The following is a 136188-nucleotide window of genomic DNA, read 5'->3' on the forward strand; positions in this document are numbered from 1 at the left end:
AGGGCTCATACACCAAGGCCCCAGATTTTAGTTCACGGGGCGTGTGTTCCTTTTGGAAGGGGGTTCCTCTCTCGCGATGTCTCTCTCGCCCCCTTCTATTTTGTGGCTCTCGTATCGGCCGGGATATCACTAACAAGAAAATCATTCTCATACACTGGCATGACAGGTTCTTGTCTACCCGGGGCCATCTCTGCTTCATCGCCAGTCCTAACGGTTTCGTCAATGTCTCAATAGCGGACTTTGGCTGGTGTGGCACTCCCACGACGTCTCACCAACTAGTCCCAAACCCATGCCCTTGTCATGTTCAGATCGGCCAATCACATGCGTTGCCGAGTATCAAAGCAGAGGCTTGGAGACGGTGCGCCAGGGGTTTTTGAGTTCTTCATCACAACTTCGTATGTACAATGGCTCCATACCTCTATCAAGTCTACGGCTTGTAACCTGCGAGATCAAACCATGGTTGCGGCCACAGCGGTCAGAACCGCCACCGCAACTGACGGATGGCCTGACCTGATCCTCGTAACAGGGAATGAAACTAAGCTGCCGCGCCAATGTGACGGACCAGAGAAGTCGTCGTTGTTCGGCAGCATCGGTGCCGAGCAGACATATCAGTTGCACCCTTGGCTCTCGCACGCCAACACCTTTTATTATTGCCGTCTGGCTCTTTATATCCCTGCCCACTTTATGTACTGCGCTACTCTTTCACGAGTCGAGGTCGAGTCGAGTCGAGTTGAGCCGCTCATTTACGTTCCTACATACAACCTCTTTTCCGTTGACCGTGAATTGGGGTGAAAACACAAACTCGTCGGCGCATCGACAACTATCCGAATTGAATACACCGCTCGTTCTCGGCATGATCATCTTAATTGTCTAATACCGGTGCCAGTAATCTTTTGTGGATCGATCGCAATTCGCCAGGCGCGGCCGGTCGATCTGATCAGGGAAAATATTCAGAACGCAACATATGCCCAGCAACAAGACCACTTGGGAAAACGATAACGCTTTCCGAAAAATACACTACTCAGCAAGGAGCTTTGGTCAGGTTCGCTGGCCGTCGTCAAGTGCAGCCTGTCATGCGAACTCCTGTCGGCATGGCTATGTCGGCGGTTTACCTGGTTTCCACGACGTTGGCCGCCATGAGCTTCATGGGCGGCAATACCATACTCCGAGCTGATGATGTCCTGGAACGACCATTTTCAGATATTGTCAATGCTGCTGCTGCGCCGGTGCTCGGAAGGCGACAGGGGAGTGGCGCCAGTGCTGCTGCGGGAGACGCGAATGCCGTCAAAGTAAACAGCGATGGCAAATTCAACATGACAGCGTGGGGGATAGCCACCAATGATGCCTGTATTAAAGCCCTCACCACGCTCCACCGCAGCTCGAACCCTTCAGGAAATTGTATATGCTACAATTTGCCTACACTCGATACCGTAACGGGCGTTTTCGAAGCGGACCTACGACTATTTCGTGTCTCGGAGCCCCGAGATGCATTCGCCAATATTCCTCCAGAGAAAATCAGAGTCGGTGTATCATATCAGGGTGCGAGTGTGAGCCCCGTCTCAGCCGACGAGTTGATGGGCATGGGCCAAGTGGACAATGAGACCAAGGTTGTCGCGCCGCGAGATTCACCTGGCCCCAGCTTGGTTCAAAGCTATGTGTTTGTAGGCCAGATTGATAAGGCAAAGATTGCGGAAAACATGTCATTGTAAGTTGTCGTGTAGCCATGAAAATCTCGGGGCTCCCAACCCGCTGCTCCTTTTTACCTCGTCTTCATGCAGTCACTCACAACATGCTATAGGGCTGCCTTCGAAGCCGTTCTCATCCCGACCTTCACATTGACCGCTACCAATTCCACTGGCGGTACAGTTCAAACGAATGTCTCTATGAACGAGGCTTCCTTTTTGACCGGCGTCTTCAGCAAATCCGTCGTCATGTCCGACTTCTCAGCAGCCCAAGCAGCCGTCACTAAACAGCTGGACCTCTTACACAACGGCACTATAGCCTTCATTCTACCCGGCACGCAGATCATGATATTCCCTATTGGAGCCATCATCACATCTATCTGGCTCGGCCTGGGGCTTCTTGCATACGGCTGGGGCACATATGAGAGAATGAATTATGCGGAAAGGTACAAGAGGAATTTGGCGGGTACTAGATTCACATCAACTATTTGAGTCATGTAGTATCAAGGATGGAACAGTGATGGGCATGGCTTAGAGGTGGTCACATTAAAATTATATCTTGGCATAGCGAGCCTTGGAGACATTGCATCAGCCTTGGAATTCAGCGTTGGGATCTTACTTTTCCTTTTTTTTGTTCATTTTTACAATCTTAGCTCGTCTCTTAGGGCACTTAATACAAATAATGTATTGAATCATCGTGGAAATTGCACAACACCGCATTTATATATAGTCCTTCCTTAGCCACACACGGTTCGCCGTGACTCGTCGTGGTCAAAAACGACTGCATATTAGATTCAACTATATATTTGAGGCTCAACCATTCTGGGTATATCTTCGATCCAGGTATATAAACAAAAGTAAAACACAAGAATGTGTGAACCGACCCGTGTCACATTGGTTTCGGCAATATGGCTGCCGTCTTGGCTGCCGCCATGCATGCTTGTCCGCTAGCGCTAATCTCACCCCGAGATGGGAGAGGGTAGTAATAGGCGAAGCCGCTATTGTCACATGAGACAAGGACGTGTATGCATGAAGAAAAGGAAAGCAAAAGGAAAAGAAGAATGTATTGAACCAGCCCACTTTACGCCGTTCGTATCCTACTCATGTACGTTCATGTATCGTGAAAAGCACGCCCCTGAAACTCCGACTGTAACCACTACATTTGACAATGTCGCTTTAGATTGTAACAGAGACTTTGCGGTCTCCGGCCCTCATGCGACCCTTGGCCCACATGAGACACTCTGTAAAAAGCACGTAGCAGCCGGTGACTGCCCAAAAGGTGATGATTATGCCGAGACCACCCATCAACCTGGCGTCGATGATACTGCGCGTCATGGCCTCACGCAATGCGTTATTCATCATGAGCCAGCCGTAAATTGGGACGAGCTGTTGTGCGGTTGATGACAGAGCAGCGTGTTCTGACAACTGCCTCACCTTTTCACACTCACGTATACGCTCTGAAATAGTATCAGCCATGCGCCAGGCGACCTTGTTGTTGATCTTGTCCCACGTCGCTTGACAGGCGGCTTCTCTGGCTGCTACACCCATGCGTTTCCGCAAGATGTGGTCAGTGGCCAGCTTCACGGCCTTTGTCACAAACGCGTCCATGTCATTCGGGGGTATTAAGAAGCCAGTGTCGCCGTGTTGAACTATGTCAGACGGACCACCTTCATCACGGGCGATGACCGGCACGCCACTGGCCATGGACTCAAGTACTACGAGACCAAAGGTTTCCGTGATGGAGCAGTGCAGGAAGACGTCGCCGCTTGCATATGCAGTCGCAAGATCTTCGCCGACTTTGAATCCTGCAAAGATAACCTTGCCTTGCTCTCGAAGTGGATCAAACAATTCCTGCACCTCTTTTTCAACGTCTGGGTTTCTGTTACCGCCAACAATGTAAAGCTTGAAGTCCAATCCCCGTGCGTCAAGTTCCTTGGCTGCCTTGGCAAGAAAATCGAAGCCCTTCTCACCGGCAATTCTTGAGACGGTGACGAAGATAATCTCTCCATTTGGAGCAAGCTTCTTGCGCAACTCCTCACTTCGTCGCTTAGGGTCGAACATTTCGGTATTCACACCTCTGGTCAAGAGTTGGAGCTTTTCGGGCTGCACTTTGTTGTGGACGAGGTAACGTCGCACAAATCTTGAAGGGTAGAATATGGTCTTGACGGAGGAGTGTCGGAAGAGATAGCTCTGGACAGCATCAAATGCAAAAACAGCAATATGGCTCAAGGGTGAAGGGAAAAGAATTGCACAGTATCCAGCAAGATCCGTCTGGAAGTTGCAAATAATGGGTATCTGCTTCTCGCGTGGCTGTTGGCGTAATTGAAGCATGACCTGGAACCCCAAACTCGCAGGCGAGGCCAAATAGATCAAGTCGGGCGACGAGTCGTCGCCAAACGTCCGCGAGTAAAGGCTTGAGTTGCGAACTGGGTACACAATTGAAAGCTCGGGATTGAATGGAAGAGGATAGCCCGTCACACGAACTTCAGGCTGTCGGTCGGCGGGCGACAGGTTAGGCGAAGGGGGCGGCGAGAATGTGTTGTGGTTTGTATGGTTGTGAGGCGCTACCACTGCCACTTGCGCGCCGTTATTGCGCAAATGGTTCACAAGCATCAGTGTCGTGCGACTCACGCCGTTGACAGGGCCGAACGACTCGGTGCAAAGAAGGATGCGTTTTCCCTTCAAAAACGTTGGGAATTGAGACAGGTCATGTTCTTTGCACGGCGATGAGCCACCGGCGAACTTGGCTGACGACATTGCGATTCAGATCCGGAGGCGATGCGCCAACTTGATTGTGACGAGCTTTTCCAAAGGTTTACGAAGTTAAAAAACAATCACAGCTCATATTTTGCAATCGCGGTCGCGGGGATACAGCCTTTCTTTTCTCTGCCTGGCCTGGTATAATTGGACTTGCAGACGCAGCCCAACGTGACACCACGTGGTCGCAGTGAGCGGCCATGGAGATCCGGAATCGAAGCTATTCAGCACGGCACATGACTCCATCTGCGGGCGGGAACTCGCGTTTGGCCACAATGGTGTCCCCTGTGTGCGCCACGAGCATTCAGAATTGGACCCTGTTCGTCGGCATATGCAGTGATGACGGCCACGGTCAGGCAGGGGTCGTCAAGCAGGGACGGCTGTGCTTGAAACCCCTCCATCCAGATGAGGGGCAAATATCTTGCTTGCATGGGATGCAACGGCACTGCTCCCGATATCGATAGCATACTCAAGTCGGGAACCAGGTACTAGTACTTCAAAATAATGTCTAGGCGTCAAAGACGAGGGGCTTTTCTCTGTACCATGGTGTCGAACCGTGCGGTTATTTGACCGGCTTCCAGTTATTGCGTTGTACCGGGCGAACCTCTGCTGTTGGCACAGCGAACGCGACACTCATGCACATTTCGTCACGAGAGATTGACAGTATGTATGCATGTGCTCAGTGGCTCACAGTAAAAGAGACGAATCGGACGTTGGCTTCATGGCGTGTAAGTCGGCGGACTCGAGAAGGTCGAAGTGATAAGCCGCAGCGGACCAATCATAAATGGCACTGCAACCACATTGCCCTCGCGAACCAATCGACAAGTTTTGCTCAATGGAGAAGACAGCGACACACACATATGCCGCCACCCCAAATGCGCGAATAGGCATCTTAAGCAAGCTCCTCGTGCTTCACTTGGTTGGTCGTGTTGACTTTGGATGATGTGTCAACCCAACTTACTTATACTTCTGATTGAGATGTCAGACTTGTGCCCATGTTGGAATTCAGTGCGAGCGAATGTCTAGCAAGGGGTTGTGCTATTTCCTAGCAAGAGGATGGCCTCTCTGAGCACTTACAATGATACCCAATCCCGTGCCTCTAATGACCCATGTGAATTGCCACAGATTGCTTTTGCAGGCGTGGCAAAGCCTGTTCGTTGCATGAGATGTGGTCACGTATGTCTCCTGCCGGCTTGCCCGTACAATAAGGACGGCGGCGGCGGATTATCAGAGCACACCGCGTCGCAACAGACTAATAGTTAGGTGATTCCAGACGTCATGGCCACAAAAATCAGCTTTTGAGCAGGGCCTATGTCTCATCCAATTAGGGCGGGAAATGCCTCAGCTAGGTCGGTTTGGTTTCCCTTCCGATTTCGCGGCCAATAATTGTGATAACAAGCGCAGAATTGACTCGGCCTCGGCCTATGTGGGCGCATAATAGCCTTTGGAGGGCTGAGGCGGAAGCTGAGGAGTTAGGACCCGATGATTTCATGTCGGCAATTCTGACTTGTATATAGGGTTGAAGGCATAGTTGATGACAAGGACGAGATGGATGAAAAGTCGAGACAGTGACAGTAGTCCCTCGATTGACATTTCTGGTTGTCACGGCGCTTATAGTAGATGGCTTCTCGCTGGGCTTACCACGCTGTCGGATCCCGGAGCTTTGACAGACAGCATCCTTGAACACTTTGATATATCTTTCGATATTCCCAGAGCAGACTCCAAGGTACGGCAGTCATTGTTTTGAAAAAGCCACAACCCCTCCGCCACTTATTAACACCTGCTGGCTAGATCTAGGTCCGAGTCTTTGGTTCATTGGCTGCGGAGCCATCAGGACGCTCGAACGTACTACTTCAGCCTCAGCCACTGCAAACTGTTGATGACGCATACAGCCAACATCTTTTTGGTGGACACATTTGCGATCGTAGACGCAATACATTAGCCGCTGGCTTGTGGTTCTGTGCATCTGGGTGTTGGAGGGTCGAAATTATGTCAGCGCTTGATTTTACATACTTCTTTGTAAAATTCAGTGCAATGTGCAGAAAAGTCGTCCCATTTGCAAGGTTTGACGGGTCGAAGGGGTTGGTTGTCAGGAGGCTGCCGAGAACGGCCCGTGGCAAGTACGTCAGCAGTTTTTGGGCCCTGGCATGTGGCTTGCCCAGGTCAACGGCCAGGAATCCCTCGACACGCGGCCTCGGACAACCAAAATGAGTGATGGAGAAGGAGACAGCGGCAAGGCAAGAGAGATTGCAAAATAGTGCAAGAGATGAGGCAATTCGCGTGTGCTTTTTATTTTCGGCCTTCATGAGAATGGCAGAGTGCAGCAGAGCAAGATGTTTGAAAATTGTACGTTACTACTGCAACCAGCAGTTGGTTCACCGAGTGCCACGTTCCTGGCTCCTGCCCGACTGCCACCAATAGCTGACAGCCAATTTAGAGTTGCGGAGGAAGGAGAGATACCCACCTCAAAGTACGGAGCACGGAGTAGACATATGTACTTAAGTACCTAGGCCATTAATTGATTGTGGCGGCGGGCTCTTTCGTGGCCGTGAGCAGAGTTTTCCTTTTCCTTGTCCTTTTGCATCTCCATTTACGTCTTCTCATCGCAGAATATTACTGTTCTAGATTGGGTGTGGCTCAGACTGGATTCTTGCTTGTCGCCGATGACACGGCGCAGTATACAGGACGGGTGACGTTGGCTAGCTTGTGCACGAAAGCCTGCACGCTGAACAGAGCACGTAGTACATTGTGCCAGTTTGCCAAGTTGACGGTTAGCTCGGCACCAAGAATTGCGAACCTGTCTTGGCCGCTTGGCAAAACGCAAAAATGATTTGCCAAGCCGCCAGGAAATTCAAGGGCGTAGCAGGTAATCTGCATTCTGCGCGAATGTTGGGGAGCTGGTAACATGTGTACATATGTTCCCTGCAACGACGACGATGGGTGATGATCTAATTCGTCATTCAATATGACGATAAGCGGGTGTCAAGTGCACTAGTATAAGCAGAGGTTGTTTCATGAACCATGTTGCCGCGATGCTCCGTCGTGAGGGCTTCCACAAGGAGGACAAAAAGGACAGGAGGCAGCTTCTATCACGACAGTGGGTCTTCATTCGGCGGGTGCGGAGACTAGAATTTATGTACGTTGCTTGGCGAAAAGTCGGTCTCAATAAGCTTGATGAGTTTCTCCCTCACATCAACGACACCCCGGTCTCCCCTGGTTCTCCGTTGTACTACTTTAATAGTACTTACAAGACATCCAATGGCTTGGCTCGACATTGAAGCTGCTTGGTCAGAGTGGCAGGCGTTTGAGCCAAACACAGGGGTCAGTTGGCGCAGGCACTTGCCACTCTTGGCGGGGGATGGTGAAGATTTACGCGCATCAAGTCTCAGCAACCCACTCGCCAGCTAAAATGACCTGCTCCTCTGATTATATTAGCGTCTACTTGGCGGCCGAGGGCAAGTGAATGTGTCTGGCCGGAGACTCAGAACTTGACATGAACTCCGTTCCCAGCCTCCGGTACCTCTAAGTACTTAAGTAAATACCTGGTACCACTCGCTTTGCGCAGGAGCGATGGAGACGTCAGCTTGTGTCTGTGGCCGACTACGGCGTTGGACGCCCACCGCACCCGCTGCGGCTCAACTGCAGGGCGGGATATCAATAGTACTAGGTAGTACTTGACAAGACGCAACACGAAATGGCTGCGACTTTGCGAAAGCCGCAGCAATCCCGGACCCAGCGTGGGATGCCCAGCATGGGGTGCTATGTGAGAGTGTCAATGTAACGGCTGGGCCACGGCATTTTAGAGCCAATGCCCAAGTCTACCAGCAACAATCAGATTGTGCCCGTTGACGGCGTCGTGGCGGGACGTTTGCGCTACTGCGATGAATGAATGTCTGGTACTACATAAAGTAGCTCTTGGAAGTTCAGCTCGTCGTAAACATGTCCAGCCTGGTACTTAAGTAGCTACTCCGTACTCTGACTCCATACTCGGTACCCCGTATGGTATGTACTTAGTACTTGAGCACCCTGGTACTCGTAGTCGATTGCTTGATTGCATGCTTGATTGCTTGGCTTAGATGCCCCGGGGGTGTGGACACGCGGGCGGCGTGCTCAAGTGGATGGCGCGGCCTTGGCGGACGCTTGCACACTGGAGACTGGATGGATACTGGATACTTCACACAGCAGTTGACTTCAAAAGAGCACCAGACTCCAGACGGCAAGCACACTGGGCGCTGCTCCCGGCGCCGTGGACAACAGAAGCACTTGAGCTTTTGACTTCTTGATTGCCCCCTTTTACTTTTGGCAACCTCCCAAAAACCCGTCTGCTGCTTCCGAATCTTCTTTTTCCCTCCTTCATTTCATGTGTGTGTGAGACCAAACATCACGGCCGTTGGCACATCCATTCGTTACCCTGCGTTCCTGTTTGCTCAGCCTGGCTCCTCTACTGAATCATCAGAGTCCTGCCCTTCTGCGCTGCGCTGCGCTGCCGCGTCCGTTCGCATCCAACAAAGACCTAACCAAGGCGGCACCCGTCCCGAGTTCGGAGACAGACAGAGACACAGACGCAGACACTCACTGACTCCTCCATCACTCGCTGAGGGACCGGTCCATCCACTTGCGCTGAAGCGAGATATTTGCGTACAGATCGCCTCGTCGTGTCGCCGTGTCGCCGTGGCCGTCATGCACGAAGCTGTTGTCGATTCCGTCAAGAAACTCGGCCTCAATGGCTCCCCGGAGCACACTAATGGTGTGATTAAGGATGGCTTCAAAGTACGCACCATTTGCTGTGTCGGTGCCGGCTATGTTGGTATGTTTTGTGGCCCCGTAAAGCGCCCCAGATAATAGATTCCATGTTGTTAGTCGACAAGACTCGACGCATCCATCCCACCTCGTCATGGACATTCAACAAACTCCTCGCCCCCCGCCCCCTTCTGCATTTGCATGACGCACCCCATTGCGGCTCGATCCAGACTTGTTGCTGACCATTTGGTCGTCCTCGGTATTTTTTAGGTGGTCCCACCGCTGCTGTCATTGCCTTCCAGAACCCGCACATCAAGGTGACGGTTGTTGATCGAGATGAGCTTCGTATTCGCCGCTGGAACTCGCGCCACCCTCCCATATACGAGCCTGGCCTGCACGACATTGTCCGTGTCGCTCGCGATGGTTCGCGCGATTTCACCTTCGCCAACGAGAGTGCCTCTGAGAGCGAGCTGACCTCTGCCCAAGAGGGCGACATCTCGGTGCCCAGCCGGCCCACCAATCTTTTCTTTACCACGGATGTGGCCAAGAGCATTGGCGAGGCCGATATGGTCCTTGTTGCTGTTAATACCCCAACAAAGGACCGTGGTGTTGGCGCCGGAAGCGCAACCGACATGACGGCTTTCGAGGCCGTCACTGCCGTTGTTGCGCAGTACGCCAGGGAGGGTGCTATTATTGTCGAGAAGAGCACGGTGCCCTGCCGGACGGCTCAGCTCGTTGCCGATACTGTACGTTAATTCTAAGCCCATGTATATTTCCCATCACTTGGGCATTGACGTGTTCAATGTCAATTCGCAAGTCTCCCTTGGTGTTATTACTCTGGCTAACATGCCGTTTACAGCTTTCCATGCACCGCCCCGGTGTCCACTTCGAAATCTTATCCAACCCCGAATTCTTGGCTGCAGGTACCGCCGTCAACGATTTGCTCTACCCAGATCGTATCTTGATTGGATCTGCACCAACCCCTTCAGGCAAGAAAGCCGCCGAAGCCCTTGTCGAAGTGTACGCTGCCTGGGTTCCCCGGGACCGTATCCTCACGACCAACGTCTGGTCATCTGAGCTGGCCAAGCTCGTTGCCAATTCAATGCTGGCTCAGCGCATTTCCAGTATCAATTCCATTTCGGCCGTTTGCGAGCAAACTGGTGCCGATGTTGACGAAGTCGCTCGCGCCGTCGGTGTTGACCCTCGAATTGGCAATAAGTTCCTGATGGCTGGTATCGGTTTCGGCGGGAGTTGCTTCAAGAAGGACGTCCTGAACCTTGTCTACTTGGCTGATACCATGGGTCTTCCGGAAGTTGGCGAGTACTGGAGGCAAGTCGTCAAGATGAATGACTATGCGCGAGACCGATTCACGAACCGGGTCATCAAGTGTCTGAACAACACTCTTGTAGGGAAAAAGGTTGCTATTTTGGGATACGCCTTCAAGAAGAACACCTCTGACACGCGAGAGGCCCCTGCTCTGGAAATGATCAAGACCCTGCTCGAGGAGCGTCCTAGAGAAATTGCCGTCTTTGACCCGTGCTGCAACCCACTCGTCATCAAGGAGGAAATCAAGACACTTCTTGGAGATGTCGCTGCAGGCAACAACATCTCCGTCTACGGCAATGCTTACGACGCTTGCAACGGTGCTACCGCAGTAGTCATCGCTACAGAATTCGATGAGTTCAGGAACCAGCCGGCTCCTAAGCCATCTCCAACCCCTGTTCTCCAAGAGGCCGCCCCCAAGATGATTGGTCGCAAGCCCAACCCGAAGTCAGATCCCCGGCCGTTCGAGAGACCAGTCCCTACGGAGAATGACTTGTTGGCGCTGCACAAGTATCTTGTCCAGCGGCCAAGCGAGACTTCAGACGACCCGCTGGGCAGATTCAACATTGAGCCTTCATGCGCTGACGACTGCCCCGACTGCATTCAGGAGAGGCAAAGCAAGAAGACCGGGCATGCCACGGGCATGGGCAGCGCCGAGGAGTACAAGGCCAAGGAACGAATTGACTGGGTCCGCATTGCCGACGCCATGGCCAAGCCCCGGTGGGTGTTTGATGGTCGTGGTGTGATTGACTCGAGAGAAATGGTGAAGCTTGGCGTAAGGGTAGAGAGCGTGGGCCGTCAGCACCGATTCTAATGTGTGGAGTTTGACTGGGAGTTGCGGTTTCGTATGGGAAGGCATTGAGGTTATAGGAGTTGAACTTTTTTTTTTTCTTCTTCTCTTTATTCTTTTATCGGCTGTTACAACGGCCGGCTGTTAACATTCTACGCGGCAAAGTGGTGGCGCTCTGGCTATGCCTCCCAAGGATGGGTGCCAAGGCCACCTTGCCAATTACCACTGTTTTATTAAGGCATAACCCCGGGGGAACATTACAGGTGTTTATAAAAGGGAACGTGCAGTCGTTTCTTTTGTTTTCAGATCAAGATATGGTAGAAGGATACAACTGGAGAAGGTCTGATAGGCCATGGGGAATCCCTGAACTGCATTTGGGGAGGATTGACTCGTGAGGGATAGATAGGACTGCTATACAGCATGGCGGACTGCGCTTTGATGCATTGTTTGTAAATATATGCATCTCTCCGGGTTAGAGTTTGTTCGTGTAGAGTCTGACCAATGCTTTCTGATAGACGATGGACAGTGTCTTCGTTTGGCCGATGACAAAGACGGCTACTTGTAGCGTCCATCTGGTACAAATTTCGGGTTCCAAAGAGAGAAAAAGGATGGCAAGACTGAAGCAAGAGATGAGACGCACATGACGTGACAGTCGTAGACTCCTAGTCTCACGCGGCTGGATCACTACCACCGGGAAGCCAGCAACCAAAGATTCAAGCCGGCAAACTAGACGACCCCTTGGTATCAAAGGGTTGATTTTTGTTTGAGACCTTGGCGGAAGCGCCGGGTAATCCCCCATCACGCTCTTACGCGGCTAGTATGAAAGCGACAGCAAGTCTACACACCAGCCGACGACGACATTGTGTTTCAGCGACGGAGCTGCCCACGGCGGTGTTGGGTCATCAAAGTGGCGTTTCGAATGCAGGCCATCGTGTAACACAGGGAATGGAGCCAGCAAGCCTGGTGCTGTGCGTGTTCAAAGTATTCTTCTCACCGGCCATGTGAGTTATCGGGAGGGTGCGCGGTGTTATGTTTTTGCGAATTTTATATGGCGACTGGCGGCGATCTATTACAATTGGGGGGGCAATCTTGGGTGGTTGGAACTTGGGACCCTGCCGACGTTGGGTGCTCATTACGGAGTCCTTCCGGATTCGAACAACTGCTGCGCGGCCATTGGGCCCAGGGCATCAACGGTGCTTAAGCGAACCCCGGTGCCGTCAGATCTTGTTCCGCCGGGCGGAGATGCGCGTACCTGCGGCGCCGCGAAATTGCCTGCGCTTGCCGCTGCACCCTGCACGAGTCCATCCATGTCCGGGGCCTGACACTACGTCCGGGCCGCGAAGCCAATCTTCGTGTATGTACTCCGTACGCCGGGCTCAGCTGGACGGCCGCGCGTATGTATTATCAATGTATATCTTTACCTCGTGTATTCCATGGCTTGGCCGCCATGGCCGTGATGCGCCCCCGTCGGCCAATTCTCATCTCACGTCGCACCAGCGCAAAATCCACAAACGCACGAGTCGCAATGCACCGGACCTCATGCGCGCCGGAGCCACGAGCCTCGTCTGCTCGTCCGTCCTCAGTCGCAAGCCCGTGACCGTGACCGTGACACACAACACACAGAGCCCACACATCAACATCATCATCCACCGCGACTTTGAGAGGTACGACGCGCTCGCTGCCGCCCGGTCCTCCGCGTCGCTATCGGCATCTCGGCGGTTTCATGACGCACATGGCCGTGGGCAGTCCCGACGACAAGTTGCAGGGCGCGGGTGTCTTCAAGCTAGGTCCGTCCTGGATCATTGACAACGTGGGGTTTAGAAGCATCATGGGTCCATGAGCGGTCGGCGGTCCTGGTCGTGAGGGGAGCATTCTGCCAGGAACTGTATTGTGTTAAAAAAAAATTGGCGTTTCCAGAATCGAGTTTGGCGAAACCTTGGGCGGGCATTTGGGAAGCGTACGAGGCTACAAAGATAGGGCAGGACAACCAACCGTCTTGATGAGGAAATGTCGGCGTCTGTTGCATTAGACTTGCATCTTTTAAATAAACTTGCTGGAATGCATCCATCGTGTAAACCAACAATGTCGTGTCTTTTATTAGAGCCACCTGCACGAGCTTGTTGTACCCACGGCGGCGCAGCAGTTGATGCGCTTCTTTGCTGGGACAACAGGTCGCCAGGCCTATCAAGGGGGCCAAGGCGGCCGGCGCCCGATGACGGGACAGACGAGGCCCTATCAGTGATAGCATCATATATGCGCATAAACAAACGTCTCTGCAGACACCGAGCCACCAGCTGCTCCAAGGGCGCCAGGAGGGTTGTCGCCGCGTTCCCCGGCCGCGCCTGGGACGTCGGCTGTAAGTGGGATTGCGAGTGTCCCGTTGCTGAAAACTGCCGTTGCCATGGAACTCTTTTTGTCTAGGCATCATGTTCATGTTAGTTACAAGGAATTTGAATACATCGGAGTATGGCCGGGCAGCCAGGCTCAGTGGACATGTGCAACGATTATTTGCTGGTCGCAACTCAAAGTTGAGACTATCTTGTCGCTAAAATACCCGTGGTAAAGACGGCTGTTCGCACGCATCCCATGTACATGCCTATAGAATGTTTGAGCCGAACATTTAAAAAAATCCCACCTATGGCATTCTACCACCCTAAAGAAAACATTGCTCGTACCGGCCTTTCAACGCCGGTAATCCAAATACTAAGCCCCAAACGCCTCGCTTACCGTCTCTCCCTCGTCGGGTGTCACGGCCATTTCCAACAGCTCGTGGGCTGCCTCCACAACCTCGCCTTCAATGCCAGCCTCAATTACCAAATCCTCTTCTGCAAATGCCAGACGACCCAACGCCAGGAGATATCGCTGACTGCCGCCATGAGACATGGACAGCTTTTGACTAACGTCTACGACATTGGCAGTGCTAGTATTCGTGATCAGCCTGTGTATGAGAAGAACACTCTGCGAAATGATGCGATACAGGTCCGCCGATGCGGTGGACTCTGGCAGTTTTAGAGACTCCTTCAGAGAGTCTGGAAGGGGCAGAAGGATGCTAGGTGGGATCGGCTGATCGTATAACTCGTCAATGGCAGCGCTTAGGCATGCAACAAGTCGAGGAATGGCATTCTCATGAACACCCAACTGTAGAGCTCCAAAAGATGACAATGAGAAGGCTATTAGAGTCCGCAGTGCTGCCAGTCTGATCGACCTTCTCTGTTTCTGAGTCGTGGAGCCGCGAGGCTGTTCAGTTAATTTGGCAGAAACGCGCTCGATGATTGCTCTTGCAATGACAGGCGGCTCTGCATCACCGCTGACAGGCCCGATGGATGTGGGCAATACAGACGTGGAAAGCAATTCGAGCATACCTATTACATCGCCTGGCCTCTGCCTCGGGGTCAGGAGTAATAGAACCATGTCAAGGGACATCAACTTCCAGAACCCAACCGACGTGTACTCAAAACCATTGTCTGTTTCGGTTGGCGTCATTGAGCACGATAGCGCCGACGTATACAAGAGGCCCAACAGCCGTTTGGTGTCAATGTGCTCTTCCAAAAACCGGTACTCCGCGCTAGTAGACAGATGGCTATCTGGGAGTCGTCGTCTCAAATCAGCCAGAGTAAAAATGGTGGATTGCGCGACAGGTACCAGACTGGGTACGATCAAAGGCGCCACCGACGTTGTGTGAAGGTCAAACGTGAAGGAGATGAGAGACACGAGATATTTGATAGGTTCCCAAAATTGCTCCTCTACACACCGTGTCCAAAGAGACACAATATGCTCAGCAAAGTCAACAAGAAGCTGCATGGGGCGGTAGGGGTTTCCCATCAAGGGCAGTTTCTCAAAAATCATTGAAGCAAACGAAGTGGCCGGATCGGAGGGGAATGTGAACCGAGATAACGTATCAAACGTCGGAGGTTGTTGATGAAATGAACCGTGGTCTAGCACAAGTTGAAGAAACTACATAGGGCAAATTAGTCTCGAGCCTCACATTGACGACACACAAACCTACTTCGAATGGCGCCGCCGGGGCTGCCACCGTGATCGGGGGCGAAGGCTTTGAATCATGTTTGCTGTTGTCGCCCATAACGACGTCCTCGGTGGACGTTTCGAGAGCAGCCATGGGGCTGTCCATGATCGGGCGCTTCCTTTTACCTTTGCTAGGCGTACGCTCGCCGACGTTAGCAGCGACGGAACCAGCCTTGCCTCGTCCTTGACCCTTACTCGGGCTTGCGGCAATGTCCATTTCATCAAAGCCATCCGCGATCCCCCACGACTTGGCAGCCTTTTTCGGCGTGGTGTTGAACCCACCACCCCCAATGTCCTTCCTCCTTGCTCGATCATTAACCTCTCGCATGTCTCGTTGCAAGAACTGCAGCTCAGTATTGGCACTCTTCTCGGCTGCCACGGCTGCCTCGACAACCCTGGCTTGCTTTTCCAGTTGCTCAGCATTGAGCTTCTTGAGCCGTGCCACCTGGGAATCGTAGTCATGCTGTGCCTTGCTGGCATTTGCGCGAATAATAGAGGCCTCGCCACGGGCTGAATGCAGCTCGGATTCAAGTGCACGCACTCGCTGTTGAAGAGCGGATACAATGTCCCCGGCCTGGCCAGTGTGAGGAGTTTGGGATGCGGGAAGGCGACTTGGTGGCAGCGCCGGCCGAGCATACTGGCTGGCCTGTGTCGGAGGCTGTGGTTGGAACAACTGAGAGCCAGAGAAGCCTCTGGCCTTTGGCGGCGGATGAAGAGACGCTGCGCCAGAAGCGGACCGGGAGGGCGGGTCTACAGCCGGATTCCATCGTGGATTCGGCACAGGAGGTATCGGTCGACGCGAAGCTTGTGAGCCGGCATGTGCAGGTTGGTGATGATGCTGCCGCGAATTGGAATTGTTGATGACTGGTCGGCCAATGGGAACACCAACGTGATTAGTGACTTCGGTATTGTCCAAGTCGTCGTCTTCCTCCTCCCAGCCATAGTCAGAAAGCTTCTGCGGTGGATCCCGGGAAAGTGATGGCTTTATCTGAGCCTGGGTGAGCTGGATGGCATTTCGTTCGAGTTCTTGGAAGGCATTATCGGTGAGGTCATCGAAGCCGCCATCGGAAAACTCGTCGGCATCCATGGTCTCCGTAGACGCGACGGCGCGACGACTTCATTGCCCCTACAAGCGATGCGATGTACGGAGTACAAGCTTGATGTGAATGAAGGCGAATAATGCAAGTAGTACACGCAAGCCGGGTATGGGTCGACATGGATGTTGGTCGAAAATCGCCAACTCATCGCGTAGTCACGTTTTTTTTATTTGAAGACGCATATGCCTCAAGTGGCTAAGGTCTGGGCGAGTCAAGTGTGGCTTGAACGGCAACTAATAGTCTAATACTAACTACTCCGTAGTGCCACAGACGTTGCTAGTGTGGGTTGGGGAACGAAGCTGAGTGGCCAATGGCTCAGTGTCCAGACTCCAGAACGGCAACATATCATGCGCAATTTGCCAAGCAGCACGTGCCGTCCATCAGAGGCCGTTTGCGCACTTGGAGGCTGGTAACAGCTGCTTGTGACGACGGTCTGCGAAATATTGGACCGAGGAGTCTAAGGACAAGACCCACAGTGTTGGGCATTGATGAAGACAACAGATTGTACGGAGTATATCGAGGATAGATGGAAGGAACCGACCATAAACCTTCCTAGGTAGGTACTCCGTACGTACCGTCGATTCTGCAGTGTCGACCCAGATTGAAAAGATCAAGCAGACTCATTGAACACCGGACTTTGGTCTTTTAGATTCGTCAGGCTTTGTGGCTGCGGCCCACCCCCTGACGCGCACGCTGATGCCGACTCTTCTTGTGATTGTGTTGTACAACGAATGCATGCGAGCAATTGTTAACTCCGTCAAGTCCGCTGGAGCCATGTTTGTGCACCACGCATAAAGCCGGCACCCAAGTACTTGCTTGGCAGGTGACGTCAACGGGAGAATAGACTCGCCTCCGAGACCACGACGGAAACAGCGGGTTGGCGGCGGCCAGCCACGAAACACGGCCAGCCGCCACAAGTGGCCACGCCGTCTCGTTGAGGGTGGAAGCCGTCTGTTGACATTAGACCTCCAATGTTGAGAGCGGCCGCCGGGGAAACATTGAAATCCAGTCAATTGATGCGGAAGGGGAAAACTCAGGCAGGCCCACTTTTAGCCTAAAAGAAAGCAATTGAAGAGTCTCAGACTGGCCTTCAATCTGGTTCTTCCGCCCCCAGATCGCCCAACCACGCTTTATGCATCCAAGCACTGGTTAGGGCCAGCCTAATGCCTAATAAGCCTAAGCCCATTAACTTACCCGCCACGTCCGCACACCACCCACCACCGACAGAGAGACGGGACACGGAGCACGGGAGCACGGGGGACGGCTGAAGTCAGGGAGCGCACAAGGCACACAATCAATTGCCTAGGCAAGTGCAAGTGCCAGTCAGCATTCAAGGTTAGGTCGCGCTGGTTCCATGTTCTGCCGCTCCGCATCGTCATCAACCCCAAACGGTCCAACAATCCAACCAGACATTCTTCAAAACCACCAGTCTCCGCCATCACCGACAACCACTCTCTCTGTCTGCAGTTGACCCCTCCCCCCAACTGCACATCTCTGCTGGCCCGGCGACTCCTTGGCAACTCGTGCCTGGACATTGCCTCTTTTCCCCGCCAGTAAAGCTTCAGCTCCGTGCTGCAAGCTTTGTCGCGGCTGTACGGCGCATCCCTATCCTTTGCGTCTTCCGCTTTTCCCTCTCTTTTCAAGCCGTGACCTTCCGGACGAGCCGCGACAACCACGCCACGCAACCACCGTCCCCCAGACCTCGGCCGTGCCACGTCGTCCTTTCAAGTGCTGCTACACGTACTCGACAATATAAATCGACAGCACAGCGACGACACGGATACGCCTGTTTTCCCTTGCCTCGAGCCCTGATTCCCACTTTCTGCTCACAGCTTCAACCATGGGCAGATCAAAGCGAGGGGTTAGGTTCCCCCACAGCAACGGCCAGGCCAACGGCTCCGAGGGTCGCCGTTCTAGCTTCAGCGATGCCAGCGAGGATGGGAGTGGTTCTCCCACGCGGACCAGAAAGGTCCAGGCAATGCAGCTTCCTCCCGTCGAAGAGGTTGGCCACCCCCAAGTTGACTTGCAGTTAATGATGGATGCTGACCATGCCTGACTTCCAGAAACCTCCCACCCCCGAAGAAGAATATCAGAAGAAAAAGGCCAACTTCATTACTCGCACCTTTTGGACTCTTTGCATGCTAGGCGCCTTCTTTACCGCCCTTTTCATGGGCCACATCTACATCATCATCATCGTCACCATGGTTCAGATTGTTTCCTTCAAGGAGGTCATAGCCATTGCAAATGTTCCGAGCCGAGCCCGATCCCTTCGATCTACCAAGAGTCTCAACTGGTACTGGTTGGCTACCACCATGTATTTTCTTTACGGCGAAAGCGTCATATACTACTTCAAGCACATTGTCTTGGTTGATAAGGTCCTGCTACCGCTTGCCACCCACCATCGCTTCATCAGCTTCATCCTCTATGTTTTCGGTAGGTTGAGCCTCTCTTTCTTGAAGACTCTGCGTTTCTCCTGCTCTTTTTGGTCTCCCCTCAAGAGAAGCTAACCATCAGAGCAGGCTTCGTCTTCTTCGTCGCATCGCTCCAAGCCGGACACTACAAGTTCCAATTTACCAACTTTGCATGGACGCACATGGCGCTGTACCTCATCGTCGTTCAGGCCCATTTCGTCATGAACAATGTGTTTGAGGGCATGATCTGGTTCTTCTTGCCTGCCGCCCTCGTCATTACTAACGACATCTTTGCCTACATTTGCGGCATTGCCTTTGGCCGCACTCAACTCATCAAATTGTCGCCCAAGAAGACTGTGGAAGGATTCGTTGGTGCTTGGATTGCCACTGTTCTCTTTGGCATGGTCCTCGTGAACCTGATGGTCCGATCCAAGTACTTTATCTGCCCCGTCAATGTAAGAGGACGCGCACCTTGGTTTATCGCAGCGTCGAGCTTCCGCTAACATTTATACGTAGGACCTCGGCGCCACCATCTTCACCGGCCTTCAATGCGATCCGAATCCCGTTTTCATACCTCGCACGTACCATATGCCCCAGTTGTTCTTTTTGCCGCCAAGCTTTACAAATATCTCCTTCACGTTTGCTCCCATGCAGCTTCACGCTCTTGTCTTGGCATCATTTGCCTCTCTCATCGCTCCGTTCGGAGGCTTCTTTGCTTCTGGGCTGAAGCGTAGCTTCAAAATTAAGGATTTCGGTGACTCGATTCCAGGACATGGCGGCATGACGGATCGCATGGACTGTCAGTTCATCATGGGGTTCTTCGCGTACATGTACTACCACACCTTCATCTCTCTCCACAAGGTCAACGTCGGAACGGTTCTTGAGACTGCCATTACGAGCTTGAGCCCGGAAGAGCAAATCGAGCTGGTCAAGAGCATGTCGCGGTACCTGGGCAACCAGGGTGTCGTGTCCGAAAAGGTAAGCTTATCATGTTGTGTAGCGCAAAGTGGAGAACCAAAGCTGACAGGCGGATGCAGTTCCTTGAATGCGTTGAGCGAACAATCAGCAGCTAAACGAATTCTACATACCTTTTTCGTTATTCTCTTTCCGTGTCTTGTACCCTTCAGCCATGGCGATTTTATACGCCTCCGCCTTGTCCCATGTTTCCTGTCGTGTAGCAGATTCACTTTCAACAAAAGCAAAGGGGGTGCGAATTATTTTGTTTCTTATTTCCGTTTTCAACCTTGTGCCAGCGCGCCAATGTAAGCAAGTAATTACAAGGCACGTGGCGTAGGCTTGGGGAAAACATCGGGCTATTCTTTCATCAGCCGTGGGAAATGGTTGTAGATGCAGGGGCAACAACATATCAGGTATAATGGGGCTCAAGTATTGGATGGACTGGCCGGGGTAAGATGGGATGAGATGGGATGGGATGATATAGCGGAGTATCAAGATCCATAGCTTGTCTATGTAGGGCTTTCGGAACCGAAATCATGACAACGGTTTATTACTATGTATATTGAATGGTAGTATATGCAAGAGTGCGTGAGGTGCAGGAACCCAAGTCGGCGAGTCCGGAGTTACTGCCATGGAGATTGCGAGGGTCGACAGCGTGCTTGTCTTGGATATTACAGGGTTTTGAATCTAAAGATTACTGCAAGGTCGTTTGATTCGGGTCGTCCAAGCCTATTACTGCGTATATCAAGTACTACGTACTCCGTGCTTCAGTGCCCAACCTACCAAAAGCTAGGTACTTAAAAAGGCAGGTCATCAAGTCTGCGACGCCAGCGAGGAGCTATTCGCCTTTAATTTCAACCCTCGTCCCAAGCTCCGCGCGTCCCAAAGTTAAAAGTCCCACTCGGAACGGCGACCGGCTGTCGGCGGCCAAGGCCAGGCAGGCAGCCTTGGGGCAATAATTAGACTCGGTGCTGCTGCTTTTCCTTGGGCGCCCTATTATGCCGTGCCTGGGACGGCATTTCTCAATACGGCATTGTACCGATACCAATGCTAGCACTTTTGCGGGAAGCAGATGGATCAACAAGGTGAGCGGCGCATGCTCAACCAAGCCAAGCAGAATCGGCGCAAATGACATGACATTGCATCGCATGACAGGGGTGGGAGCCATCGAACAAGCATTTTTAAGATGAGTATTGCGGTGCAATATGGTACAATACAGTTCCACATATGCTTCTGGAACAAGACGGGTCGACGGGCGCTCCGTAGTCGTAGTAGTCTTTGTATGTGTGTACTATTTCGGGCAAGATTGTAATACGTAGTATGTACAATGTTATTACGAGGTGCTCCGTAGGAAATCATGCCCAACTACCACCCCTGCTTGTCGCGTGGCACACGAGAGCGGAGCTGGGCGGCGTCACGGCTGGCTTGCAGGAGTTGGCCGATCTATGAGGGTCAAATGGCCTCTTGGTCAATGACAGCAAACGCTTGTAGGTGGGAGGATCGGTCTACTTTTTTCGAGGGCCGCGGCTATGGGCCAGGTCACGGTTGTTGTGTCGGGGAGTTTTGCCTCAAGGGGAAAGGTATTTGCTGACATGTCGCGGGCAAAGCTGGCCGAAGAGGAGGGAGGGAGGGAGGGATGGGGCTGGTTGGCTTTTGTTGGTTGTCATTGAGAGTTGAGTGTGTGTATGGATGCATGTAGAATAGTAATAGATGTGTGTTTCTGCAATGCGCATGTACATACACAGTTGTATGCGTGTGTGTGTGTGTGTGTGTAGGAGTTTGGCCTGATTCGTAAGGTGTTGCGAGGGAGGGAGTGAGACAGGGAAGGAAGGAACGAAGGAGGGAGCGAACGGAGTTGAAGCCTCTCCAACTGGCACGGCTGCGTGAGGCGGTCATGGACGGAATGTGCCAGTCTTCCTGCACGGTGCAAAGATTGACGGTGGGCTGGCGAGAATCGGCCTTGACCCCGTTTTGCATGGACGTTGGACCATCTCCATTCCGATGTGGGTTGATGGCATGGCATGGCAAGGTATGGGCAGTTATAACACGGCAATTCAGTCCAACTGATTCACCCATGCCGACACACAAGTCCACTCGACGGGCACATCTCGAGGACACCACGGCCGCACCAAGGGCACACTGTTGAGTCTTGACGACGACGACACACACCTGGACCCCCGGTCTCCGTTCAAGCATCAAAGGGCTCGCCATGCATCATCGCTGCCTCGGCCAGGCCACCCTGCCATGCGCCATGCTCCCGCCATGCTCCCGCCATGCTCATGCAAACACAGTGTCGTGATGCTCGTCCATTCATGAGAGCTTGAAACGGATCGTGGTCGTTGCCCGTTTCCCTTTTTCATCTCGTCACTCGTCACCTCCGACGCACGCGCATGTCGGTCTGCACATCACACGCACGCATACATACATACATACATACACACATACATGCGCACACTTGTTCTTCACGCACACGCACACGCACACAGCCTTTCTCGTTGCGTTGGCTGCGACTCTGCAAAGAACCGACCGAGTACATACATACATACATACACCCGGACGGAGTCGCCAGGTTTCCTCCCCCAGCCCTCGGTACTTTGTATTTTGGCCAAGATTTGTTTCGAATTCGAACTGCAACAAGAATAATCCTGATCCTGGTCGCTTATCCCGTTCGGCTGTGTTGTAAAGTTGTTGCGCTTGCAAGGTGCTCCGCGCCTTCATCTTATATTTTGTCCATCGTTGGATGACGCTCATGGTTATTTATGCTTTTCCCGTTCAACATTGCCATCTAATCAATTCTGCGCATCGACAACCACCACCTTATTATTATTAATCCGTCATTCCTCCCTCTTACCCTCCGCGACTCACAGCAATTCGTCTTAAATCTCTCTTGTTCGCCTCGTTACGGCGCTTTTTTCTCTCCTTCTTTTTTTCTACCTCTCTCGAAAAGTGGCTGGCCTCCATTACTGACTGGCCCATTCACTTGGTCGTCGCATCGACCACATTTCGCTCCGCAAGCACGGACATGCTCGTATTATTGTCCGATCATTCCGACCACCTTCCTTTCGGTATCAAACATCCTTGCTGCGCCTGGCAATTGTTTAGCTCTGCCGGTTAAATTGAAATTTCAACTGCACCCAGGCCCGGCATTTGATCCTGCCCTACCGAGTACGGAGTACCACGTTGCGGAATAGGTCAGGTGTGCTGTGGATGCCGCGACTCGAGACATTCATTGCCCATTCTTTTAGCACTTAGAATTTACTCGCAAAAACGGCAATTCTCATCTCTGACTGGTGGGTTTGACCTTCTTTTCTCGGCAGTCTAATCATACCGAGCGCGCTTTTGTAATCTTTGCTCCCTCGGTTTCTCTTCTTTCTTTTTCTTTCCCTTCTTTTTTTTTAAAAGAAAAAATCCCTCGACAACTGGGGCCTACACGATCTGGGGTCAATGCACGAGAGGCTGCACGGCCGAGACATAAAGGGATATTGGCAAACGGCGCCATTTCACAAAGGATATATAGAACAAACGAATTCTAGTCTTGGATCGAAAACCCTCTCTCGGGCCCGGCCTGGGACCGCCGGGGATCCCTCTGACATACCATCACCTCACCACCCCGGGTCTATCATCATGAACGACGACGATTCCACCTTTGGAGAGGCCCCGTCCAATGCGAGCACTTCCATACGAAGCTCCGTTACGAGATACGAATGGAAACATGGCCGTCGATACCACGCCTACCAGTCTGGTACGTATCCGTTTCCCAACGATGAGCGGGAACAAGATCGTCTGGATATGCTACACCACGCCACCACACGACTGCTCGACGACCGGCTCTTCCTGGCACCCATTCAGCCTGATGGCATGAGAATCCTGGATATTGGTACAGGAACGGGTCTGTGGCCTATCCAAATGGGCGATTTATACCCCGGAGCGAGTATAACGGGCAACGATCTGAGTCCCATTCAGCCCACCTGGGTCCCCACAAATGTCAACTTTTTAGTAGACGATGTCGAGTTGGATTGGATCGAGACGAACACATACGACTACATTCACTGTCGCTACATGTCTGCCTCGATAAAAGACTGGCCACGGCTGATTCGCCAAATACACGACGCCTTGAAACCCGGTGGGTGGGTGGAATTTCAAGAATTTTCAACGACATTCAGCTCAGACGACGGCTCAATGGGAGTAGACCATCCGACTCACGCATTCGTGCAACTAAGTCTCACGCTGAAAGAAGCGTGTAGTAAGATGGGGAGAATGCTTGATCCAACGCCGTGTTTGAAACGGTGGAGCAGCGAAGGGGGGTTCAATACCATTGAGCAGCACGTCTTCAAAGCACCCATTGGCAATTGGCCCAAGGGTCTGCGGAGCAAAGAAGTCGGTACAATGATGGGTGTCGGCCTGTCTGACGGAGTGGACGGCATGACGGCCGTGTTGGTGAGGGATGTACTGGGTTGGTCGGCAGACGAGGTAGAGGTACTGAATGCCAAGGTGCGGAGCGCAACCCGCAGCGATCCAAAGGTCATGGTTGATTACGTCGTTGTTCTAGCGCAAAAGGATAAATGACCAGGATGGCAGCTGCGAGATGCTGATTTTTGTGTTTTGACTCTTTTATTCTATTACCAAAGCGTGGCGTTGTGGGCATAGCGACTTGGTTCGAATTTGGCGGGATTGCTAGTAACATCATGAGCATTAGTGGGCATGGGAGGGGGTTCTAGATTTCTACATGGCCGAGGTCCTTGGATCAGTTCAAGCGGCTGTTTTCATGCGGAACGGAGCGATGTTAAGGAGGCAGTACGCCTGAGGCGTGGGTGAAGGTGTTGGGCTTTATACCCCTGCGTCAGCAATAGTCGTGTTCAAGAGGTTGAGAAGTACTTTTGAGTTTTTAAATTAAGCCACACGTTTAGGCGTCGATATAAATAGCTGTGCTTCCAAAAGATATCGCTGCTAAACCTCACGACCGGATCCAACGTGTTGCAGATGAGCGCCATCTCCGTGGCCGAAATACGAAAGAGCTTCCAACCATGACGTAGGATCATAACACAACGTATGTACTAGCTAGTCCTCACAATAGAAGCGCAAACCAATTTTTTTTTTCACACGCAAGTCCCGCCGCAATCGGCTCCTGGCTCTGTATTCCGTAAACTTCAATGGACTGTCCCTGTCAAACCAAAAAGATGGCGCTCCCATAGAAAGCCGCAAAGAAGACGAACCCAGGCGCATCCATTCTCTCAAATCCTCAGGTTTCAGCATGGCAGGCCGTGTTGCCAGTCCAGGTGGCAGAGGACACGGAGGAATAGCATCCGTATATAGTTCGACGGACGTCCAGGAACGCGGAGGCGGCTACAGGTTTATGTATACCAGACACGAGGCCTACAAGAACCGGGGAGGGCTTGTCACGCACACGGCGGCAGGCTTTCTGGGCCACGCGTGGACCACGATGAGTTCTTCCATGATTCCACTGGTGCCGAATACCCAAATGAAGCGTATAATCTACCGGATATCAAAAGTCACAGGATCCCCTTCCCATAAAAGCGCCAGCCATGGCCAATAGCAAACTAGCCCCAAAAAGAAAAAAAAATTAAACGCCCTCCCGCTCGCAAAAAGTCATCATCATGACGGGCGACTACCCGAATGTTCCCTTGCCCAAGATGCCGCCGACCATGCCTATTCTGCCCCTGGCACCCTTGACGCGCCTCTCCTGCCTCCGCCTCTCGCTCTCCTGCACTTTGGCTCTCTGCTCGTTCTCCCTCGCGAAGCCGCCGATGCCGCTCTTCTTGCCCGCGCCCTTCTTGATCTTGGCGTCGTCGCCGAATCCCCCCGCGCTGCTCATGGCGGAACTCCCCGAGGACCCGGACATGATGGTTGAGTTGGTGGTGGCTCGTCGTAGCAGCGCGGGCACCTTGAAGGACGACGACGTCTGTGTGGTGAAAGCCATGCGAACGGTGGAGCTCGTGCTCGAGGTGTTGCGCTTGAGGCTGATCCGATCTACTACGGGCTGGTTCTCCTTGTTGCTGCGTGACAGGTCGTCGTCGTCGGCTTCTTCTTGTTCTTCTCCTTCGCTGTCGGAACCAACTTCTGTGGCGGGGATGATGGATCCGTGTGGCTCGTCGAGGAGGTTGGACAGCGTTTCGCGCACCTCACCTATGTTGGAGGGTTTCTTGCCATTCTTGGTTCTGCGCATGCTCGCCGGCGCTCTGCTGTTGTCTGCTGTTGAAGAAAGTGGCTGTGGTTGTGGTTGTGTAGGCTGGCTGTCAGGGATCAAGGTAGGGTGCTGAGCTTGCTCCTGGGTGTCGTTTTGAGACTCAGAGTCCGCTTGTGACGGCGTGTCGAGAGCGCCCAGGAGATCAATCTCATCGTCACTGTCGCGGTCCTCAATGGTTCGCAAAAATGCTTGGTTTCCGGGGTTTTCAGCAATCTTCTTGACACGCTCGTCTGCAAAGAGCGCCTTTTGCATCTTGGCGAATTGTCGGCGCTTCATGCGCTTGCGAGCCTCACCATCAGAGTCTGAGTCAGAGAGGTCAAAATCGCCTCCACGCTTGCGACGGAGCATGCCGCTGGTGATGTCCTTGAAGAGCCTTTCGACCTGTTGTTCGTCGTTGGCCCGTTCACGATCACTGGGCTCAAGTTAGCTTCTATTATCCATAACGTGGTTAAGGGGGAAGAGAGACGTTGCAACTTACGCATAAAATGCAGCTAGCTTCCGTTTGTCGTTTTCGTTGAGAGCCGCGTCGTCAATCATCTCCTCCATCGAACCGTTGGACTCATTGTCACTATCCTCGCCGTCCATGCCACCCAGACCGGCGTATTCATCCTCTGATTCTTCGGCCTGCTCCTCAACCATTTCTTTAGCCTTGCTCTTCTTACGATCAAAATCGTCGGCAAGCCGGAGTCTCTTCTCTTTTTTGGCTGCATCCTGCATAGCTTGGAAGGCGTTGCCTTGAATGCTGGGTGCGCTGGGCTCACTGGCCTCCGGGATAGCAGTCTCGGCAGTAGACATGTCCATTCTTCGCCGAAGCCGGCCTCTGCGAACCATCGGTGACTCCTGGGGCATGTCCCCGTCCTGCTTGTCGGCAATCATGGTCTCAACCGTTGAGAAGGGAGGATCTACGAATCTGTCTCGGAGAGGGGTATGTTGTTGCAAGCCCACATCCTGGGATAGCTCCAGTGTCTCAGACAGCTGAGTCTGCATTCCGTTGGCAATCAGCGTTCCGAGACCATGCATCTGAGACTGTGAGAGGTTGAGCTGCACCCCTTGGGTCTCCTCTTGTTGAGAATCAACAATCATTTCTTCAATCGGCTCGTCCATGGTGGCTGAAAAGTTGGAATCGGGGAAGTGGTCGATATCCGGCATCATAGACTGCGTTGGCCCGGCTGCACAATCGCTCATTTGGCTGTCCATGGTGCCAGCAAATATCTGTGTGAGTCCCAGCCCAGCAGGCCCCTGGACAGGCAGTCCGGGAATAAACGTCTTTTTCGCAGATCGTAGAACTGAGCCGGGAGCGACAGGAGATATGGTGCCTGCACCCGCGGGTGTCATCTGGGTAGCAGTAACCTTGACAGGCCTGGGTGTAGCCTGCACTTCGCCTTCATCATCCGAAAGCACTAACATGGCCTTGTTTCGTACTCTGCGTTGTCTCCTCGGGGCTGGTTGCTCCATCTCATCCATATCAGCCTGGTCTTGAGCAGCAGTCTCGGCTTCAGATGCGCTAGAGTCAGCCTCCTCGTCAAATAGAGGGTTTTCGGCGCCCTCGTCTTCCTCCGTGCCGTCTGCCTCTGCCTCATCCTCAGACCCAGATATTTCTAACTCTGATGCCTCCGCATCCGCCTCCTCGGCCGGATCCTGGTATTCTTCGTCGTCACTGTCATCCCAAGCGAGAGGATCAACTTCGCCATTCTCCTTCTGTTGCCGCTTAGCCTCGCTTCTCTCCTCCTCCATGAGCTTCTGGGCCTCTTGTCTAGCCTTGGCCACAATGTCCTCGACTTCTTGCTCTTGTCTTTCGCGCTCTTCAGCGGTCTGGATGACAATTCCTTGTCCCTTGAGAACCTCCAGGCGACGATCGCGCTCCAATTTGGCCTGCTGGCGGGCTTTGAGTTGCAAATAAGCCTGAAGCTCTCCAGGGGTCATCCTGGACTGGTCTTTCTTGCCGCGACTCTCCTTGCCAGGAGACTTGACCTGTGCCAAAGCACGGAAAATTTGTAGAGATTGAGTCTTGGATGACGTCTTGGAAGGAATGTTCGCAAACAGCGCATCAACCTTGTCCTTGACCGATGTCGTAATCTGGAGATCGTCGTCCGTGTCGATTGTAACTGCGTTTGTGGGCACGACAGGCAGTCGAACCCGAACTCTTCGCTTTGGCTGTGCCTGTGGACCAGCATCTACACTTGCCGTTGTGAGGCTCGCTGTCTTGGCGGCGACTCCTGGTTGAGCTGCAGCCTCGATGTTTTCTGCTGGAACAGTAGTGTCCTCATTGACAAGCCGACCACCATCCTGCTTACCCAGGGGTGGAGAGCTAGGAGGTGTATCCGCATGTCCCATCTCAACATCAGACTGCGGTGTTGTAGGTCGGCTGGAGCTGTTGGCAGCAGGCAATGTGGTTTCACCCCCACCAACAGGCTTGTAATGGAACCGCTGGAAAAGGCTGGCTTTGGAGATCTTCTTCTTTGTCTTGGCCTCATGAGCAAGCTGCATGCTTCTGGCCATCCGCTGCGTCTCCCTGTTCATTTCCTCAATCGCCTTCTTGCTCGCTTTCCTCGTTGGGCGAACTTCTTGGGTGAGTCGTCTGCCACCTTCGTCGTCGGTGATGCCGTCGACATCATCATCCGAAACGAGCTGCTCCAGCTCAGAGGCAAGATGTTCTTGCTGAGCTCGTCGCTCAACCCTGCGGGCCTCCTCTGCGGCTTCACGTGCAAGACGTTCTTGTCTCTTTCGTTCGACGAGAGCCTGGAAACGATCTGATTTCAGCGGCGGTAAGTCGTTATCCGAATCCTCTGCCCCGGCAGCGCCTTTCACTGGGGAAGGACGCATTGGGGAAGAGACGAACAATCCGGGGCTATGAGACCGGGATATCCTCTCTGCAGCATCAGATTCGTCATCAACAGGAGCTCGTCGTTTCAACCGCCTCGGGGCAATGGGAAGCTCGTCGTCTTGGTCACCGTGGGCCGCCGAATTCTCTTGTTGTTCCGCCTCGTCGCGTTGCAACATCCTCCTCACGCGTTCTCTTGCCGTCACTGGGACCGAGGGGCTCTGAGAAGCGCTCTTTGTATTTGCCGAACCACCCTGCATCCGTGACGCGAGCTTCCCTCTCGGTCGAACGGCAACGTCCGACTCGTCAGACTCATTGTCATTTTGTGCCAATCGAGGGCTACTGTGTATCTTGCGAGGCAATTGAGAAATAAGAGACGATTTTGATTTCTTGTTGCCAGTCTGTGGTCCTTCGTCGTCACTGCTTTCTACTGTTGCCAGCAGAGCTCTTATTTTGGACCGCGGTGTCAACGGTTCCGGTGAGCCAGCGCGTGATGCGGGCGAGGAAACTCGTGGAAGCGCCATCGACGGCGATGAATGGCTGGAAATATTGGCTGGCGTGATAATCAAGAAACTGTATTAAATCATCAAAAACGAAGAATGACAGGAAATTGACTGCTTAAGACGTATACTAAAAATTCTGTTGGATGTGTATCAAGTACGGAGCAGACGGACCACGAGCTTGAGAGGTTCAATGTTGCTGCGTTTAAGTGGGATAACGGCTGGTGGGGAGCTCGCGGACGCGCGACGCGATTTTGGTGGCGCGCTGTTGCGGGCCATCCCGCGTCATCTTTTAATTATCTGCAATTGATGGACCAACCTCATTGTCCAACACACCGCAATTGTGCACATGCCAGGAGACCACATGTCGTATTAAAACGCAGTTGCTCATCTTCGACCGAGATAAATGGCAAATGCATCGTCATAAGGCTTTGACAAGAGATGGTTTCTTCAGCTGCATCTACGGAATTGCGTGCAGACGTTTATTCGCCAGCCACTTCACATGGCACTGAATGAGCTGCATTGTCGGCGAGACACAATATTTTCATTCAAGCAACTTGGCCCAGATGCCTGTTGTCTCTACCTAATGTTTTATAGTTTATTTTTATCCTTTTTTTTTTTCAATTTTATGCTTTTCTTAAGCAACAATTCCGACCCAGACTATGTCTTGTTCTTATTCACATTATCCCCATTCAGAAGAGCTTGTGCTCAAGTGTCATATCAGACTCGGGCTGAAGACCAACACAGGCACGGAAGATGTTGGTCAGAGCGGCACGCTGCTTAGCAAGAGCGTTGACAACAGGGGTGCCGGGAGGAGTCAGAGGAGCCTTGAGCATGTAGCTGAGAACACTGAGAACGCTGTGGAAGTTCTTGTAGCCGTCCTCGGACGTGGAATCCTTCCACTGGATACGGGTCATCATCTCAGCAATGACGACAAGATCAATGATGAGAGGAGAGGCAAGCAAGGAGTCCTCGCAAATGTTGAACAGGCTGCGATCATGTTAGCTCTCATCTCTCACCGTAGCACACGTGTTGTTACTTACGAAATAGTCTGGTGACCACCGAGGAAGATCTCTGCATAGTACTCATCAAGAGCACGCTTGTTGTCAGCGACAGCAGGCATATACTTGATAACAACGCAGTGGTCAGGGTGCTCTCCCTTCTTATACAGAACGGTGTTGGCCTCAACCATGTCGTCGACCACGTTGGATTTGGAAATTTCCTTGGAGCGGAACTGCTTCTGGGAGCTCAAGTTCTTGCCGTCGTTGTTGCCCAGGTGGTTGTAGCTGGCAATAGACGTCAACTTGATTCCGGCATTGATGAGGAAGTCGACAAGGGCAGACTTCATCTTGGTCTGGCCAGACTTGAAGTCATCACCACCAATGAATGCATTGTGCTTCTCAGCCAGCTGGATAGCGCCAGGCACGAAGGTGTTCTGAGGAGAGCCGTTGATGAAGGGGGTTCCCTCAAGAATACAGGCAACAGCAAAGACGGTGGAGGGGGAGACTTCCTCATGTCCTTGCTCAATGGCCTTGAGGAGATTGTCAGCAGTGTCATTGACACCAGGAATGATGTCGGCATATCGCTCCGTGTTGGCAGTCCACATAACAATGACCTTGTCCAGGTTGTTCTTGGCCTTGAAGTCGCGAATATCCTGGCGGAGCTTCTCAACGTGGCCATTGCAAGCCTTGGTGCCCTCGAGAACATTGTCGGCACGGTCTTCCTGATTGGCAGCAATGAAGTCAGGATAGTAGATGGAAGGGAGGGGGACCATCTCGTTCATCTCTTTCTTGACAAGAGACTTCAAGGTAGGCTCAAGGACCTGAGCACGGTCCATGGCCTGAGCCAGGTTCATCTTGCTGATGTCCCAGCCGCCAATAACAAGGTCATTTGGGTGGACCATGGGCAGGACGTTGTGGAAGGGGATGTTGATGTCGGCATTGGTCTTGGCATCAGAACCGAGCTTCATGGTGGAAGCCATGACAACAGAGCCGTAGTAGTTGGCCTCGCGGGGACCTTCCTTGGTCTCCCAGACGAGATTGCGGCGGTTGGCGAGAATACCAGCGGTAACGGTAGTGCCATTGTTGCCGCCCCAGCCGACCAGCATCATGCCGACCTTGGGAACCTTGCGGTCGACCTTGAAGTCATACTGCGTCTCCTTGGGAGTAGCAACAAAGTTGCCACTGGCGTCAGTCTCGACACTGGTGGTACGGTAGGTGTACTTGGACTTGATCTCGGCGTCAGTATAGGTAACATTGGGTGAGTTGACGACGAAAGTGGTGGGAGAAGCAGCGGCGGTGGTGCCATTGAGAGCCGCCCCGTTCGTGGAGCCCGTGGTAACTTGCGCGTGGGGAGCCATGTTGACAAGTGGTATTGGCGCGAAAGTAGATGGTTCGTAAGACAGGAAAGTTGGGGATGCTTGGATGTCAAGTTTCTGCCTTTACTGGGTCTGGACTGAGTCCGATGCTCCTCCAGAATCGGCTGAGCAACGGGCTCCTGCGAACGGGTGGTGAATCCTGTTTGCACGGGTTAGCATGGCGGTCTGTACAGGCGGCGGCAAGATGTGAAGTGGAAAGGTCGACGTACGAGTTGAGGAGATTGGAAAACGTCTTGACGACTGTGTGATCGAGGTTCAATGCCTCGATCTGTTGAGATTTGAGTGGTTTGGTGGGTGGGGTGGTTTCTTTTTGCAGTTTGTTATTTTTTCGTGGCCCGACGGAACCAGAAGTGGAATGTACCGCGAAGATTCTGTAAAAAGACAGAAAGATCGGGCAAAGGAAAGGTTTGGTTTGGCGTTCTTGTGTGTAGCAGAATGCAATTGACGTGGTTGAAGAGGGAAGAAAAGGAGGCGGGAAGCCGACGTGGGCGATGGGCAGAATGTGGACCTGATATAGCAGCAGACACCGGCGCGGCGATTCTCGTGGAGCCCCGCGGTTCAATGTTGTCACTTATGCCTGTTTGGTGGTCTCTCACACGTGGACGGTGGGCGGACCAGACCGGAGGGCGGTGAGGGGCTCGACTGCTCGACTGCTGGCTGTCCTGGACGCCTGGAGGCTGGAGCTGCAGGCGTCGACCGCCATCGGATGAAGCGGGAGAGACGCAGACAGGCACACGACCGCCAAGCGCCAACGAGTAACTCGGCGACATGGACGATTGGCTCCCCAAAGGGGCCGCGGGAGGGTTCAGCGATCGACGGCCAGGGGCATCACCGCCGTTTCCGTCCATCACATTAACCTTGACGGACCATTCGGTGCCTCGCGGCATAGCACCAACCTGCTGCACACTTTGTGCTACAAAAGTTGCGCATAGTGTCGAGTATCAGCGCCAATCATCAACTCTTTGTTCCCTGCTCTCCGGCCTCGCACGGCACCACGACAACATCGACGACACGTCGACGCATGGCGGGGCCGCACGAGGGGCACACAATGGAGCCACAGAGAGCCATCAACCAGGGGGGATATCATCGGACTTTCACATAAAACCCGCCATTCTGCAGCCGCAGGCACGGGAAACGTCAATCAAACTAACTGTTGGGAAAACCGCTCAATCGAGACGCGGTCCTCAAGTCATCAGTGGGCCAGCACCGACGCCACCACACTGCGTACCAGTACTAGCTCATCCATCTGATGTGGCCTTGCTTCAATAAATATCCCGACATCAGACAAACGATACCATCATGAAGAATACGGTGTCCCGTCCCTAGGTACCTAGATATGTGCATACGGGCCTTGAAAAATGCACAACATCTTTGTATAGGTGCCAACGCCTGCCCAACTGCGACTGCCCGTCGCCGTCTCACCGCGTGTCCGATGCCATTTGTTGAGGGGACCGTTCAGCCAACTTAGAAGCCTTGCATGCAATACTCTGCACGGTACTGCATCTACGAAGCATAATATATATGCATGTCTGAAGAACCGCTTCGACGCGGCACAAAATGGTACACCGTCGATGGGGATTCCCTACTTGCCCGGGATGATTCGCAGGTTGGAACACTCAGTCCTTTGAACAAGGGAAGCCGCTATCTCGGGTCCCGGCTTTCGTTTGGGCGCGTATGATGTGCCCGCCGTGACTGAGCTGCGTATCGGGATTTGATTCTGAAGTCTGGTGCTCTGTACTCCAAATTACGTTCGCCAGACTCACCAAGAGTCCAGGGTCTGCCTTTTGATTGCTGGATGAAACTGTCGGTCCCAGCCACTCGATCAGGCTCATCGCGAGTCTGAAGCAAAGCACCATGCCAGCTACAGAATATAGGGTACTCCCAATCCATGTCATGTGACAACTTGGCTCAGAGCATAATACTGATAAGTACGGAATAACTGCCAGCGGTATTGTGACACAGGCAAACATAGAATTAAAAACCAACGAGGCACATCGGGCACTTGAGAATACCCTATACCCAGCGCAGTGTGGACTTTGGTACGGAGTACCAGGGGTGGCCGAGCAATCTGGCCGTCCAGCCAGTGGTCAAAATACCACATAGTGCATGTTGTATTCATCTGAAAACTATTACTCCGGAATCACCCAAGACTCTGCGACGTTCTGACTCTGTTCAAGAGCCCCCATGTTACTGGGTGATATCAACTTCATGAAGGTGAGTGATCCGATTCGCACGAGACGCGCCCGTGTGAGCCGCTCGACATCGCAAATAAGAACCATAAGAGTCCGGTTAGCATGGAACTCTTCATCCCTGCGAAGGACGAGGCTTAGCAACTGGTTCATCGAATTGGCGTCGGCGCGATCGGAATGAGGGCTGTCGGTTCTGGGGGCCCTAGAACATCCATTCTCGCTTAATGTGATGATTCCGACCTAGCTCTTCGGAAGCATAATGAGTTTAATGTTAAAGCGTGGCAATGAACGTGCTTGTTGGTGCCAGGGCTTGGTCTGGCCTGGCAGGGCATTGGCCATGCCGACATGGAACGAAGACAAATCTGCAATCGTTGTCAGTGTCGAGTTGCTGTTTTTGTACCCAGGGCGAACGGGTATTTCTTCTTGGCTCTTCCTGGGCAGATGCTTCGTGCTTGTCATCCAGGACTTGAACCAGAACCCCGATACCTAAAACACACGTCAGGTCGATTTCTCTTGCTGACTTTAAATCTTTGGGGCTATTTCACATGGTTCGACCTGTAACTGCCGCACATATACTCCGTAATCTGTACTGGGTTTGCGGTATTTAATTATCACATACAATAATCTCAGATGACGGCATTCCACACCAACTTGTCATGCGCGGACCATGTATGTATAAGGAGTGCTAAGTTTTGTCGTGTTCGGGCGTAGGAAGCTGATTTTGGCTGGCAAGCTTTTTGCCTAGAGCAGGCGCATAGCGACCTTACTGGCTGTCCGGTCCGAAGTATGGTTTGATGCAAAATAATGATCAACCCATCACGAAATGGATTGCTGGGATTCAGCAAGGATTTGAGTGCCATCAGCATCTTGGCGAGCTACCTGGGTGGCCAAATCGGGTATGGTGTTGTTGACTGTGTACTGTAGTAGGATGTAGTATTCGGTCAAAGAGGTACTAGTAGTAGAACTAACATAATTATCCTCGTTAGTGCCAAGTTGTGCGTGTCCTTCTTCCATCATCACGGGGGTTTGCAGCTTTGACCGCTTCTTATTTGACAAGTGGACGATTGCACTTATGTGCTGTATGGCCTGTGCCTCCGGTGCGGAACGGCAGTGGAAGGGGAGAAGCAGTGGCAAACAGCTTTTGGTCCACGTATCGTAATGCGTGATGCTGCAAAGGAAGAGTGTTGGTAGTAGAACAGGGAAAAGCCCGGGGAGGGTTGAGTGAACCATGGACTTGAGCCGATGAAGAGGGTGGGTAACAACAGCTCTTCCTCTTGCGGTTTAAGAGTCAAGAGCATTGGCCGCGAGATGGTCCAAGAATGTTCTTCCTTTGGATGTGGCGTCCGTCGGCGGCAGGGCTTGTGCAAGGTACCCGGATGCCATTCGGCGGCTGGATGGTCGGAGCGCCAGACGGTTGACAATTTGGGCAACGGCAGACCTGTGACACTCGTCCACGCTCAAATGAGCTGTGGATGCGTCCATATCCACTCCGGCGGGTGAAAATGAGGCTGTGGACACCAACCCGAGTTTGGTGTAGCCAGTGAATGCTTGATCAGGTGAAGGGTGCTTCAAGTTGATTCAATATGGAGCACTCCGTAAAGCAGCGCCATAAATAAGAAGCAACCTCCTCATGCGTCGACATTGATGTTGGCCGTGTTCTCGTACGATTGACGAGTAAGGATATATACAAGCCCCAAGCAATAATCCACTGGCGAAGAGCTGGTGGTTTATGCGCAGCGATATCGCTGCGAGACGGCGGGAAACTATTGGAAGACCATATCAGCGTGCGGATACTCCCTACGGAGTACGGAGTAGAGATAGTACCAGATTATATGGCCAAGTATCCCTCGTTTCACCCTCAGCTTTGCCTCGACACTCGATGGGCCGCAGAACGGGACCTACAATAGTTGTTCGAAACAGGGCGAAAAAAAGAGACCAAGACCATATTGACACAGAAGCAGTAAATCAATTGTGTAGCTAATCGGCAAATTTGGGGCGAAGCGCAAGGGAGCCTTCTAGTGAAGGGTCAGAAAAAGCTTAAGGGCTGAAGGGGGCTCTCCAACCCTTGGCTGTCATGGTTGCAGAATGGGATTCTGACGTAACCACGATGACCTCAAGGGCCAGCATCAAGGGCCAACGTCGATCCTCCTTGCTTGCCACCAGCTTGCCCTGAAGATGTTCCCCGGGTTCTAGTCGCCTGTCCAGGACCATTGACAGCGTCTCCCTGGCTTCGCATCTGCCCTGAAGGGCAATTTGTGGCGGTCGTTTGAATTCAATAGAGCTTTATCGCATAGCAACCAAGAAGTCCTGACCCATTCTGTCATTGATGATGGACCCATTCGGTGTTCACTTGGTCATGTATCAGGTGTCGCTCATCGATTTGGTGGCTCTTCGTCCACCGGACCCGAGCGTGCAGAAAGTTTTATTAGGGGAACCAACTCCCGTACGGAGCGTCGACGGGACCACCGACTTCAACTCGACTTCTCCCGGACCTTTGAGAATACGAGGCGAGGGATTCCTTTTTCTTTTTCCAAGTTGTCATTTGTCCCGCTGAACACTTCTCTCTCTCTCTCCTTCTCTCTTTGATGGTTTTGAGCCAGGGTCCAGTCTCACGGCAGGTACATTGTCGTATGTTTCCTAGGTTGTGCCTTCCCAATACGAGTCTCCGCACAAGCCAGACCATTGCCGCTGGCACAGAACTACTCGAACCGTCTCCACCGCCATCACCGTCCTAGCCTGAGAGGTCACGTTTGTGTTCGGGACTCGACCTGAACACCTACCTACACGAACCGGCGACGAGTTGGCGCCACTCGAGGCCGACGTTGCAGGCCAGTGCAAGCCCGTCACTCAAGGTGATTAGAGCCGGTATTAAAGAGAACAAGCGAAGCCGCCGGATCAGGGGTCGGCCAGGGTTCCACTACTTTGAATACATGCCCTTCCTTGACAAGACTCGAGACACAAGGTGCATCACCTCCCAGTGCTGCTGACCATCTCTCAAACATCGTCCATCATATGGCATCGTCATTGCACGTTCTTCCATTTCTGCTTCCATGAGCTGCCTGTTTCACCCATCGCTTCTGTTTTGTCGGAATCAACAAATCCCGTCGCTCGGTGCTGAAGCAGAAACGCGCATCCCGTTGCCTGTAGGAAACATCGACAGCTAGACCATTGAAACATAGTGACTTGCTTGCAAACACGGCCTCCGCCGGTTCTGTTGCATTAACAGCGTCAGCCTCTTTGTTTCGACTTCGCCTCGTCTTTAGACCTAGTCAGTACTGATTCAATCGACGTCGTGTTGTTGACACACCTGGCTACAGCGGTGGCAACCTGTGTCAGGGACGGGGAGACTGAATCAGTCCTCTCTTGCTTTCGCAAACTCTTTGTTTCTCATGCATGAAGCAAGTTTTTCTGGAAAGATAGTTCTCCTCTCCTCCCTTTCTCCGGCTGCCGACGACTGCCGTGTTATTGCCAGATATCGAATGCGTGTTTTGCATGTTGGAGGTTCTCCGAGAACAACTTGAAGAGAGCCATCAGCAACTACTCTGGGGTTCCGAGCCCGTTCACCACCATGGCGCTGCCAAGGGAATCAACGTTTCTGCCGACAATAAAATGTTCATTATGCGGTAATCAGGTGGAAATTTCCATGATGGGAGACCATCTCTGTGCTGGTCCAACGGCAGAATGTGTGTTATATGGCGTCTTCTCCATCAGCGCAACTTTGGGCTAATTACGAGGCAGTGTCACCACCTTTGGATTCAATCGATGAATTTGAGAGCCAATTCTCCAAACCGCCTTATCCTAAACATGGCACACCACCTCCCGTAGAGACAGGTTCGATGGGTAAGTCGCTGAAGCTGCCCTCTGGAAGCTTGACAAAAACACTGACTGGTTGCCAGGCCAAACATACATGCATCGTGGTCAACTGACCCCCGTAAGTCAGCCGAGTGAATCGCGGGATGCGTCCCCAGTATACCCCAACAGGCGCGAGAGTTCACGCAGGGCCCATGAATCCTTCGGCTCTAGGCAACCTATTGATGCCAGGTGGGAGACGCCAATGTCTGCCAACCCATCTACACGATCGGGAGGGTATGGAGGATTCGAAGAAACAAACAGAGAAAACTTTGATAAGCCATTAAGCGGAGGATTTATGGCTAGGATGAATACCTCTGTTCCAGGCCCGTTTGATCCTATGAGAGCCAAGAACTCATATCCTCAGCGAAACGACTCACTCGAAAAGTTGGTTCCTTCAGAAGAGCCACTGCCGCCGAGACAGCCCCGAAAGGATGGATATGGGGGATTTGGAGCCCCAAAGAATCTGGACTCAAACGGTTCGGCGACGCTTAGCCGGTCCGAAACATATCCCAAGCTTTCTCCAACAACAAATTACTTCCAGACACAGCGGGTAACTTCAGCGCCAGGGTCTCATCCCGAGCGCTTACGCACCGGAGGAGGCCATGGACACGAGTATAAGAGGTCGATAGGCCCGGATACCTCACGCAAGCCTCCTCCTCGCACAAGCTTGCTGCCAGAATACAGCCTGAGAAACGCGGGCTCCGTTGATCTGGCCGCAGAATTTGGAATCGGGAATCCATACCATACGCCATCCGATTCAGCATCATCCGTCGGATATTCCGACTCTAGCCGCGCAAGCCGAAGCACTGCCGTAACGAGCCCAACTAGCTCAGAAATCTATCAAGCTGACCAAAACCGCGACATGAATGAAGCCGGGTTCTCGACGGACAAGCTTAAGCCCAAAGACTTGCGCATCGATCCATTTGCAGCTGCTTCACGGACACGTTCTCCGCGAATGGTCGAGTCCCCGTATGGTCTCTCTCCAACCACCCAGTTTGACGGTGCGTTAGGGAACGACCCACGACGACCCCCTTCTAGAGCAGGATATAGTACCTCTCCGACTCAAGATAGCAATTACACGCCGGCGGGTTTCAGAAACGACCATGGACTAACGGAACATACTTCTCCGCAACGGCAGCATACTTGGGAACGACAGGGTTCTCCCAAGAGGCTGGCGTTTCCATCTCGGGGTGACTGCAAGTCGTGTGGACTAGCCATTCAGGGCAAGAGCATTTCCTCAGCCGACGGTAGATTAACTGGCAAGTACCACAAGGCTTGCTTTGTTTGCACCACTTGTGCCGAGCCATTTTCGTCGTCCGTCTTTTACGTTCTCGGCGACAAACCCTATTGCGAGCAGCACTACCACGAACTCAACGGCAGTCTCTGTGGCGATTGCGGACGTGGTATTGAAGGACAATACCTTGAGGATGAGGCGAGGGTCAAATACCACGTCGGCTGTTTTCGATGCTTGGACTGCGGCGTATCTCTGTCGCAAGGGTACTTTGAGGTTGACGGCCGCTCTTATTGTGAGCGAGATGCGTGGCAACGCGTACAACCAGCGGCGTCTTTAGAGCCAGAGCCATATCGACGCGGACCGCCTCGTGGCGCCGTTGGCACTCGAATTCCACAGGGACTTCCGGCGCGTCCAGCACCTCGTCTTGGACAAGGAGGAAGACCTCTTCCACCGCCGCCCAACGGTATTCCGAATGGAGGACGTCTCGGGGTTGGTGCAGGTCAACAGTTCAAAATGAACAAGCGCATGACGCGCTTAGGCAACATGAACCTGTGAAGACACATGAATTGATTTATTAGGCGACTTCGGCCAATAGCTGACCCGCCACGAGACCTATGATTTGTCATGAACATATCATCACTTATTAGTTTTATAGTCTGTTCGGTTTTTTTTTTTACAGCAAAGAGCCGTACCGCTTCTGGGTTCATTGCCCATAATATTCTTTGCAATGCATCATTGTAATATTTTGGGGCGCTAGTTCCAAGTTATCGGACTAGTCGTATTTTATATATCCTCCTTGCAGGAACCGGTATGTCCTGGCAGGATTCGTTTGGAAAAATTGCGATATTTTGGAAGACATGAGCCAACCCGGGGGCCTGAGGGTATCGGTCCATAAATTTCGGTAACATTTGAATAAGGGTTCTGGATCAAGGACGCGGTGTTTATATGTACTTGTTCAATGCATTTGGGGGGGTGGAGGAACTCTGGCAACATGTAGACAGTGATACCACAATGACTTTCGTCTAATAAAGAAGATTGTCGCGTGAGCGATGCATTATATTCTAATCGCCCGTCCTCCTGACTCGTGTCATGTGTGGGCTTTGAGAAGCAAACAGCGAGAAAGATTATATATATGTATATATTAGGGGAAGCATTTTTAACATGCCTCTTAAATTAATACTTGGCGTCTCTTCTGTAGTTAGTACTCTACTCGACGTTTTTGATGTGTCGTCAATTTGGATGTAGTTTAAACAAATATCAGAAAGTCCGTATCAGGGAAGCGCACGAGTCACATATGCGAATTACGTCTTTTGTCTGGCATCCTGAAGTCCAAAGACGTCGAAACATACCTTGTAAGCTGTGTGCCAAACTGTAGGTCAGACTGGCAAGTGACTATTCCCCAGCCCACAAATACTCAGGACTATGGCTGTTGCTCCCGGATAGTTTGAATATTCATTGGGCGGCAGATTGGCGATGGCCTCTTGTGAAATCATGACTGGTATGACGAGACACTTGGCACTGTAGTACAACACGAGAGTCTGTTAGACAGGCGATGACAAGTCTACATAAAGGGCTGCATGCATGCATCTCGGCATATTTTGCTGTAGCTGGACAGGGAAATGGTCCCAGGCATGGAACAGAACCTCTGCTGTGAACCTTTACGGCGGTTGGTTGTACAAAGTTGTTGGTCGGCATTTGTGCTGACCATCTGTGGAGGGCTGCGCGAACCAAGGTCTTGCAAGACAACTATTCTGATGCAACTTCTTTCGTCTGTAGAGTGTGATCCAGGAGGCGAGTAATTGAGACTGGTCGAACTCTCTCTACCTTGAGCCAAGCTAGGAGAGGTGTGAGATTGATTTTCATTGGTGTTGACTTGATCATTGGTTTCTTTTTGGAGAATGTCATGTCACGATGGTGCTGTTGGCGGTGTTATCCGAGGCCGCTGTTGTCTATGTACATGATGTTTGATGACAGAGTGGCGTTGAATGGCGGGCATTCTCGAGGCTACGTATGTGTGTACATATGTTGTTGCCAAGAATAGCTACGCCAGCAGTTGTGGCGTTGGATTCTTCGTGTCGGGTCTCTAAGACGTTGACAACTGATGCCGATTCAGTCCCGTCACTAGCCATCGCCGGCATCGTACTGGTCTTCTTATTGAGGACCGTCAACGCTAAATGCCGTACGCAAAGCGCCTCCAGGCAATGCCTTTTTTTTTTTGTTTGAGTGACGTTGTTGAACATTCGGATGAAGCCCAAATCCGTGGCTTTGTCTCAAGTCGTCATCTCGGGTACAAACCACCATGTGCATGGAGCGCACGTGGGGTCTGTTCGTTTGCTGTGGGTTTATTGCGAGTCTGCGCCCGTCGTAAATCCATATTATAGTTTCAGACTGATTAGTATCCTCAGGAGCTAAAGCTTGTTTTCTACAGAGGGCGTCGTAACAAGACTCGATGAGTTTACTAGGCCGACCGTTGACGCCTCCAACAATTCGATATTGTTGAGAGAAGCCCCATGGAGCACGTGAGAACCAGTGGCCAAACTACTTAATACCTACTTAGGTAGGTACCTGGGTAGTGAATTTTGTCCTTCCTTTTGCGGCGGGTATCGTCGATGCATAGATCAACACGGGCGATCGATGGCTCAAATAGAAGAACTGTACCAGTCAAATGTCCAAATGTGTTGCATTGTAGGGAACCCCCCCGTACCGATGTTTGCCGTTGGTGGCCTGTCAGTCCAACCCTTGAATGATTCGTGACCTGAACTGTCTTTTAATATATTTAAGTTTTGTTTATAATCCTTATAATTTCTCTCCACCCCATATAGCATAAAATAGTATATTGATTATAAACAGTACACTACCCCCTACCCTGTCAGGTCACGCATGAAGAACAATTCAGGGGGCAGACTGTACGTACAGTGTACGTGTGTATTTGGTCAACAGCAGGTTTTGGGGGCGATGGGCAGGAACCATCAGATTGAGGGATGAGACCTCAGTGGCCGACGTCGATCTCGCCTCTTCCCGGCGACTTTGAGCGGGTTGGAACATGACCATGGGCCGCGCACGACCCACGGATTGACCCATCTGTTGCACTGTGCATTCCCGCGGCGTCAGGAGATCTGTGAAAGGGGAAGCGGAAAGCGCCAATCAATTGCGTACGGAGCAGGAGCAGGCGATCTACGGAGCAAGGAAGGGGGGCGAATGATTTGAAGAAGAGACAATCGTACGTAGGAGGATGCCAAGTTGGGTGATCTGAGGCTGAATGGCCTCAGGCAGGCACCGGGATTCTCCCTGTTGTTACCGCGACGGAGAAGGTGCTCAATGCTTCTTGCGTTTGTTGCAAACTTGTGGATATGGATTGACCTTGTTGCGCCGCCTGCCCCACCAGGCCTGTAACCTGTAACCTCGAGCGGCAGCAAGAACGAGTACTACGACCACAAAGCACGGGTGGTTTGACTGACCCTGGTCGTCCAAATAAATGCCTTTTGCTATTACCACACGCCGGGTCTCAATGGACCGGGGGGGGGGAGGCCGTCAAGAATCAAGATTGACCGTTCATTGTTTGACCGTTGGCCGTTGCGGGAGTGGTACAAGGGTGATGCCAGCCTCTTCACTTCAACATGTCGACGTCGGCTTCTGGCCCGGTTTCGGCTGCAGCGGCCTGACGTGATGCCATTTGCCCTGACGCTCTCAAATGTCGAAAATGTCGCAAAATCTGTCAAGCCTCCTGGTTAAATCAACAGGTGCCGCCAAGAGAGCGCCGTCTTGACTCTATTTCCCTACCCAGGTAGATACCTAGGTAGTTAAATTGCTTGCCCACACCCCTGAGGGAAAACCCGCTGCTCTGCGCGCCACAAAGGCCCCTGTTACACGCAGTCTTGGACTCTTGGGCCCAAGAGAACTGGAACATTGAAGCCATTGTGCAATCGTCCGGCGGCAAGCTGCAAAATTTTGAGCCCGAGGGAAGGCCAATGGAAAACAAGTCTGGTCGCACAAAATGACGTAGTGGATACCAAGAATCAATTGATGCGTTCTTGCCAAGTCGTTGGCGATTCTTGGCCAGCAGGGCCTTTGAACGCCCCCGACAGGCATGTTATGCTGCACTGGTTATTGGACCAGAATAGAAAAGCCTAAAGGACGGACAGATTACCAGACACGTACTACAACTCCGTACCAGACCAGACTGACTCCGGTGACGGGAAAGAAGTGGTGCAGCCAGGAGCAGCGACCCACGCCAAATTCGAGGTAGTACTAGCAGTATCTTGGATTGACAATTTCGACTGCTGACAAGCTTGGCTGTCCACGCGATGGGGATTGGTGGTGGGAATACTCCGTAATCAACAAGTTGTCAAATGCTGGTCAAGGCTGCACCAGAAACACTTTGCCTTGTTCTTCACTCAGTACGGCGTACGCCCTGGAACAAACATGGCGCCGCCCAGGGGCGTAGCACACTCCGCGCCGGTGGACACAGATCAACAGAGTATCAACACGGAGTTGAGGGAAATGACTCAATTGTTTGCTCATCATCGCTCTGTATTGCTCTGTGCAGCATGAATCAACGCCCACCGGAGTGTTTGAGAAGGTCCTGTCCATGCGTGCTACTCCGTAGACTTCAATGATCCGCCTGGCGCTTTGTAATCGGTGGCGACAGCACGCAGCGCTCGAGTCTGGTGGGTGACGACACGCAGACTGCTGAACTGCAGATGACGACAAGAGGAGGTCTTATTACGGTAGGTCCATGCACGTCCAGGCCGTCTTTATTTTTTCCCTTTACAACTGCTTCATCGCCGTTCCTTATCTCCCAGCACCCCAGCGCCGCTTCTAGCATTTGACGCCGGTGGATCCAGATCACAGATTCTCCAGGTCCGGCATCCATGTCAATTGGTTCCATGTTAGCCTCTAAAGTTCGGAGTTGCTCTTGGCTCTCCTGCGGACGCTGCTCCACCCTGGTATTTGTATATATATAGTACTCCGTACGTACGTACATACATACATACCATTAGATCGCCAGTAGTTGATGGCCACCCAACTTGGCAGCATTGAGGTGGCGTCTACTCCGTATTGTAGTATTCGTAAACCCCAAGCCAAGGATGCAAGACATGATACTATTAGGTCGGTGCAGGTGCTCACCCAATACCACTGGTCCCACCTTCTCCCACTTAATTCATTTGTATAAATTTATATAACCCTCATGTATCATACGAGCTCATGTATATCATTTTATCCGCTACAGCCACAACCAAGCCATTGAACCCGTCTTCATCTTGAGCAACCTCAAACAAGCTCCAGTCATGTATGCATGTTGGCGGCCAGTCAAACCAGACACTGCCGTCACCAAGCACCATTAAAGACACCACATGCACCCACCCCCTTCGCCACTCCCCCTTTCGGCTGGTGGCACCAGTTGACTCTACACCTGGCACTTGAGCGGCCCGAGTGCGCACCCCCTCCTGAAAGTCAACCGGACTTGGCTTGCCTGGCCAACTGGTCTGGTCACTTTTCGCTGCTCCCGTCACTGCTGTAGCTCGTCTCTTTTTTTGGCGGTCTGTTTTTTCTTCTTCGTCATTTGCGTTGACGCCTCTCGCTTCTCCCATCGCGTCAGCTTCGACTCGCCTCTGGCCCTTTCCGTTCTTTTACTCTCATCCCTCGTGAGGCCCTCTCGTTTGCGGTGCTGGGATTATCAAATCGAATCGGGTATTCCGTACCCAGTTCCCCATTTCCGAGTTCACTCCGTGCGCGCGCATGACAGACTCGACTCGACTTGTCTCAACTGATCTCTCAAGATAATGCTCCATTAATTCTCCTAACTCCCGACTTCAGGATTTGAAACGCCCCGTGGTTGAGCCAAGACACCGCCCTGGGGCTTTGAGCCTCGCTGTTGTCACAGTTGAGAGCACTTTCCATTTGCAGACCACGAGCTTTTGCAGTCAAGCAAGAGTTTGTTATTTCACCAACCCCGACCAACGCGGGATTACGACCAGCAGGCTGTCGAATATCTCTTTGCAATCTGTGTTGGCTTTTTGTCCCGCCTAGTCGACTTTCTATCAGCCCACCACCAAGGTATAGAAGCTTCCTCGCCTCCTAGGATTCGAGCCCATCCATCGTCACTCGTCTTGTTTAACTCACCACATCCAAACGAAAACGAAGGTCGGGCCCATTTCAACTTTCAGCCTGGTTCTTGTTTCTCCATCTCCGCCATACAGAGAAACTCAAGTCGATTAGTTCCTGATCATATCCGGTGAGGGTTTTACGTCAGATCTCGTCCTCTATGCCATATCTTGGCAGGGGGTCAATGGATAAGATGCTAAACCCTCAAGGACGACGAACCATGTTGTCTCGGCTAAGACCGAGGTCGGTCTTCATCATCATTATGGCGGCACTATCGCTTTATTTTCTAGTCTTTAGCGGTCCGTCGCCGAGGTTGCACATTGTCCCTTACACTAAGGGTGGAAACACGGTCAAGCAAGGCTCAGCAAAAGACACGAAAAACAATCAACACGACGAAAAACCGCTCTCCAGCCCCAGGCCGGAAGACGTTGCACTCAAGCCTGACCCTGGCCATCACCATGAGGAACCTACTGGTACTCGTGCGGGTTGGGAAATCGACATTGATGATCTGACCTATTGGTCCGACCCGGACGATCCGGAGACCAACGACGACGTCCTGCCTGGCTACGAAACCGACGGCACGCACAGAGAAGCCGGTGATGTTGCCAGACTGCAGCACGAGAAAGACTTGCGAAAGATGTGGCGTTACGCTTACAAAACCACTGCAAAGTACGTTTTCATCTGTCGTGTTTGACGGTCCCTTGATTGCCAATTTTGTTTGTCAAGGTGCTAATCTTATACACCCAGACTCGCAAACTCCAACCTAGTTTATGGTAACACACTCAACCAGCTGATACAAAAAGACAATCGAACCGAAGAACAAAGCAAGTGCCTTCGTGAGGATCCGAACGTGAAATTCAAGTTCAATGATGATCAGCCTGTGCGATTTAACCCTTATCCCGACTACAATGGCGACGAATGGAAGAAGAATGGCCATGGCCCTTATGTGCCCTGCAAGGGTCCCACCGGCGAATTCGTTGAAGACTTGCTTGTTTTCCGCGGTCGCCCAGCGAGATGGCCTCAGACCAAGTTTGGGGGCTACGACTTGTTTGGTATTGACCCGAATTTGTGCTGGGAACGTGATTCCCGCCTAGGCCAGTACGGGCTCCAGGAAATGAAGAAGAAGGTCGGGGGATCGTATAAACCTATTGATTGGGATAACGTCAATTGGGGTGAATTACAGAAGCACTGTTTGAAGCAAAATGCCGCCCGATTCGACATGACTATGAGCAAGAAAAATCCCTATCTTAACAACTACACCGAGAATCATCAGAAGGCTACCCGGTCCGAGTACATCAAGACAGAAGCGCCGAAAATCAAGGGGAGATCCATTGGTGCGAAACAGGGCCAGATCACCAAGGAGTTTCGAACGGCTCTCCTGCTTCGATCGTACACGGGAATGAAGTACACCGACAACGACAGACAAGTCATTCGTGCCCTGGTCAGCGAACTCAGTCTCAAGACAGGTGGACAATATGAGGTTTTCCTCCTAGTCCACTCCAAGAATCAAAGTCTTCCCATTTTTGATGATGACGAACTGTACCAAACTGTCCTCAAGGAGAATGTGCCTGCAGAATTCCATGGCATGACAGTCTTGTGGAGCGACCATCAGGTCTGGGATGTGTATCCCGCGTTGACAGACGAGTATGCACGAGCTGTTCACAGCGCTCAGTGGCTTTCGGTTCAAAAGTTCAGTCAGGACCACCCGCAATTCGATCACATTTGGAACTGGGAGATGGATTTCCGATACACCGGTCACCACTACGACCTTCTCGAGAAACTGTCCGCGTTTGCGAAGAAACAGCCTCGGAAATATCTGTGGGAGAGAAACGAGCGCTACTATATTCCCGAATACCACGGCGACTATGACACCTCTTTCCGCGAAGACGTTGCAAAGAAGCGGGGCAACAAGACGGTTTGGGGGCCTCCTAATCTGCCGTTCGTCAAGCCTGTCGGTCCTAAACCTCCGGTGGCTTCTCATGAAGAGGATAACTATGAATGGGGTGTTGGTGAAGAAGCCGATTTCATTAGTGTTGGCCCTATTTTTGATCCTGTTGACAGCCAGTGGATTATATCAAACCATGTTTGGGGTTACAGCGACGAAAACCACAAGTCTACCGACCTACCTCGACGCACAACCATCGTCACCCAGTCCCGAATTTCAAAACGTCTCCTCGACATCATGCACGTTGAGAACTTGCGTGGTCAGCATGTCGCATCTGAGATGACTGCGCAGACGGTTGCATTGCTTCACGGCTTGAAGACTGTCTTCGCTCCCCATCCAGTCTTTATGGATCGTGATTGGAAGGGAGGCTTCCTCAATAACTGGTTCAACCCTGGACCTGATGGCGAATCTGGCGGCCGTGGGTCACCGTTTGGCTGGGGGAGGGAGCGTCGTTTCCAAGGTACCACCTGGTATTACCGTGCCGAGCCGCCCAACCGACTCTACAACAACTGGATGGGCTGGGTTGACACCAATATTGGCGGAATCGACTGGGAGAAGAAACATGGACGCCCCTGCTTGCCGTCGGTTATGCTTCACCCCATTAAAAATACGCAACCCACAAAGCCCGGCCACAAGTCTGAATTCGAATTGGCTATTGGCTAAGAGACTTGTAGCATACTTGTGGTCGTCCCAAAACTCGCAATACCTAATCTTTCGCGATTGATTTGATTCTTTTCATTCCTCTTCTTTTTTTCATGGCGAAATCAACTTTGTCCATTTGGGATACCCAATTCGTTTTCTTCAAATTCATTTCAAATTTTTCTACATGCAGCACTCGCGTCTAAACGGGATACTCGAGAAGGGCAGTGTTTCTAGTACTACATTTTGCCAAGGTGTTTTTTATTCCACTGTGTTTATGAAGTGTCACGTCTTCCCTGGTTGCAGGTGAAGGATGCAGTGTACTTATGATGGTTTGCAGCCCTTCGATTTGGTTCTGGGCCACAAATGAGGGAGGTGTTGCATGACGATGAGATGCACAAAATCGGCGTTTGTCCATTACATGTCTTATTGAAGTTTTTTTTACGGTTTTACATGGACCGCGGCATCATCATGTGGCCGCAGCGCTCGTCGCTCGCTGTAGGCACAATATTTCATTGCGACGCGCCTAGACTGGCATATTTCTTGTTCCATTGTTTCCTTCAGCCTTGGGGAGAAGCGAATGCCTGAAATCCCATGTCCAGAGCATTTAGTATATATAGGGAGAAAGGCCTGCCTGACATGGTCAATGACAATAAATGTAACATGGAATGTGCCTGTGAACTAGTTTGGTGATTGCAGCCTCTGCCGCTACTTTGCTGCCGGAGGTGATGGATGACTGTAGGAAGCCTCAGAGGTGAGAAAAAAAAAAAAAAAAAAGAAACATTGCTAGAAGTCATGAATAATTGTAGGCAACAGACAAAATATGCAAATTCAGGCATGGCGTCGTTCGCTCACGAGATGGTGCCGCGCAAGGCAGAATGACGCCTGGTCTAGTCGCGGCATTAATGGACCATTCACCAAGTCGGGCACTTTGCTCTCACGCACCACCAAACCGGACAGCATTTAAAGCACCATGACGTGAACTACAGAGCATGAACCCGCCACCCACGGTAAGCCCGCCCTTTCAGATCCAACCTCGTCTTCCAAGATGCCAGTGTCCAGAAAGAACGACTCGTTGTTAACTCGCCAAGACACCTACTCCGCGGCGGTTCCTGCTGGCCAAACGGCCATCTGCCTCAGAAACCCCGGCGCCGCAGGCATCGCAGCAGTTCCAGTCAACGCCGCGCTTCGGCTCGTCCTCTGTACCGCAGCATGCGCAGCGCCGGGCGCATGACCTCGAGGATGTCGATGAAGACGGCGACGAGTCGTGTGACTCGTCGCCACGGGTCGAGGCGGAGCCCAAGGGAAGCCGGTTACAGGATATCATTGAGATGAAGTCCGACGACTTGATGTCGCAGGATACGGAGCGCCTTTCTCAAAGCCAGTACTCTTCAGGAGAGGATGTCGAGGGTGTCCTCCCCGGCACCGAGTCGTCGCCCCTGTCGCCGGATGGGAGGGAGGCCAAGAGGCGAAGGGTATCTATCTCGCCCCCCGCGCCGTCGAGCTCCCTCGATAGTAGTCCTCCGGAGCAGGCGGCCACGCCTGCGCGGGGACACGCATCCCCAGCAGAGGGCAACGGGTCAGAGTCTCCGGGGGAGTACGGGGGGCCGAGCCGTCGACACCAACCCGTCTTTCAACCGGCGCCACGCTTCAAGCCTACTGATAATGAGACGTTGCTTCCCGTCCTCCACGGGGCGTTCTCGCCCCAACATCGCGGCGCGAAATATCTGCCCGGCGGACATGCTGCCCAGTTGCAGGGGTGGCTGTCTGAAGTGAAGGGGTGGGAGGGGACGCGGGACGAAGACTCTGTGCTGAGGCTGACGGTGGAGGAGATCAGTCCCGGCGAGCACATGTATCTGGCTAGGGGGAAATCGGGGGGATCTGGTGATTTGAAGGCGTACATACTTGCTGGGGAGGGCCGATTGACGGGCTTGGGTAGGAGGGCGGCCGTGAACGTGGGGAGCGTGGTCGTCATTGAGCAACCGGTCTGGGAGGTTGATTTGGTCGGGGAGTGCTGGACAGTGGGCTGCAATTGGAGTGTTGAAGGGTGATGATGGTGGTGGGATATTGGCGTTGCCGGCGCTGCTGGACTGGATATCGGGCGGACTATTGTTTTCATGGCGGGCTTCCTCATTCTTCTTTTCAAATAGGCTGTTTTTTGTGCTGGAGTCTCGGAGAAGAAAGACATCATGTTCAAGACGAAGGCGAGGTGGCTGGGGGATGGCTCCTCCCAAGGAATATGGATGGCATTTTCTTCCTTCAGATGGTCAAATACATGCTTCTCGTTGGCCTCTGAGCTGGAAAGAGTTTCTTTCAAACCCGTGAGTTCAACTTGCTTCCCGTTTACTGGAAATCACGGTACGTGGAGTAGCATAATTGTCGGCCTGCTTGGATTAATATCGGACAGGCAAAGACACGACGAGTCGGGAAGAGATGCCAGTAATGCGGAATCTATCCGTAGCTTTATTTGTGCCTGTCCGCTTCTGTCCAATTTGAAGGCGACGGAAAGTCCCGGGCGAAAATTGACGAACCGGCCAAAGCATCTTCAATATAGCATGTCGACTACCTCTGCAAATTACTTCCCCTCATCTTAGGCGCCAGTTACTTGTCTCGATTCTGCCAGCTGTGATGGACGAGCGGTTTGAGACTATGCCTGCAGAAGGATGAACGAGGCCATCTGGGTTATCCTAGGGACACAAAGACGCTGATGGCGGGCTGTTTAAAGCTTCATTTGACAAGAGTCCAAAGCTATCGTGTTACCCTGCCGATTTTGGAAAAGCAATAGACCGGCATTAGGGACCGTTGATCACCTCTTATGTGTATCATCATCACCCTTGGTGCAACGGGGGCTTGGAAACATTAGCCTTTGGTCAAGACGATAAGTCCCTTGTATAGAACCTTTCTCCAGGATCGGATTGTTCCTCGCTGTAAAGGATATAGAATATCGTACCAAAGCATTGCGATTTGAAAAGAAAAATAAGTGTTTCCTGTCGGCTGGTTTCGAGCTTCTGGGCCTACGTACTTGGAGCGGCAGGTTCGATGTGGTGACTGCGACACTCGCAACCACAATACTGATCCTATCTAGGGTAGCCTTTAAAATTAAGATATATTCCCAGTGTAGGAATCTTTTCGTAATAGTTCTGGCCAAGAAACACGGCGCAGGTCATTTGAAACCATCTTACATATGTACGTTCGAGAGCATAGCAAAGCGCGCTGGGATGTCACTGCAAGAAGCCCGCCACTACAGGGACCTACCCTGCTCAATGCTCTGTGAAGTTGGGGAACAAAATCAAAATAGAAACAACAATAATAAAAAATGAAGGAAAAAAACTGCCCCCCAGGCGCGACATGTGGATTCCATTTCTCTGGCTATAGTATTTTTCAGACATAGGGTTGTCTGTACAGTTACATGCGGTATGGAGAGGTACGAGTCAACTGTTTCTTGCTCTGGCGGACCTTTGGATGGCCAGCTCGAAGGATGAACAAACAAAGGAAAAGAAAATCAAATAAGAAAAAAACAAAAGAAAAAAGACGGTAAGTATAGTGTAAACTGGTTTTACTTCCTAGCATACAGCATCGGACTCGTCAATAAGATAGGAACATGTGCGTCAAATGCAGGATGGGCTGGCGAATTCACGCCCCATCCGCGTTCGTCAGGGGTCCGATTATGCACATAACCGTGCTTTCTCGCCAAACGCGAACATCAACCACACGACTCCCAAGTTCACCACGCACAGTCATCACCAACTGGCACCCTCATACCCGCCAGACGATGGATCCACTTCTTCGCCAAACATACAGGTAGAAATAGAAAATATGATCCGTCCGCCATGTTCCGCCTCATAAATAGGGCCCAAGCTTGCCTTCGCCTCCCGCCGCCATACGCCCCTTTTCAACGGCGACACAGCTCGCGCAAGGCCTCGGATCCCTTGAGGATATTGTTCTGTGGCTCGGACGCATTCAGCTGCGAGTCCCTGAGGGCCCTGCACCGCGAACATGTGAAGAACAGGGCGTTGGTAGAGGCACTGGATGTGATGGTATTGCCGGGCAGGAGGACAGGAAGGGGCCTCAGGACGGTTCGTGAAGGTGAGGATTCTGCTCCCCCGTCGTTTTCCCCTCTATCTTATTTTCTGGGCTTCGAGGTTCTTCTACTGCACTCCTGTTTGTTTTTCAAGCCTCCGGGAGTAAAAAGTACATGCAGCCAAGTATTGTCTGCGAACAGAGGCGGTGGTGCATCATGATGCCTCTACAATACCGCGTGCTGATATCGTAGTGCCCTGCAAAATACTCGCAGAACAACTCAACCTCCCAATCCACCAGCGGGAGACGTTTCGGAAATGGGATGTAAGTCCACCCGCCTGACAGGCTGAAAAAAAAACATTAACATGGACAAGCTCCCCGACGGCACAAATCTAGTCATTGTCGTGTCTTTCGGGCTCTTCGTCCCCCCTCGGATCCTGGCATCCGCCAAATACGGAGGTCTGAATGTCCACCCGTCCTTGTTGCCCGAGTATGTTAGACAGCTCACCCTGCAGCACCCAAGTGAAGCACTACTAATGAGAAGCCCCCAGCCTCCGCGGCCCGGCGCCAATTCACCACGCCCTCCTCAGGGGAGACACGCACATGGGGGTATCGCTACAGACTCTGGATGACAGGGCCTTTGACCACGGGACTATTCTTGCGCAGAGCCCCGCGCCGGGCATACCCATCGCGCCGGACGCCTCGTTCCAAGAGGTCCTGTCTGCTGCGGCGGTTGAAGGCGCAGAGATGCTGATCCAGGGATTGCGCGACGGTGTTCATGTTGCGCCCCGGGAGGACGTGGGCTGGAAAGCGGCCGCGCTGCAAGGCAAGCAACTCGTCCACGCACCAAAGATTACAAAGGCAGACGGACAGATACACTGGTCTGCGTGGACGGCAGAGCAGTTTGCTAGAAGGGTTAGGGTGCTGGGGTCGGTGTGGACACATGCGGTTAGTGATAGGGGCGTCAGGAAGAGAGTCATTTTCTTGGATGCTGGGCCAGTGGTACAGGGAGACGTGTTGCGGCAAGGCGGGGAGGGCAGGTTGGTATGCGAGCATGAGGGTGCAGATGAGAAGAGGGCGGGGCGGCGTGAGATGAAGGTGGTGCTTCAACAGGATGGCTCGTGTTTGATTGGCATCCCTGGCGACTCTTGGATACGCGTTGAGAAGGTCAAGGTTGATGGGAAGCCAGAGCAGATGGCTGCCATTGCTCTTGGGAGCTTTGTCCGATGAGGCGTGACGACGAAAGCAACTAGAGACAACAGACGGTGATTGCATCCGTGACAAGTTCCAAAACGGGACACCTCGAAGGCTAGACATGGGCATAACTGGACGAATGCACATTTTGTGTGACGGCATATACATAGAACGAATTGTGTCCGGGGAGTTTGATTTCACCAGAATCTGCTTGGTCCGAACCTCGTCATCATGTTAACTGGAGAAAATTAAGAATCAGAATAACACCGATACCCATACCTTCTACCAATCTGTCGCATCAATCGCCTGCCCTCGTCATGAGATGCACTCCTTCCTTGATACCAGCGGGTTGAATACGCAAGTCTAGCCAGCAACGGAACTCGCCGAGCCGGTGCCTTTGTCACATCTCGAAACTGCATACGGGTACGGCACTGGCCACCGTATTTTGGGGCGAGGGTCTTGCTACAAACAGGATACAGAGTATTAATGACAGAAGCATTAAATAGGTAAGCCAAAGCGCCCGGCATGTCGAAGCAAATGTTGTATGCGGAGCAGGCGCAGAGATGATGGACGCATCGTCTGTTCCATAGTTCGAGAAAGTTCTGTGCCAGGAGCCAAAGGGGGGTTTTATGCTTGCCTAGCCATCATACATAACATGTACACACATACACATCTAATACGAGTAAAAAAACTCTGGCCAGGTTGGAAATGGCGGATCCTAGGAGCAAGTGGCATCTCTACAATCGCTGCAATTAGAACACGAACGGGTAGAGAAAGAGGCAACCAGCTCGAATCTCTTTGAAGCTCGAGCACCTTGTGGGGGCCCCGCTACCCTATACACAGTAAGGAATATAACCGGTATATGTTCTTTAAAAGAAAAATTTTACTAATAAATACTATATAAAGTTATTTATTAAGGGAATTAAAGTTTATAAGTATATAAAAAATATTACTAATACTAAAATAATTAATACTAAAAACTATAAGCTAGTAAGCCCTAATTAAGGCTTTTATTAGGCAGATAAAATTAGTATAATAAGTAGCTTTTTATATTTAATAAGGTTACTAGTATAATTATTATTACCTAATTTCTTAGTAAATAAAAGTACCCTTTAACTAAAGCTGTCTGATTGGCCTTTGACCCCTGGGCTTGGCACTCCACAAGGTGCTCGAGCTTCAAAGAGATAATAGCACAGTCGGTCCACTCTGGCATGCCGGACAGGATGTGGGAATGAAATCCTGGTGATACTGACGTCGATGGCTGGAAGGTGGTGCTTTCTCATGTCCTTTTTGGTTTTTGGTACTTCGTATGGAGTGCATTACACATCGGTTGTGAATTGACTGGGTCCCGAGCAATTAATTCACCATGGGTGGTGCTCGGCAAATTCCTGATTTAGCAAGGCGTCAACTGCCATGCTCGAAAATGAATGCCTGCTGATGCTTATTAGCACACTACTCCATCGCCTCCCTGGGCTCAAGTGGAGACGTCGCCAGCTTAGTTATCGACCGCATACTTTAGTACGCAGAAGCCGGAATTGCATTCTTGTACCGCATGCTCCGTCTGGTAGCCAGCGATGAGGAGGAGCAGAGAGTGGCAGCGCTCGCCACATATCGGCCTCGGGCAACCAACATTGCATGGCGCAGGACAGGACAGAAAAAAAGGAAGCCGGACCACAACTCAAGAGAAGGGCCAACGAGTGTCGGCTGGTTGGGCCGGATCGTCGTTCATTCTAAGTAGGTAGGACCGACAAACAGGGAAAGGGGGGAAATCGTACCCGTCAGCGACCAGATTTTGGTACGGAGAACGGATCTTCGAAACTGGCCGGGTTTGCCAGTCACTGCTCGAGTCTGGTACTCCGTACGGAGTACCGAGCGCACATGAGCTGCTATGCACGGAGTAACAAGTTATTGACGCGCCCATGCTCTCATCTCACTGGACCACTAAACACGTATCGCCCATTTTTTCACCACGTATCGCCCCTTAGTCCTAATTTGGAAGGACGCTCCACTCATACAAATTTGGTGTGGCTTGCGTCTGTTCAATTTCATAGCCTTATTATGTGCCGCTGTGCTGGTTCTGTTGCCTTCCGCTTTGAATAGCTGCCACCAGATTTGACCGCTACAAATCCCTCGCTGGCTTGTTAGGCGGTAATAGCGTTGATAGCTTCTTCTGCGGTCGTATAAAATGGCTGTAAATTAAAGGATGACATGACAGGCAGGGCAAATTGAAGGTATTGATAAGAAGGGTTGCGTTGTGATGTTGCGTTGCGTTGTGTGTTGAAAAGGTTGAAATTGTGCTACTATTGTGAAATTCTTTATAGTGGTGTTGTGTGGCACGGTAGTAGCCTTGCAGCCTTGTGTGGCTGTATGAAATTTCCTTGGTATCTTTACAGTAAAAATTATATATTAAATTATAATAAAAAAATAAAAAAAAGGCTAGTTAATCACCAGGACCCACTAATAACACAATTAATAGCCGTACCTAGCTAATTTAACAGTAACACATAATTCTAAAAACACTGTGTACACGCATCATAATACGTTAAATCTACTAGCTTAAGAGGTGATTCATGACCTTACACGCCGGCAAAAGCACGCAATAATAACAGCGACTCGCGACCACGTGAGTCGCACCCTAAAAAACTCAGAGTAATCTAACACAACATAAATCAACAAAGTCTGCGCTTAACTTTCACAAAGCCTATTATCTTCCCTGTAATCACCCTGTTTTGCCTCCATACACCGTACCAATTCAAACAAATCGCTCTGCAAACAACGCAGCTGTAAAAAATTATATATAAAGATACTTTGCCGGATTAGGACTAAGGGGCGATACGTGGTGAAAAAATGGGCGATACGTGTTTAGTGGTCCCATCTCACTTAACCCCTCCCCCGCTTTCGGCGCCATTTTTTCTCGTCTGACGCTTGTCGCTTTAGCCGTGTTTCCGCCAAGCTGTCGTCTTGATCGCCGCTCTTCTTTTTATTTCTTCCCCTCCCAGTTCTCTTCGTCTATTTTCCTCCTTTTCCCTCTCCCCAAGCTCTTCACCATACCCTTCCCCCTTATTATCCCCCTTCACAGAGAGTCGTCTTAGGTGTCGATCTACTGTGGCATCCAAGGCTCTACATCTTCGAGGTTAGCATCATCTCCTTCATACCCCTCATCGGGCGTCCACCCCGATCTACCGCGTGCGTGTATTTTATCTTTCGCCAGCAGTAGCGAAAGAACACTTGCGAGCTTGCTGTAGCTAACTTGGATCTGTTTTCTCACCAGAGCTTCTTAATACCACCATCACATATTTGAGAGCCTAAAGCCAGTCGTCAAGATGGTCCAGTCTGCGATTCTCGGCTTCCCCCGCATGGGAGTTAACCGTGACCTGAAAAAGGCCACCGAGGCCTGTGAGTTGAGCCACCAACCCATTGTCATTATGGGAAACAGAGGAAGAGCAATTATCTAACACTAGCCATAGACTGGGGTGGAAAGATCTCTCAGGCTGACCTCCTTGCCGAGGCAAAGCGCCTGCGACTTGCCCACTGGAAGATCCAGAAAGATGCTGGCGTCGACGTCATCCCCAGCAACGACTTCGCTCTGTATGACCAGGTCCTCTGCCACATTCAGGACTTTGGTGTGAGTTTTTACTACCCCTCTGGCTCATTCTTATTGGCATCACGGTTCTAACACTAGCTTCTCAGGCTGTTCCCCAGCGATACACCAAGGATGGCCTTGACAGCGTTGACCAATACTTTGCCATGGGTCGTGGCCACCAGAAGGGTGGCATTGACGTGCCCAGCCTTGAAATGGTCAAGTGGTTCGATTCCAACTACCACTACGTGAAGCCTACTCTCCAGAACAACCAGACCTTTAAGTTGGTCGACAGCCCCAAGGCTGTTGTTGAATTCAACGAGGCCAAGGAGGCTGGTATCAAGACTCGCCCCGTCCTTGTTGGTCCTGTTTCTTTCCTCCACCTTGGCAAAGCCGACCGTGGCCAGACTGTTGACCCCATTGACCTTCTCAACAAGCTCCTGCCTGTTTACGAGCAGCTCCTTGTCAAGCTCAAGGAGGCTGGTGCTGAGACCGTGCAGATTGACGAGCCTACCCTCGTCTTCGACCTTCCTGCCAAGACAAAGGCTGCTTTCAAGCCTACCTATGAGAAGCTGGCCAGTCTGGGTGACAAGATCCCCAAGCTTGTCTTTACGACCTACTTCGGCGACATTGTGCACAACCTGGACCTGCTCCCCAAGGACATCTATGCCGTCCACATCGATCTTGTCCGAAACCCTGAGCAACTGGAGACTGTTGCTGCTGCCCTAGGCCCCAAGACCATTCTCTCTGCCGGTGTTGTTGACGGCCGTAACATCTGGAAGACCAACTTCAAGCGTGCCATTGAGACCGTGGAGTCCGCTATCCAGAAGCTTGGCAAGGAGCGCGTGATTGTCGCCACCTCCAGCTCCCTCCTTCATACCCCCCACACCCTGGCCAGCGAGAAGAAGCTGGATCCTGAGGTTGCTGACTGGTTCTCTTTCGCCTCTGAGAAAGCTGTTGAGATTGCCATCATTGCCAAGGCCGTCACCGAGGGCCCTGCTGCCGTCCGTGAACAGCTTGAGGCCAACGCCAAGTCTATGCAGGCTCGTGCCACCTCCTCTCGCACCAACGACCCCAAGGTCAAAGACCGCCAATCCAAGGTCACTGCCAAGGACCACGAGCGTCTGTCCCAATTCCCCGCCCGTATTGCTGCTCAGCAGAAGAAGCTCAACCTACCCCTCTTCCCCACCACTACCATCGGCTCCTTCCCTCAGACCTCTGAGATTCGTGTCCAGCGAAACAAGTTCACCAAGGGTGAGATCACTGAGGAGCAGTATGACAAGTTCATTGAGGAGGAAATTAAGCAGAACGTCAAGATCCAGGAGGAGCTTGGCCTCGATGTCTTCGTCCACGGCGAGCCGGAGCGTAATGACATGGTTCAGTACTTTGGTGAGCGCTTGAACGGTTATGCGTTCACCACCCATGCCTGGGTTCAGAGCTACGGTTCCCGCTGCGTCCGACCTCCTATTATCGTCGGTGATATCTCCAGACCTGCCCCCATGACCGTCAAAGAGTCCAAGTACGCTGTTTCCGTCTCTAGCAAGCCAATGAAGGGCATGCTGACTGGTCCCGTCACTTGCTTGCGATGGTCTTTCCCTCGTGATGACATTCACCAGTCCGTCCAGGCTCAGCAGCTTGCTCTTGCCCTCCGCGACGAGGTCGTTGACCTCGAGAAGGCTGGTGTCGACGTCATTCAGGTCGATGAACCTGCTCTCCGCGAAGGTCTCCCTCTTCGCTCTGGCAAGGAGCGTGACGCCTACCTTGAGTGGGCCGTCAACGCCTTCAAGCTGTCGACCGCTGGTGTTGAGGATGCCACCCAGATCCACTCCCATTTCTGCTACTCCGAGTTCCAGGACTTCTTCCACGCCATTGCTGCTCTCGATGCCGATGTCCTGTCCATTGAGAACAGCAAATCTGATGCCAAGCTCCTCCGCGTCTTCGTTGACTCTGCATACCCCCGACACATTGGACCTGGTGTCTATGACATCCACTCTCCCCGTGTCCCTAGCGAGCAGGAGATTCGTGACCGCATCGAGGAAATGCTTCAGTTCTTGAAGCCTGAACAGCTCTGGATCGACCCTGACTGCGGTCTTAAGACTCGTCAGTGGAAGGAGACCAAGGAGGCCCTGGTCAACATGGTCAATGCTGCCAAGTTCTTCCGTACCAAGTATGCCAAATAAATTATTTTTCATTGCGGCTCAGCTGATGCCGCATGAGAATATTTGGGCAGGTAACGAATGAAGAATTGTGTTTACTGATATTCGCACATCGTTTATGTGTTCTTATTCGACGAGAATGATTGTTTTGTCTCAAATTTCCTTTATTAAAATCAAGCCGGATACGATCTCAACATCGGCGTTTATGGGATGGGGTGATGACAAAAGGTGTGTTTTATCTGCATCCCAAAAAGTTTATGAGAAACTGAGGGCTAGGGAACTGGATTTGGAAGGCAGTTGGTTGGCGAGCATTCAACATATATGCATTTAGCACTCCCGTTTGGGGGTGAATTATTTTTTGGAAGTTCCATGACAAACATTAGTATGGAATATTGATTCCCAAATGAGGAGATTCTTCAACATGATGGCGTTATGCGGTTGGCAATAGGCTTGCCCGGCCTCTTGCTTTTGATACCTAGGAGCAAGTAGATGTAACAAATAATATACCCGATTCAACCTGGGCAAAGAAACAGATCCATTGGTCTATCTATGTGAGGTCAAAGTCCGCAGTTTCTGGCAAGACAAGTGTGTCTGTCGCCCAGTGGACGCTGATGCATTGTCGTATGTCATAGCGTTCTGCACGATAGTTGAGGGGGCGACAAAACAGACAAGCGCTTTTGCCTCGCAGGCGTGGCGGAGTGAGTATAAATGACGGATGAGATCATCCGTATAGTGTCAAGCCTTGGAGAAGCCTAGTAGAGCTACTACAACCCAAAAAAGTCGATTAGATGGTTAAAATACTAAATGTATATTTTGACCCAGGCATCAAACATCATATTTTACTGGGAGGGAGAGTTTGGAATCAGAAGTAGCCATCAAACTCTAGACCAGAGTACCAATATCCTAAACCGGCTGGCTGCGTGCATCGGCTTGGGGTGTGACGCCCCCGAGCCGTAGACGACGATTGAAGATCAAGTCAGAAATCCTGAAAGGAACACTTCATTTGCTGGCATTTATTTCTTTATACATTTGTATGGTTAATACTTAGTTCATGGAGAAGTGCAATCAGTACATCGAAACACTTACTCGCGGCAGGTGGGGGACTCAGAACGAAACTGGCTATCGAATCAAGCGGCGGGAACATGGCGCTTGGCTCTTTACGGAAACGGGCGTCCGCTCGCCTGCACCACCTGTCAGCATCCTGGTCTCATGGGTCCGGCCAAAATTTATCTTGCCAACGTCAAGTCACCATCGAATCATCGCAACCTGGCTTCGCCCTGATATTCTGTTCCATGAAAAGCTCTCGAATTTACCCCAAGCCTCTCACGATGAATCACGCCCGGCGCCCATGCCATACCGGGGTGACGCGGCCACAGCTCCATCAAAAACATATCGAGGACCCATTCGAAAACTCCATACGCAATGTGCTATACTAATTATACCCAGTTGTGCACCACATCGTGGAAAACGTCAATGGAGGGCGGCTTCGTCTAGGCCAAGGATATCGCATTGGAAACTCAAACGTCGTCCAATCTGGTTCCACGTTCCTGCATTAGCGGTGACTAATTGAGCCTGGCCGAAAGCCATACATGGACAACCGCCATGTGCAGCGACTACAATGCAACCCCTGAATTATTGTCACGCAGATACCTGACATGGGTAGGTTAAACTAATTAAATATTAGATAGCCCGTATTAAATTACATATAAATATATAAATAATTAGGTAAATCCCACATTAAAAAAGGTCCCTTTTAGTAGAGCCTAATCCCCTATTAATCTACCTGTGCCCGCCTATCAGGCCTAGTAGGCCTAGAATATACATACATAATACCTGTTAGAATATCAATGTTACGTATTCCGGGGGGAAGCGGGGCCAAGTACATAATCTTTTTGACAATAATTCAGCGGTTGTATTGTACGTTGACGAGACCTCCCCCTAGTTACTACTCAAGGGCAGCTCCATAGACTGCGGCTGGAGACCCCATTTTTGGCTCCATGGACCCGTTCGCCATGGCCGAGGTACCCAGATTCGGATTCCTTCGCGGCCAAATTGTTGACAACGGGGTCGACCTCTGCCGCGCCGACACTCTGGAGGGGAGACCGTCAAGATACTTGAGCTGGCGGCCCAATCCCTCCACTTCAATAAGCTTATTTATGTTTGATTCAGTCCTACGGAGTACAAGTGTATCGAACTCTTCGATGCTGATATGTGCGTGAAGAATGGTGTTCGTATTGTACAGTTCCTTGCCTCCCCTCTCCGTCACTCAGACGCTTTGCAAGCTTACGAGATGCGGTCCATACAGACGATGCCTGGTCAGTCTATACGTGAGCTAATATGCTGTGGGCTATACCCGTGCCATGCAAATTGACTTCCATCATGGGAACCAGTAATACATTCCAGGTGCTGGACGGTGCTGTGGAGTTCCTCGGCCAGCCCACCGCCATACGCAGCAGTTTTCTGCCTCCATCAACTAACAGCCCTTGTTGACGATTTCATATCTTCTGTATTATGTATGGGGTACTATTTATGTAATTTCTACCCAGCCCATTACCAATACGGAATGTGCCGCGTGGGATGCCATCGCATCTCGTGGACCGCGAGGTAGACCCCCAACCCCTTCGGTCCAACGCCGACAAGATGGTTCAAAAGCAGCTGTCCACCCAACGTTGGTTGGGGTTGTGGTTTTCTCCTTGGTCGTTTCTCTTGTAGCAGAGGCATCCTTAGTCCTTTGCCTCACGTTGGCATCCAAGAGCACCCTGCTCGTCCTCTGACGTACCGTACGTCTTAGTCATTCGTTACTTATTGTTTCGCCCTTCACATTCGTTAATTGCAAATCTAAATCAAAAAAACTATAATGGCTCCATCACTCCTTTCCTTGGGTACCGCGGCTCTGGCCTTGGCCGGCAACGGTGCCGCTGTCCAGTGGTATCTCGAAGACACCTACAACTCGACCAACTTCTTTGACAAGTTCGATTTTATGACCTTTGACGACCCCAACAGTGGATATGTCAACTACCTGGGTCGCACGGAAGCCATCGATGCCGGACTTGCCGCGGTTCAGAATAAAGAGGTTGTCCTCAAGGTTGACAGCAAGACGACAATAGCAAAAGGCGCAAAACTCCGTGGTCGTGACAGTGTGAGACTGGAGTCCAAGGCGAGACTCAACCAGGGCCTTATGATTGCCCGATTCACTCACCTGCCTCAGAGCGCGTGTGGCACCTGGCCTGCCTTGTAAGTCGTATTCTCGCTTCATATCGTGCTTTTCACACTGACTGACAAATGTATTAGTTGGACCGTCGGTGATACCTGGCCGCAGGATGGCGAGATCGACATCATCGAGAATTGGAACCTCCGGGGCGTCAACAATCCCGCCTTTCACATGGCTAACACAGCCGCCTATGGCAGTTGCAGGATTGACAGCGCAGACCAATCCGGCGGCCTCATCACCCCCAACTGTGACAACCAATACACAGACTACAGTACCCAGTGGCTTAACCAGGGCTGCGTCGTTAAGGATAATGGTCCTTCGGGTGGTAGTGGTGGCGTGTGTAAGTCGACATGCAAAGCTTATGACTTGCTGGGTGAGATGGAACTTGGCTGACTCTTGTGTGAAACTAGATGCCATGGAGTGGACCAGCGACTTCATCAAGATCTACTCGTGGTTCCCAAACCAGGTTCCCTCGAACATTGGCTCTAGCTCTCCCGATACTTCCTCTTGGGGTGCGCCGACCATGTATCTGAGGAAAGATCTTTGCAATATCGACAAGATCTTCAAGCCCCAGCGAATTGTCTTGAACATTGCTATGTGCGGCAACCCCGTTGAATTTTCAGCATGGGAGGGCACCTGCAAGAACACGCATGGTGACAGCTGCCGAGACTACGTTGGCCAGAACCCTGATGCCTTTAAAGATGTTTACTTCAAGGTTCAGGATATTCGCATCTTCAACCAGGACGCCCCCAAGACTACTTCCACCTCCACTACTGCCACCACCATGGCGTCGTCTTCCGCATCCAAGTCTGAGATTTCCACGACCTCTGCCACACCAAGCACAAAGGCCTCGTCCACGTCCAAGTCTGAGATATCCACAGCCTCTGCAACATCCAAGTCTGAGATTTCCACGGCCTCTGCCACACCAAGCACAGAGGCCTCGTCCACGTCCAAGTCTGTCAAGAACACCTCGACCTGGAAATCATCCAACTCAACCATGAGCACGGTCTCCAAGAGCGCTGGCTCTGTTAGTGTCAGCATTGCCTCCAAATCCTCCGACTCTACTGTTCCGACCGTTTCTACCCAGGTTCCCGTCACCTTCTCAACCTCGGTGCCCAGCTTGTCAACGAGATGGCCCAACTCCACAATTGCCTCTTCCGTTGAAATGACCACCTCGACTGTGTATACCACCTCTACTCGTACCATCACCAGCTGCCAACCAACCGTCACCAGTTGCTCCGTTGGCAAGGTCACCACTGTGACTCTCCCTCTGTACATTACCATCTGCCCCGTCTCTGCTGTCGAGACCAAGACTCCCGCCCCCAAGCCCACCAAGACTTCCGGCAACGGCGGTAACGGCGGTAACGGCCCTGAAAAGACTACCATCACTACTAAGGTGACCAAGACTTATACTATTACCAGCTGCGCTCCCACCATTACCAACTGCCCTGTTGGTAAGGTCACTACCGAAGTCTTTACTACCACGTACTGCCCCGGCGAGGAGACGGCGGTACCAACTGGCTCTAATAGCGTTAACAACCCCAACGGTGGTAATGGCGGTAACATCCCCAACGGTGGTAACGGCGGTAACAACCCTAACAGTGGTAACAGCGGCAATAACCCCAACGGTGGTAACGGCCTTGATAAGACTACTATCACTACCAAGGTGACCAAGACTTATACCATCACCAGCTGCGCTCCTACTGTCACCAACTGCCCCGTTGGTAAGGTCACTACCGAAGTCTTCACTACCACATACTGCCCTGGCGAGACGGCGGTACCAACTGGCTCCAATGGCGGTAACAACGGTAACGGTGGCAACAGCGGCAACAATGGCAATGGTGGTAATGGCAACGGTGGTAACAGCGGCAATGGTGGCAATGGTGGTAATAATGGCAATGGCGGTCAAAACGGCGGTAACAATGGCAACGGCGGCAAGGGCCCTGACAAGATCACAATCACCACCAAGGTGACCAAGACTTACACCATCACCAGCTGCGCTCCTGGTGTCACTAACTGCCCCGTCGGCAAGGTTACCACCGAAGTCGTCCCCACCACATACTATCCGGGCAAAGAGACACATCCCGCTGAAGCAACTGGTCCAAAGGGCGGATTCACCGCTCCGCCCCCCTTCCACCCTTCCAAGACCACCATCTACAACACCCAGACAATTGTTTCCGTTCCTCAGCCAGCCAAGCCCAGCGGCGGAAACAACAACAACAACAGCACCAGCAACGGCACCAGCATCGCCCAACCCCAACCCGGACCCAGCGGCTCCCAGGCCTGTGTCGGGCCCTCGTGCGGCGCGCAGCCCAGCAGCCCAGCACCCAATACCGACAACGGGGGCTGCACCGGTCCCAACTGCCCTCCCACTGTTGTCAGCGGTGCTGCCAAGCAGAGCCTGAGTGCCCTCGTTGTCCTCGGTGCTGTCGCCGCTATGATGCTGTAAATTTTTTAAATGGGAACGCCTGCAGCTTCGATAGGCTTGGGGTTTCGTACTTTGCAGTTGTCGGCTCAACTGGCATGGCATGGGGGAGATCTGATTCTGGTATTCTGGTGTAATTCTACTTATATATTATCTCCTTTTATTTACAGGGTTTTACGATTCACTGGTCATTGGTTTGCTCTTTTTTGTACGTGTGAGAAGTAGGGCGGTTTAGACGAACGAAATACAATTTCTTAGAAGAAAAAAAAATAACAAAACATGACAGACACTCATTTGTCTGAAACGCGGCAACGTGCGCTCATAGACTGATGTTATAGCATGTCGTTTTAATAGTGAGCCGTGTTTGTACAAAATCCCACCATGCAGTTGAAGTCCGACGAGGCCGTATTTGCTCAGCTAGACATGTAAACTCATACTTTGTTAATCACCCATCGGAATCACGTATTTTAATTTTAGGTGCAGTAGTTCCTGGACGGACGTTCGTCCCTGTCGTATTCTACTGTTTTGGCAATCAAGTTGGACCTTGCTCTTGAGCCAGTAGCAGCAGCATGATGCCACCAGCACAACACAGATGTTGGGGAATTAACCCCCCATACTCACAAGTGTGCTATCGGTATCGTGTATTGATGCCGTGAATTGGCACTATTCTACACCAGGGTATCATCAAGTCGTCTCCTCTTCGTCAGGTCGCCCCTAGCCTCAACCGTATCCATTCGGACCACAAGCACAAATCCTCCATGAGTTCCAATACCCTGCCCAGCTTTTGTCTCGTGAATTCTTTCCTCCTGGGATTGACCTCTCCGTTGTCGTCGTTGCAGTCCAGAATATTCTCATCCACAATTTCCACAGTTCCGCCTTCCAGGATCTTGAGGGAGATGTTCGCGGTGGAATTGCCCATTGGGAAAACAACCTGCATATGGGGCGCCGGATGAACCCAGAGAACGACATCTAGATCTGTATCGGCCGCATGGTCCACACCGAATGCGTCTGGTTCCAGCCCATCCATGTACTCTGCCAGACGATCCTTTTTGGTCTTGATACCTGTTGGCTGCGCCTGGGTAGGGATTTCAGCAGGCTTCGTCTTGGAACCGAAGCTGTTTTCGAGCAGGGTCGACACAAAGGCGTACTGTCGCAAGAGCGGCAGCATATCGAGTAATTGGCGGGGGTGGGAGAAGGGCATCTCAGAAACGGTTTGTGAGTAGATGGGCTTGTAAATATAGAGAGTATTGTTGTGATTTACGACAGACTCGATTCGATTGCTCAACAAAACGCGGACTAGTCGCTGTCGTGTTATGGCTCGGGATTCACTGGGGTCGACTTTCATCCCGTACGGGAAGGGGAAGAGCAGGCTGTCAAAAGTCGGTGGCGCCGGGGGATGGCCACGCTGGCTCGGTTCATTGATGATGTTGGGAGGATTGACGTTGGCATACATGTAAAGGCGTGCCCAGTCGTTCTGTGGCAGAACAACCGGCGGGTCGAACGTGACGGTGAACATGACTCTGGGCACTCTTGTGGTGGAAAGATCAGCCTGCAAGAGGTCCATTCCGGCATCCTTGTTATCTTCAGACTGGGGTAGTGAGATATTATCAGGCTCCTGCCAGTCCAGAATGGTCTTTGTAGGATCAATCATCGCATCCTGCTTGGTAATCTCTTTCGAAATCCAGTTCTCCGAGACTCTCACGGGTGGGACGCCCATGCCATCCAGCGGAGCACAACCGAGAAGAAGGGACCAAACTTTGCCGCTTTCGTAGTTGTATGTATACGTGCCATCGGCGACGGGTGGCATAAACCGAAGCTCCCTCCAATACTGTATGGCGAGTCCAACTGTATCTCGGTCGTGCATCACGGGCCGTCCATGCCTGGAACACATTACCATATTCGAGAGATGTTTATCTGATTTTGCCTTCATATCTTGCTCCTCTCGCAAATTTGACAGATCCCACTGGTATAATCTCTCGAGGCTAACATAAATGCCAGCCAAGGCTTCGTGGCAGTCGAGTCCTGGCACAATGCTCAGCTTGTCCAAGCTAGCCAGACGTTCGAAGTTGGAAGCAAAGTTCTCCAGAGTTTTCGTCAATGGGCTTTGCCCTGGGAGCAGTTTCAGGTCTTTGAGTAATATTCGGCCTGCAGCATCCATGTGTTTTGATACAGACGAGGCAGATCCGTGGTAGGCCAGGGAAACGCTCTGAACAACATTGTTGTCAAGCACAATATCAAGCGCAATAGCTGATCCAGCAATAGCCAATGTTCTGGTCTTGCGCCCGTCGGGAGTCCTTTGCTCTTCGGATAGTAATTCTAGGCCAATGCGCTGCGCGAGACGTTCGAGACTAGCTTCGCTCACGAGTCCTTTCTTGGCCTACCAAAATGCATTAGTTTCGGCGCAAATCCAGTGTGACGGGTGGGACACACTAACACTCAACAACGTCAATATTGTATCGAGGCGCTTCATCTTGTCATCTTCATTGGCAAGCGCAGCCCCAATTGCGTCTAATCCGCCGACACCCACGTTATCCAGCCCAATGTCGAAGCCGCCGCCCATTCCTAGTGCGCCCATGGCAGCGGCAGTCGAAGGACTATCAAAGTTGAAAGCTCCCATGCCCGTGTGTCCCATGAGGGTTGAGGTAGCAGGGGATTTCTTGACCTGCTGGGGAGACGATCCCGGGCCTCGAGGAGAAAAGGCAGCTCGAGCCGTGTTGGAGAATGGCGTCGAAACCGGAGGAGTCGCGGCCGCGAGCTGCGACGGAGTGCGACCCTGCTGCGAGGGCGCATGCTTCATAGGCGTTGGAGTAGCCATCTCAACAGAATGCTATGTCTTGTGCAGGCTTCTTGCGTATGGAATCGCGGCGCAACGGTCGAGCAGCAGGACACGAGGCACCGCGCTCACCTTCCCGGCCGCACCTCAGGTCGTAGGGTGGCGGGAAGGGTTCGCATCAGCTTGTGGGAGCTTGTGTCGAATCAGACTTGAGATGGTGTGGAAACGATGATGAAATAGTGTTGTTTGGAAAAGACGTTGGTGAGGTGTAGCTATCTGGCGTCGTGTTGTGGTGGTCAACGATACGATGTAGTTATGTCTGGTAGTATGTAGTTATCTACAGTGCAGCTGGTGGTGTATGAATGCACTTGACAGCCCTGCGGTGCTTCCATCTTCTCTCCACTTCAATGCTAGCTTCTGCCAGTCAGCAGCCGAGACCCACCCAGGGAGCCGGGCTAGGCTCAAGCTGGACGTCAACTGCTCAACTGCTCAACTCGAAGCTCTCACTCAACAGCTCGGGAAATACCACCTCGGACCCCTTCAACAAATCCTGCCGTTACAATGTCATCCGCTATCAATATTGTGCGGCGGCGCTCCATCCCCGAGCGGTCCATCAGAGTCCTCGTGTCTCCCACGCCGGTTACCTTTGCAGAGCGGCGCTCGGTTTTGCAAGTCTTGGAGCAATACGGACCTGTCGAGGTCTTCAAGATGACGCCGGTAAGTTCTCACACTACCTCCAGTCTTGCCTTCAGTTCGCCATTCACCTTTCCCCCATGTTCTAACCCGACATGCGTCCATAGGGCTACCATGCAAACTTCATATCGGTAACCAAGGAGGCCGCCACAGCAAGCAAACTAGTCGAATACAGCCCTCTGACTTATCACATCCCCGTGAACCAAATGAATGCCGACGTATGTATCGCCGATTTGGACGACTCGGAAAGCTTCAACAGCCTTAAAAGCAATCGGCCGTCTATGACAGCTGCACCAGACCAACCACCACCCCTGGTCACGAAGCATGTCTTCACATCGCACGCCGCGTCAAGCCATCAAGAACAGAGGCAGTTCACGTTAGAAATCTTTCCAGCCCCAGATTACATGCACAAATTCGCCATGACAGGGTCGCCACTCCACCACTCTTGGCCAGAAGCTTATCGCAAAGACAAGTCATTCCTGGCCGCGACTCTGAAGCAATCACTGCCTCAGACCATGGCTTCGAAGGGTCTGGCGCACTGGCTGTTCGATGTGGGGAGCAATAACGCCTCTGAATCAGAGCGCAAAGCAGAGCGACTGCAACTGAAGGGATGGATGCCTAGCAAAATGAAGGACTGAGCAGCCAACCCAGGCACTGTTCTGTTCTGCGTGGGCATATATGCATGCTCAGCGACTCGGTGCATGAATGGGCATGATGCTACGCTACGCTACGCTATGCTACAAAGTACGCCATTGACCACTCGGACTGCCTTCCACTCCCTCGCAATGGTCGAAAGTTAGTTTGATTGTCTTCTGTCACTGAAGAACGAACTTTTCCCAGGCCAGCCCCGCAACACCAGTTACTGGCGCCACGGCAATTGGACGCGTTGGGAAATTGGAAACCTCGCCGTGGCTGCATACCTGGCCATTTCGAAACACGCATGGCTGATTCGGCCGAATACATAGAACCACCATCCGCTTGACCACTCACAAAAACCGTGGGTTCTCGTGGTGACAAGATGGATTACAACAAGACACGTTTTTTGTTGACATGATGTTATTTTATGCGTCCAACCAGGAAAGGGCCTGGTGCAGCATAATAGCACAAGTGGGCAAACAACTCTGGAGGCACCGATCAAAGCATCATGACTCTTTTTAATTATGGCCAAGGGGGGAGGCCTCAAAACAAAGATCCACAGGCGCAAGCCGCTGCGACGTGCTTCCATGTTTGCCTATCCTTGCGCAGCGCAGCTTAGGCTTGGCACAGATCAAACGAAAAACTTTGATTTCCACTTTTCCCTTGATCGGCTCTCGTCGACCAGTGCGATGGGCTGCATGGTTTCGCGGGAGCTGTGCCACAGTCCCTCAGCTCATCTGCGCTGAGCGACTAGCCAAATGAAATCGGTCCATGGCGCATGTATGGCTCAATGAAGCAACCCTCCCTTGCCAGCCTCGACGAGATGTGGCGTGGCTCCGAACCAGATCAGGGCAGCAAACAGACCCACCGCCGGCTTCAGTCCGACTTCCATGGCGAATTACCTTTCGATTGCTACGTCACCCCCGGCTCCCAAAGAGTCGCAATGCCTTCTTTCCAAGACAAGACCCAGGAACACTAGCACTGGTTGACTGGCTCCATCTCTGCATCACCTCCTAGTAACGTACTCCGTACCAGGCTCGGTGCGACTGCACTCAGACCCAAGACGTGCAAGGGTCGTCAGCTGCTGTTGTATGCCGGGATGACGTCGCAGAGTCTGGAAGAGGTCAAGGGTTGGGCTTGAAAGCGCCCAGAAGATGGAGCATCCGACCGCCCGTGTCTTATGAAACATTGTTGATTTACATATATGCCTGTTAGTTCCCCAGCCTGGTTGACACGAAGCTTGGTTTGGGCCATACCTTTCCACCGTCGGTCGTCTCCAGGAAGAACACCCCAAGCAAAACCACACATACCTCTCACAGGCGCGAAATCGACTTCAAGATGGGCGTCGGCAAGTTCATTCACCACATCGGCACGTTTCTGCTCTTCGTGTCGTTTGTGCTTCTCATCGTCGTCGACATCACAGCCCCTGTCATCAACAACCTCTCGATAATGAAGGTCGACCTCGGGAGAAACCGTGCTGGGGCTGACCAGGTCACATTTGGCACCTTTGGTTACTGCCTTCGAGGCATAGAGTGAGTCTGCGTCCATTCGTCCACCTGAGGCAAAGCTCGGAGGCACTGCTTGCTGACTCTTGGCCCGGACAGCGATTCCGATGAATGCACCCACTCCAGGATTGGCTATGACCCTGCCAATCTGATGAACCGCCTTGACGGCACCGACTTTGGCGATGCCTCTGCCACCACCGCCAAGGGTCTCACGCGAGTTATGGTTCTGCACCCTGTCGCAACGGGCTTGTGCTTCATCGCCTGCCTTCTCTGCATCTTCACCGGCACCGTCGGCTCCTTCTTGGCCTCCCTCGTGTCGCTGATTACGTTTGTCGTCACCTTGGTAGCCATGGTCTGTGACTTTGTCACCTTCAGCATCATCAAGCACGACGTCAACCAAAACGGCGTCAGTACGGCCAGCTGGGGTTCCGGTATCTGGCTCATTCTCGCCTCCGCCATCTTCACCCTCCTTGGTGCCGCCGTCGTTTTTGTCACCTGCTGCTGTGCTCGCAAGAAGAAGAGCTCGGAGCGCCAGAAGGAGAACTGGAATGAGACTACTACTGCCCCTGCCAGCGGCCGCAAGCGTCGCTTCTGGTAAACACGGCGCGTGCCTCGAATAGAAAGGGCCGGCGCAAAGCTGGTCACTGTCGAGTGTTAATAATGGCGACGTTTGGATCGAGCTTCCATTAATCTATGGTGAAATTATGAGATGAGAGTTGTGGTAATGTGGCGGAAGCGCAACGTCATTCCTGGGGGCTATGACAACAATGTAGCTTTTTTGGCGGCGGCGGCGGCGTTGTCGTAAAAGATGCTCATGTCGTCTAATACCGCAGCAAGCGTGCGTCGAGACATGATATGATATCCCTTGCTATTTCTATGCACAGAATCCCGTAACGCAAATATATATTTATACCTGCCTATACCCACGCAAACCACCAGAACCGTGTTGCAGTGATAGTAGCACTTACCCAGTCCCCTAGGTCCCAATTCTAGTCGACGAGTCTAATCATGCTCAAGCCATCCCACAACGGTGTCAAAAACGACTCTAGTCTCTTCTCACCGACAACCTGATCGTTGAACTTCCTCACAGCCTCAATGTGCAAATTCCACAAGCCCGCGTCCTCCACTTCACGATCCATCCTAGACGAGTCGGCGACGTGGCCCCTGCGCAGAACATTGTCCGCAATGATCAAGCCCCCTGGTCGGAGGAGGCGGTTCTTGCTTCCGGGCTGGGAATTGGCCAGAATAATAGACAGGTAGTTCGAATAGCCGGGCTTATCGGCGTCCAGGAAGATGATGTCGTAGGGAGTAGAAGGGCTCACCTTGGGCAGACTAGTCGGCGCGCAGGTCAGCTTTTCATTCTCGGCACCCTGTTCCAACCTCAAGCCACCGAACAAGAATGTGCCGATGGTATCACAGCATATTCAGATCCAAGTGCCCCCAGGAGGGTTTTGGTATCACACAAACGAGCCCCGGGATTCACAAACCACGCGCTCCAAAGGGTGGGGATCACGCACGTCTCAGCGGCATTGCCTACGATAATTTCGACATTATTGATGCCTTCCTTTGCCAGGGCGTCTTGGGCAATCTTTGCCAACTCGGGACTATATTCGAGGCCGGTGACGAGGCCGTCTGGCCCCGTGGCGTGGGCCCAGAGCATGGCCGAGTAGCCGACGTAGACACCGACTTCGAGAACTATTTTTCGAAAAACCATCCGCATTAGTTTGTTCCGAAACGGGCAGGGTCTGGGATACATGTATATAGACGGTGCGTGCACAAAGTGGTGGGAGGCGCCGGGGTCTCGGATCTTCCCCGGGTTGCAGCTTTTGCCATGGTTTCTAGCAAGAACAAGAGTAGACGGATGGGAAACAGACTCACCCCTCTTGGCGCCGATGGACCTGGCCAGGAATAAATGCAGCTTGCTCTGGAAATTCGAGCTCAGCATTTCCGAGTCGTGCCTGCTCGCAGAGGCGTGCGCATGGTAGGCCGTGATGTGCGCCGGCAACGGGGTTGAGTGGGCGTCGGCATATTCGCTGACCTTGTCGCCGGACGCTTGGTCGTCAAAGAGTCTAGTGTAACCACCCTTCATGGTTTCTCGGCTAGTTCCTGTGATACACAACTTGTGATACACAACTAGTTATGCAGCTAATCAGAGCCGGGGAGGGTAGGATTCGCGTTTCGCGTGGCAGGGTGGTGAGGATGAATGGTGGTGGTTATCAAGTGGCAATTGGATTGAGAAAAAGCACTGGTTGGAGTGGAATGGATCGTCTCGATATTTATCAGATGGTTCGGTCCACCTTTATTTGACCGTTGACAGCTCGTCTCTGTTGAAACGTGTCTCTCGGATTCCGAGCCTATACGGATTGTCGGGATGGCTTTGGGATTGCGGTCAAGGAAACTAGCGGCAATTGCATGGCACTTCGGACATCTCCACATTTGGTGATGATTGGGAGAGACAAGGAGGGTCCGTTGGCCGGGGCAGCCGGGACGGGACTTTGCGTGGCTGTCTGTTTGGCATGTTGTGTGTATGTGAGGCTGAAAACGTGGAATATGGAATCGAGAGCCGGGCGAATCTACTTCCAAAGTCAGCCATACACACAACCATCAACGTTGGGAGGCATTTTGTTTTTCCATGACAATAGCGCCCATCAGCTGAACGACTCGCAGCAACAGTCCCTCGAATTGTGCAGTCGGGAATTTCCAACATCAAAGATGGCTGGCTATGCTCGATGCTCGGAACATAACAGTCCATTTGGCGGAACCGACTCAACCATACCGCTGCGCGCTACCGTCTCTCTCATTCTCGGGAAACAAAGTCAAGCAAGGGTCCAATTCTCGGACTTCTCTTCTTTCAAACATAGAATGGGGCCACGCCGTCTGACGCTGCACCAAGTAATCTTCACATAAAAGAGGTTGTTGGTGATCATAATGCTCCCTCGCTGCTCTTGCTCTTGAACCCCAAAGTCCTCGCCGGCCGCTTCCCAAAGAGGCAACTCTCAGTCTCCGCTTTCCTCAACACCAACTTCAACTCCCCGTCATCCGCCAGCCGCCAGCCGTCAGCCGTCCTCCGAAATCCGTCATAGCAGCCGCGTCTTCGCCTCTCGGAGATAGTCGTGTTTACGCATGACGCGCCGCCAGCAATCGACGCGGATCTATATCGCAATCAACACGAATGAGTCTGTAAAGTTGACACACTTGGTCTGTTTTCTGGCTCTAGGCTTACGAAAAGGTTCCATGTGGCGTTGTGAACATGAGGGGCAAGGAATTGAAGGCGGGGGGAAGGTTGGGTAACACTGGAAATGGACCGATTTTGACTTCGTTTGACGGCGGTGCTTGTCTTCAAACTACAACACGTGGTTGTGGCTAGCGCTGGTCTCACCGTACCAAGTTCAAAGTTGAACAACACACAGGCATCATTGTTTTCCCCCTTTCCTTTGGGGAGGGAAGAAGACTCACAAGAGGACGTTTATGAACTAGCCGGGTATTATTATTCTTTAACTCGCGCGTACACGTTTATCATACGTCACCTTTAAAAAAAAAAACACTACAATCTGGAGAACATCTTCCACCTAGAGCCCGCACACACCACTCTCCCATTAAGCATTACTCTCCTCCTGACAAGCCCAAATGTTCAGATTACCACGAAACAATAATAACAATACCATCCCCATTCCTAACCTTTTTTTTTTTTGGCCTCGTTTCTCCAACCCCAGCGATTTTTCTTTTTTTTTTTCAGTAGCACATAACTTCGAGCAGAGCGTTAAAAACAAAACAAATTCCCGGTAGATGTAATAAAAAGCTCTCGAAAGACATCTCACAACTCCCCAACCAATCCATCTTGTCGGATTAGTCCCGCCCTCAACTAGGTTGGTGTTCCTAGCAAGGAACAAAAAGCGTTGCAAGATATCCATGGAGCCCTGCCTTCTTAGAAAAGAAGGAAGCCAGCCAGAGCAACAATGCCCAGGGCCAAGTCGGAGACGGCAGTAGTCTCACCAGCACTGATGGGTACATGAGTACCAACCGGCATGCTGCCATCTCCACCGATCATGCTCCCAGAGGGTGTAAGCTCGTCAGTTCCGTTGTGAGCCTGCATAGGGTTGTGGCAGCCTTTGGTGCAAGTATGGCCCTCATGGTCATGTCCATCGCAGGGCGTGCCGTCGTCGGCATGCTGAGCCTCGCCATGAGGTTTATCACACATTTTACCACCATGAGTATGGGGATGTGTCTCGGTGCAGAATGGGTGGTGAGGCTCCCTTTCGCAAAGAGAGGGCTTTGGGCAATCAGATTGACTATCCCCCGTGCAATGGGGGTCATGGGCGCACTCGGGCTCCTCAAGGTCCCTTTTGTTATGCGTATTTTTGATGGGAGCCGTGGTGTAAGCAGGCTTGGAGTAAATTGGCTTGTCAGTGCCGGTCGGCCCGCCTGTGTTAGTTGGCCCGCCTTTGTAAGTTGGCTCGCCTGTGTAAGTTGGCTTGCCGGGACTAGTTGGCTTGCCAGGGCTAGTTGGCTTAGTTGGCTTGCCAGGACGAGTTGTCTTAGTTGGCTTGCCAGGCTTGCCAGGACGAGTTGGCTTGCCGGTACCAGTTGGCCTGCCCGTACCAGTTGGCTTGCCAGGATAGGTAGGCTTGTCAGTATCAGTAGGCTCCACGGTGTGGCTTGGCTCCTCGGTGTTGTGCGTCGGCTTATGAGTATAGGTCGGCTTCCCGGTGTGACTTGGCCCCTCGGTGTTGTGGGTAGGCTTGTCAGTATCAGTAGGCTGCTCGGTGTGAGTCGACCTATGAGTATATGTTGGCTTCACCGTGTGACTTGGCTCCTCGGTGTTGTGGGTAGGCATGTCAGTATCAGTAGGCTCCTCGGTGTGAGTCGGCTTATGAGGATGGCCCGGCCTCCAAGTGTGTGTCGGAAGCTCAGTGTGAGTTGGCCCGTCAGTCTCGGTAGGTTCCCAGGTGTGAGATGGCTCCTCGCTCAGAGTCGGCCTGTGAGTATAGGCCGGCTTTTTGGTGTGAGATGGCTCCTCGGTGTGAGACGGCCTATTATGAGTATAGGCCGGTTTTCCAGTGCTAATTGGCTCCTCGCTTTGCGTTGGCCAGACTGGCCAGGAAAGACTTAACCAAGGAAGAGTTGGCTTGCCATCATCATTAGCCCTGCGGGCGTGTGTTGGCTTCCCGGGAATGGTTGTCCAAGAAAAACTTGGCCAGGGAAGAGTTGGCTTCTCAGTCACAGTAGACTTCCCGGATTTAGCTGCCTTGCCCGTCTCGGTAGGCGTGCCAGTAGCAGTAGGCTTCCTAATGTGAGATGACCTAGTCGGAGTGAGAATCTCATCATCAACAAACAGACGCCTATTAGTATAAATGTTAGTTGGCCTCCAAGTGCCAGAGACCCTGAAGGTATCACTAGGCTGGCCAGTGTTACTTCGCGTCTTGACACCTCTATTTGTGGCCGTCTTCCAAGTAATAGTTGTCCTGGTGAGAAACGCTCTCAGCAAGCACTCGGGAAGGGGAGGTTCCTTGCAAGTGCAAATTCTGATATTGTGAAGACACCGAGGACAATAGCAGACGCCTAACGTCCGGGGCTGAACATACCCAGTGTTATTCAACTTCTGGCCTTCGCCTCGGGGCAGGACAGTGCCAGTACCATTCAACTTCTGGCCTTCGCCACGGGGCAGGACAGTGCCAGTGCTATTTGGCTTCTGGCCTTCGCCTCGGGGCAGGACAGTGCCAGTACCATTCAACTTCTGGCCTTCGCCTCGGGGCAGAACAAAGCCAGTGTCATTAAACCTCTGGCCTTCGCCTCGGGGCAGGACAGTGCCAGTGCTATTTGACTTCTGGCCTTCGCCTCGGGGCAGAACAAAGCCAGTGTCATTGAACTTCTGGCGTGCGTCTCGAGGCGGACCAATGCCACTGTTATTATACCTATGAATTGGGACGTCCTGCGCTTGGGCATGGCCGTTGAGGAAAGCCGTGACGGCGAGAATGGCAACCACCCTCATGTTGAAACACGTTATGTAGAGTCAAGCACCAAAGAAGAGTAGAATAAAATAAATGACTCGGACCTCAAAGGGCGTGCGAAGAAAAGACAGGAAAAGTAAATGAAAATGAGGAGAGCAAACCGGCTTCTTATAGAAGCACTTGGGAAATAGAAGGCGGGTGGCTGATCGTGGATTGGGTGATTGTTCGCCATCAAGCATACCAACATCTTCATCCAGGAAAATAAAGTTTATGAGAAAGGTGCCTGGTTTGACAAGCAGTATGTCATGAGTCGCGGTGAAGGGGCTGGTTATCACTTAGTGTTCAGTCGAAGATTCATCGGTGAGACGGCGGTGGTTGAGTGAGCAGCCGTTTTCTCAACTTGGTCCCCCCTTTTTCCTCATTCGGACTTTAGGATGTTTAAGATTTTTTGACGGGCATTTGGTCCCTGGACTATACGTCACGTTATATCAGGTGCCACAAAGAAATATTCAGGGGGAGAGGTAGACTTGTGGGAATATGAGACGTATTTAACTCGCCGGTGGCGTTTTAATGATAAAGGAGCAATAGAGAACGCTGCAGTGTCAAGATCCAATCCCATCCCTTCGAAAGCCACGGCCAACGACAAAAGCCCTTTCGTGGCCCCGGAAAATGCTCGCTGTTGTGTATGTGCTTCTTTCGCCGCAAACTCTACCCTTTTGCGTACTGTCTTCCCCTTGATAGCAGTTGTAGTAGTACCTTTTGACCTGCCGCCCCGCCACCCCCCTAGATAGAGACCAAAAAATCAATTACATGAACTAAACGTCACTTGACGCGCTGCCATACCGGACCCGTAGTACTAATCCTCCTCGGGGGGTCCTGAGAACAGGCCAAATCGCATCCGGTGACTCTAAAAGGTTATAAAAAGTTAGTGATTTGGCCAATGGCAGCAGGATTGATATTAGATATACGCGGCGACCTACAAAAGGCAGCTTAGGAATGACGACGGCTAATACAGCCAAGAAATTAATGATGAAGTATGCAAGGTCATAGTGGGTGTAATGTGTGCTGAGTAAGAACAGCACAATGGGGACACTGAGCAGAAACTTCTTGGTCGGGGTGTATTGGGCGCCATTGTCGATTTGTTCCCACATGTTTAGGTTGTCAAAGGCGCCGCTATTAAATTCGAAGGGGACACCGCGGACGTAATGGAACATGATGTACGAGCCAAACATGTACGTCATGTTGGTGAGGGTCCACGATGTCTCCTGGGAGACACCGGGGATAATGTCGTAGAGAATCTTGAGGGCGGCGATGAGAACAATGTGGATGGTCCAGGCTCCTAGAATGCAAATTCGAGTGCGTTAGCGTCGTCCACACCCTGCCACGCGTGACCGGTCAAGAGCACCGGCAAGACAAGAGGAAAGCATATTTGGATGTCTTGCCATGTAGGGGCAGTTGTGGCGTTGTCAAGCTTAGTTCCTCGCGTCGTGTCGGTTCATTCATACCTTTTGCACTTGTCCAATTGGCGTTGAGGTTGGGCAGCACAGCTTGGTCACTGATTTGCTCGAGCGTCTCTGGAGGCTCATGATAGACTTGCAGAATGCTGCTCGACCTTCTCCTACGGGCTGAACTATTTCGGTCGGCCATGTCTAGATATATGCTTCCACGACGCGGAGGTTTTGTGCCCGCGTCGTAGGAAACGGTGCGCTGGAGAAGAATTGGGGAAGACAGCTTGGCGGTATTGTCGGGTACGAGTAGGGGGAGAGGACAAGAGACCCGAGTCGTGGATCAGAGAGCGACAAGTTGCGAGGCGGTGATGCAAGTCTCTCGCGTCACCGGTTCAGGAGCGGCTGTACCAAGCTGCGTGTTGGAGGGGTACAACGGTAAGGATTTTACTCGATATTGAGTTGGCAGGTACAGGACAGCCACAAGGCTAGTTGTCTTGGAGCAGATGGTGGTTTGCGATGCCCAAAGGGAGAAGCGGCGAATGCGGAGAGTCGAACACGACAATGGACGTTTGGGGGGGCGAAGGTCGTGACGAGGCGGGAGAAAAAAAGGCACAGCCAGTGGCCAATGTATGAATACAGTGAGCGATAGTACAGAAGACGATGGCAAGGAGACGGATGGCTGGGTGGCGATAGCAGCGCGCACAGATGGCAGAAGTCGACGATGAGAAATGGCCGGATAGACTGGTGATGGGAGAATGTCCGAAGACTGAAGCTGGGGTCCGAAGGTGGGACTGGAAGTGGAAGTGTCGACTCGACAAGGAAAGCGCCAGAGCCAGACCGGACTGGAGCGTGCGGGCAGCAGGCAGGAGCCAGGCACGCAGGCAAGGAGGCAAGCAGCGGGCGGGCAAACACCCGGCGGACATGGCGGATTGATGGGACCAGACATCTGGAGTCTGGTGCTCAGGTGAGTGCGCCCCCAGCACAGGCCCCGGCCGGCACTGGGTCCGACCTGCTGACACGGCTGCTGTGAGTGGCCAGTTGGTGGTTCTAGAGCTGAGCAGATAAGGTCAACCGGACATGGACTCGATTCAACTTGGTCGCATAATGTCTTTGACTCTTTACAGTCCAGATGTCATCTTCGTGCCCACCACCAGCCGCCCTTCAAGCCTTCAAGGACGGCGGTTTCCGCGCATCTTCCTTGTGTCTCCTCCCCGTCGAGAAATTGATGGCCCTGGCCGTGCCAGCGTGACATTGCAAGGAGCTGGTCCCCCAGCCTTGCCGACTCAAGCACGCGGCCAGGACCACGACCAAGACCCAAGATTTGGCTTTTTGACCCCTGTCGCGGGCATGGAACATGCAACGCTTCCATTACGTCTTCAATATCAACCGATCTTATTAGAATGTCGTATCCGTTTAGGGCATTGCAGCATTCACGGCCTCCAAAAATTTGGCGGGCCAGCGGGCGCACATGTCCATGTCGACACCAGACGGCAATGCACACCCGACGACGTGCAGGCGCGCACCACATGTCAATACTAGCGCGTGCGTGGCGCCGCACGCCTCAGGCCAAGTTGGCATCTAGTTGGACCCGGCCAGGAAATAATCCCCATCATACCTGTGGCCTTCTGACGGCTAGTCGCAGTCGACAACACGCCGGTGGGCGCCGTCGCCGCCTAGCAGAACATGAGATTGACTTTTATTCGGACAAGCACAACAATGCCATTTTTAATTGCTATTCTCGTTATTGATGTTGTTCCCTTGCTAGACTCGATGACCTGTTGGCCGTCTCCTAGTGTTGTTTCCTGTTCCTCGTACGGAGTAGTTACTATACATGACGAGCATTACAGCCACAATATGTGGGGCCTAGACGCGCCGACAGCGGCCCAATTTGTTGAGAAAACATCGAACATGTCGTGACTTGAGGCCCCTACCCTATTTCGAGGAGGAAAAGAAAATGGTTATGAGAAAAGTCGACAACACATTACGGTACATGGACAAATTCACACATCCTGTTGCTCTACACGAGCCTGCACAGAGTTCCAGCCTTTTATATATGGGTATAGGGTAGCATCAGCAAATTCACGGCTCAAGCCCATGGTTCCGGGTTAATCTTCGGACGCTGGAGTCTGCTGCCCGTCAATCATACAATTCAACGACTCGGGGACGCGATATGATTCGTCCGCTTTCCCGTAATTTTTTTCTTCCCTAGGGAAGGAGGAATAGGATTGACACTTTCGGCATACCTCATTCTGGTGCGCCGATGAACGATTTGTTGGTCGAGTATACGTCGTATTCAGCAAGGCTGCTGAAAAGTTTTGCGACGGTTGTATGCTTCATTGACTTCCAGACGGTAAAAGAGTGCGCATCCAAACCGAGCCGTGCGTTGCGTGTGTGACAGTGTCGGATTGCGACCAAGAGTTAACCAAGGGAGAGAGCATTCTGTGCAGCCGTACCCCTGGAAACTGCCACGAGAAATATCATCATCATCTCATGGACTGAATAGACTTGGGAGGACAGGCAGTATCGTCGTTTGATCTTACTGGCCGTTGGCGCAGGGCTGGATTCGACATGAGCGCCAAAAACGGGAATGAGACGCCAGGCGACGTCATCCGCCTCGGGGATAGTGACGACGAGAGCAACTACGAGCCCGAGATTGACCAGGTGCCAATTTCGCAGCCAGCACCGCAAGGCATGGATAGCCAACTGTCAACACCTGGCCAGAAACGGCCACGCAATGAGGTCGACGAGGGCGAGGAGGGCGAGGCTCACGGCTTCCCGCCAGCTGCTACCATCCATGAACATGTGCCCTCGCGCCATCCAAAGCGGGCCAAACTGAGCACATCACCTTCAAATCACACTCACCAAGCCTCAGAGGAATGCGAAGTTGATGAGTCCGAATCTGAAGCCAATCCTCGCGCTGCGTTGGAGAAGGGCAAAGAATATATGCTTGTCAGCGCAGCCGAGGCGACAGCCCCCCTTGCTCACTCTACGGCAGCCACTTCTCCTCCGGCAACAAACGGGCTTTCGACATCAGGTCACACAACCGACCAGGCCGAGGTTGACGATTTGGAACCCGTCGCTCGAGCCAATATGCCCCGTGAACCTCCTACCTACACGGTAGGTTCACTATCACTCGACCTGCCTGCATTATCTCGAAAGAAGCAGGGTTCATGGACTGCCAGGTTCAAGGACTGGGTTCAGGTACTCCGCAAGCACAACCCGCACAACGCTTCTGCAATCACGCCTACAGTGGCGACGGACGCCTTTATCTATTACCTTGATACTCATAATAGTCGCCTGCGACAGGCGAAGAAGAAGGCAGCAAAACAAGCTGCCAGAGATTTGCTACTTGCTGGCACGACACAGACCGCAATTGAAGAAACCAAGTCTTGGACGGATGCTAGTCCGCAACAACCGGCTGCTAAGCCACCAGCGAAAACCCAAGGTGCAAACGACGGCTCACCAGAGGAGGGCGAGGTCTCTAGTAACGGCAGCCGTCCGGCTTCAACGGAAATGAAGTACAAAACACAGAATGGCGACGCTCCCATAGTCAGAGAGGGGGTTCCAACTGGGCCAGAGGAGCTGGAGCAACAGCGAAGATACTTCCCCTCGGCTGCTGATCCAAGCAGCATGTGTCTTTTGTGTGGCCTCGAGGGTCATAGGGCGATTCATTGCTCTCGATCCAAATGCAGATTTTGCGACAGCTATGATCACTGGGACTTTTGCTGTCCCAGCATCCAAGAACGATGCACCAAGTGCCGTCAATTGGGGCACAAGGCTGCCGCCTGTGTCGAAAAGCTGGCAATGACAACAGACGAGGGCCTGGCTTGCCTTTACTGCAAGTCTTCTGAGCATCTGGAGGACAGCTGCACAGATATCTGGCGATCATTTCACCCGGAGGAACAAACAATACACACAGTAGTGTATTTGCCCAGTTCGTGCGCTGTGTGTGGTGGCAAAGACCACCTTTCAGGGGATTGCAGACATAGAAGAGGAGTCTGTTCCAACCCTACCTGGTCCTTACAAAACCGCAGCCTCTATATGGATTATAGCTGTGACGCGTTGTCGATCGAGGATGCCGCCAACCCTGAAGGCAACAGGAAGCCATTGCGGGCCCCGGAGACCAAGATTCGCGGACACGCTGCACGGACAGCCAATATCCATTACTCAGAAAGTGACGACTCTGACATAGAGTTCCTTGGCAAAAAGCTGCCAAAGGCACCGAAAGAGGGCGTGGGTAAATCTCGAAAGTCTAGCTATATCCAGTTGACGTTGCCACAGATGATGGGTAGTCACGCCGTCAACAGCTTTCAACCACTCGCTGACCAACCACCGCTTCCTCCGGGACCGCCACCATCAGGACCTTTGACAGGAGGCCAATCTAGTAGATATCCCCCTCCACCTGGAGCTCGCGGGCATCACTCCCAACCGACAGCCCCTCCCCCTTCTCTCCCATCCAAGCCCCCCCCTTCAACGCGAGGCTATCACAGCGTGCCGCCACCTCCTCTTCTACCGCCAACCAACGCGAATAGGTCCAGAGGTGGACATGGCAACCAAGGCGGGCGAGGCGGCGGCGGCGGTACTGGAAGAGGGGGACGAGGCAGAGGCAGACCTAGAGGCAGACCCAGAGGCAGAGGGCGATAGAGCATGCGATGCAAGATGTGAGGAATGCATTTCAGGTGTGGTGCATGAGGGAGGTAGCCGGTTGATTTGCATTTTCGCGTGGATGACAAGGGTCGGTGGACTTGGTTTATGCAGAGAAAGAGAGATTCAGATACCCAATGATGCAGTGTCACAAGCGATGAGGGTAGTAATGTTAAAAGTGCGACTTTTGCGCTTGGGATGTGATTGGCATTTGTATGGTCGCAGCCGAGACGACTCAGAGCCACAGGATGACCAACTTGCAGGGACCGATGCGAAACTTTTCTTCAAATTGTGGGTGTGAGGACCAAAATGCCGTGTTGAGAGACGGGATGCATCAAGGTCAGTGTTGGCGCACAATCCAATTGACTGGTCTGAAGCGTCGTTTCGTTTCAACGCGTGCAAAACGTCGCCAACGCCACAGGCTGCGGTTGGACAACGACTTGAGGAAAGCGTGCATAACAGTGTGCAATAGTCTGAGACGGTGACATGATGAAATCGTTTGGATTTACACGAGCAGGAATACTCAGGCCGAGCACGATGACGGCGGGATACGCCACAGCTTTGGCTGTCAAGTTGTGCGTTGGTGATGGCTTGAATTTAGATTGATGCGTCCTGCCATCATGGGCATCATCCGCTGCGGCCAAACAAACGACCACATGGGAGACCTGATTAAGATTAAGCTCTAGGTTATCGTTTCCAAATGGTGCCGGACCAGACGATTCTCGGAAACGACGTTCAAACCACGCATGAGCAGCCACAGCGGCGTCACCCGCGTCACCCGCGTCAACCATTTTCGTGGCGCGCGTATCTCGCGTCCCCGCAAGTCCATATGATTGGCTACAGCTGCCATCTCGCAACGTCGACCGCACAAATGCTCCAACGGCTCTCCTCCGCGCAAAGGCCGCTATCAGATCGGCGCTGCATACGACACCCATGCCCGCATCGTGGGAGGCCATCCCACTGGTCCATCACAGGTCGTTCTGCACCCCATGTGGAATCCAGAGACCGGCTTGGCCAACCGTGGCCATCGGCACGTCTTCCCATCGCGGTCGCGACGCCAGAAAACACCCAGACTGCATGCATGCATACCGCTGGATCGCTCAGGACCACTCGATTCTTGTGCCTTGCTGCGGCGCCGAGACGGGGATAGAAGATGGATACGTACCTGTTTGGTGGGGGAAGGCGACGGGAAAACCAAGAAGTGGGATCAGGAGAATGAAAGAAAAGGGTGATGCAGATGCGGGATATATACGGGCCTCCGCCTTTCATGGCCCGGATTCAAATTAATTTGGCTGTTTCCATATTGATGCCTGTGCCTGGATAGAGGTGTCCATTTTTTACCTTTTTCAGATTTCAAGTTGAGGTATTGTCAAGGTTGAATCTTTATACCGGTTCACGACTTACACCGCGACTCTTGGGCAGCGATATTATCTGATCGACGTGGCTATTTTCATCACAACTTTTGATTTTGAGAAGCTCAATCTTGGGTGTCACTGGGCTATCAGCTACATCAATTGCTATACCAACCATCAAAATTCAACCACACACGGTTGCATCGTCACCCCGATCCACCTCACCTCACTTACACTGTCCGCCACACAATGAAAGAGAAATGTCGTCCGCAGAGCAACTCCTCATCATCCTCTTAAGAAATGACCGCATCAAGGACCGTCTATTCTCGCACCTCTCCACCTCTGACATTGCCTCCGTCCGCCGGCTCTCGTCGGCATGCTGCAACCTCGTCACGAGACACCTCTTCACCCGCATCACCGTCACCTTCACGCCCGCCACCTTCACTAAACCCACCCGCGTGGCGGCTCTCAACCGCATCGGCCACCACGTCGAGCACCTGACGTTCCAGATGCCTCACTCCGAAGCGACCTTCCTCCCGCCCCTCGTGCATCCGCTCACCGGGCAGGAGATATGCTTCCTGTACACGCCCCATACGAGCATGAGCTCCGCGCTCACTCGCCGCAAGTATGCCAACACGGAGCTGGGCGACATCCTGACGCAGCAGTATCCGCCGCTCTTCCACGCCGCCACAAACGTGCCCAGCTTCATCCATGCGCTTCACTCGCTCCCAAACATGAGGCACCTGACCGTCCGCTGCCCCGGGCAGGACCTCAGAGAGAGGTACAGGAGGGACATTGTCGACTATGCGCTCATCAGCCTCCGAATCGCCGTGGAGAGAGCGCCGCTCGACAAACTCAACAAGCTGAGTCTCTCGTCGCTGCACCCCTCGGCGTTCAACTACCTCCGTCACACGCAGGGGTTCGGCTCTGTGCCGTCGGCGGGAAAACGCTGGAAGCAAGTCAAGAAGCTCAACATCTCTGTGGAAGCATGGGATTTTCACGGCCCTTCCCCTGGGCTGGACCACCTGAAAATCCTCGACGACTACGTGCGTTTCTTTGCGCCGTCCCTCGACAAGTTCAGCTTTACGTGGATCGGGGCAAAGGGTCCCTGTCCCGTGGCTCTATCCTCCGATCCGCTCTTTGCGCCGCCCAAGTCGTCCAAGAAGCTCTTCCACGAAGTTACGTCGCCCATGTCGCCGCTGCCCGTCCGCCCGCCCCGGGAACCCATTCACTTCCCCAAGCTGCGCCACCTGCAGATTCGGAATGCCGCCATGAATGCGCCCCAGCTGAGCGACCTGATCAAGTCGCATAGCTCTACCGTCAAGGAATTCGACTTTGAGAACGTCGTGCTCACGAACAATGGGAACTGGGAGGATGCCCTCGCGCCGCTCAGCAGAGACGACTCCTGGACGAGGAGTAGCATGGCGGCCGCGTCCGACTACAGCCTCGTGACGTGCGAGAGCGACGAGGAGCTGCCCAGTCCGAGTGCCGCGGCCGAAGCAGCCAGCAGGGAGCTGTTGGATCTGGACCTGGGCGCATCGGGATTCAGCGACGAGGAGAGGACCGTCGTCGAAGGGCCGTCGGAGGAGACGTCTGCTGCTGCTTCTGCCGCGCGGTCTGAAGAGAGTGTCGGCTTCACGACCAAGTTGCGCAAGAAGAGGACCAAGAGGAGGAGGAGAAGACACGATGAGCACGGCTCTGATTCGAGGCCGTCGTCCTCGCACCGCCATGACAGGAAGCCGTCCAAGCCAAAGCCCAAGCCTCCCCGGGAGCCGGACAGGCACAACAGGCCCGTCACGCCCCCTTCGCCAAAACATGTCATCACCGCGCCTATCCTTGCGGCGGACCCGCACCCGGTCATCCTTCAGCCGGCCGTCTACGACCCGTCTTGCTCCCGGGACGACGGCATCTCCGCTGTCCAGCGCAACATTGAGCAAGAAGAAGCGCACAGACTCCTCGCCGAAGACGCAGCAGCGAGGGTCAGCGCTCTTCAGAAGGCCAAGGAGGCTGTTCTCTCGAAGCTGAGCAGGGAGTTTTCCGCCAAGAGGAGTAAAGCGGCTGATGCGGTGGCGGCGTGTAGGTTGATGGCGAGTAGGGAGTGGGCGAACGACATGTATACGATGGACGTGGTTGTTGAGGATAGGGGCCGCATGGAGAGTCGGAGCGCCTTGGTGCCGTTGATGTTTAGTCGTTCATGAGAGTCGTGTCGGGAACGAATAGCAATGAGGCATGGGCACTTTCTTTTTCTCTTTAACGATTTGTAATGAAGTCTGATGGCACTCATGACCTTCTTCTTTTTGTATTGATTATCTTTTACCTTCTTTTTCTTCTTCTTACCTGTCTCTATCAATAGCACATTGATGTAAACCACTTCGCTGCCCAGACTTGATAAGCGCACGGCTGCATCAACGTCACATATTAGCCCTTTGTTCCTGCGTGTTGTACCCGCGTCACATACCCCATCATATCAGGACGATTGCAACTCGTATATTTGCATTCTTGAAAAAGAAAAAGGTTGTATGTAGTAATGTCGACCCGTCCTTCCATGCAGATTCACAAAGCGCCCCAGTAATTACAAACAAGCGGTCCACCATCAAAACTCAGGCATCACCCGCTCTCCTTGACGACCGTCTCCAGAGCCTTGATATAATCCTTGACCTCCTTGGCCCCCGTCAGCGTGATGTCCCTCCTCTTGCCCTCCACCGCCACCACCGGCACCGCATCAGCGTCCATCGTGACCTCCCTCAACCGCGCTCTCACTTCCCTCAGCCCCATCTCCTTGTCTTCCACTAGCTTCCTTGCCTCGTCCTCCCCTACCCCGGCCTCCACGCACGCTTCCACCAGAGTCTCGTCCCCGGACGGATGTTTCGCCTGCTCAAAGTACCGCCTGTACAGCCCTTCCACCAGACGGCTGGCCGCGTCGGCTCCCCTGTCACGCTGAATCTGCTGAATCACCCGGTGGGCGTGGAGGGTGTTGCCCATTTTGCCGGCGAAGTTGAGCTTCACGCCGTGCGGCTCCAGGAGGGACGTCATGTGGGACTGGTACGCCTGCTGGGCGGCTTCATTGTCAAAGTGCTTTTCGTGGAGGTACCATTCCTGCTTGTCGGCGGTGTCGGGGAAGTCCGGGAAGAGCTGGAACGGCTCGAAGTGGAGGGTGAATGTTACCGGGGGTGAGGTTGCCCGGACTTGGGCGAGGGCTTCTTCCAGTCTGCCGGCGTCTTTAGTGGGTGGTGGGTGAAGTGAGTTGACGGGCGAGGATGTACGGACCTCTTCTTTGCCAGGTACGTCCTGAGAGAGTTGGCTTTTGTTCTGGGATCTCCGGGGGGGAAGGTTGCTCGATCTGAGTGTTTTGAGGGCGATGCGATGATGGGGGTGAGATGCTTACCACGGGCAAATGGTATCGAGGGTGAATGATACTTGCGATTCATACATGGCTTCAGCTACAGATACGATAGGTGAGGCGTGCAGGCTCAATTATAATCTGCTCTGGAAGGCAAAGCGTCTGATGAGAGGAGCAAGAGACGGTCGTTGACTTGAAGGAATTGGTTGCAAGTTTGATGAATAATCGACCGTCACGGCAGGAAACGGTCGATGCGGGGTGAAAGGGAGCCACAACGCCTCTCCGTCTATCCGACCCAGATGCGAAAATTGGATTCCTTGAACTTGATCGCCTCGTGAGGGTATCTTCATCCTAAACGCAAAAACACCCAATAGATACACTGTTCAATCAAATGTCATCTTGGTACCCGTATGCTTCACCACCGCGCCCGTCAGTCTGGCAACTTGGATATCAGCAGCCTCTTTGAGTGGCTTAGCCGCCTTCTCTGGGGCCTCAGTCTTGGCACCCGAGTTATCGCTCGCCGCTTCATCTCTCGACTTGAATCCATTTCGTCCCTGTGAGGGCCTGCCCTTTCGCTCACCCCCGTTCGCTTGCCTCTGGGCGTCCTTGCCAAAACGCTTCTTGTACCGAGACTGGTCATCTTCGGCCAGCTCCAACTTGAGTTCTCGACCCAGCATACGGTTCACCCACCATTTCCTCGTCTTGAATTGCTTCTGCTGGTCTTGTTTCCTGTCCTCTGCGTCGTCGCCATCGTTGAAGTCGTCCTCCGTCTCAACCGCCTCTTTCACCTTGACAAATCCCTTGACAGCCCACGCGGCCGCTTCGGGTTGCTTGAACTTGACCCATCCATAGCCCTTGCATTTGCCCGTGTCTTCAAACGTAGCCACCTTGACCCAGTCAATCTCTCCGCACTTCTCAAAGTTCCGCCACACATCCTCCTCTGTTGTCTTGAAGCTCATGTTTCCCACAAAGATTTTCCGGCTGGCATTGGGGTCGAATTCTTTATTCTGCTCGGCACCGTGCTTGACCTTGCCGTCTGACCCGGTCTCCACAGCCTCGGGTTCCTTCTCCTTTGCAGGTCGTCCTTCAAATGACTTGGAATCCTTGATCAGAAGCTTCCGGTGTCCGAGTTCCGTCTCTGATAACGCAATGGCAGCAACCTTGCCAGCAATGTCTGTGAAATCAACATAGGCAAAGCCCTTGTTGGCGGGCTTTTGGCTCTTATCTCGACCAGGGTCTTTTGACGTAGGAATCTTTATTCTCGTGATTGAATCATCGGTAATGACTCCACCGGAGTTGTCCACAAGCCACTGCCTTAACTCTGCCGCTGTGATGGTGAAGGGCAAGTTGCCAACCCAGATGCCGTGTTCTGACCTAGCCTTTTCCTTCTTGTCACTTTGCTGGCCGTCGCCATCTGCCTTTGCTTTTTCGTCGCTGCTGTCATTCTTTGCGGGGAGGGGCTTGCCCTTTTTCAGAGCACGGCGAGCCCGTTTTGATGGTGGTTCGGGAAGTGTAAGGTCGACCTCGATCTCGTCAATGGCAGACTTGCGCTTGGTGGACGTGACTTTTCCCCCATCCTGGGGGATGGCCTCTTCTTTAACACTTTCCATTGGTAAAATCCAGAGTCGCGAAAATGGTTGTGATCTGAATAATGCAATAAGACTGCTTTGGCAGATCTCTCGTCTACAGGTCGATGACAACCTGTAGAATACTCGGTGGCCAGGCAAAACGACAAGCAGCCAGAATTTTTTCCCTTGGTGCAGCAAGGCGATAACGATAAGCTACCAGCAGGGGTAGTTGGACCATTGTGGGAGCCTGAGGGGTCCGAGAGTGGGCTTCAAGAGTGGGATTCAAGAGTGGGGTCCTTTTCGCTGCAGTCAGATGAATTCATCTGGTAGAAGCCCAAAATGAGTTCTCAAGGAAACTACCATGGAACGGATCCCTTTGAATGTGATAAGGGGCCACTTTTGTACCGAGCAGGGATATGGACCAATTAGAAATCTTGAATTAAAAGATACATAAGCCCACGGGGTATTAGTATAGGAATCAAAGTACCTTTACTTTTTAAATATACACAAAGATACTTTATATATATTAGTCTATACACCTAATATAAGGTATATAAAAGGTACTGCAAATGAAGTGGGCCCGCTACCTGGCTGGCACCTTATCACATTCAAAGGGATGAAAAGGCATCCTATCGGTTCACGCAAGATACCAAATTCGCTTCACGAATTACTCGGAGCGTATAGAGTAGGGTCAACGTATTCGGACACCAAGGGCGTGCGGCTGATGCGGGTGTGTCATGTACTCGCCTGAAGCAGCAAGGTTCTCACATCTCGGCGTCATGATTAGGCATAGCTTAGATAGCTTCCCGTCAATAGTTATTGTCTCAGCAGAGAAAGACGATGGTGATGAATGACAACGTCTGCCCGGCCTCACCTTGCAGGCTTCAGCTTGCTGCGCCTTCTGATGCTTGGCCTCGTCTCAAGTCTCTGTAGTATTGAACGGCAGTGTCCACAGGTATGGGCACATAATCTCATAAAGCAAGGGCAACTTGTGACGGACGCGAGCAGCCGATGGGGTTGCATTGCGGAGATGGAGGCTCATCTGGTGTGGTACTCCTACTACCGTACTCAGTAGCTTGTCTCACATATGGATGGGTTGAGAAATTTCTGTGTGCAGCAACGGAGAAATAACGTGTCGAGGCCAAGTATTGAAAGTAGCTAGGTTCGCTGGTCGTTTAAAAAGGCGATGCAAACGGTGTTTCGCAATAATACTCCCAGCCCGTTCTCGTTTTGCAGCATGGAAGCAGCTCACCAGCGACGGTTTACCAGATTGACCTTTTTGTCTTTTAATTGCCAGACCCGCTAAGCCTCCGAAGCACTGATGAGTAATAATAATGAGCAAAGTAGGAGGCAACTACCAACGTTCGGAGGTATATTGCAACGCGCAGCTTCGGCCTCGGGCTGACCTCTGCGCAAATGCACACACATACTCCGTACATACAGAGAGACCACCAGACATCAGGCCAGGCTTGGCTTCAATGTTCCTTTTTTGTCTGTTTGTGCAAATAATAAATAGATGGCGCTGGGCGCGAGCTTTTTAGGCGCGGCAAGGCGGACCCACGCCCAAGCCGCCAAAGCTTAGCTGCGCGGTCCATCTCTAACCATGAAGTTGCCATCTAAAGTCAAGTACTACGAGGCTGAGGTGCTCCAGTGGCAGCATTTGAACCAGCCCTAAAGTTGACGCCGGCGATCGCTCTCGGAGAGGCCCAATTAGCGACTGGGGCCACCGAAGCCCAGCACTAGTCCAGGCGCCACCAGGGCCCAGGCCATCACGTGCGCAGGCTCAGTGCTGGGCACTTGTGGGTGTTGCAGCGGTTGAGTGCAGTCTGGTGGTGGTACTCCAGATGTCCGTAGTAACATGAGCATCAAACAAGTCTGGTTGATAACAAAATTGATTGAGCCACGCCGCCCCCAATCCTTGCATCCGGCCTTCTTTCTTGTCTGGTGTTTTCAAGGCATTTTCCATTTGTTTCCTGCTGCCGCATCTCCCCATTACAAAATAGCCCCAGCATACCAAGTCCTTCCCTTCCCCGTCTCTCAATCTCATCTTCCATCGGCCATCTGCTGTCCGCCTCCCGCAAGCGGCGTTGCCCTCTCGGTCTCTCGCCCTCTCTCTCCACCCCCCGTCACAGCAACACAAGGTCGATCCACTCGCATTTGCACAATCGCACAATCTAACCCAGTCGACCATTTTGTAAATCCGCCAGTGCCCACTCAACCGCTGTCCTGCCACCCTTCCACCCCTTCCACCCCTTCCACCCGTCCCTTAGTTTTCTTGGGCTGCCACCCAACGTCCCAAGTTTGCCAGCCAGGGCACGCCTACTGGACCACCTGGGCCTCGCCTTAGCTCTGACCGCCTTCTTTCTAGAGTCGGCTGTGATTTGCAGGCTGCCTGCGTCCAAAGCCGGCTGTTCCATTATTACGACTCCGTTTCCCGTTTCCCGCTTCCCATCTCGCCCTTTCTGCTTCCCCTCCCACAGTTGTTGCCTCGCTCAACCTTCACCCACCAAACGCCCCATCGCAGCAACTCAACTCTTTGCTCTGCAAAGTATCGCCTCTGCAACGGCAACTGCCACTTCGCGTAGTGGACAACGCCTTCCAGGAAATCGTACTGCTGCGACGAACCTTGCTCTGTCGGTTTCATTGTCGCCCTGTTGACGGCTTCGCCTCGGTCAAACGGCCTAAAACTTCATCATGAATGTTTTGTTGTCGCCGCAGCCTCCAGTTTTCCCACACCACCACGAAAACCCTCGTTTGTCCCCTCAGCGATCTGGTACGTATATATAGCCACCAAGTCTGCGTCGCAATCGTCCGTATTTTTGTGTGTTTGGCTATGGGCCCGCAGCTTTCTCCTTTTCGTTCTGCATCCACCATGGCTAATCCCCAAAACAGTTTCACCACTACTCGGCATGTCAAATCGAAAGCGAAAGGCCGACGACGATGGGGACGAAACCATGTCGCCATTGAGCTCGCCTGCCATCTCAGCTCGACCACTTGTACGCCCCTCGAAAAAAGTACGATCCAACGAGCTTATCGGTCGACCCCTTCCCTTGCCTCGACTTCTGGAGACTCTCGATGCCAGCCAGCTAAGGATGGTCCTGGAACGGCTCTGTGAACGTCACCCGGATATTGGACAGGAAGTTGTCGTCGGGGCGCCTCGACCGTCCGTTTTGTCTGCCCTGGACGTTTTGCAGGACTATCACGTCAAGTTGAAGGAAGCCATACCTTACGGCGAATCAAGCCCTGAATATACCTATTATCGAGTCAAGGAACCCTTAATTGCCCTCATCGATGCTCTATCCGACTTTACACCCCAATATCTCCCACCTATGGAGACACAGCCGACTACTTCATTGCAGTTCCTTGATGGCGCCACAAAACTTATCCACGACCTGCCCAACTGGGAGCCCCAAGCTTATCGCCATCACAAGGAAAGTGCATACGATGATATTTCACGAGCCTGGGCTCTGGTCATTACCGAGGCTGGTAAACGAGGTGGCGGCCTTAACTTGCACACTGGCGGGTGGGACCAGACGCTGTCTCGTCACAATGAACAGTCAGGGGGGCGTCTCGGCACTGCCATGTCCGCCATGGCTAGCAGTGTAGGCTGGATGGGTCCGGGACTTAGCACGCAAGGCAACCCGTCTGAGCAGAATTCTATTCTCAATCGACTCATGTCCGGCTCATATGGATCCCCCGTGCGGGTTGGGCCTTGGTAAAGCCTCCCATTTTCTACAAATACGAACAAAAAAAAGGAAAAAAAAAACCGGCATATCGTCCCTGGTGACACCATCGCGGACAACAATTTCACGACACATGACGACCTTTCTTTTGCATTAAAGGCAGCATAGACTTGGGAGTTGATACTTCATGCACACACTGGATGAATCGGCGTTTCTTTTTGTGAACCTGCGTTACACTTTCCCTTCTGCTATTTTGAGAATAGTAGGAATCTTTGTTGCTGGTTTGCTTGCATTTGGGGGCTTCTTCTATTCCTACATTTTCTTCTGTCATCTTGTCCCCGCGAATGTAAAGCGGCTCCTCTGTATGCATACATCCTCTACACTATGTAGGTAGTAAAATCTTGGCGGAGGAAGACGTGAACTATGGGCAACACAAATTATACCCATTATTTCGGTAATACAATAAAACTTGGCGGATCCTGCTTTCGGCATTACAAGAACATGTGTCGTCCATTCGCTGTTTAAGCCCAGGGTATATTTGTAGTGACTCGGCCAGGTCAGCCATCTTACGCAACAACGACGTCTCCTAATGTTGTGAGTTTTTAAACTGCCATCGCTTCCGTACTTTTGCCTCGGCAATCAATGGATATAAATAGCCACCAACTGGTCTGATGATTAGGGTGACGGATCTTATCAAGGTGGGGCGATTACGGCCCTTGCCGAGATTACAGGTGCTGACCCATTCATCTTGTTGAGGTTAGCCATCACATCTGTCACGTGCTCACCCGTGCCCAAGTCAGACGCGCCAAATCTGAGGAACGCGACGCAACTGCACCCCGGATATCGAGGTGGTCAGCGGTGACTATTTGAATGACGGAGCACTCCCCGACGACGCCAATCATCGGAATCAATATTCATGAAATCCAGACATCGATGAAACACGGTGCTCTGATTCTGGCTTATCATGCCTGCGTGCGTGCACTCCCTCTGGTCTTCTGTACAAGACCGTTCACTGACAATTGCAAGCAGCCCAGGCGACCAACATACCTCGTGGGAAAACCCATTTGAGGAGGCTAAACCACGAGTTTCGGGCTGGACAGCCAAGGAAATTGCTACCATTGCTTCGAAACTTGACAAGCAACTCGGCCCAGAGTACATTTCGTCACGGTCCGGACCTGGTGGTTCACGCGTGCATTACCTTACAGCTGAGAAAGTAATTGGCTTAGCCAACGAAGTATTTGGATTCAATGGATGGTCATCGTCGATACAGAATATTCAAGTCGACTTTGCCGACGAAAACCCTCAAACCCAGCGCGTCAGCATCGGCCTCTCGGTGATTGTTCGGGTTACCCTGCGAGATGGAACATACCACGAAGATATCGGTTACGGCTCAATAGAGAATGCCAAGGGAAAGGCAATGGCCTTTGAAAAAGCCAAGAAAGAAGGCACAACAGACGGACTGAAGAGGGCGCTCCGAAGCTTTGGAAATGTTCTTGGCAACTGCATCTACGATGCAGACTACGTGAAACAGGTCACAAAGGTCAAGGCGCAACCTGTGAAAAAATTTGACCAAGATAATCTCCACAGACATTCAGACTTCGTCAAGAAGGACGCCTCGATGAGTGGGACACCTGTGACGGCCGGGCCTATCAAGAACACGACTAGGCCAGCTACCGTAAAGGTGGAAGCTACGGAGTCTTTTGAAGACTTCCTCGGTGGTATGCTTTCCTCAGACGGGTTCGAAGAAATCGAAACTGAATATCAGTAGAACTCGACGAGGCCGACTTCTGTGTTCCAGGAGAAGGCCACCCAGACGAAATCGTTGTTCACCAGCCGGGCCCCGTGCGGGCACAAGTACAGCATTCAAAGCCGCCATCCAAGGAGCCAGGGCAAGTACAAGCACAAGCACAGGGACCAAGCCGTCCAACAACTAGGGCTGTTTCTGGAGGTTCGGGGAACCGAGCACCGCAAACACCGAATAGTGGTGGAAATGTGCAATCTGGTGGCGCCGTTCGAGATTCGCCGCAGATGAACAACATGCCTGCCCCGCCAATGCCTCCTCCAGCGGCCGAGACAGCAATGTTTTTCTCCGCTAGATCTATCAGCCGCAATACTGATGCCAGGGAACAGGGGCTGGCCAGCTCCCACGCTTTCAACCCCAAAGCTGAAAGTCCTTCAATCAGGAAAACGCCAGGGATTGACCATACATCGTCAAAACCGGTTTCCAGAAACGGACAACACGTCCCGCCGGCAAACAGCCAGTCTGGTGCACCATCATCTAGCGCTACTGGCTTTACTCCAGTCCGACCAGGGGGGCCGGCAACTAGAGGCAATCTTGTCAACCCATCTCTTGACCAAGCACGGAGGATTGGTGCCCCCGGGGGTCCTGGAAGCCCCCTAGCAAACAGAGGAAGCTATAAACCACCCACAATGAAGAGACCTTTACCTGGCGAGACAGGCGCGGCAAGAGCTCCCTTGATTGACCTACCAGCCAACACATCTGCGCAAGGCAACGGAACGAATGCGGCCGCCACAACGGGAGGTGCCGGTCTCGATGCGAAGAGACAGAAAACGGGGTAGTTTTAAACAGGCATAGCAGCGGCTAGTTCATGACGGTGTTATGGCGTACTTGTTTTGGGCTGGAGCAGGACATGTATGTATTTCTTGAGCGGAAATGACGACTATTGATAATCATTCTATGAACCAGGACAGGACGTACCGGACGCCGGCACCGGTAATGGATAAAATATTCTCCTTTTTCATAAACTCTCAGCGCCATTGAACACCAGGCTCGTCTAAATGTAGGCTGTGAAACGCGTCTATCTAGAAAAAAAAAAACGGGGGTTGTGTAACGCCATAGCAAATTGTTTGTTCTACTGCTGGGTGTCGTCGGCGTACTCGTACGCATTGGGCGAGAAGTCGAAGCCACCCGCAACATCAGAGCAGTGCTGCACGGAAGCTGCACGGAGGCGAGCTGGCATCGTCTCGCCGGTGACGGGCGTTGGTGTCCCCATACTCGACCTGTCTTCCTGCTCGCCGCTCAGTCTCTCGTATTCCGTCCGCAGGGACAAGTACGCCTGCGTGAGCGTCTCTTCGCGCCGATGGGCCTCCTGGAGAAGGTGCTCCAGGTCGCGGATGCGCTGCTCCTTGCGCTCCCGGTACGCCCTTTGCGAAGCACGATTCTGCGCCCGGCGCCGCTGTGTGAGGGATGGGGGTTAGTTCACGGCTTGTCTGAACGAGACTGCTGGTGGTGCCTGACGCACGGACTGGACGCTCGGGGGAGCGTTGCGATATCGATTCTCCCTTCTCCGTGGAGGCCTGGCCTGCGTGTCTTGGGATAGGTGCGGCGCGGATGGCTCGCTGGCCGTGCTGGTTGGGCTGGCGTACACGTGTCGTTTATGAATTCCGTGTTGTGCTAGCTGGGGTTTAGTTTTTGTGGCTGTCTGGTCGTTGCTCGTGGGTTGCTGGGCTGGGCTCACTGGGAACTCCTGGTGGAGGGCATCGAGATACGGGTATGCCACGGGGCCGTGTGGTTCCGCCATGCTGGACGCTTGCGGTTCGGGAAGCGTCTGCATGGTTTCGAGAAAGTCTAGCCATGGGATTGGAATTGGTGGCGAGGCGGTTGCTGTGGTTTGGGGCACAAGCTCCGCTGAGGATGGACTTGCGGATTGGTGATCCATGGATGATGTATGGATGGTTGTGGCGTTTTTCATCAAGATGTTGAAGCCTGGCATCTCGCCGCTCTTTACTGGATTACATGCTACGAAACGACTGGAATTTTATGAAATTGGGTTCAAATCTGGACATGGGCAGTACGATGGCCGCGTCGCTTCGCTCTCGGGCGGGTTCCAAGTCGCGAACGAAGCGACAGGCGGATGGAGAGGACGACGAGGTCAATGTCGAGTCGAGGCAGAAACGGAAGCGAGCCAGTCGGCTGGGGCGGATGCCGATGGCGGCTGTGGGCGATGGAGGATGGAATGGGAGGGAGGTGGCATAGGGCTGGGTAGATGCGTTGGTTGAACTACTGTACTTTGGGCTTCCAATATTCTGTTGGTTGTTGGGTGTGTTGGACCATGATAACGCATCATTTGATGGCCTATATATGGCCTGTGGCGCAGTTGGTGCAGGACATGCAGGACAGTGCCACGACGGGGGCCGTGTCGTCTGCGTGAATTCATCCGCAGATTCGTGTTTGGAATGGCGGATGCAGCGCAAAACGCATTGGCGAGGGGCAGCGAAAGCGAGGCGAGGGGTGAGGAGAGAGGATTTGGACCAGGCTGATGGTGGCGGTGATAGCGATGATGTGCTATGTGTCAATAGACGTCCGAAACTTGAGCAGCGTAAGTGGCTCTTGCCGTATTGAAAAGGTCAATTTGGAAAGTCAATCAGAAATAGACTCGATTGACGCAAATACAAGGAACCCAAAACACCAGCCCATGCGTATCAAATCAATATGTGTGGCGAGAGTATGTATGTATGTATGCATGCGCAGAGAAGGAGTGCCACATTCCAACGGATGTCAATGATATACTCCATACGTTCATCTGTATGAAGGAGCAAGCCCTCTGGTCTGGTCTTTTCTCCGCTCGTGGTGAATAAAGTTAGTCTTTTGCCAAGATTGGACGTTTCGCCTGTCACAACTGGGGCATGATTCCACCAGGCAACTTGGACGACCAATGGCCCATGAGCAGCCGCCGAGACCAATAATTCAATTTCCCATCATCTCGGTAGTCGGTACGGGCGTTGCGGACCAGTCTGGGCAAAGGCTAATTGTTGTTCGGTGCTCCGAAACGTCCTCCGTCTGCCAGATAACGGTTCATCCATTCTCCAACCGACCCCGCAACTCGACGACAGCATCTGGCATCTTCACCTGTGCCATGTAAAAAGGATATACCAGCCCAATCATGGACCCTCAGTCTCATAATACCGCCGGTTCATTCACCGGATGGAGCACATCCAAAGTCGCCGCAAATAACACAACGAGACAATACTTTGAGCACTTCTCCGGCCAGGCCTCCAGCACCAACACCATCCTCGCTGCCTCTCTCAAGGAACAGTACCCCAGTCTCAAACTCTCCATCCTCAGCCAGGTCGACCTCTTGGGCTTTGCGGCAAACGGCTTCGCCAAATACACCCCACTCGCCGACGATGCAAACTCAGGCCTCCCATCATCCGTCACCGTCAACGCCTACCAACCGGCCCAGCGAAGGGTCCGAGGCAGCAATGGCCTTATTGCCCAGGACATTCGATTCGGCAAGTTCCACTACCAATGGCAAGCTCGCGACTTTATCCTGTACATCGCCCATGGGCTAGATGGCTCCTCGGGACTCAGCAGCTACACATATGCCTATCTCCTGTCCAGCGACGAGCATCATTCCGAGGCCCTTGTCCTTGCCGCCGGGAAATGGACCAGCTCGCTCCATGAGGAGATTTGGGTCTATGACGGCGGCTACTGGTCCAAGAGTGCCGAACTGTACCAGAGCGTCATGAAGGCCTCGTGGGATGCCGTCATTTTGGACGCCCAGATGAAGAGCGACCTGATCAACGACCATTTGTCCTTTTTCCAGTCCGAGGGCACCTATCGCCGGCTGAAGGTGCCCTGGAAGAGAGGCATCATCTACTACGGGCCTCCGGGCAACGGCAAGACGATTTCCATCAAGGCAATGATGCACACTCTATATGACATGAAGCCTGAAGTCCCGACCTTGTATGTGAGGTCCCTGGCCTCGGTGAGCTATTACAACCCTGTTGCCCTCCCCTCGCCCATATCTCTCTGGATTGGCCGTGAGGAAAATAAAGGTTTTGTTTTTGGCTAATTGAGACCAATCCCGCGCAGTTCATGGGCCCAGAGTACGCCATCAAGACCATCTTCTCAAAGGCACGACAATTCGCGCCCTGCTACCTCGTCTTCGAAGACCTCGACTCGCTGGTCTCTGACTCGGTAAGGAGCTACTTTCTCAACGAAGTGGACGGGCTCAAGGAAAACGATGGCATTTTCATGATTGGCAGCACCAACCATCTCGAACGTCTGGACCCAGGCATCTCGGTACGTTGAAACCCACCCTCAAAAAAAGAAAAACACATTGGTGTGGAATTTAACATGTGCTCCCTGCGGGGGGGAACCAAAAACTACAGAGACGCCCCTCCCGCTTCGATCGTAAATACTTGTTCCCCAACCCCAATCTCCGCGAGCGAATAGCCTACTGCCACTTCTGGCAGGCCAAGCTCAAGGACAACAAGGAAATCAGCTTTCCCGACAAGTTGTGCGACGCCATTGCCGGGATCACGAGCAGGTTCAGCTTCGCCTACATGCAGGAGGCGTTTGTGGCCGCCTTGCTGGCGATTGCGCGGGACGAGAAGCCGGATGGCATCATCACGGCAATGGACGTGTTGACGGTTGATGTGGCGCATGACTGGGTGGAAGTCCTGGGTGGTGCAGAGGATGACGAGGACCCCGAGCTGGAGAAGCTGGTGCTGTGGCGGGAGATGAAGAAGCAGGTCAATATACTGAGGGAGGGTCTGAGAGGCGGTGACGGAGAGCTTGATGCCGACTTGGTGTCTGTGTAGGTTCTGTACTGGGATAATTTTGAGACGCACGTCGTGGATGAGAATGGTCTAACGGTACATTTCTTTTTGTTATACATCTCTCTTGTGAGGGGGTGGTGTTTTTCTAAATCTACATTGACTTTTGCAAAATTGGGCCCTCTGTTTTTTTTTAACTCTGACAAAGACATTGAATGTGCGCTTGCTTGACGTATTTGAGGCCAATTTCTTATTATACCTTGCTGTCAGGCGTGGTCGTCAACCTGGCGAGTCCCTCCTGGGCCTGCCTGACACCGTCGGCAAACTCCATCTCCTGACTCATCTCTATACACTGCCTATACTTCTGTCGTGCGAGCTCCCTCTGCCCGAGCATAGCAGCCACGTCACCCCAGTTGCACAGAGCCACGGCACATGCCTCGTCGCACTCGGCCGTCCTGTCGTCGCCCTTGACATCCCTCCCGTGGACGTAGGCATTCTGGGCCCAGTTCAGCCCCGCCTCGAGGCACTCCTTGCGCGTCTGCGGGAGGGCGGCTTGGTCGGAGATTTGCTGCATGGCCACGGAGACTTCTGCCGCGTTGGGAGAGAAGATGGGCTGCTGGGCGAAGCATGCGGCTAGGTTGTTCATGATGATGGCCCTGTGACACGGGCTCTCGCAGAGTTTGAGGGCCTGGAAGAACAAGGGGACGGCGAGCTGGAATTGAGACCGGCGCTCGTAGGCTCGGCCCAGGGATTCCATCATGCCGCCGAGTTCCGGGGGCGAGAGCCAGTCTTGCTCGCCGGGCTTGATGCCGTCGACTTTTCGGCGGCTGAACTCCTTGAGGGATGTCTCTACAGCCCATACTAGGTGGTCGTGTGACTTGTCGGATTGGAGTACGTGTTCGTCGGCGTACATCTCGCCTAGCTTGACTGCCGTGCCGATAGCTTTGGCCAGCAGTCGCTGTCTCTTCCGCCAGAGTGTTTCGACCTCGGGCTCGGGCTCGGGCTCGGCCTCGCCGTCCTTCTTCGTCTCGGACGCCTTGGCGATGCTGTCTTTGGGAGGGACGACAGTGACCGTTTCACCGCCGGCAGGCTGGCTTCCTGTAGCTTCATTCACGTATCTGCCGGCTTCATTCACTTTGCCGTCAGCGACGGATTGCTCCATCACACCAACCCACCTCTTGCAATCCTGCAACACAGACTCCAGCACATCAATAGATCCCTTGTAGTTATTAATCTTTTGCAGCCAGAACGACACCTGGATGCGAATGCCGAGCACTTCGTCTGAGAAGGGGTCTAGCCCAACCTCTTTCACTTGCTCCATGGCCTTTTTGTAATATTTCAACGCCATCTCCGGATCCGGCTTGTAGTTGGTGTAGTAGATAGCCCGTCGCAAGGTGTTTGCCACGGGTTCAGGGTACCGGCTGAATTTGGAGTTGTAGAAACTGAGAATGTAGGAGCGGATGGCGATGACGGATATGGCAAGGGTGAATGCGAGCCTAGAAAGAGGAATCAGCACATGACACAGCTTCGTGAATGGCAATTGGGGGAGAGAAGGGTGTACAGAATGATATTCATGCTCGTCACAACCGGTGAATCCTTGTACGCGGTTCGAATTCCACGAGGGCTCAATGCGACAGCCAAATTGCGCAGACTGGCTCCCAGCCCACGCCCGACAAACTGCCGGAAAGACATTTGCGGCCTATCTCGCTTCTCTTGCTTGGGCGGCTCATCTTTGTTTCCTGGCGCGCTCGACTGATATCTCGCCTGATGCGGCTGCAACTTCACCACGGCTCGGAGGCTCCAGCTCGCGGATCGTGACCTGACTTGCACCGATAATAACCCGGTCGTAGTATGCACAAGACACCTCCTTTGCAAGGGCCTGAATGAAGCAACCGCCGTGACAGACATTGCTGCAATCTTGGTGCGCACTGCCGCGCGAAAGGGTCGGAGCGCGATGCTCCAAAAAATTGTTCACACTTGAACGTCACAAAAAGGCAGTGACGCTTTTGCTCTCAGGCAATCGACGCTAGTCCCGACTTGGCCCGTGCGTCATGATATTCTGCGGCCCGAGGTGGGGAGTTTCCGTGACCGAGGCCATGAAGTTGCGTTCCATCCATCATCGGGCTTTTTGCTAAACCACTCAAATTCACGCTATTTGCAAGACAATTCAATATGGCTGGCAGATTCGAGCCCAAGGTCCCCGTCCAGTTGAACCCGCCCAAGGATGACCCCATCTCCGTAGAGGAGTTGGCAAAGGCAACCGGTATGTTTTTCATCTCACCCCTCCATGAAGCGCCGACTCCCATGTGAGAGATGTGTTTGTGTGCGCGTGTGTGTCCGTGCGGCTGCAAAATCACAAAAAAACCAAGGAAATGTTTGCTGTTTCGCCGGCGTTGGAATAGCATCGATTCACCATCGAGCCGAGACGACGAGGTGGATTGCCATCTCTTTGCTTTTGGAGCGGAGGTTCCGGACGATTGCGCACATGAGCATGACACAGACCCAGGCTTGTGATACTAACTAGCGAAATGCAGGAGTGGACGGCGGGAAGTGTTACGTGGCCATCAAGGTATGTATGAGGTGAAGAAGAGGAGAATTTGCTTGTTTTCAAATTGTTCAAAAACTACTGGGCTTTCGGAGCGCGTCAACTGACCTATCGTCTGCAGGGCAAGGTTTACGATGTGACTGGCAACAAGGCATACCAGCCTGGGGGGTCATATCACGGTGCGTCTTGTGAAACCATGCAAGAAATTGGTTTGAGCTCGGAAACTTAAAAACTGACATGTCAAACGATAGTCTTTGCAGGAAAAGACGCGTCAAGGGCCCTTGGCAAGACGTCTACCAAGCCAGAAGATGTCAAGGCTGAGTGGCATGACTTGGAGGATAAGGAGAAAGAGACGCTCAACGACTGGATAATATTCTTCTCCAAGCGCTATAATGTCGTTGGTGTCGTTGAGGGAGCTAGAAATATGGAATAGCGTCATCACGGATCTTCTACTACTACGGAGTACCACAGTAAAGAAAAGAAAAAAAAAGAGAGAAAAAGAAACAAGTTCATTTCATTCATTGGCCCAGATACGAGGATTTGTCGTCATTGTGTTATCAAGACCTCGAAGAACACAATTGCCGGTGGAAGACAATGCAAACACAAACGACCTGAGTCTTTTGGTCTCCAAGTACCGAGTACAACCTATTCGCAGTGAAAACGTCTCCTCCTCATCTTATTGCTGCCAAAGTTGTCCAACATGACATTATTTCCGACGTGACGCGGACGTGGCTCGACAGTAGCATGACGGGTTTGTTGTTACACAAGGTTGGACATGGAGTAACCATTATGAGAAAAGGGGGAAAGAGAAAACAAAAGGTTGGTCGGGCCCAAGATTCCATGCCCTTGACATAGCTCGGCCACTGATTACTCCATCATTCGAGTCACGGCACAAAAAATACCGGATCCTCTTGTCTCTCTCCTCTCTGCCGTGTCCGCGGGACCAAGTTGGAACGCTCCTGGTTGTGTGCCAGTCCATCCATCAATTGTGTATGGGGATGTTGGCTCCGAAATGCCAAGAAATGGCGAGAGTACGGAGTACGTACTCCGTAGTTCAGTGTGCAATGTCAGATGAAAGGGCTCCATGTAGCTTTCGGTTGCGAGATCATTACGGAGTATAGTATTGCGAGGCGACTTGAATCCTTTGGACCCAACCAACCCAGCCCATAGACCATTACTCCGTAGATAACAAGTGAATAGTTTGTTCTACAGAGTACGGAGCATCACGTTTTCGATTTACATGGCTTCGTATTATTGCTACAGTACTCCATAGAGGCAAGAGTACATGGTATTGTTCGTTTCATGCAATTTGTATGTCTTGCGCATCTTTCATTTTTACCACGGCTGAGCATCTCTACTCCGCACTCTGGAGAACTGCCGGGGTTGACAGTGACACCATCAAATGCGTGGTCCATCGTTACCAAGGGTGTGGGATACACCAGAAATATTTCGCAGGGTGTTGCGCAGACGAGGACCCTCGACTTGGCTAGATCAGGCGCAAAACAAAGGACTTGCCAACACCGTTGGGATGAGGACGGGATGGGTGTGTGGTCAATTCCACCATTTTGGACCCCTCCTGGTTGCCTCATGGTCGCCTTGATAAGATGTCGAGGACTATGAAAGCACCACCAAGTTTGACATCGAACCCTTGATTATTCAGAGATCCAGAGTACTAGTACTCCGTAGTACTCCGTACACGGGGGAGGCACCGGATTTTCCGGTGGGCATGGCTGTTGTTGATTGGATCACTCTTCACCGAAAGCTCAAGGTTGATGAGAGTCCAAGTGGGCGTCGACGATGCAATGGGCGTGGCCCATGCATGCATTGCCCAAGGCATGTTGCACTGGTGCAGCAATTTCGACGGGGTAGACGACGTGACGGGCAGCCTTCGGAAAGTGAGGCGAACGGCAGGGCGCACCACCTCCACTTTTCATCTTTCGAGTTGGCCAAGTGACTGCTGGATGCTATCGATGGATGGCTCGTCGAGATAAAGTGCAGACGAATATGCAGACAAACATGCAAGCACTACTCCGTATGTACGCAAGCAGACATGCAGACAAGGTGTATACATACACGAGCACGGAGTGCCGTATGGAGTTAATACGTACTCCGTAGTAGGAAAAAGAGAGCAGTCAAAGGATTAGTCAAAGGACAAAGGACAGTCAATGTGCCAGCAGGCCGGAAGGTCGTCGACGGCAGTTAGGCCCATTGCTCCTTCCCCCAAGACGATTGGATCATCTACGCCTAAGCACCCAATCGCCCAACCGCCCACCGCCCTTCAGGGTTCACTGTTCTTCATGTCCTGTGGCTGATTCTTTGCATCGCCATCGCCATTGCCATCATCCCCATTTCCGCTCTCCCTCTCCGTTTCACAACACTCTTTGCGTCGCACCCTCTGATGCGATTTGTTTTCTTGGCCAGCTTTGTCATGTGCCGACCTGGCCTCGATCAACGAATAAGCCATCCCGCATCTTCACCCTCGACCCGGCGCCTGCTGTTTGGCGCCACACACTGGGCCTTCTTGTTCCATCGTGTCGTGTATCCCCAAGCCGGCTTTCGCATGCCATGCTAATGTCACCGGGGTACGGTTCGATTTGTGGCCGAATTTGAGTTGTCTTGGGTTGCTGCTTTTTCCTGTGCCACCTCCGCATTAGGTTCATCACGCTCCCTCAAGACAGAGCTTGATACTCTACGACCCTAGTCGTCACTCTCTCCCTTTCGCCAACTTGCATCTCAAATCCATTGCTGGTTGCAATTTCACCTTTCTGGAAACCGTTCATTTGAACTTTTGAAACCACTAGACGATACGGAGTACTCCTGTTTCCCACGGTTGTCTTGGAGCCCTGCCCATCCATCCTTCGGAATCGCCTCAGTGGATCATGAACTCTATACCGACCTCGTTTGGCACTATAACCTTTCTCTTTGCTAGATGACGCGGTATAACCAAGTTCACCTCGAAATATAGCCAATTATCTGGAGGATTAGTCTTTCGCATGTCGATCATCTAGTATCTTTATCGATCCTCGCTTGTTACGGCGTCTCGGTCTTACTTCGCAAGCATTCTTGCTCTTTCACCCCAAAGTCGCGATCCTTTTCATCAGCTCGTCTCTTCAGGAGCGAGCTATATTCTCACCACTGCCTGTATTTTTATTGGACTAGGCTTCTCTGCCCAGGCATCGCTCCTCAGCGTGCTGGATTGACCTAGCTCGGGAAAATGCAACCTGGCATTGGAAATCCCCTCGGTAGGGGCCGTCAAACCTACCAGAGGAATAAGAGATGGACTGAAGGAAGACGTCAACAGTCCAACGTGGACCCATGGGCTCATGAGCGTCTAATGCCTCTGGGAGGCGACAGTATGAGACAGGAGTTTGTTTTCCAAAAGTTTACAACGGATGTTGCCAACGACCCCTTCATCCCGACAGGAGTTATCGCACCATTTTCCTTAGAAAGACATCAGGACCAGAACGTTCTTGAGGCGCAGCTAGCAGCACCACCTCAACAACAACAGCCCTTCTATTCCGGCGACATACACCACAATGTGGGCATATATGCGAGCCACGATGACTCTGGTTATGGTGGTAGTCGTGTATCCCACACTGTCACAAGCCCTTCTATCGACGCAGGACAGGAAGGCAATTGGTCCCAACTACAATGCGACATGTGCAATGAATTCAAGGCCAAGAACAAATCAGAACTAAGGTACTGTCATTCCAAACAACGCCCCAAAATATTAATGATTGAATGATCGAAGTCCTCTTTGCCTTTCAACAGCACTAACCGAATGGTCTAGAAAGCATCACAATCGCCACACGAAGCCCCATAAGTGTACTGTTCCGACATGTCACAAAGGGTTTGCGACGGCAAATGACCTTGAAAGACACAGGAGAACTGTTCACCGGGATTCGTGCCACAATGACAGCAACTCCATTGTGTATAAATGCACCCATTGTTTGACCGAGCCTGGTAAGCAGAACAGACGAAAGAAGCAGGAATGGCCTAGGAAGGATAATTTCATCGCACATCTGGCGAGGATACACAGTATTGACGCCAATGTTATGGACAACTTGGATCAATACATTGTTCGTAGCCAGTCACAGCCTGTGACCTTGCCCGATATTGCACAAAGGAGCAATAGAGACGCCGCGCAACGAAACGACCTGACAGGGGTGGGGACTCTCCCAGATCTCATGGCTCCTCAAACAGAGGGCGCCTATGTAAAGCAACTTGCAAATTTGACAGGAGGTCAAGTCAATGCTCTCACAGAGCAACGTTGGAGGAAATTTTGGCAGAACAACTCTAACCACTTTGAGTCTTCTGGGGAGCCTCAATACATCACCCCCCACATGCTGGGACAAGGACTGAATGACGATTTATTACTTGGCTCTTCATTGGAGACTGCACAAAACCGGCCACTTGACTTCGAATTTGTGAGCAACCACAGCGTGATGGATCCTCCGCCGCAAAATGATGGCATGATCGCAAGCTTGCAATATCCTGGCATTGCAACCAATGGCGGGGAAACCAATGATGCCGGTATGGATAATGATGAGACCGACGCATGTATTCCCAATCACCTGGAGCGTCCAAATTCTCCCTCTGAAATTGTTCCCGAGCCTCTCGAATCAGCAGCGCCAACTTTGCAAGCTGACCATGGAACAGAAGACAACGCTATCATGGACGTTGTTAAGAGGCTGCAGCTCCCTACGCCAGTAGGCCCATCATCTAGTCTTACAGACCATGTTAAAAAACTGCCTCAAGAGACTCGGGATGCCCTGGTAGCTGCTCTTTTCCCATCTGGCCTGGATGACGATGATCAGAGCATTATTGATCTCGACACAGCAGCCAAGGGTCAGAATGCATGCCGTATGTGTCAAAAAAGGTTTAGGCGACCCTGTGAGTTGACGTACGTATTTCTGTTGAACCAGTCACATTTCCCTCATGCCGTGAAGACCAAGCTAACCTCGAAGCAGGAAGCATTTGAAAAGACATTCGAAGCCATACGGATGCACATGGAAGGGATGTTCCAAGACATTTGGGAGTAAGAACGACTGGAAACGACACGAATGCAAACAGCATTATCATATGGAAACGTGGACATGCGATTTAAGCTCTTGCCCAAAGAGGAGTTGGAATCGTCGCGAGACATTCAAAGCTCATCTAATTAAGGAACACATGTTCGCCGGACTCGAAGTAATAGAAAGGAAGGTAGAGCAGTGTCGTCGTGGCGCAAATAGTGCTTCAAATTTTTGGTGCGGCTTCTGTGTCAAAAATATTGATGTAACAGCAACAGCAACATGGACCTCGAAGTTTGACCACATTGATAACCACTTTTGCGGCAAGGATGGCATGGAGCAGAAGAGCATAGACGAATGGATACATCCTGAGCCTGAGAACCGTGAAGATATCGCAGAGGCTCTCAGCAGTGCATCGCATAGCACTCCCATTACGTTTTACCCGCCAGATATAAGCGGGTTCCGTAAGAGGAAAGCAGAACCAACAAATTTCGAGTCCCAGCCGCTTGGAAAGAAACAGAGTCCAGGCTATATATTAGTAGAGATGTGGGATTGTGTAAGCACGTTCCTTTTCGAAGCCGCCGTAAGGTTACTGACATTTGACAGTGCGGTTGTGGCGCCTTCTTGAATATCAAAACTTCTCCAAGTTGTATCACCTGTGAACATGTCCGTTGCGACTACTGCCCCGTTTCACGGGACGTCCTGCGTCATGAAGAAGATATAACGGGGTACCAGTTTAACGATATATCAGCTTTTGGCGAGCGGGATCTGGCCATGCACGCGGGATGAGACTAGAAATCTACGGCGGATTCATAATGGGTTCATGTGTGCAATGAGTAATGACACTTCATAATGCTATTTGCATCAATTCTTCTGTTGGCATATGATGATGGTGCGGTTGTATGTATGCTAAAGCGGGAAGGATAGATAATAGCGGAGAGCCGACTGGACGTCTGTTCTAATCAAAATCCCCTTGGCCGCCTCAGAATTACGTCGGCGTGGTGGCTGCTGTTTGTGGATTGAACATGGAATGAGCTGGCATATTCGTGTGCATTTCATCTCACGACCCTGGAAAAAAAGAGCCATGTTCTTTTGCTGCAGGACGCATCACTTGCGATCTTGTCATTTGATTCCTACCCCGGACCCAACAGCGAAATGGGAAACCCGTCACTGGGTATCGGTCTCGGTATTGGAAATGACTCATCACAAACCCCATTCTGTTGGCATTCAGTTACCTCTCGGCGATCCCAGCGCCTGTCCGCACGCAAAGGCAACGATGTTTCCAACCCACCCTGCCTACCGGATGGTTGCGCCCCCCCAGTCATCTTGTTTTCCACCCCAGAACCCAGCTCTGTGACTCTGTCGGTGTTGCCGCACCCTGCATGAGATCAACACGGTGCATTTTACAGAGTACAGACAGGGAACACAGCTGCCGCCGGGGATAACCACGGCGCACAGAGCGCTGTGCGCGTGTTGCGCTGCCTAACAGTCTCAGCGGCATCTTCTGAACGTATGTACATACCAGCTGCAGATTGCGCCGTCCCTTAAAAGGCGGATGAACCCGCCCCCGATCCATCAACTGTGTTCAGGGAATTTGGGCACTTGCGGCTGATAGAGAAACATTGTCGGATGCTTGCGAAGAGGCGAATAGCGAACCACGGTTTGTCATGGCATTGGGACACTTGGGTGAACTCCAGGGGCTGAGAGGGATCAAGTTGTGACCTTGTCGCTAGTAATTCAACTCGCAGGGCTGAAATTGATCAACGAGCTATGGCCACATTGTTGGAACGCAAGACAATCACGGCATACACGCAGTTTGTCCAAGTATTGGCGTAGGGACAGGTTCATTCGCAATGAATTACTCCGATGTCCGTAATTCTTTGTCCATCGGCGGGAGAGAGCAGGTCTACACCCGCACGAAACGTTTGGGCGGCCCCGATCTTACTTACTTAAGTACTATATTTGGTTTTCTCAAAGGCCTGGATTACTGAGTGGCCGTTCCACTGGTCCTAGCGATGTTTGATCAGTAACAACTCCACAACCAGCATTTTCTCGTTTCCTGTTGGCCTGTTCCGTAGAGGATCACCTCAACGGCGGAGCGGCTTGCCGTTGAAGAATGTCTATGCCAGCCGTTGTCCATCATTTTGCTGATCGACAAATTTGGAGTGCTAGCCGGGCGAGGAAGGGGAGCGACTAACAAATGGCCCGCTTGAATGCAACCCAGTACATGTTGTGACAGTCTCAGTCATCTTCGAGGTCGCACAGATGGGCTCTCGGTCATTTCTTTCTTATCCCAACTGTGTTGGGGTTGCACAAACCTTTCGCGCAGGCCGGTGTCTAGGGCCAAACTCTTTTGGAAGTGCAGCCTCAGTGCACCTTGACCATTCAAGTTCCCAACGCCACAGGACTTTTGGAGCCAAGGTATGTAGTACCTACTCCGTACTTAAGTAGGTAAATACCTAGGTACCTAGGTATGTATTGTATGTACTTAAACACATGAGGCATGGGCTGGTCCTTCCTTTGAATCAGTCTGCGATACCCAGGCAATGGATGGTGCACGTGTTCCCGCTCCTCAGCTCAAACCCCAGGGCTGGCAGGGCTGGAGAACATGAAGGCGGCAAGGCGCAGGTAAACAAAACAAAACGACGAGGCAACTGGAGCACATGCACTCGTCGCCTGTTGGTTGCGCGCCACTAGGCAACTGAGGCAAGGTTCTCTCGGTGGGTGTGGGAACGACGCACATGGTCGACGGTGAACGCAGTCAACTAGCTACCTAGTAGTAGTTCATAATTGGCGGATTGAGACAAACATCAGGTCATACGACTAGTATTTCAATGACTTGCCATTGGCAACCCGATCGGGTCTATGGAGAGACTGGGCACTCGTGCTGACCGTGTACGGATATGGTTGAACAAGAGGGCCTCTCTGATGCTGAAACGAACACTGCGCAAACAGCCATCCATTGATGCAACCTTGCCTATCATCAGACGTGTCTTTACGCCATGGGGATCATGTTTGATCAAGTAGACGAACTTGCTCTCAGCCTCGATCATTGTGGCGGAGTTGTTGTGGTCCAGCTGCATAGCCGACACCACAGGACAATGGCATTTCATATTCGGATAGCGAAGCAGAGAAATGGCATCTGGCCCCGTACCTGGTACTGACGTTAGAGAGCATGGAGCAGCCCGCAGCACACACGACTCCACGGTTTCAGATGAACAGTTCACTGGACCTCGACGTCGGGAGAGCCTTCTGGGACGGCATGTATGTATCCAACCCAGAAGAGAGGCTAGGAGAGAGACTCGCTCTCGCAGAATACCACGTCTGTACACGACAAGACTGGTTGTTGAAAGTCTTCCAATAGGTGTCTGGCTGCTTAGCCCCTTTGCATATTTGAGGGACCAGTGACAGTATCCGACCAACACAAAAGTCAGGCATTTCCGAGGAACCAACTGGACAAATCTGATATGTCTCGTCTGCGATGGTGGCTGAAGAGTTGGCAAATTGTTGGTCTACGGATCAAGACACTCCGCTCCTTCGTACCTGATGGAGCATGTCCGTCCTAGGAGAGCACCGAGAGACTCCCGTACGACCACGAGGTTCTGGTGACCAAATCGTAATGCCTAAGCCCAACTCGTCCACATACTAGAAAAGTCCGCCTTGAGGGGATAGCAACAGGGGGTGACCTTTGGATGAGAATAAAAATGCGAGTGTAAGATGTCGTAATGCAAACCTTCTTCTTTTCAGGAGACGCATCCACTCCATTAGCCGTTCCATCTCAACCCCTCATTTCCATCAGGGTCGTCAATGTCAGCCATGTGCTTTGAATCACGATATCATGGATATGGTGCCATGGTGGGACGCAAAATGTATTTGGTCAGACCGGATACCTGGCTCTCCTGAGCAAAACTGGCATATGCCGGAATATATCAGCGTATACTCCGTACTGATGACAGGTAAATACCTCTTGCCAAAGATAGCATATGACAGAGGAGCTATTTAGCGGGACAGCGGATTCAGACAACGGTTTAGGGATTTAGCCGTGTGCTAAAGATTAGAAGCCGACGATCTGCGGGAGCTTAACGACTAGTGACCGACCTGTCACTTTTCCTCGGACGCCATGTGGAAGCGGATCATCCTCCAGCATGCAGGATATGACAGAGAGACGGGACCCTTAAGGGAGACAGGCGGCAGACCTCGTCGGTGTTGGCTCGAGTCCATTGCCAAGTTTGGTCGGTGCAAGCCCCAGGGGCCAGAACTCGCTCTCCGGTTTTGCCAGAGCAGATCCAACTGCACAATGGCCCTCCTTGACCTTTCTGCCAATAGGCTCTGGGAGAAAATGTGACGGTCGGTCGAACTTTTTTGATGATGCAGTCACGACTTTACTTCAGTCTGGATATTGTCCACGCTGATGATGTCAGTGAGGTTGGTGACTAAACACGGAAGGACTGATGGATTCAAGATGTCACAAGCAGCTAATGACTGGCTAGCGGGCCTGAGCCACGCTGCTTCAGGTGGCAGTCCGATTCTTACTGTAGTACAACATCGAATCAAGCGTGTCGTGGGCTTGAATTTGAGGCGGCAGACCAAACGCAACTGTGCGCAGCGGGCGGACCTGCAGCTGGGGCTCCCGAGAGTCCGAGACCATGCGTAAAAGAAATTGACGGCAGGCAGTGGTGCAGACTCATGATGAGTACTCCGTATACACCGTGGATCGCCGCTCTCAGTACTTAACGAGAGGACGATGCCCGCGATGATGCTGATGCTGATGACAGCCACAGTGTGCCTCAGCGTGACATTGAAGATGACAGGCGAAGGCGTGGCCGAAGCCGTCGAGCACCTTGCTGGTCAAAAATAACAACCCTACTTTAGGCAAGTACCTACCTTCGTATGTACCCAGGTACCTACTATAAAGAGGGAATACATGATGACTAGTCCGTATTGCTCTTTCTGTTTTTATTGTTGTTGTTTTTTGGTCTGCCTGGCTCAAGCACAGTGGTGGAAGGCACGACTCGTCGGTGCTGAGACCCAGTTTTGGTTCAACCAGCATGCCGGCTTTTGTCCTTGGCGTTCCTGGCTTGCCTGATCAACTCAGTTGGGGAAGGTGCGCTTGCTTTCCGTGGTCCCGCGTGCCGCCACCCGCTTCGGCCGCCGGCGCAGTCGACGAGCCAGGTTTGTCGTGACAGGTGGCAGGCACCAAGGACAACTACTTCGTACGTGTCTACGTAGTCTCTTTAATCTGTCGCAGACTACAATTCGCCTGACGACAGACGAGGGACTACGGTCGACGATTGACAGGACAAAGAACCAGGCCTAGTTCTGCGTCTGATGTTTGGCCTCGACGCCTGTCCCCGTTCAATCTTGTATCCAAATCGATCCAGCTCACGCCCTGCTTCAATGACGGGGGGATGACCCCGTACAAGAACATAAACATACCGGTCATTTTCCAACTCCGTCACTCGCCCTTTCGCATCCCCGTGCTTCCTACTGGGCCATCCGTCCATCTCTCTGGCTATTTCTCCAGCTCAGGTGGGCCAAGTTGCGCGACTCGCGCCTATGGCGGACCGGTCATTCGTACAATACTCGACCCTCCATGCCGCCCCCCCAATCCTTCTGCACTTGGCTTGCATAGCAAAATACTCGCGCCGTGCAACAAGTTCATTAGCGATACCAACGGGTGGTTTGAGATGCATGTGCGTAGACCCCGTACCGTCTCTCTTGCGAGATACCATGACCTACGTGTCTGGCATGTTAACTAACCACCATAATATCAACTAGACAAGACCCCGAGTAACGGGTGAGATTTGATGCGACTTGCGAGTGACAAACGCCAGACTTTTCGCCCCCCTCCTGACTGACAACCTGGGCGACACGGCGATGCATCAGAGACACCGAAAATAGAAGCCACTGCTGGTCAGCTCCATCAGTTCCCTCATCCACCTCCTCCCAGCAGGACAAACCAACATGCATCCTCACACAACCGCACACGCTAGTGCGGCCACTTATATGTCCAGCTCCCCCCCCCAAACATACATGCCTGTCTGCGTTGTTACACAGGACCAACCGACTTGACATTTTTCAGAACTCTCACTGAGCCCAATAATGTCCGCGTGTGGCCCAACCGTTCATTCCCCTGTATGTTTGTCCCCAAATTAGATCTAGCCCGACGAGTTACAGTTTCCGGAACAGCTCCAAAGGACTGGTGACGAATCTTTAATATTGCTTCAAGATGAAGAGCCAACTCACAAGTCGGCTTATCTCTTGGCTTCTCATTCAAAACAAGGGAGTATTTGGGAAAGAAGATTGCTATGGCAGACGTAAAAGGTGTCTCGTCTCGCACAGTATTCATGATTATCCTCACGGCCGCCGTTGCAAAGGAGCGCCTAGTCATTTCTGTACTTTTGGGTGTCATAAAACCCTCGCTGCAAGCCACAGCAGTTGGCTGGCCGCGGATATGAGAGGCCCTAAACGCTGACATGGCCCCATTTGGCCTGTTCACGACCTGCAGGCTTAGATTCGTGTTCCTGGGATTGGTGTATTCACACTGGAACCGAAGCCAGCCCCAGACATCCCAGAAGCGTAACACCAGAACAAGATTGAAAGCTCTTTACAAAGTACGCAGTACCCTCAGCACATAAAATTGCCCTATTTGTGTGACCAGCCTGCCCCAGCTTTATTTGCATTGTAGGCAGGGCGCTTGTCTCAAATCTCAGTACGGAGTACAACAGCCAGATACCAGTCAGTGGACAGAGCTTGCCAGAAACAAAAACAATGGATGAAAAAAAGAAGCAGGAGGAGGAGGACGGAGAGAAGAAGACTTCAAAAGGAACAGTCGAAATAGCCAGGCATAGACGGGCATCTTCTAACGCCATTCGAGAAGTCCTGTCAGCAGGGGTCGGTGTCTTGCCAGATGTTGTTCCAACACATCCGATGGACTTCGGCGAACCCTCCGGTGATGGCCATTCAGAAACAATTCTATGACAAACTGGTCCGATTCGGCAGAATGCCAGCTCCCAGGCGATTCTCCCTGGACGCATTCCCTACCGCTGGTGCGCGCGAACATCGTTTCCCAATGCAGAGGCAGCCAGGCTACTCCACGAAATGAAGTTTGAGTGGCAGATGGACGCCGACTTCTATTTGCCTTTCGCTCTACACAGGTGTGATTTTATCAAGGCAATCCATCACCACCGAGAAGTTCTGGAACTCGACATAGACAAACCTTGCATACATGAATGCCTGAAACTGAACACTGCAACATGAAATCATGGCTACTTTGAGACGCACAATGCCGTGATCCCTCAATTGGCTGACGGGGAACGTCTTCTCGGCCGACAGAACATGAGCAGCATCCACTGCTACCTTGGTTGTCGTGGACTATCCAAATGGATGACTTACAGGCCCACACTGTATGCCTCTCTTGACAAGGGATGGATGGGTGCGCAGGCGGGATGGACCCAACAGACCCGTGGACGCGAGCACCCTCCAAGCAGTAATGATCAAGAAAGGACATGGACTTGGGGGGAGGGATGGTAGGGACGGGGGGCGTCCATCAATAAACTGTGAGGCTCTGCTCTGCTAGACCAGCACCGTCCATGTCTACATGTAGTCGGGGTCCTTTCCTAGTCACCGCCCATACGTCCTCCAGTACGGAGTACACAAGTCTACTAAGAGCTAAGAGGTAGTTATCAATGGTCCAACATACGGGGGCCAGGCTTGTCTCTCGCCTCTTCGGACAGAGAGGAGCCTATTACTTCTTGCCTCATCTCTTATTTCTATTTCTGAGTCGATACCCCCACATCCAGAAGTTCAAGTCCCGGACCCTCCACACATATATCCGCCAACCTGGAGCCTCTCTGGGAAGACGCACCTGGAAACTTCTCGTCGTTGTTTTCTGTACATGGCCTACACAGAGCCCAAAGTGCTGGCTATCTTTTCTTCTCTTGTATTTGTTCCTTTCACGCAGGCTGTGTCACTCAAGCCCGTGTTGGTACACTCCTCATCGCCCCTAGACGCATGTTTATCCTCTTCTTTCCGTCCGCCTCACCCCGAGATCAACCACAGCCACCGGCTCGTCAATACATTTCACAACGTTTGCCTAGATTTGGCTGCCGAGCTGCTGAGTTTCTAAGCCGCTGGCTTCCTTGAAACCTCAACGCATTGGCCGTGGGACGAAGCTGTACAAGGGGATAACCATGGCATTCTCTGCCGCAACTTGCAATATCCTCTCAGGGTCCTCCCCAACAAGGCCTGCCGAAACTGCTTTTCGGGAGTCTAGGACAGCAAAATCCTCGCTCGACACTAGCCAGATTCTACAGGGCTTTGATTTCAGCGTTGGAGTTCATAGCAGACTCGACCCGCCTCTGGCTTCCTCTGTGCCTTACGACGAGCTTCACCAACTCAATACGTCTTTCCCAAACACGGTCTGTGTTGACCGTGATCCAGGTGCCGAAATCACGACAGACTATACCAATCGGCATCGGTCCCCATTCTGTTCGTCGTACCTGTCTCCAGAATATTCCAGCGCACATAGCCCATCCATGGCGAGTGATGGGGTGCATGATCATTCGCATGAACCAAACAAGATGTGGATGATGACACCAGCAAGAGACGTCGAAGGCAACACGCCTCACCGTACTTCGACTCCTGTCTCTTTAGGAGGGACAGTGAGCACAAACCAGGCATTTGTTTCCAACTATGATTCCGCACCATCTGAAAGCACATCAACAAACTGGCCCTCCCACCGATCAGGTATTCATCCACCTGGGCAGATCGACTTCAATCTTTCAGCAGACCAAGCCACCGACGCCATGGCTAACATACCACCTCAGCAGCATCAGCCGGTCCCGTTACAATGTTTCAATTTTCCAGCTTTGACAGAATATCCTTCTCCAAACTACCCATATGACTCTGCCCACAGCTTGACCGACTGCTCGACATCAGTGCTGCCGTATGAACGGGAGCCCCTTTTTGAAGACTCCATACAACTATCTCCAGAGCCTCACACCGGGGCAGTCGCAGGACCCAGTGGCATAAGAGAACACTCGATGACGAATGTAGAAGATTCAGCCCTTCCCAGGTTACCTCACCACACCGAGAGAAAACCCCTGACCTGCAAATCATGCAGGAAGACAATTACAGATCCAATAGAGGAGGCGGCTCATGACAGAGAGTGTGACGGGCTTCCATGTCTGTTCCTCTTTGCCGGATGCAAATCCAGGTTCAAAGGGAAAAATGAATGGAAGCGACATATCAAAACACAGCACCTGCTCTCGAAGGCCTATGTCTGTCCGGATTGTGACATGAAAGAGTTCAACCGAAAGGACCTCTTCAAACAGCATCATATTCGCATGCACAGCACAAAAGAGGAGCTCGAGGCGTTTAAACGTAAGAGTCCATCTGATGCATTTGAGAAGAAGCTTCAGGAGAAATTGCAGCAAGCAAGTTGTGGTTCGCAAACGCCCTCTCCCAAAGCAGACACCTGCTTCATGCTAGGCTGTCAAACCAAGTTTGCAGAAGTTGACTCATGGGAACGGTGCTTGGAGCACGTTGCCAAACATCACGAAGCCGTGATGAAGGGTAAAGAAGCAGCAAGAGAGTATAACTTTACGAAGGAGCAGCTACATTACTTTCAAAGAATCGGGGCTCTAGTTTACAGAAACGGAAAATGGTTTCTTGGTGCGCAATCTAGTGGAGAGCGAGCTCGAAAGAACAAAAAGAAGATTGCGAGGAGAGAGGCCGACGGGGGGCTAGGAAACTCTGCTGCGAAACCCAAGCGGTATCGCAGGAGTTAATGCCTTGAATGATCCAGAAGAGATATGACATGCTATGGCTCAGTAATGACGGAACGATGAGTGCGGGTGCCCCTCCAGGGGCAATGTTTTTCAACTACTTTTCTTTCTTCATTTTCTTTTCTTCATCTACACCATATCCACCAAATTAACATTAGAAATCAAGAAGGGAACAGGGCAACTCACAAACAAGCAAAAAAGACGGATGATGAAGGCATTTGTATCTGTGTTTGTTTTTGTTTCTGATCTACGTTTAACTGCCAGTCGGCATTTTCATAATCTGTTCAGTAATGTACTTGTCACTATCTCTTCATTTTGGGCAGGCAGGGAGTACAGGTAAGAGAAAGGGGGGGGGGGGGGGAGGGAAAAAAAAGAGNGGGGGGGGGCCAAAGAACGATGTATAGGCTCCCAACGAGACCAAAGGGACATGTATAACGCAAACGGAAACAAGACATCTATACCATCTATAACCAGCAGTAGAGCTGGACACTTGCAATATGAATCATTCCTCACAACGGCTTCCTTCAAGTCGCATCACGTCCAGAACCAGCGCCCCCGTCTCGCCAGCAAACAACCGCCACGGATCTCTCGGCCCGGCCCAAAAGAAATCAAGGCTCTGCACACTCCATCCCATTTGCCGTGCTGGATTATTCCCCTGTCCCGGCAAGAAAACCTCGCTCCCCACCGATCACGTTCCAATGTCCTGGTATCACGCTGCCCTTACCCCTGACGGCTGCCCAGGAACTGCTCGCTTCCCAGACCCAACAGACCCCTCTCCCGTCGCTCGCTTTCGTCCGCACCCTGGCCCCCAACTCGTCGAGTCTTCAGACGGGGGGGGGCGGGGGGCGGAATGCAACCCCTCCCTCACGCCCTCTCTGCACGTGGCTGGCAGGGACGCATCCAAAGAGGCAAAAGGCGACCGAGATGGTGCCCCCCCGGGACGCATGTATACGTACCCGGGATGCCAATGCTTATCGTACTACCAGAATCACTTTCAGCCCGACAAAAAAAGAAAAAGTGGTTCTTGGACAGAAACGAAACCCCCCCCCCCCCCCCCCGCGGGGGAGCAGGCAAATCGGTACCTTGGCCGTTTGAGAAGTAATATCCTCGATGCGGGATTCACCGAGGCTGCTGACTGTTTCAGGGGGGAGTGTAACCGTAAGCGTGAACACCACTCGCGATTGGCGAAGGAGGACAATCGATCGGGAGGCCATACTCGGGGAAGACAAGAATGGGTCAACCCGTACGTGTGCATGGGGGAGGCATTCTGAGTACGGAGTACACCGTACATTCTAGAAAACCACTGCCAGCCATACTTTATGATATACGCACATGTCGTGCGACCCATCATAGATTGATGACAGCCTCAGAGTTTCTATTTCGAGACGGTGGTGGCTAAAAATGACATACTCTAAACAAACACAAGTTCCCCTGTCAAAATCAACGTCATCCACTGACCAAGACAAAGCAAAACAAACCTCCTACCGAGTGCTGTTGGAATTTCGACGGCGATTCCATTGCAGCAATTCCTTCACCCAATCACACGGACTAAATATACATCCGTCACATCCGTAAACAATGTATCCATCCCACGTCGTCCATTATTTTTTATTACGACAATATTAACGAATAACATAATTATATGGCGAATAAAGTGACGGTAACGCTCTCTGCCGTTCATGCTGGGCTGATCCCGATTTCGTAGTTGACAAATTTGCAAAGGTATTCCAATCCAATGTCTTTCGATCGAGCCGGATATTTCGAGACGTTGGTGCCACTTGTTTGAACTTTTGATAACGAAACAGTTGATAGCTGCAAATTTTCACCTCGAAAGGCGAAGTATTGATGTATAACAATAGAAAACATATTTCAGACGATTCGAGGCGGCACACACTAGGGCCGGCTGACTGACCAGATCGCCGTGTGTATTAGTTCTGCCAAGGAAACACGCCTGCATCGGTTTCAATGAACATAGACTGAGAACCAAGGGAATAATTACTCTGACCCAGGTTTGGGCTGGTGTTGCTTTGCTTTTGGTCCATTACGCTGAGCCCGTCGCTGTTGTCGAAGCTTACAGGCCATTGCATAGCCCGGCTCAGTCGCTTTTCTCCATTCTACCCAAGCTTCATATTCCTGCTGATCCTTAGGATTAGGTTGCTTTGGCTTTGGAACTCGGCGAGGCAGGGAGTTGTTCGTCTGGGCTACTGGAGGAACACTGCTCGTATTCGGCACGCCGATCTTAGGTTGCGAGCAAGGTGACCCAAGGCCGTTGAATAATTGGTTTTGTGTAATAGGAGGCATAAAACTCTTCGGTTGAAGCGGTCCACAAGTATCCGGTATAGCTGTGACAGCCTGACTTGTCGGCCACACTCCTGGTTGTCCCACCAGAGGTTTAGATGCATCTGGCATGAGTGGAATTAGACCCAAGAAAGACGCATTACAATGGGGAAATGGCTGAAAAAGGAGAGGAATACTCGTAGCATTCATACATGGCACCGGTACTGCTCCATCTGGAGTAACGAATTGATTGTCCCTAGCGGCTGGAGCTTTGTGTTCAGGTTCTGATGGGAACACCTCGCGGCGCGAAGACTCGTCCACTTGCTCGTCAATCGAGATATCAAATGATAGCAATGCCGGTCGCCGACCTTTCCATGACGTATTTTCTGTCTTTTGTGAAAAAGAAAGAAACTCTCTGGCTTTAGGATTGAGCGAGTTGTATTTATCCGGGGCATCACCAGCCGTCGAGTCGGTAGAGTGGTCCCCTCGCCGCGATTCTGACACAGGCCAGTATCTAACAGCAAAGTCTGAAGCGGTCTTGACTCGCCTTCCTGTGCCATGGGTTGGTCGTCGTGTAGCTGGCACAGGAGCCGTACCCGTAGGCTGAGGCTGAGGTTGCTGTGCTCGCGATGATTCAGGCTCATATCCGCTGTCACGACTTCGATCAACCGGTTTCTTCTCTTGCGAAGCAGCACCATTCAACCTTTTTATTAACTTTTGAAACGCTATGTCCTTTTGCTCCAAGACATATTGCCGATGCCCCGAAGTATTCGAAGCCCTTTCATCAATGTCGGCATCACCAATGTTAAAGTCCTGCAGGCTTCCGGAAGAGAATGAAAACCCGGAGTCCTTGGACTGAAGTCGACACGGTTGACTCTCGTCCATATTTTTACCAATTTTAAGGAGAGATTGCTCCGAGAGACAGGACAAACGCTGCGATGTATGTTGGCCACTCGAAGATGTGTGGCCGATTTTTCGAGGTGTTGACCCAGTTGCTTTCAAAGCGGCCATCAATTGATATCCCTGGCTCTCGTCTGGCGTAAGAGTGTGTTTTCTTGATATCATTTGAAGGAATCTATCGTCGACACTCTCGTCACCAGAAGAAAGCCTGGCAATTGTGCATCTTTTGTCGCTATATGAAGAGTCTTGACTGCATACCAATCCAAATAGATCGAGAGTGCGTCCTTGGCCTTGATCGTGTAACTTGGCATGCCGTACTACGTCGAAAAAATGGTTGCCGGATACGTGGCTTCCTAAAAAGTCACTGTACGCGCCCCATCCCAGACTATCGTCACCAAGGTAGCAATGTGGGTTTGTGGAATGCTCAAACTCGACTTCTGACTTTTTCAAAACTTCCTGAACACTTGGCTGCTGCTTCATCGAATCTTGCAGAAAGGATGAAAAGTTGTGATGTGACGGAAATGTGGATTGAGGGATGTCCTGGACCAACGGTTCCATACTCTTCGAAGCCGGTGTCGTAGAATTGTCCTGGTCATCATGAGCGCGTCTTCTACGCCAGTTTGGGTCGTTGAGTGGCTCATTGAACACTATTCCTGTTTCTTGACTTGCAGAAAGGTCTCTTTTCGTATATGTGCCTCCGTGGCTCGATCTGTGTGATTTATTCGCGCAGGTAGCAGAGTGGCCCTTGCGGACGATGCCATATCCCGCCTTCTTGCCGCTACATGAGGCCAGGCCAACCATCTAGGATAAATTCATTAGCATAAGTCACTGTGTGTAATGAATCGTAGCGCGTACGGCGTTGAAGCGATGTATCAACTTAGCAACTACAAGATCCTGGGTATGTTGTACGTGCGAGGACGTGATGTGAGCGCGATTGTTCCACTCCACGGGTGAACCGCTTTTGATCGTCCTTTCGTGGAATCCAAAAAAACAGACGCTAGGAAGCTCCTTTATTTTTGAAATAATTGAACGGCTTTCAGATGTGCAATTTTTAAAAGAGTTTGAGGCCAGTCGTGTGTGAGGTCTTTTAGTCAGAACACGGCCTCAAAATGAATGACGGCGCAGTCGGACTCTTTTGCACTCTCGAGTCAAACTTCACGAGATGCAACGGGTACCCAGAAACGACAGCTGCTGGAACATGGGCTGGCAATGGAGAAGGTGACTTGAATCTGAGGTGGAAGCAAGGGCAGGTGGCCAATTTAGACCCCAAAGCCCGCGAAGAACGATTTTAGAAACTAGTGTCGCTACTGTGACAGAAACGCTCACTGTTCAGGGTGTTGCAAACGTCGAGTGGGATAGAGGTACAATCCAAAAAAACAAGAGACAGAGGGCAAAGAAAGCCGCGCTGGATGTCAGAACACGTTCGCTATGGAGTAGCCAAGAAGGACGGTGAGGGCGAAGTGAGAAAAAGGTGAAGAGAAGTTCAAGAGGTCGACAGTGGCATTGGGACGGTTGCCAGGAGGCAGGTGTTGACGCGCGGGCACTGAAAATATCGGCAAGAGCAAATGTGCCATTGATGCTTTCCGCCCATGCCTTGCCTTCCATGTTGTGTTGTGACTTTGAGCCATCACCAACGCTAGATGCACACGTTTCAATAATCCATGGTATTAAAATCACGGGCAATTGCGCTGACAACAGGTATATTCCGTGAAAAATGAAGATGAAAGAACAGCGTAAGAGGCATATTCCTCGAGAGGACTAGGGATAAATATGGCAAGTAGATGATGACAAACTGATGCAACCGCCTGTTGAAAGAAAACACTGCAGAGACATAATAAATGGTCCAGCGACACATCAGTTAGCCTTGAACAGCCTGACCACCCATGTAAGCAGTGAAAGCTTTCTGCTCGACTGGTTAGTCCTTGGCCAATGAATGACGACCACGGAGCAATAGTACGTACCGGGTTACGGGTTTGGATAAAGACAGTCCCGGGACCTGTAAACTTGCAGACGAGGCCTTCTGCGGAAGCCATGTTAGAGATAATACCACCAGAAGCGACTCGCTCAAGGACGTATTTGGTATTCCATGCCACCAGGTGGCCGTTATCGACAATGTACTTCTCACCATCCACAAGCTGCCGTGGGTTAGTTTGGAACCAAATTGGGACGAGATGGGATTCTGGTCAAAGACTCACATCCTTACGAATAATAGCGCCGAAACTTGTGAGCCACATGATGCCAGTGCCGCTGATTCTATACACAAACAAGCCTTCTCCGCTAAAAATTGCTTTCCCGAGGCCCTGCCGTTTGTGGTCTTTGATAATTCCCTGAGTGGCCGCGAGAAAGGCGTCGTGCCCGACAACCCAGCTCTCTTGGCCAGTCAGACGGATGCTGGTAATATCTCCTAGCATGGGGGGAGCAAGGAGAAGTTCACCAGGGCCGACATATCTGGAAGTTGTCATGTCTGCGCCAGCAATCATCTTCTTCACACTAAACTTCAGTTCTCCTTTAAGTGTGATGGATGGGGACATGGCAATCATGGCGCCTTTTCACTGTTAATCGGGAACGTGAGCTACACATGGACTAGAACAGTACATACCGGGTTTGGCTTGCATAGGACAGCCTATAGCCAGTTGAATGGTCAAGATGGTGTTGGAATCACGGTGACTAATGCGGTAGCTCCCGCCATTGAAAGTGCCCACATCATCAACTACGGCGCCTGCGCCAACGAAGTGGCCAGCAGGCGGCGCTCCAGCCGAAAGATTAGAGGGATCACTTGTATCTAGTGGCTCTTGTTGTTGTTGTTGTTGTTGTTGCCCAGCCTTCTCCGGGGGATATGGCGCATTGCTCCCGGGAAACGATGGAGGAGGGTCAAATGCGGGCGGGTCTTGCTGTTTAGGATGATGGTCACTTGACGACGCTGGCCTCACGGCCAAGGAAGCCTGCTGGAGCGGTTGAGGAGCAGGCGGAGAAGTTGGGGGAGGGGGGTACTGGTGCGAAGCGGCACGCTGGTGGTGAGCCTGAGAAGATGGACTTTGCTGGGGAGGCGGTGGGTATTGTTGGGCGTTGGTGTGGTGAGACAACTGAGGAGACGGGGTGTGTTGCGGTGGCGGAGGATAGTTCATCTGCTGCCCTGGAGAAGCCTGGGGAGGGGGAGGATAATTGACGGGTTGGAAAGGCGAGCCCTGGGCCGGCGGAGGGTAGAATTGTGTTCGGTTGGCGGGAGGCGATGTTGGCGGACCTGTCTGCGAGTTAGATGCAAACCTGGTTGATAACGGACATGTCAGCCGGGGTAATCGAACCTCCAGGTGCCGATCCCGGGGGGGCTAGAATCACAGATAAATATCCGTCAGCTTGGGCACCTCAAGCGTAGAATGCCAGAGGCCTCGATGGGAGCATGACAAGTTTGCCTTACGAGGATAATACTGAGGCTGCTGCGTAGCCATGGTTCAAGCGTAGGTGTCCCAGGCAATATCACGCCCTCTGCGAGTATGATTATACCAGCGTACTTAGTATGAATGTGTCAGAGTACCGACGGGATGGGCTGCCTTGCGGTCCCAGTGGCGTGGGTGGCCTTTGCTGAGACACGATTGTCGTTGTTGTTGTTGTTGTCGTCGGAAGTTTGAATGGACAGATGAAGTCTCCAGGGTTCGCGGCTCGCCCCGCAATGGCGTTTGGCTCCTGGCCTAAGGCAACTCTCAACGACGAGGATAGCCAGCCTCGCAATTTCTTTCTTTTTTTTTTGGCCGACGAGCGGGAAGAGTCAAAATGTCCACGACCTTTGGTTAAATCTGAAGTGGTCAATCTCGACGGACCCGAGTCTGAACTGATCTTGCACCGGACCTGGCTCTAGGACAACGTAATCAACTTCTGAACTGAGCTCAACAGCCGCCCGATGGCTAGCTCGTGGGCGGTTGAGACATGGCAATAGACCAGTCAGCAGCTCGCGAACTGCAGATGATCCCCGCAGTTTGAATAAAGCTCAAGAGTGTGGGCCGTGAAACGTGGGACACGCTCAACCCGCTCGCGAGGCTTGAAACGCTTGAGATGTGCGAGATGTGGTGCGGGACCGCCTCGATTGGCGGGCCGTGCTCCATTAGCGCCCAGGTGGGTCCCTAGCATTGTATGTATGTACGGAGCATTCGTGTTGGACTCAGGATAAGTAAAGTACTTACTTAAGTAAGTATGGAGCGCCTGGAGCCGCCGTCGGCGTTGCGCTCCGTTTCGTTGGTGCTGGTCCCTGGAGCTTGAGGCCTGCAGCCTGGCGACAGGGCAACCAGAACAGTCTAGTTCATCTGGTCCAAGCTCTCATAAACGTTGCATGTTGGCGTGGTTGGTTCAGCCTTTTCATGTCAATTGGACTCCTCTCCTCGATGCCGGCCGCTCCTAGGCTTGGCGTCCAACGCCGGCCCATTCGTGTCGGCGCTTGCCACCTGCTTGCCAGACCCGAATCACAGACGGTATTTGAAGTACAAATTTTGCACAACACATTATGCATCATGAGCATGCAAGTCCGGCGGCTACGTCGGACACCGGACGCTGTCGCTGTTCCTCGGATAGGAACCTGGGCTTGTAATTGGCTTTGAGAGTCTCTGTGTGACCCGCGAACCATTCATCTATGACCGTGCTTGCTTGTATCGTCTCACGAGGGACTATTGCAGGTACCGTGCTCAAGGTGGCTTGATCCGAGAATAGACGACGACATTTTTTCTTCTTCCCTCTTCACTCTGGTCCCAACACTGGTGCGGAGTACCTGTGTAGAGACTAGCCATCAGAATACCAAAACTTTGCACAAGTGGACGTGGGCATCCTACGGCTCGCAGTCTCAAGCCACCTCGAAATGTCCAGATAACGTTTTTTCCGCAGCAAGAGGGGCCGGCACGCTTTGTAATTCAGCGTATGTATGCTTGTCCCACAAGCTGGTTCAACTAAGAAACGCTAGGCCGGTGCCTCATCTAATCCTCAGCTGTTAGATGGACTAGGCACCTAGGTAAGTAGATGGAATGTCTTGAAATCTTTCCCCAGTGTCGCCGCATACCTAGGTGACTTTCGGAGACACCGAGGCCCAAGGTCTTTGTAGTACATCCCAAGTATTGTTGGAGAACTCTGGATCCAACTCCTGGCCATGACTCTCGCCCTCATAAAACGTACCCTTGTGGTCAAAGCCTTGGGCATGACAAATCCCCGTAGAACAATTGTGACAGTGCTCGAGCCGATGGCCTGTACTAGCGTAAATCTATTGACCAGCCAAAATATTTCATAGCTCTAAAGAGGCTGGACTCGAAGCTCGAAACCATGTAGGAAAAAGATGTATACCAAAACTAGGCAGCCAAAACGTTTGAACTACTCCTACAGCAAAACACCGGTATCTCCCTGTGAGCAGTATACTAAACTGCACCCCATGCCTTAGTGAGAAGAAAAGCGTTGTTCGAAAACAGTCCGGATTGCGCATCATGGATTTGACATTATGCTATACTGCCAGGCTATCGGGTGCACAAGGGCCATCAGTGGGATGACGAAGGTTTTTCGCAGATAACAGTACTTGCCAAATTCCAAGTCGCCTATGAATGCTTATCGGCTCCAGATATAGAATGGATGGTGACTTGGACGGTTTTGACTGTGTTCTCAAAGTTCGCGACGGAGATGACGAGCATTGTTGCAGTCTTCACCCCGGAAATATACTTGCACTTGTGTTAGCTAACAAGGAGTGCAAAATCCTGCCCACAAAGGAGACCATTGGCGAAGGCGCTGGAGCTATCTCAAGTTCCTATCACGGGGTTTTTGCACAGGCTTGCAAGGGTGGATATCTTGGTTCAACCCCCGAGGGCACGTTGCCGGAAAAGAGGCGAACAAGTAGCAACTACGGCGCTGCTCATGCTTTCTTAACAATGGCGCATCGGATTGTCAATATTTAAGTGCCAGGGTCTGGGGCTCTTTCCAGGCTTGACCACACAATATAGTTGTTTATCAACCCCCAATGCCCAACGCAGGAATCGCAATTTGACATCGTCGTCTCTCTAAGTAGCAAAGGGTCTTTTGTCGAGCCAAGCCAGACTCTGAGGCTTCGAACCGCTGATGCAAGGAACCTATGCCTCCAAATGGAACCGAGTGTTTTGTCTTGGGTGCCCATACGTAGTCTTTGATCCGCCGGGTCTTTTAGGAGAAGAGAGGTTGACACAGGAGTCATTCGTATGCATGTACATGTTTGCATAGGAATGTCGAGGCCTTTGTCCTGGCTTGCTCTAGTCTTGGTGCAGCTTAGTGATGGTGCACACATCCATGCTTAGAAGCCCTGGGGCATCAGATTCCATCTGAAGGAAACAGAGGATTCAATCCAAGCTGCCTCAAGGGACTTGAGAAATGAGCTACAGACACCTCGTGTCATAAGGTGTGGGGAAAGAGCAACATAGAGTTTTCCCCGAGCCATCAACGAGTTTTCGTCGTTCTCTCATCCAGTTCGTTCCGCATCGTCAGTTAACACCTGATATAGCGCCTCGGCGGCATGAGATAGTCGCGAGCCGGCGCCTGGCGAAGCAGGTTAATAGGGGATGTTGGCTGCAGGAGCAAAAAGTGTCAAGTTCGTGGGCCACGAGGTACATACTAAGTACCTAGTTAGTTTTCATTGACATTCAAACCCTGGGATTGCAGGGCCAATGATCTTGGTGCGGATTTCTGGTGCCGGCCAAGGCTGTGCAGCCAGCCAGGGTGTTTGGCAATTCATACATATACATACATACGGCACCCATAGCGTACGCAGCTTGTGCATTGGCCAAGGAAAAAGAAGAACAACTGACGCCCCGCGCTCTGGGAAAGACGATGTCTAATGCCACTTCGGCAACGCTGAAGAATTGACTGCTTTCGACGGACAGAGTGGCTAATAACATCAATGAATCTGTTCATAGAGAAAGTATGTACATACAGTAGAGGGTTGAGAAGGACCAGTTGGACATGCCTTTTTTCCAAAGATGCCACAACGGGAGTCATTGAGAAACGCCGTCGGTGGCGCCAGCGCGGAAGGAGCTTGGGAACTGAGGGCCGTACCGTGCTTGCCGTACTTACTTAGGCACTTAAGTACTAGTACTCTGTAGTAGTAGTTGAACCCGCCTCAATCGCTCGTGCGACACTCCAATTGGAGTGTCATGCATCACGATTCACTGCTAACTTCGCTAGGTAACTCCGTACCCAAGTCCAAGTTGACAGTTAACTCCACATTTGGAGCATCGGTCAATGGTGCACATCTCACCACCTTGAGCCAAGACTGGGAGGCTTTTCTGCCACTCACCACGCACGCCACCCTACGCCACTTATTAAGCGCTCGTGCATCTACCTACCTTTTACTCCGTACCTAGGTTTTATGTACGGAAGTACGTGAGCCGACGGAGTGTCAAGGTGTGTCTTTCTTCAGGTGTCATCACCGCCCAAATTGTCGTCGTCTGACACACACACGATAATGTAAAGAGTATGACTAGATTGCAATAGTCGCACCAGCTGAGGCTACAGCTGCCAAACACGCACATAGGTGCACATGGTCGGCAGGAAGCTTACCATGGCCGCCGCGCGCGCAAAATAGCAACATCAACAATTCACAGCGTCTTGTTACCACGGCCCTTCGATCAGTACCGAGTCTGCAAGCTTCGGTCCGTGTACCGAGACAGTGTTACTTTGAAACAGCAACTGCCCCGTATTGACCGTCTTCATGCAATCTGGGGCTAGTTGAGATAAGAGATGTGAGCAGTCGCAAACTCGGGTTCAACATAATATTATGCACTCCGCAATGGGCCAAGCATTGCCTCGTGCGTATCCATAAGCCGATACGCTGAGCGGAATCCAGACATGGGTCGAATCATGCACGAGCGATCATCCCTACTACTTTTTCGATTGCATTGCATCACCATCACCAATGACAGCAGCTCGCAGGTCCACCAGTAACAATCTTTGCTTTAGATATGGAGTGTTAATACTCAATGTTTGTCTATTACGCGTCGCACCCCAGCTCTTTGTCCAATCCTGGCCGGTACGTTATTCAAGATTTGACTTCCTCACGACGAGGGCCGACTTCACCCAGGTGCTTTCAATGCATGATATCCCTCCCTCCTTTGTTGCATTGGTCCTGGTGACATTGCTAATGTGACGAGGAGATGATGTGACACGAGGAACCCGATCCGACTTCGGTACTGTACAGGTAGCCGTACCCTGTAGGACGATCAAAACCTGGAGAACCTGGCTCATATCTATCAGGAATGATGCCTGCTTCCCCGAATTGCCTCCATTGGACAATCAATCGATGAATTCTCCCAGACCTAGAAAACAAAACAAGTCCTCACCCTCCCTGTGCATCAGCAGCGGTCAATGGGATGATGATGACCTCTACACGGACAGACACCACAGCTTCCTTCAATCCTCAACTACGGATAACTGAGAAAGATTCACGTACCCTGTACAGTGTGTGTACCTTGCCGTTTCATCGGACCATCACTGCGCAAAAAGTCCTTTTCAATGTCTCTGAAGCTGGGATGCCTCGGGCACTCTGTGGCTGACCACGAGCGAAGCACACACACGTAAGGGGCTCCATTGACCCAAGCCACCAGGACATTGTACAGCTCCCGTGGACCGGAGCCATTGTAGTATTGTCAAGTCCAGCAAGGGAGCTTGGAATCGCTCCTAACCAAGCCAACAATTTGGGGCTACAAGCCTGCTCGTTCACCAACACGGCGAGTCTGAGGAGTCGAGGCCATATTCCGTCACACTACTCCGTACACCAGGCATCCCAGCACGTCCAAATATCGAATCGAACACATTTTCCAACGCCACTAGTCTCATGCGGACGACTGAGATCGGACCTGCCAACTGCTCAGTAGCAGAAAGATGTTAGCCTAGTACTTCAACGGCACTGCTCCATGCTCACCGTGTCTGGGTAAGCTGGCCATCCTTGCCCAAGTGTTCACATTTTTCTTTACCGTGTCTGGGCTGGCCAATTGGCCAGCTCAAGCCATGGTGGTTCGTACGAGTACGACATACGGCCTGCAGCAGGTCCGAAGTACCAGATTCTCCCGAGAGAGGCGGCTCTCAAGCCTATCGTTGCCAGGCATATCCATCAACCATAATTCTTCAGACGCGCCCGTGGCTGTCCTGGGTCCAAAAGGTATCGTCTCCTGTCCAGTTTGAAGCATCGGGCTTATGCTCCTGGTCTTCAAATGTTCGAAGTTGGCATAGTGCCGAGCACTAGCGCGCCGTCTATTCACCCGACTCATCCATCTATCCCGGCATGCAAACGAATGGAGCACTGCATCCTGACATCTTTGGAGAGTGGTCCAAGGATTGGCCAAGTACTCCATACCCCGTACTATCAATGAGGTCTCCCTGTCATCCCACACCATCAACCGCCACCCCTGTTCAACCCCAAGGGTCTTCAAATGGACGCTCATGTCTGTGCCACCTTGACAGTCAGCCCCGTCCACTGGACCGTCCGTCCGACTCCACGGGGTGCCCAAGGTCTGGCTGGTTGCTGAATGGCGGATCCGATGGCGCAGTGTGGTTTCTGGTAGCCTGGCAGCAGCCCGTGGCCATGGTTTTGGTAGGAGTGCCACAAAGGGAAACGGGGTAGGACTCCGTTGTTTGACGTAACAACCGTACGTACGGAGTAGTACTTCGTTCAGAAGCCGGATCAAACATCCTTCTTCGGAGTAGCTGGCGCCTTCAAATGCTAGTGCCCATTGGACATGGGATGGATACTTTCAATGTTGGCCGTACTCCGTAGCACTTCTTGGTACGTACGGATGGGCAGCTTGGCAGTCTGACGCGGAGCCACCAACGTTTTTATTTAGTGTGCCCGTGGCTTCACTGTGCGATGCATAACTGCACAACCGCCTTCATATTACTACATGTACTGCGAGGTCGCCCACCTGATGTCAGCTCATCGTTATGGCGCCTCTTCTCCCTGCCCTGCCTCGAGCTGCTTTCGCTGAAGAATCCAACATTGAACCTGCATGCGACCGTGGCTTTTTTCATCCTCAATTTCAATAGCAGCGCCTTTCACTGTCGCCGCCATCAACGTCGCTATCGCTGTTGCTTTCGCATTTCTCGCTGCCAACACCGTCTGTATTCCTTATCAGCCTCTCAGCGCTGCTGCATCTCAGACGGCCTTCTCTTGATGGGTTCCCAAATGGCCGCCTTTGGTCCGCCCTGACGCGCGAGCAGGATTGTCGCTACTCGAAACAGTTCCGAGCACAATCCTCGTCACGTACCACCGTCGACTTCAATTCCATGTCTCCTTGACTCTATTATGGATGACCAAAATTCTTGGCCCGGCCTGTCACCCGAGTTCGAGCGCCTCGAGGATCCGCGAATGCTGCACCCTGAATTCCCTGAAGTTTCAATACACCAACTTCCGCCGTCTTCTTCACAGTCACCAGTATCTGAAAGACGAAGCATCGAGCCCGGGGCCCTACCAGGCTCTCAACGGCACCGTATTTACCGCCGCCAGAACCGGGCTCAACCCATTGAATCTCTTGTGCACAGACTAAGAAGACATTCGCTGAGGTCTCGGGGCCATTACGCTGATATACTACCCGACTCTGCCAATACGGCACCTCTTCAGCGTCATAGAGGGATATCTGACGTCCAGCGACGACCCGACTATGCCTTGACGGACTGTGACAGTCCCCGGGATATCGTGCAGGAATCAACAATATCAGCTCAAACAGAACAGCCATGCAATCAAATAGCAGCCAATATACTCACTCCTTTCGCAGAGTATGATCCAAATGTGCCTCAACTAGAACCAGAAAAGCCACTGTCGTCAACACCAGCTGAATTTCCCTCAATGGTTATGATTCCTGAGTCTACCACCACACAACACCACGTCCCGCTTCCTGAGGTCGACCCAAAACACAAGCTAGGATTTGAGGATCTGGATCTTGATGAGGGATATGGGCATGGGACCGACGAGCTTGTTTGGACAAATGATGGCCATAGCCTGCTTCAGAGCCTTGCCAGCCGTGCACGCAAAAGTGGAGCTCTAGCATACCGGACATCCTCGGAGGCTGCAATGGACTGTTCCCAAGTTGTACACAAGGTTCCGAGGATGCGAAGGCGAAGACACAAGAAAAACCAAACTAGACTCCAAGCATCGTCAAGCATAAAGACATGCGGAATTGATAGTCACGATATTACCGCCCCCAGCCATCTGGTGGATGAGAAGAACCAACATGGACATCTGAAAGCGTCATGCCCTCATATACCCTAGTTCTTTTGGGCTTTCACTATTCTTGTTAGTATTACTATCACACGTTAGCACTTATATTACTATTACACTCCACATCGTCTGTCGTAAGCGACATGACAGTCGTCTTCACCGTCTTCCTCCTCCCTCCTTTCCTGCCTCTCTGTTCGATGGCCTCAGTTACATTTACTTTTTGCCTGACTTTCCCTATTTGCTTGATTCTACCCATTTAGTGTCGTTTCCAATTCCTACCCTGTTCCGCGATTACGCGGGTTTGCGGAAGATCGGTTTTCTTGGCGCATTCCATTTTGTGTTGTATTCTTGGGGGTTGCTTTCTTTAGTTGCAGGCAAGTAAAGCCTGCTTGTATTATACAGGGCGTTCTTGGCGTATCGGCGCTTTTTGAAAGCGGTGACGAGGCTCCGATCATAGCTACCGAATCAAGCTCTGTCATATCCCGGCTGCACACGAGTTGTTGGCTTCAAACATCGCTGTGCTGAGTCAGTTGACCACAGCTTGAGGCTAGTGCCCACAATGGCTGTCAACTTGGCGGAATGGAGCCTAGCCGACGGCTGTACCTGCATCACCAGAAGAAGAAGCCTCTTGCAACAATGCGAGTAAGGCCGAGATGGCCAGCGAATAGTGGCCCAAGCCAGGCGGCGTGGACCACCCGAGCATGCATAGAGACGAGACTAGCACAGACTTGGAAGACAGCTGCACTCCGTACCTCGTACGCTGCAAGAGAGCTGGCAGTCTCAACAGATCAGGGCAGCAGGCGTGGAGGTGGAATTGGGAATTGGCGCTTGAGCCACAAGAGTCGAGATATCGGGAGGCCGGTAATGGAGCTAGAGGAGCCAAGACGGGCCCGATGGACCAGGCAGAAGATGCTAAAGGCGAAACCGGAAAGGGCATCGGGAAACGAGAATGAGAATCAGGAAATGGACTAGGAAACAGAAAGCAGGGTTCAGATGTCAGAACAGACGTCAGAATGGGCCATGCGCGAGGCACAAGAGGCACACCGTCCTTGGAGCGGCTCGGGCGGTTGAGACGGGAGATCCCTGTTGCCGTCAACTGGCGAACCGAGGCAGTCTAGATTTCATCGAAACCTTAATGTACTCTGTACTCCTTACCTTATACCCGTATGTCATGACATGCTCAAGCGGTCAAGTGGTGGCCGAGTTTGGGGTGATTGCGAGCTGCATCATTTACGGAGTGCGCAGGTGCAGGTGCAGGTGCCAGACTTTGCTGCCTACCCCTCGCACTTGCCCGAATCTAATCAAACTGATAACAGTGGCGATGTTGAATCTACCTCGCTAGCAGTAGTTGACCTTTGCATAAAGTTGGTGCTTCCCGAATTCGCGAAGTAGGTCCCAACATAGAAACAAGGTGATCCCGAGCCATCGACCGCTTGTCGTAGTCGAGTCTCCTTGCCCAGACCCGAAGCCGGACCCTGGCCCTGGCCACGATAACTTCAAATCTAAATCTTGAAAGCCAACAGACCGATCGAGAAGCCATCGAGCCAGAAAACTGACGTCAATGAGGGACCGAGGGGGGTACCTACCCCGTAAGTTGCTGCACACGCAGAGTCCTGTCGTCTCTGGATGCGCCGAGTACATGTGCACCCATGTACCTCCTACCTTGGCCGATCGGTCCACGAGGTTGAGCCTTGCCAGGCAGCCAGGCCCAACCGTGATGGCTAACTGTGTGTCATTCATCTCAGGGCGACAACCACGAACCAACAACAACACATGCTGCTGCGCCGCCGCCCAAAACGAAAAAATGCATTCAGTGTTTGTGCTCAACAAGGCTATGCTCTGTCTGGCCTGGTGGTGTACTGCGCCGTACCGCACGGCTGTTTTGCAGCAATTTGCAGCCACGAGGCGAACCAACAACGTCCTACACTTGAATATGCATCTGTGTAGCTTTATGCAAGCAAAGACCAAAAAAGAAGCAGACTTGCCAATTCTCTAAAACACCTCGTCAGCGCTCTGTAAGCAGCCCGCATGGAGTTTTCCTCACGTGTACTGAGCAGTTAGGGAGTAGCAATCGAGCGTCATCGCTAATCTCCGCCATCAGTCTCCAATAGTCATCCAGGGATCAATGTTCACGGGTCTACAAGTTACACCGCTCGCCCACGCTGATGACGGGGTTGGGGCTTGTGGTTGGGAATGGGGACGGAGACAAAAAAAAAAAAGTAAAAAAATCTTCGTTTCGGCCGAACCTAGCAGGCATATCCCTTCCGCTCAGGGCCCAGGAACTCTCGACACATGGGAGCAGGCATCTTTCTTACCGGTATGGAGACGTCAGACGGGTACGACGAGTCGAGCCACCTTTGCCGTGATATTGGCCAGACTTCATTCCCGCCTGCATGGGTATCAACATGGACTGGCTATCACGTTACAATATTATATTATACGGGGTGGGCGACTGAGTTGCTAGACTTACTTTGGCACTTGCCCGTCCCTCGTTTTGCGCTGTTAGTTGGAAAGCACCTCAGCACCTTGTCACCGCTTGTCAAACCGCACACCATGGATGGCATCGGCCATAACGGCCTGCTCATGTCCGTCCATCCCCATCCATGCTCCCCATGCTTCCCATGTTCCCCATGCTGCTCAGGGTCTCCAGGGCCCCAGGGTCCTTTGTCCTCACCCAGGTGCGTACTTGCTGTATGCATCACTCTACCTGACCTGACCCCCAACCGTTGACTTGGCAATCGACATTCGTCGCGCTGAAACACGTGGGGTAAGGTGTTGGTTTCCCTTTTTGATGGTGCTAGTGTCTAGGCTACTATTTCCTCCCGTATGTATGCTTCTGAGATTACAATGTCTCCAGGCTAACGTTTAGCCTGGGCTTCTGGCATCCAGCCAAACTGTTGACAGGTGGAGCATGAGCATACATACATCCACACATAGTTCGTGGTGGCAACCTCGATCCTCCATGTCATCTCACAAGCAAGGCATGGCGTACATATGCAATGCGCAATGCACAAAACGAAGCCGAACCATAGGAGCGCAATTTGGAGGAAAATTTTCAAGCGACGTCAACTGTCACCCAGCATGCTGCTTCAAAGGGACCTTGGGCTCCAGGCCTCGGGCTTCTCAGGCTTCTCAGGCTTCTCAGGCGCGGGGGGCTTTGGGCTTCAGGGCTTGGGCGTCGGGACTCGGGACTTGGGACTCTGACTCCTTCACATGGGCAGCACGGCTGTACGTATGTATGTATGTACTCCGTACATGAGCCGAAGATGAAGGGCCCATCTGAGTCATGCAGGCGGCCTTGCAGAGCCCGCGATGGCCAGGGCATGGAGGGCGCGGTTTCATTCTCGTTTCTCTTGCTCGCAGGAAGCCGGGGAAACGTCGACCGGATAACGAGGGCGGGCTTTTGGCGCTCACGAGCTGCGTCTTGGTCTTTGCATCGCACGACATGGTGGCTAGGGAACGGGACCAACAGTCGGCCCTGGCCGTCAATCAATGCATTGTGGGCTCTCCAGTAATTTCCCAGCAAGCCCCCGTTGCAGTGGGGATGGCGGCAGAGTTGCTCTCTAAGAATACCCTCGCGGCATAACATGGTCTTGCGACGAGGTCGAGGTCGAGGTCGAGGTCGACTCGAGGTCGTGCTCATGCTCATGCTCATGCTCACTGCTCGGCACCTCCATGTTTGAGCGGTAATGGCTGCCGTTGTGGGGCCGCCGGACTGGCTCGTTGCACTTGCACTTGCAGTCGAGAAGAGTTGGTGCTTTGGGCGTGGCCTCTGCGTGCGAGAGTCGAACAACGACTGGAATGCGCAGCGCTATGTTCCCACATTCCAAGGCCTGCCTCTGCCTGCGAATGCCCCAAATAACAACTTCGCTCCTGAGATCGGTTGCTAGCTGATCGCTGCCCGTTGCCGGGTGTTGTGCTGAGCCAATTGTTGCTACGGGATGCGATATGGCCAACAGGTTTTGCTTGCCCTCGGGCCATCCCAGCTTAGATTGATAGCTTCGGGCCACGACGGGAACTCCCATATTCCACTTGTTCCCAACTCCCTCCTCCTCCTCCTCCTCCTCTAATTTCCTAATCTATCAAGCCCTTTCCATTCTGCAGGCTTGATCAGTCTAAAAAAACAAGACGACTCTTTGTGCCTCATGGCATTGCTCTGTTTGCTCTGAGTCGCAAAGGTTGTCGTATGTCATATATATATGTATATATGTATATGTGTATATGCGGAACCTTTGGCCATCATCATCAACAACAACAACAACAGCAACAACAACAAACGACACATTACCCTTCAGCACCACACACAACATCACACGCCGCAACGATACCCTCATTGGCAACACCAACACCAAAGCCACAACCCCAGCCCTTTGGTCCTCAAGATGGCCTTTTGGACTGTTCCATACCGGGCCGAGGCGGTCGATACAAATCGGGACCCCAGCATGTATTGGGAGGATATCAACAGCGCCAGTACCGATGACGCCCACAACGATTTCTTTGGCCAGTTCGTCGACTTTGATGCCGATGGTACCGTTACGGCCACGACCGACAATGACTTCAACACGGTGCCAGCTTCTATGCCCGGCGTGCCAGAGTCTATGCTCTTAATGGGGGACCGTACTGTCGCAACCCTAGAAAGCGCCGTCTCATCCTGCGTTTCGTCCGCCGATGAGTTTGACTTCCTCTCTAGCAGCTCTCGCATTGGCCCAACTGCCTCGGCCGCCAGTCACGAAATCGACCCCAAGGACCTCACGTTAAGTGCCGATGAACTTGCTCATCCATCTCAGCAGCAGTTTGACTATCTCGGGAGAGGATCCATGTCCGAGGCAGACCTCAGCAGACTTGAGAGTATTTCTCTGCATTCGCCGCAGAGACCGCAGAATACAACGTCGTCAGATACACCCTCTCCAAAACCTCCCAACACCGATGCCCGGAAGCCCAAGAAGTTTGTGGAAGCCTTGTCTTCCACAATAAGAAAGGCAACAAATTTGCGACGAAATAGGAAAGCAGCCGCTGTGCCCCGGCAGGTATCACCACCACAAGAACATCTACAGCCTCTGAAGATACCTAAGCAAAGGCGAGGAAGAGGCCGAGCTGTGACGCAGGGCAATCTACCCGTATCTCCTCCACTTCAACAGCAAGAACAAGCTACTCCCCATTTCATCCATGGGCAGTGTGATGACCCCTTCAACGACACCGCTCTTCTGCCGCCTGGAGGTGTCAATCTTCAGTATTATGGGCAGGTTGCTCCGGATACCCCCGTAGAATCTCCAGGTGTAAAGAACGAACCTAATCAGAGTCATTTCCAAGTCGATATGGCTTGGCAACATCACCATCATCCCCACCATCATCATCAACAGCAACAGCATCCTCCTCCTCCTCCTCACCCTCACCCTCACCCTCACCATCATCAGCAGCAGCAACAGCAGCATCAGCATCAGCATCAGCATCATCATCAACAGCAGCAGCATCATCAACAGCAGCAGCAGCAGCAACACCAGATGCATTGGACAGGCACCGGAGGCGAGTATATCACCAGCCAGGAGGCCGGTTGGTGGACCCCGAATATGATGAGTCAAGGACCAAACGATTTTTCTCATCACCAGAGGAGTGCTAGTGTTCATGTTATGGGGCATGGCCAGCACACAGGGATGCCATATGACTACGGAGCTATTGCCGACACCAGCACGGGTGGGCTTATGATTCACATGCCTCAGCCTCGAGGCTCACAGTCATCTGTGGTCAATGACTTGACAGTCAACGCCCAGACGTTTCTTCCACCGCCACCCCCCATTCCTCAGGCTATAGGGCAGAAGATGCCTGGTTCAGAGAGATCTCATCGCCCTCCCAAGGCCAAGTCGTCTGGAGCAAGACACTTGTCTTGCTCCCCTGTGCGAAAACAGCGAGGGCCATCATCTTCGCCGACACCAGCGGATCAGTCTGCTGTCCCCCGATCTCGCCACAGCTCTGGGGCATCTGTGTCATCGTTAAGGAGCAGCTCCGGCCGTCTCCCTGCCAGCATGCCTGGCACCCCATGTAGTGTTCGCAAACGCCGCTCTCGAGATATCAGTGGCTCAAACAGCGCCACGTCTTTGGGTGGTAGCGACGGAGCCAGCGGGATCGGTTT

General features: G+C 52.2%; 37 protein-coding genes across 37 annotated transcripts in view; 22 read left to right on the forward strand and 15 right to left on the reverse strand.

Annotated features, from left to right (window-relative positions):
* Window positions 1-456: 456 nt before the first annotated feature.
* Window positions 457-2174, forward strand: MAA_02813 (uncharacterized protein; the record flags this gene model as incomplete). Its single annotated transcript, XM_007820811.2, has 3 exons — window positions 457-788; window positions 887-1705; window positions 1799-2174. The coding sequence occupies 3 exons, from the start codon at window positions 457-459 to the stop codon at window positions 2172-2174; spliced, it is 1527 nt and encodes a 508-aa protein (XP_007819002.2).
* Window positions 2175-2858: 684 nt separating this feature from the next.
* On the reverse strand, window positions 2859-4439 carry MAA_02814 (glycosyltransferase family 4 protein; the record flags this gene model as incomplete). The annotated part of the gene is made up of 1 exon (XM_007820812.1): window positions 2859-4439. The coding sequence occupies one exon, from the start codon at window positions 4437-4439 to the stop codon at window positions 2859-2861; it is 1581 nt and encodes a 526-aa protein (XP_007819003.1).
* Window positions 4440-9119: 4680 nt separating this feature from the next.
* Window positions 9120-11316, forward strand: MAA_02815 (UDP-glucose 6-dehydrogenase; the record flags this gene model as incomplete). Its single annotated transcript, XM_007820813.1, has 3 exons — window positions 9120-9246; window positions 9450-9925; window positions 10039-11316. The coding sequence occupies 3 exons, from the start codon at window positions 9120-9122 to the stop codon at window positions 11314-11316; spliced, it is 1881 nt and encodes a 626-aa protein (XP_007819004.1).
* A 2611-nt stretch (window positions 11317-13927) lies between these two features.
* MAA_02816 (DNA repair protein Rad26) lies at window positions 13928-16402 on the reverse strand (the record flags this gene model as incomplete). Its single annotated transcript, XM_007820814.2, has 3 exons — window positions 13928-13945; window positions 14020-15246; window positions 15299-16402. 3 exons carry the CDS (start codon window positions 16400-16402, stop codon window positions 13928-13930), a joined length of 2349 nt encoding a protein of 782 aa, XP_007819005.2.
* A 1850-nt stretch (window positions 16403-18252) lies between these two features.
* Window positions 18253-19896, forward strand: MAA_02817 (phosphatidate cytidylyltransferase; the record flags this gene model as incomplete). The annotated part of the gene is made up of 5 exons (XM_007820815.1): window positions 18253-18414; window positions 18476-18845; window positions 18932-19278; window positions 19340-19801; window positions 19861-19896. The coding sequence occupies 5 exons, from the start codon at window positions 18253-18255 to the stop codon at window positions 19894-19896; spliced, it is 1377 nt and encodes a 458-aa protein (XP_007819006.1).
* Window positions 19897-23404: 3508 nt separating this feature from the next.
* MAA_02818 (UMTA methyltransferase family protein) lies at window positions 23405-24346 on the forward strand (the record flags this gene model as incomplete). Its single annotated transcript, XM_007820816.1, has 1 exon — window positions 23405-24346. The coding sequence occupies one exon, from the start codon at window positions 23405-23407 to the stop codon at window positions 24344-24346; it is 942 nt and encodes a 313-aa protein (XP_007819007.1).
* Window positions 24347-25406: 1060 nt separating this feature from the next.
* On the reverse strand, window positions 25407-29330 carry MAA_02819 (DNA replication checkpoint mediator; the record flags this gene model as incomplete). The annotated part of the gene is made up of 2 exons (XM_007820817.1): window positions 25407-26397; window positions 26464-29330. 2 exons carry the CDS (start codon window positions 29328-29330, stop codon window positions 25407-25409), a joined length of 3858 nt encoding a protein of 1285 aa, XP_007819008.1.
* A 668-nt stretch (window positions 29331-29998) lies between these two features.
* On the reverse strand, window positions 29999-31665 carry MAA_02820 (Myo-inositol-1-phosphate synthase; the record flags this gene model as incomplete). The annotated part of the gene is made up of 2 exons (XM_007820818.1): window positions 29999-30296; window positions 30350-31665. 2 exons carry the CDS (start codon window positions 31663-31665, stop codon window positions 29999-30001), a joined length of 1614 nt encoding a protein of 537 aa, XP_007819009.1.
* A 5853-nt stretch (window positions 31666-37518) lies between these two features.
* MAA_02821 (LIM domain containing protein) lies at window positions 37519-39513 on the forward strand (the record flags this gene model as incomplete). Its single annotated transcript, XM_007820819.2, has 3 exons — window positions 37519-37555; window positions 37611-37712; window positions 37769-39513. The coding sequence occupies 3 exons, from the start codon at window positions 37519-37521 to the stop codon at window positions 39511-39513; spliced, it is 1884 nt and encodes a 627-aa protein (XP_007819010.2).
* A 5770-nt stretch (window positions 39514-45283) lies between these two features.
* On the forward strand, window positions 45284-47671 carry MAA_02822 (uncharacterized protein; the record flags this gene model as incomplete). Its single annotated transcript, XM_007820820.2, has 2 exons — window positions 45284-45732; window positions 45811-47671. The coding sequence occupies 2 exons, from the start codon at window positions 45284-45286 to the stop codon at window positions 47669-47671; spliced, it is 2310 nt and encodes a 769-aa protein (XP_007819011.2).
* Window positions 47672-48639: 968 nt separating this feature from the next.
* Window positions 48640-49698, forward strand: MAA_02823 (uncharacterized protein; the record flags this gene model as incomplete). Its single annotated transcript, XM_007820821.1, has 2 exons — window positions 48640-48657; window positions 48739-49698. The coding sequence occupies 2 exons, from the start codon at window positions 48640-48642 to the stop codon at window positions 49696-49698; spliced, it is 978 nt and encodes a 325-aa protein (XP_007819012.1).
* Window positions 49699-52032: 2334 nt separating this feature from the next.
* Window positions 52033-52897, forward strand: MAA_02824 (methionyl-tRNA transformylase; the record flags this gene model as incomplete). Its single annotated transcript, XM_007820822.1, has 2 exons — window positions 52033-52157; window positions 52219-52897. 2 exons carry the CDS (start codon window positions 52033-52035, stop codon window positions 52895-52897), a joined length of 804 nt encoding a protein of 267 aa, XP_007819013.1.
* Window positions 52898-56184: 3287 nt separating this feature from the next.
* On the forward strand, window positions 56185-58621 carry MAA_02825 (5-methyltetrahydropteroyltriglutamate-homocysteine methyltransferase; the record flags this gene model as incomplete). The annotated part of the gene is made up of 3 exons (XM_007820823.1): window positions 56185-56257; window positions 56329-56486; window positions 56552-58621. The coding sequence occupies 3 exons, from the start codon at window positions 56185-56187 to the stop codon at window positions 58619-58621; spliced, it is 2301 nt and encodes a 766-aa protein (XP_007819014.1).
* Window positions 58622-61454: 2833 nt separating this feature from the next.
* MAA_02826 (glycoside hydrolase family 16 protein) lies at window positions 61455-64257 on the forward strand (the record flags this gene model as incomplete). The annotated part of the gene is made up of 3 exons (XM_007820824.1): window positions 61455-61831; window positions 61889-62148; window positions 62219-64257. 3 exons carry the CDS (start codon window positions 61455-61457, stop codon window positions 64255-64257), a joined length of 2676 nt encoding a protein of 891 aa, XP_007819015.1.
* A 679-nt stretch (window positions 64258-64936) lies between these two features.
* On the reverse strand, window positions 64937-67048 carry MAA_02827 (Mediator complex, subunit Med1; the record flags this gene model as incomplete). The annotated part of the gene is made up of 2 exons (XM_007820825.1): window positions 64937-66610; window positions 66668-67048. The coding sequence occupies 2 exons, from the start codon at window positions 67046-67048 to the stop codon at window positions 64937-64939; spliced, it is 2055 nt and encodes a 684-aa protein (XP_007819016.1).
* Window positions 67049-67567: 519 nt separating this feature from the next.
* Window positions 67568-68337, forward strand: MAA_02828 (uncharacterized protein; the record flags this gene model as incomplete). Its single annotated transcript, XM_007820826.1, has 2 exons — window positions 67568-67723; window positions 67807-68337. 2 exons carry the CDS (start codon window positions 67568-67570, stop codon window positions 68335-68337), a joined length of 687 nt encoding a protein of 228 aa, XP_007819017.1.
* Window positions 68338-69673: 1336 nt separating this feature from the next.
* MAA_02829 (pali-domain-containing protein) lies at window positions 69674-70438 on the forward strand (the record flags this gene model as incomplete). Its single annotated transcript, XM_007820827.2, has 2 exons — window positions 69674-69867; window positions 69940-70438. The coding sequence occupies 2 exons, from the start codon at window positions 69674-69676 to the stop codon at window positions 70436-70438; spliced, it is 693 nt and encodes a 230-aa protein (XP_007819018.2).
* A 391-nt stretch (window positions 70439-70829) lies between these two features.
* Window positions 70830-71929, reverse strand: MAA_02830 (O-methyltransferase, family 3; the record flags this gene model as incomplete). The annotated part of the gene is made up of 3 exons (XM_007820828.1): window positions 70830-71172; window positions 71358-71535; window positions 71719-71929. 3 exons carry the CDS (start codon window positions 71927-71929, stop codon window positions 70830-70832), a joined length of 732 nt encoding a protein of 243 aa, XP_007819019.1.
* Window positions 71930-73765: 1836 nt separating this feature from the next.
* On the reverse strand, window positions 73766-75829 carry MAA_02831 (ATP-dependent helicase; the record flags this gene model as incomplete). Its single annotated transcript, XM_007820829.2, has 1 exon — window positions 73766-75829. One exon carries the CDS (start codon window positions 75827-75829, stop codon window positions 73766-73768), a length of 2064 nt encoding a protein of 687 aa, XP_007819020.2.
* An 815-nt stretch (window positions 75830-76644) lies between these two features.
* On the reverse strand, window positions 76645-77435 carry MAA_02832 (ORMDL family protein; the record flags this gene model as incomplete). The annotated part of the gene is made up of 3 exons (XM_007820830.1): window positions 76645-76695; window positions 76769-77127; window positions 77294-77435. The coding sequence occupies 3 exons, from the start codon at window positions 77433-77435 to the stop codon at window positions 76645-76647; spliced, it is 552 nt and encodes a 183-aa protein (XP_007819021.1).
* A 2369-nt stretch (window positions 77436-79804) lies between these two features.
* On the forward strand, window positions 79805-81880 carry MAA_02833 (zinc knuckle; the record flags this gene model as incomplete). Its single annotated transcript, XM_007820831.1, has 1 exon — window positions 79805-81880. The coding sequence occupies one exon, from the start codon at window positions 79805-79807 to the stop codon at window positions 81878-81880; it is 2076 nt and encodes a 691-aa protein (XP_007819022.1).
* Window positions 81881-83492: 1612 nt separating this feature from the next.
* Window positions 83493-85430, forward strand: MAA_02834 (uncharacterized protein; the record flags this gene model as incomplete). The annotated part of the gene is made up of 1 exon (XM_007820832.1): window positions 83493-85430. The coding sequence occupies one exon, from the start codon at window positions 83493-83495 to the stop codon at window positions 85428-85430; it is 1938 nt and encodes a 645-aa protein (XP_007819023.1).
* Window positions 85431-85839: 409 nt separating this feature from the next.
* On the reverse strand, window positions 85840-86660 carry MAA_11099 (uncharacterized protein; the record flags this gene model as incomplete). The annotated part of the gene is made up of 2 exons (XM_011413065.1): window positions 85840-86440; window positions 86500-86660. 2 exons carry the CDS (start codon window positions 86658-86660, stop codon window positions 85840-85842), a joined length of 762 nt encoding a protein of 253 aa, XP_011411367.1.
* Window positions 86661-86955: 295 nt separating this feature from the next.
* On the reverse strand, window positions 86956-88182 carry MAA_02835 (RNA recognition motif domain protein; the record flags this gene model as incomplete). Its single annotated transcript, XM_007820833.1, has 1 exon — window positions 86956-88182. The coding sequence occupies one exon, from the start codon at window positions 88180-88182 to the stop codon at window positions 86956-86958; it is 1227 nt and encodes a 408-aa protein (XP_007819024.1).
* Window positions 88183-90834: 2652 nt separating this feature from the next.
* MAA_02836 (cut8) lies at window positions 90835-91859 on the forward strand (the record flags this gene model as incomplete). Its single annotated transcript, XM_007820834.1, has 2 exons — window positions 90835-90913; window positions 91033-91859. The coding sequence occupies 2 exons, from the start codon at window positions 90835-90837 to the stop codon at window positions 91857-91859; spliced, it is 906 nt and encodes a 301-aa protein (XP_007819025.1).
* Window positions 91860-92787: 928 nt separating this feature from the next.
* MAA_02837 (DNA repair protein) lies at window positions 92788-94403 on the forward strand (the record flags this gene model as incomplete). The annotated part of the gene is made up of 2 exons (XM_007820835.2): window positions 92788-93541; window positions 93589-94403. The coding sequence occupies 2 exons, from the start codon at window positions 92788-92790 to the stop codon at window positions 94401-94403; spliced, it is 1569 nt and encodes a 522-aa protein (XP_007819026.2).
* Window positions 94404-94696: 293 nt separating this feature from the next.
* Window positions 94697-95398, reverse strand: MAA_02838 (Basic-leucine zipper (bZIP) transcription factor; the record flags this gene model as incomplete). Its single annotated transcript, XM_007820836.1, has 2 exons — window positions 94697-95020; window positions 95087-95398. The coding sequence occupies 2 exons, from the start codon at window positions 95396-95398 to the stop codon at window positions 94697-94699; spliced, it is 636 nt and encodes a 211-aa protein (XP_007819027.1).
* Window positions 95399-96727: 1329 nt separating this feature from the next.
* Window positions 96728-98390, forward strand: MAA_02839 (ATP-dependent Zn protease; the record flags this gene model as incomplete). Its single annotated transcript, XM_007820837.2, has 3 exons — window positions 96728-97552; window positions 97660-97869; window positions 97959-98390. The coding sequence occupies 3 exons, from the start codon at window positions 96728-96730 to the stop codon at window positions 98388-98390; spliced, it is 1467 nt and encodes a 488-aa protein (XP_007819028.2).
* A 208-nt stretch (window positions 98391-98598) lies between these two features.
* Window positions 98599-100253, reverse strand: MAA_02840 (TPR domain-containing protein; the record flags this gene model as incomplete). Its single annotated transcript, XM_007820838.2, has 2 exons — window positions 98599-99841; window positions 99907-100253. 2 exons carry the CDS (start codon window positions 100251-100253, stop codon window positions 98599-98601), a joined length of 1590 nt encoding a protein of 529 aa, XP_007819029.2.
* A 264-nt stretch (window positions 100254-100517) lies between these two features.
* Window positions 100518-101323, forward strand: MAA_02841 (cytochrome b5; the record flags this gene model as incomplete). Its single annotated transcript, XM_007820839.2, has 4 exons — window positions 100518-100608; window positions 100880-100914; window positions 101012-101069; window positions 101142-101323. 4 exons carry the CDS (start codon window positions 100518-100520, stop codon window positions 101321-101323), a joined length of 366 nt encoding a protein of 121 aa, XP_007819030.2.
* Window positions 101324-104104: 2781 nt separating this feature from the next.
* MAA_11100 (uncharacterized protein) lies at window positions 104105-106691 on the forward strand (the record flags this gene model as incomplete). The annotated part of the gene is made up of 4 exons (XM_011413066.1): window positions 104105-104589; window positions 104681-105793; window positions 105861-106458; window positions 106509-106691. The coding sequence occupies 4 exons, from the start codon at window positions 104105-104107 to the stop codon at window positions 106689-106691; spliced, it is 2379 nt and encodes a 792-aa protein (XP_011411368.1).
* A 7403-nt stretch (window positions 106692-114094) lies between these two features.
* On the forward strand, window positions 114095-115693 carry MAA_02842 (zinc finger domain-containing protein; the record flags this gene model as incomplete). Its single annotated transcript, XM_007820840.1, has 1 exon — window positions 114095-115693. The coding sequence occupies one exon, from the start codon at window positions 114095-114097 to the stop codon at window positions 115691-115693; it is 1599 nt and encodes a 532-aa protein (XP_007819031.1).
* A 1992-nt stretch (window positions 115694-117685) lies between these two features.
* MAA_11101 (uncharacterized protein) lies at window positions 117686-119668 on the reverse strand (the record flags this gene model as incomplete). Its single annotated transcript, XM_011413067.1, has 1 exon — window positions 117686-119668. The coding sequence occupies one exon, from the start codon at window positions 119666-119668 to the stop codon at window positions 117686-117688; it is 1983 nt and encodes a 660-aa protein (XP_011411369.1).
* Window positions 119669-120725: 1057 nt separating this feature from the next.
* Window positions 120726-122313, reverse strand: MAA_02843 (DUF124 domain-containing protein; the record flags this gene model as incomplete). The annotated part of the gene is made up of 5 exons (XM_007820841.1): window positions 120726-120770; window positions 120829-121002; window positions 121063-121412; window positions 121467-122108; window positions 122283-122313. The coding sequence occupies 5 exons, from the start codon at window positions 122311-122313 to the stop codon at window positions 120726-120728; spliced, it is 1242 nt and encodes a 413-aa protein (XP_007819032.1).
* A 6836-nt stretch (window positions 122314-129149) lies between these two features.
* MAA_02844 (uncharacterized protein) lies at window positions 129150-130112 on the forward strand (the record flags this gene model as incomplete). The annotated part of the gene is made up of 1 exon (XM_007820842.1): window positions 129150-130112. The coding sequence occupies one exon, from the start codon at window positions 129150-129152 to the stop codon at window positions 130110-130112; it is 963 nt and encodes a 320-aa protein (XP_007819033.1).
* A 3512-nt stretch (window positions 130113-133624) lies between these two features.
* MAA_11102 (adaptor protein complex AP-3 small subunit) lies at window positions 133625-134086 on the reverse strand (the record flags this gene model as incomplete). Its single annotated transcript, XM_011413068.1, has 1 exon — window positions 133625-134086. One exon carries the CDS (start codon window positions 134084-134086, stop codon window positions 133625-133627), a length of 462 nt encoding a protein of 153 aa, XP_011411370.1.
* A 357-nt stretch (window positions 134087-134443) lies between these two features.
* Window positions 134444-136188, forward strand: part of MAA_02845 (uncharacterized protein) — a gene marked incomplete at both ends in the record, with an annotated part of 1938 nt that continues 193 nt past the window's right edge. Inside the window, one exon of the mRNA XM_007820843.1 lies at window positions 134444-136188. This exon is cut by the window's right edge and continues 193 nt beyond it. Coding sequence (XP_007819034.1) covers window positions 134444-136188 — 1745 coding nt within the window.

The sequence above is a fragment of the Metarhizium robertsii genome (genome assembly GCF_000187425.2).
Source record: "Metarhizium robertsii ARSEF 23 chromosome Unknown MAA_Scf_4, whole genome shotgun sequence".
NCBI lineage: Eukaryota > Fungi > Ascomycota > Sordariomycetes > Hypocreales > Clavicipitaceae > Metarhizium > Metarhizium robertsii.